At 46.4% G+C, this 134088-nt stretch overlaps 3 protein-coding genes, 2 long non-coding RNA genes and 1 other non-coding gene across 10 annotated transcripts; 2 read left to right on the top strand and 4 right to left on the bottom strand.

Moving 5' to 3' along the window:
- Positions 1–15316: 15316 nt before the first annotated feature.
- On the bottom strand, positions 15317–55117 carry HMCES (5-hydroxymethylcytosine binding, ES cell specific). Of its 5 annotated transcripts, XR_006593991.1 has the most exons (9): positions 54943–55068; positions 54299–54504; positions 47681–47824; positions 47046–47171; positions 40548–40729; positions 39075–39267; positions 24156–31170; positions 23375–23528; positions 15317–19611 (listed from the first exon to the last, which is right to left on the bottom strand). XR_006593991.1 is itself a non-coding variant. In XM_023250070.2 (7 exons), exons 2-7 carry the CDS (start codon positions 54479–54481, stop codon positions 36997–36999), a joined length of 1056 nt encoding a protein of 351 aa, XP_023105838.1. In that variant the 5' UTR covers positions 54482–54504; positions 54943–55066; the 3' UTR covers positions 36941–36996. The 5 variants fall into 5 exon arrangements, 1 of the variants encoding a protein (XP_023105838.1); XR_006593990.1 differs by having other exon boundaries at positions 15317–23528; positions 54989–55117; XR_006593989.1 differs by having other exon boundaries at positions 15317–23528.
- Positions 25610–26741, top strand: LOC111559457 (histone H1.10). The gene has a single exon (XM_023250072.2). It carries the CDS (start codon positions 25610–25612, stop codon positions 26249–26251), a length of 642 nt encoding a protein of 213 aa, XP_023105840.1. The 3' UTR covers positions 26252–26741.
- Positions 55118–56124: 1007 nt separating the features above from the next.
- Positions 56125–79788, bottom strand: COPG1 (COPI coat complex subunit gamma 1). Its single transcript, XM_003982543.5, has 24 exons — positions 79637–79788; positions 78668–78720; positions 78159–78239; positions 77826–77897; positions 77638–77717; positions 76051–76126; positions 75684–75776; positions 75191–75277; positions 73748–73905; positions 73523–73656; positions 72354–72421; positions 71926–72114; positions 70896–70991; positions 69557–69800; positions 68661–68736; positions 66171–66274; positions 65577–65702; positions 65196–65264; positions 62109–62251; positions 61628–61799; positions 60824–60921; positions 59721–59859; positions 59052–59150; positions 56125–56623 (listed from the first exon to the last, which is right to left on the bottom strand). The coding sequence occupies exons 1-24, from the start codon at positions 79671–79673 to the stop codon at positions 56493–56495; spliced, it is 2625 nt and encodes an 874-aa protein (XP_003982592.1). The 5' UTR covers positions 79674–79788; the 3' UTR covers positions 56125–56492.
- On the bottom strand, positions 76779–76885 carry LOC111559587. The gene has a single exon (XR_002740716.1). It is a non-coding gene; the product is annotated as a U6 spliceosomal RNA (small nuclear RNA).
- A 65-nt stretch (positions 79789–79853) lies between the features above and the next one.
- LOC123383781 lies at positions 79854–96240 on the top strand. The gene is made up of 3 exons (XR_006593993.1): positions 79854–80030; positions 80352–80537; positions 95388–96240. It is a non-coding gene; the product is annotated as an uncharacterized LOC123383781 (long non-coding RNA).
- A 28009-nt stretch (positions 96241–124249) lies between these two features.
- On the bottom strand, positions 124250–125780 carry LOC109497342. The gene is made up of 2 exons (XR_002153460.2): positions 125647–125780; positions 124250–125136 (listed from the first exon to the last, which is right to left on the bottom strand). It is a non-coding gene; the product is annotated as an uncharacterized LOC109497342 (long non-coding RNA).
- Positions 125781–134088: the final 8308 nt, after the last annotated feature.

The raw sequence follows: 134088 nt of genomic DNA, 5'->3' as shown, positions 1-134088 counted from the left end.
ATTTGTTGCGCTAACACAGATTTGTTTAAGTAGTATGCCTTAGTTGGACCCAAAGTCACTGTGTGTCACAGTGTGAGTGTGGATTGCTGGGTTTACTGGTGGCTTGCTCGAACAACCTATAAGGAGTCCCAGGCTGATTTTGTTGCATTGACAGGAATTCTTATCCCAACTCCTCTTCAGGTTGAACCTAATTCCTCCCACTTCTCATTAAAAATATGCCTTTGAGATGAATGTGTGTTGCATTGCTTATGTTCGTGTTAGTTGATACTAACTAGGTAATGAGGTTTTGCCTTTAGGAAGAATGCCTGAAACCGAGCTCATTTGAACTAATAATGATGCTTCTCAATAGCACTAATTAGATTCGTGCTAATTCACTCTACCTCCCAGTAAGAATGTGCCAAAGAGATGAATGCATGGAGCGCACTTCTTGTGTCCATCTTGGTTTAGACTAACTTGCAGTTAGGAGTTACATAAATCAAATGAATCAGACTGAGTGTGCTTACACTAATTAGACTCCTCTTAATTGGCTCAGACTCTCAGACCTGGCTCTTGACGTGAATTTATATTGCTGAGTTTTCCTTCATTTGTTTCACTAATCCTGACCCAGACCCTGATGCTCAGCCAGACATACTCTAAAGACCCATGATTTGGGGGCACCTGGGTGGCTCAGTTGGTTAAGTGTCCGACTTCAGCTCAGGTCATGATCTCAAGATTCATGGGTTTGAGCCCCACGTCAGGCTCTGTGCTGACAGCTCAGAGACTCGAGCCTGCTTCGGATTCTGTGTCTCTCCTCTCCCTGCCCCCCCCCCCCCCGCCTCTCCCTTGCTTGTACACATGCACTCTCTCTCTCTCTCTCTCTCAAAAATAAACTCAAAAAACATAAATAAACAGGGGCGCCTGGGTGGCTCAGTCAGTTTAGCATCCAACTTTGGCTCAGGTCATGATCTCGTGGTTTGTGAGTTCGAGTTTCATGTCGGGCTCTGTGCTGACAGCTCAGAGCCTGGATCCTGCTTTGGATTCTGTGTCTCTGTCTCTCTCTACCCCTCCCCCACTGTGTTCAGTCTCAATCAAAAATAAATAAAATGTAAAAAAATAAAAAATAAAGACCCATGATTTTGCCCCCAATCTGATCTTGAACATGAACTTGATGCTGAACCTCTTAACCTTCACTATGACCTTGATGATCTTCCTGGCTTTGAAATGACCTTGAAACTCATTCTGACCATGTTTCACCCTTTGAACCTGACCTGATACTGCCCTGATTCTGACCATGTCTCATCCTGATTATAAGTTGACTCCGTTCTTTACCTCAAACTGGACCTTTTCTGTGAACCTAACCTTGACCCGCCCTGGCTATAAAGTGATCTTGGACTTGGTTTTATGCTAGAACCTTCCCTCAATCCTAACCCTGATCCAGTCTCTCACCCTTTGGATATCATGTTTCTCTTGAATTACCTGCATTTTGAGCTTGACCCTAAACATCACATTTAATATTCATTACAACTTTGGAATGAACTTGAACTTCAAAATTGACCTTCAGCCTGATGCTAGCATGCTAATTAACCAAGATCAATGCTGAACTTACCCTTGAATTTAATCATGAAATGACCATGAAGTTAACCCTTGTCCCAGCCCTGATCATCCTCCATCTCACAGAGTCCCTGGTTTTAACCAAGAACCACTTGATCCGGACCTTGTCCTTCTTACACTAATGATCCTGACTGTGATCCCCTTGACATGACCTTGGGTTAACTTTAAAATTAACCTGGAATCTCACCCTGATCCACTAATGTTCTGACTATAGCTCACCCTTTGAACTTGACGTTGATCTTCAACCTGTACACTGATAATCATCCTGACTTTAACTCTCCCTGAAATTGGAATTACTACAAATTTGACCCTGAATTTGAAAGTGGTCCTGAACCAGGCCCTAATTCTAACCCTTGTTTTCATCCTAACCATCATCCTTACCATATTTTGCTCTCAGTTTTAACTTGTCCTTGAAACTGACCTAACTTAGAACACAGAACCAAATGCTGACACTGATGCCTTCAACCTAAATCTGAAACATCCTGATTATCGTCCTGGCCATCTCACGTCCTAAGTTTATATTTGACCTTGATTCTGTCACTGATGATATCCCTGATTTTGAGCTGCCATGAACTTAAAATGTCTTTGACCCTGGCCCTTATCCTTCACTTTATTCAGACCTTTCAGCAGACTCTTAACTCTGATGCAAACCACCACCCTGACCATATCTTACCCCAAATTTGTACTTGATCTTGAAATGACCCTAATTCTTAGTATTCTTTTTTTTTTTAAGTTTGTTTGTTTGTTTGTTTTTGGTAATCTCTACACCCATCATGGGGTTCAAGCTCATTAGTCCAAGATCAAGAGTCTGGACACTTTTCTGACTGAGCAAGTAAGGTGCCCATTTGAGACTCTTGTCCTGACACCAAAACGTTCTGTATTGTGAGACACCCTGGCCTTGAGGTGAATGTGAGTTTGAATTTTTCCTTGAATCTGACTCTGGTTCTGACCCTGATCATCATGACTATATCTTGCTTTCATTTTGAACCTGACCTTGACCCTGCTCTAGATTCTCACTTTGATATTGACAGTCATTCTAACCTTTCTCAACTTGACCTTGAAATAACATTACCTGCCACTGTATTAACTGACCCATGTAACCTTGAACCTTACATCGTAACCATCCTTTGGACACAGGCCATGATCCATACCCTGTCTTGAAATAATTGATAATTCTCCTTAACACTGACCCTGATCTTTGTCCTCTTAACCTTCATCATGACAAATCATGATCTGACCTACCACGCCATGAACTTTATCCTGAAGCCAACTCTGAACCTGACTATGATGTGCCCTCCTAGAGTCCTTTTCCCATTTCCCAAACTATTTTCACCTCCCAGATCCCATTGTGTTCTTTGGCTCTTCTCTTGGATATGTCCTGTATTAGTTTGCTAGGACTACTGTTACAAATATGCAGAGTCTGGGTGACTTAAACAAAAGAATGTTATTTTCTTGCAAGTTTGGAGGATAGAAGTTTGAGATTGAAGTGTCAGCAGAATTGGTTCTTTCTGGGGGCCCTCTCCTTGGCCTGGCCTGTAGGTGGGTGTCTTCTCCCTGTTTCCTCACATCGTCTTCCCTCTGTGTGTGTCTGTGTCCTAATGTCTCTTTACGAGGACACCAGTCATACTGATACTGGGTTAGGGCCCATGCATACAACCTCATTTCAACTTAATTACCTCTTGAAAGAATGTGTCCTCACATTCTGAGGTACTGGGGGTTAGGATTGCAACATGTGAATTTGGGAGGGGACACAATTCAGCCCTTAACATATGCTATCTACATGTGTTAGCTCCCTCGTCTCTCATTACCTTTTAACATTTAACTTTCATTTTTTTAAGCTTATTTTGAGAGAGAGAGAGAGAGAGAGAGAGAATCCCAAGCAGGCTCTGTGCTGTCAGCACCAGCCTGACATGGGTCTCAATCCCACAAACAATGAGATCATGACCTGAGCTGAAATTAAGAGACAGATGCTTAACTGATTGAGTCACCCAGGTGCCCCAACTTTTATTTATTTTTTTTTATGTTTATTTTTGAGGGCAAGAACGAGAGTGCGGGAGCTGGAGAGAGACGGGGAGGTGGTGGGGAGGACAGAGGATCCAAAGAGGGCTCTGTACTGACAGCAGAAAGCCCAATTCGGGGCTCAAGCTCAAACCATGAGATCATGACCTGAGCTGAGGTCACCTTTCATTGCTTAAAACTGGCTTCATGCCAGGTTTCCTCTTTCCTGACTTAAAATTGTTCCCTTTCTTTAAAACCTTGAAAAGTGAGGGGCTTCTGGGTGGCTCAGTCGGTTGAATGTCCAACTTTGGTTCAGGGCATGAACTTGCTGTTTGTGAGTTCAAGCCCCGCGTTGGGCTGTCACCACAGAGCCCACTTCATATCCTTGGTCTCCTCTCTGTCTGCCCCTCCTTTGTTCGTGCTCTCCCTCTCAAAAATAAACAAACGTTAAAAAAAAAAAAAAAAAGAAAAGAAACCTTGTAAGGTACAAACTACCCCATGTAAAGAGGAAAAAAAACAAGTTGAAGAGAAAACAGCTTGTGTAAAGTTGGCTAGCAGAAGGTTCCTTTCTCTCAAGCTTAAGAATCAGCTGGAGGCCTGGGCCCCATCCGATTCACTGAACTTGACAGTGCTGGGGTATCCCAAGTAGCTTTTTTAAGATTTTATTTTTAAGCTCTACACCCATCATGGGGCCTGAACCAAAACCCCAGTACCAAGAGTTGTGTGCTCTACTAACTGAGCCAGCCAGGCGTCCCTTTTAAAACTTTTCCAGGAGGAGAAACCAGTCTGGTTTCATTAGTTGAACTTCTGACTCATGGCTCAGGTCATGATCCCAGGGTTGTGGGATCAAGCCATTTGTTGGGTCCCTCGATGAACGTGGAGCCTGCATAAGATTCTCCCTCTCCCAGCCCCCTCCCCCTCCCCCTCCCCTCCCCCTCCCCCTCCCCCTCCCCCTCCCTCTCCCCCTCTGTGTGTGTGTATATGCATGCCCCTCTGCTCCTCTCCCCCACTTGTGCCTGCTTGCTCACTTGCTCGCTTACTCTCTCTCCAGTAAATTAAAAAAAAAAAAAGACAATCGAAAACAAAATACCTCCTCAGGTGATTCTAAGGTGCAGCCAGAGTTGAAGTGGTATAAAAATAATACCCTAAAGTGTTTTGAGCTACAACTAATGTGTAAGGCCCACAGAGAGAAGAGGATTTAGCCTTAAAAAAAAAAAAATTAAAGATATCAAATGCATGCTCTAGCCAGCCCCTCTCCCCACCACTAAGCTTGCAGTCCTGCCCATTGATTGCCTCCCACACGGAGGTCAGTCTCACAAGCCATGAGATCACGACCTGAGCCAAGATTAAAAGTTGGACACTTTAACCAACTGAGCCACTCAGGCGCCCCCTGCCTGTTAACTTTTGATTCCACTTTCCCTACATGCATCCAACCAATATATATATATTTTTAATGTTTATTTATTTTTGACAGAGAGAGAGAGAGAGACGGAGCATGAGCAGGGGAGGGGCAGAGAAGGAGACACAGAATCCAAGGCAGGCTCCAGGCTCTGAGCTGTCAGCACAGAAGCCGATGTGGGGCTCGAACCCACGAACTGTGAGATCATGACCTGAGCTGAAGTTGGACGCTTAACTGACTGAGCCACCCGGGTTCCCCATCCAACCAATATTTTTAAACTGGAAGACAGCACACAATATCCAGTTTTCTAGCTGCTCTTGAAGTAGAGGAAAGGGGTGCCTGCCTAGCTCAGTTGATAGAGCATCCAACCTTGATTTTGGGGGTGTGAGTTAAAGCCCCATGATGAGTTGTAGAAATTACTTTAAAAGAATTTGGGGCAGGGGCGCCTGGGTGGCTCAGTCGGTTAAGCGTCTGACTTCGGCTCAGGTCATGATCTCACGGTCCGTGAGTTCAAGCCCCGCATCGGGCTCTGTGCTCACAGCTCAGAGCCTGGAGCCTGCTTCAGATTCTGTGTCTCCCTCCCTCTGACCCTCCTCCGTTCATGCTCTGTCTGTCTCTGTCTCAAAATGAAATAAACATTAAAAAATTTAAAAAAAATAAAATAAAAAATAAAAGAATTTGGGGCAGGGGTGGGGGAGAGGGGAAAGTGGGTGATGGGCATTAAGCAGGGCACTTGTTGGGATGAGCACTGGGTGTTGTATGTAAGCCAATTTGACAATAAATTATATTTTAAAAAGAAGAATTTGGGGCACCTGGGTGGCTCAGTCAGTTAAGCATCCAACTTCGGCTCAGGTCATGATCTCACAATTCTCGAGTTCCAGCCCTGCATCAGGCTCTCTGCTATCAGCATGGATCCCACTTCAGATCCTCTTGTCCCCGTCTCTCTCTGCTCCTCACCCGATTACACACTCTCTAAAATAAACTTTTTTTTAAGTTTAAAAAAAATAAAAATTTAAAAATTTGTGAGGGCACCTATAAAGCCTACACACTAAATATATATATATATATATATATATATATATATATATATATATATATATATGTTTTGTTTTGTTTTTTTTTTTTTTTTTAAATTGGAAGAGGGGCACCTGGCTGGTGCAGTTGGTTAAGCGCCTGACTCCTGATTTCGGCTCAGGTCTTGATTCATGAGATCAAGCCTCAATTCTTGAGATCAGGCGTCGAGTTGGGCTCTGCACTGACAGTGCGAGGCCTGCTTGAGATTCATTCTGTCTCTTTCTCACCCTCCCTCCTTCCCCTGCTTGCATTCTCTCTCAAAATGTATAAATATTTTTTTTAATGGGCAGAAAATGCAATACTGTGATCTCATTCCTGAATACCTCAGAATGATCATTAATTGAGGACCCACCTCAGTTAAAACTTGCATGCACTGCTCATATGTTGTAAAAAAATGCCTTTTGCAAGTGCTGGCTGAGAAGTCTGGAATACACGTGCTTCAGGAGACCTGGTTATGGGTGTGAGGCACTGGCGGGACTTCTTTGCCAAGTGGGCTTAGCCCGTCCCGCTCTACCGGCTTTCCATGGCCTTCGTTTCCTGAACCAGCCAGAAAATCCTGGCCGTCTGGAAGATAACCTGAGCACCAGCATGGTGCACCCTGTTCCTCTCTCCTTCCAGGAGAGGAGCACTGTGCCTTCACAGTACCTTTCCTGGCCCCCCTTCCTCTGGCAGAAATCCCACCTCCGCACTGCAAGGCTGAAGATGCCCCCTTCTGCTGGGGCGCATGTAATTTTCCTGGAATTACACGAAGGGAGCCAGTGCTGGAACTTTGTCAGCCACTTAGGCCATAGTCTGGTTCATGGGTGGATTATTACTGCCTAGTCTAGACCAGGGAGGAGAAAGGGTAAAGGCCGTGATAAATTTCTAGCCTGAGGGGAGGAAAAAGCCACCTTGGAGGGCCTACTGAACTAAAGTGGTGGATTCAGTAGTTGGGTTTGCATCTGTGTATGTTGCTTCTGCTTTGAGAAACTTGCATGGCTGTCAGTTCAGAAAAATACTCTGGCTCTGGCTCTAGTCATTTTTCCACCCCTAGCAAGCACTGTTTGGGGGTTGTTTAGCAGTTGTGGAAGGACAGGGAAACGTCTTGCTGTCTTTTCATTCCTTGCCATGGGATCGGATCCTCCAACTCTGACATCACTTGAGGTTATCCTGAAGAGCACCAAATTGAAAGGATTATACACCAGGGCCAAGTGATGTTTATTCTTAGAATGCAAGGGTGATTCAGCATGAAGATCTATCAATATAATCCACATTTATAGAAGGAAGGGAAAAATCCAACATGATCCTCAATTGATGCAGAAGAAACACTGAAAAGTATTCAACAAGAATTGAATATGGGGAAAATAGTTACACATCATATTCTCATAAGGGGTATTAACCCCCTTGGATATATATCCAAGATACAGAAAGGGTTATAACTCAATAGCAAAAAAAAAAAAAAAAAAAAAATCCAATTAAAAAATGGGCAGAGGAGCTGAATAGACATTTTCCCAAAGATAGATAGCTAACAGGTATATGAAAGGGTGCTCAACATCACTTATCATTCAGGGAAATGTAAGTCAAAACCACAATGAGATCCCACCTGTGACAATGGCTAAAATGAAAAAAGTGTGGCGAGAATGTGGAGGAAAAGGAACCCTCGTGCGCTGCTGGTGGGAATGCAAACTGGTACAGCCGCTCTGGAAAACAGTATGGGGGTTCCTCAACAAACTAAATCCAAAGGAAATGAAAATACTAGCTCGAAAGATCCCTGCACCCAATGCTCACTGCAGCATTATTTATAGTAGCCAAGACATGGAAGCCACAGAAGCGTCCATCAATCAGTGAATGGATAAGGATGTGTGTGGGGGTGTGTATACGTGTGTGTGTGTGTGTGTGTGTGTATTCAGAGCCACAAAAAGGGAAATTTTGCCATTTGTAACAACATGGATAGACCTTGAAGGTATGCTGAGTGAAGTAAGTCTGAGAAAGACGGAATACCCTATGATCTCACATGTGGAATCTAAAAAAGCAAAAAACCAAACTCACAGAAAGCAGATTGGTGGTTGCCAGAGACGGAGTGGGAGGTGGGTGAAATCAGTGAAAATGGTCAGAAGTACATACCTCCGTTACAAAGTACGGAGTACAAAGTCCATCATGTAGTTAATGTACAGTATGGTGACTAGAATTAATACTGTGTTACATGTCTGAAAGTTGCTAAGAGTAACTCTTAAAAGTTTTCATCAGAAGAAAAAGAAAATTGTAATAGTGTTGATGGATGTTAACTACATTTGCTGTGATCATTTTACCATATACACAAATAACCAAACCGTTATGTTGTACGCCTAAAATTGATACCATGTTGTATCTCGAAAAAATTCAACATCTTTTCATTATTAAAACACTGAAAACAATAGAAGGAAGTTTTTTGACATACAAAGGCCATACTATGGCAAAAGCCATTTACCTAAAATCAGGAACAAGACAAAGATGCCCACTTTCTATTCAACATAGTGCTGGAAATTCTATGCAGAACAATTAGGCAAGAAAAAGAAAAGACTTCCTAATTGGGAAGGAAGAAATAAAATAGCCCTGGTCACAGGTGACACAGTCATGTACGTAGAAAACCCTTGGGGCGCCTGGATGGCGCAGTCGGTTAAGCGTCCGACTTCAGCTCAGGTCACGATCTCGCGGTCCGTGAGTTCGAGCCCCGCGTCGGGCTCTGGGCTGATGGCTCAGAGCCTGGAGCCTGTTTCCGATTCTGTGTCTCCCTCTCTCTCTGCCCCTCCCCCGTTCATGCTCTGTCTCTCTCTGTCTCAAAAATAAATGAACGTTAAAAAAAAAAAAAAGAAAAGAAAACCCTAAAGCATACACACACACACACATATACACAACATTAGAGGTAATAAACTAAGTAACATTGCAAAATGCAAAATCAATACACAAAAATCAGTTGCATTTCTATACACTGAAAACAATTCAAAGTAAATTAAGAAAAAATCATGGGGCCCCTGGGTGGCTCCGTCAGTTGAGCATCTGACTTCGGTTCAGGTCATGATCTCTGTCCACGAGTTCAAGCCCCGCTTCAGGCTCTGTGCTGACAGCTCAGAACCTGGAGCCTGCCTTGGATTCTGTGTCTCCTCTCTCTGCCCCTCCCCCACTCATGCTCTGTCTCACTCTGTCAAAAATAAACATTAAGAAAAATAAAATAATTTCATTTACAACAGTACCAGAAAGAATATTTTTAAGTTATAAAATACCACTTTTTAAAATTTTTATTTTTTTATTTTTTAATTTACATCCAAGTTAGCATATAGAGCAATAATGGTTTGGGGAGTAGATTCCAGTGATTCATCCCCTATGTATAACACCCAGTGCTCATCCCAACAAGTGTCCTCCTTAATGCCCCTTACCCATTTAAGCCCATCCCCCCACCCATAACCCCTCCAGTAACCCTCAGTTTGTTCTCTGTATTTAAGAGTCATGTTTTGTCCCCCTCCTTGTTTTTATATTACTTTTGCTTCCTTTCCCTTATGTTCAAATGTTTTGTATCTTATATTCCACATATGAGTGAAATCATAGGATATTTGTCTTTCTCTGACTAATTTCATTTAGCATAATATCCAGTTCCATCCACATAGTTGCAAATGGCAAGATTTCATTCTTTTGATTGCCGAGTAATACTCCATTGTATATATATACCACATCTTCTTTATCCATTCATCCATTGATGGACATTTGGGCTCTTTCCATACTTTGGCTATTGTCGATAGTGCTGCTATAAACATTGGGGTGCACGTGCCCCTTCGAAACAGCACACCTCTATCCCTTGGATAAATACCTAGTAGTGCAATTGCTGGGTCGTAGAGTAGTTCTATTTTTAGTTTTTTGAGGAACCTCCATACTGTTTTCCAGAGTGGCTGCACCAGTTTGCATTCCCACCAGCAGTGCAAAAGGGATCCTCTTTCTCCGCATCCTCGCCAACATCTGTTGTTGCCTGAGTTGTTCATGTTAGCCATTCTGACAGGTGTGAGGTGGTCTCTCATTGTGGTTTTGATTTGAATTTCCCTGATGATGAGAGATGTTGAGCATTTTTTCATGTGCCAGTTGGCCATCTGGATGTCTTCTTTGGAGACGTGTCTATTCCTGTCTTTTGCCTATTTCTTCACTGGATTGTTTTTTTGGGTGTTGAGTTTGATAAGTTCTTTCAGATTTTGGATACTAACCCTTTATCTGATGTGTTGTTTGAAAATATCTTCTTGCATTCCGTTGGTTGCCTTTTAGTTTTGCTGTTTCCTTCGCTGTGCAGAAGCTTTTTATCTTGATGAGGTCCCAATACTTCACTTTCGCTTTTGTTTCCCTTTCCTCCAGAGATGTGTTGAGTAAGAAGTTGCTGCGGCCGAGGTCAAAAAGATTTTTGCCTGCTTTCTTCTCGAGGATTTTGATGGCTTCCTGTCTTACATTGAGGTCTTTCATACATTTTGAGTTTATTTTTGTGTATGGTGTAAGAAAGTAGTCCAGGTTCATTCTTCTGCATGTCGCTGTCCAGTTTTCCCAGCACTACTTGCTGAAGAGACTGTCTTGATTCCATTGGATAGTCTTTCCTGCTTTGTCAAAGATTAGTTGGCCATACGCTTGTGGGTCCATTTCTGGGTTCTCTATTCTGTTCCATTGGTCTGAGTGTCTGTTCTTGTGCCAGTACCATACTGTCTTGATGATGACAGCTTTGTAATACAGCCTGAATTCCGGGATTGTGATGCCTCCAGCTTTGGTTTTCTTTTTCAGGGTTGCTTTGGCTATTTGGGGTCTTGCCTGGTTCCATACAAATTTTAGGATTGTTTGTTTTAGCTCTGTGAAGAATGCTGGTATTATTTTGATAGGAATTTGCACTGAATACGTAGACTGCTTTGGGTAGTATCTACATTTAACAATATTCTTCTAATCCATGAGCATGGAATATTTTTCCATTTCTTGGTGTCGTCCTCAATTTCTTTCATAAGCTTTATTTTTCTTTTCTTTTTATTTTATTTTTGAGATAGAGAGAGTGCAAGCAGGGAAGGGACAGAGAGAGGGGGGAGATGCAGAATCCGAAGCAGGCTCCAGGCTCTGAGCTGTCAGCACAGAGCCCGATACGGGGCTTGAACCCACTAACCGGGAGATCCAGGCGCCCCTGGATATTAAGGCAACAGTACTACCCAAGATTATACAAATTTAATGCAGTCTTTATCAAAGTCTCATGATGTTTTTGCAGCAATAGAAAAACCTGTCCTTAAATTCATATGGAAGGGGCGCCTGGGTGGCTCAGTCGGTTAAGCATCCGACTTCGGCTCAGGTCACGATCTCGCGGTCCGTGAGTTCGAGCCCCACATCGGGCTCTGTGCTGACAGCTCAGAGCCTGGAGCCTGCTTCGGAGTCTGTGTCTCCCTCTCTGTCTGCCCCTCCCCCGCTCATGCTCTGTCTCTGCTCTGTCTCTCAAAAATGAACATTAAAAAAAAAAAAATTCATATGGAAAATCATGGGACCTTGAAAATTAAAACAATCTTGAAAAAGAACAAAGTTGGGGCGCTTGGGTGGCGCAGTCGGTTAAGCGTCCGACTTCAGCCAGGTCACGATCTCGCGGTCCGTGAGTTCGAGCCCCGCGTTGGGCTCTGGGCTGATGGCTCAGAGCCTGGAACCTGTTTCCGATTCTGTGTCTCCCTCTCTCTCTGCCCCTCCCCCGTTCATGTTCTGTCTCTCTCTGTCCCAAAAATAAAATAAAATTAAAAAAAGTTGAAAAAAAAAAGAAAAAGAACAAAGTTGAAATTCTCACGCTTAACTTCCTGATTCAAAACTGAATACAAAACTACTGTTGGCAGGGGCGCCTGGGTGGCTCGGTTGGTTAAGCAACCGACTTCAGCTAAGATCATGATCTCACAGTTCGAACCCCTCATGGGCTCTGTGTTGTCAGCTCAGAGCCTGGAGTCTGCACTTGATTCTGTGTCTTCCTTTCTGCCCTTCCCTGCTCTCACTGTCTCTCTCTCTCTCTGTCTCTCAAAAATAAACATTAAAAATTTTTTTTAGTTTCAGAGTATATAAAGAACTCCTACAACTCAGTAACAAAAAAATCAAAGGACTTGAAAAGACATTCTTCCTAAGAAGATATACAGATGGCCAATAAGCACATGGAAAAGATGCTCAGTGTCATTAGTCACTTGGGAATGCAAATCCAAACCATTTCACATTCATTAGTGTGGCTATTATACAAAGTGGAAAACAAGTGTTGAGAATAACGTGCAGACATTGGGGCCCTTGTGCATTGCTAGAGGGAATGTAAAATGGTGCAGCCACTGTGGGAAATAGTTTAGTCATTCCTCAAAAAGTTAAATGTGGAATTACCATATGACCCAGCAATTCCACTCCTAGGTACACACCCCAAATAATGAAAGCTGGGACTCAGAGAGATACTCCTACATTGTGTTCACAGAAGCATTATTCACAATAGCCAAAGGGTTTGGGGCGCCTGGGTGGCTCAGTTGGTTAAGCGTCCAACTTCACTCAGGTCATGATCTCACAGTACGTGAGTTCGAGCCCCGCGTCGGGCTCTGTGCTGACAGCTCGGAGCCTGGAGCCCGCTTCAGATTATGTGTCTCTCTCTCTGCCCCATACCCACTCACGCTCTGTCTCTCAAACATAAATAAACATTAAAAAAAAAAAAATAGCCAAAGGGTGGTGGTAACCCAAGTGCCCATCAGCAGATTAATAGGTAAACAAAATGCAGTACATGTTCACACACACACGGAATACTATTCAGCCATAAATTCTGAGTCATGCTATCACATGGATGCACCTTGAAGGTGCTATGCAAAGTAAAATAAGTCTGACATAGAAGGTTAAGTAATGTATGATTCCACTTAGATGAAGTGCCTAGAATACGAAAAATCCAAGACCCTGAATGTAGGATAGAAGTGGGGGCGGGGCAAGGGAGAGTTAATATTCGGTTGATACACTTTCTGTTTGGGCTGATGGAAATAGTAACTATGGTTGCACAACATTGTGAATACACTCAATGCCACTGAACTCTATGCTAAAAAAGGTTAAAATGATCAGTTTTATGTTATGTACATTTTATTTTTAAAAGGAAACTATTGATGTAAAAAAGTCCAAGGCAATTAGTACCTAAAGTCTATGACCCTGAAAATAGGGCTTAGCCTCACAGAAACCCCAGCTCCCTTGTATAGATAGAGTGTGAGCTCCATGCAGTGTGGGGGAGGAGTTAAGGAGGGATGATTTCTTTGGCCATAATGCTTTGAGAGCCTGTGGACCACCTGCCACCTTTGCTGGTGGAAGGGGGTATAAGCAGGAGTGAAAAGAGAATGCCTTTGGGGCACCCTTCCCCCTGCTCTCCCTGACCGGTGAAATGGTCCGGGGAAGTGTGGTGTCCCCCGCCCCCCAGATTTCTCTGTTATCCCAGCTTCAGATTGCTCTCCACTGTTGGGAGTGCTGCCATTCCAGAAACTGGGGTGCCCAGAAGTTTGTCCCTTTGACCATTAGGAGCCCCTGGAGCTCATCTCCTTAGGCTGGGCCACAGAGTTTGAGCTGCCAAGGCAGTATTTCACATGTTCCAAGACGGTCATTCTCCCCCCTACACTTGTGTGGAGGGCTAGAACTTTAAGATATTTCATGGGGCTCCTGGGTGGCTCAGGTGTTTAAGCATCTCATTTTTTTTTTCTCTTTTTAATGTTTATTTTTGAGAGAGCGTGAGCTGGGGAGGAGCAGAGAGAGATGGAGACAGAATCTGAAGCAGGCTTCAGGCTCTGAGCTGTCAGCACAGAACCCAGTGCAGGGCTCGAACTCACGAACCGCAAGATCACTGCCTGAGCTGAAGTTGGATGCCAACCGACTGAGCCTCCCCGGTGCCCCCAAGCATCTGACTTGATACCAGCTCAGGTGATGATCTCACAGTTCGCTCTCCCTCTCTGCCCCTTCCCTACTGCGTGAGCTTTCTCTCTCCCTCTCTCTCTCTCTCTCTCTCTCTCTCTGTCTCTCTCAAAATAAGTAAACAAACATTTTCAAAATAAAATATATCCTCATGTCGGGGCCCTACCGTCAGTGCTTTCAATTCAATTGGTATGAAAGAAAGCACTGTATTTTTTAAAGCTTACCAGGTGATATGAGTGTGTAGCCAGGATGGGGGCTAAGTCAGCCGAAGCTTTTGGCTCAAGACCCCATGCAAAACTAGGAAGGGAGCTGGGAGTCACTGTATTCTAGCATATACCCAAGGGTGCATATACCCAAGGGTCTAACCTCTGTAGGCTTTGGGGTCAATTCCCTTCCCAAGCCTGCCGATCATCGATCATAAGAATCGCCTTGCTAAAGGAGATTCCCACGCCCCTCCCTGAACCTATTGACTGACTCTTCAGGGAAGGAGTCTGGGAGTCTGCATGTCAATAAGCGTCTGGGAGACACGGCTCGCGGTGCCCAGAGAAGGCGCGCAGCGCAGGCACGCGCCGCCGCAGGACTGCCTTTCAGAGGCGGGCGCGGTGCAGCGTGCGGGTCTCCGTGGAGACGAGGGGCGGGGCTGGCCCGCGACGGCTGGGACGTCGGGGGCGGGGCGCGCGCCCAACGCCTAACGGCTGAGCCGAACCCAGTGGCCCGGGGCCGTCTCGCCGCTGCCATTCCAGCCCGCTCCCGCTCCGGGGACGGGCCTGGCCCGGCGGCTCGGACCTCTGGGGGCGGTGGGACGGGTGGGGCGAGGGAGGGAAGGGCGCCTGCAGGCGGCGGCGAGACAGAAGCGCAGGGTCCCTCGCCGCCTCTTCGGCAAAGGCCGTCGAGGGCCTCGGGCCCCCGTGAAACGGAGGGGCGGAGGGGGGACTATTGCACCCCCGCTCTGGAGAGGCACCGACTGAGGCAATAGCTAGGCACCCACCACTGCTAACCCCCCTAGAGTAGAGAAGGGCACGTCCGCTCGGGGGCCAGCACCAACACCTTGCCGGTGTGTCGCCGGAACCCTTTATCTTTTGTCCCCCAAAGGTCTCCCCGTTGACCCTGACCTCGGCCGTCGCTTACCCGAACTACGCCACATCCTCCCGGTTCTTTTTCAACCCTGGCGTTGAAACCCTCCCGTTCCCTGGACACAAAGTTGCCCCAGGTGGGCCCGTTCTGCCTCCGGCTGGGGTGAACGGCCACCTCGTGGCAATCCTGACCTGAGATGGGGGGTTCCGGGAAAGATCACCCCCGCCCCCGCCCCCCCAGACACCTGGTGTAATACTTGGGACAGAAAAGACCAGGACAAATCTCTGTACCCCGGAGGGGCCCTTTTTTTTTCTTCATTTATTCAAACAAATATTTATTGAGCATCTATTGTGTGCCACGTACAGAGGATTCCGTGATACACAAGGCAGATAAGCTGACTTTAGGGTGGGGCAGAGAAATGAGGATTAGAAACGCACAAACTCCCCAATAGTGAGACGTGCTATGACGAAAAACGTGGCAAAGTGTGGAGGATGGGGGGGGGAGTGGGTAACCCTACTTCAGATGGGGTGTTTAAGGAGGGTTTCCCGGAGAAGGTGACATTAACTTGAGTCACAAAAAGGGGCAATTTCCGTGAAAGTCTTCAAATTGAAGAGGGGAAACAGCACAAGGCACTGCGGTGGCCTGCGGCTTGGGTGTCCAAGGCATGGACAGAAAAGCCAGCAATGAAGGGGAGCCAGGGTAGAAACAGGAGACCAGCAGGGGACAGGACCACATCTGGCCTTCCGGGCTGTGGGGAGACGTTTGGATTTTACTCCGAGTGTGATGGGAAGCTGTCCACGTGTTTCGGCAGGGGTGGGCAAGATCCCACGGGGGCTTTGGGAAAAACTTGGCCTCTGTGAAGATCTGGCAACAGGGAGACCCACTTTGAGGCTTTCTCAATGTCTTGGGGCAGGGGGTGCAAGGCAGGCAGGTCCAGAATACAGTTTAGCGTCAGAGAGAGCTCAGTCCCTCTTCGTATTCTTCTCGAGGTCAAACACCCCCTTCAGCTGTTTCCAGTGAGGCATGGTTCTGGGGCCTGGGGCCGAGATGAACAGCCTTTATGGTTGTCTTTCACACCCAGGCAAGGGTGGCGCACAGCCTGATGCCCGCCCTCATCCTGTGGCCCTGCTCTCCCGTCCCCACGCCCAGCCAACTGGACAGATGGGGCAAGGGCACTGGACTGGTAATTAGATTTGGAGTAGAATCCGCATGCCCAAAGTGAGTCCTGCCTCTTCTCTGGACCTCAGCTCCGTCATGTAAAATGGGGGGGGGGGGGGGGGGGGGGCGGGACAGGGCAGATGGGACAAGATGTGGGCTAAGAACCCTCCCATTCAATCCCTTGATGGTCTCAAAAGCATTATTCAAAGCCCACCTCTTTCAAGAAAGATTACCTGAGGAGGGGGGGAGAAAAGGAAGGGAGCATATTTTTTGAGAGCTACTGATGTCAGGCTCCAGATTACACGTTAGTTTGGTTGGGTATTTTTTTCCCCCATCTTTAAATATATTTCTGAACCTGACTTACGGCCAAGAGTTAGATTCGTTTCTAGATTCTCATCATTCGATGCTACACAAGACAGCCAAGGTCTTGGAGGCAGGCGGACAGATAGGAAGCAAGTAAAAGCTCACGCAGCTGGAGAAACCTCATGAGAAAAGGAATCAGGATGACAGGATGGAGGGAGCCAGTGCGGATGGGGGTGGCAGTCGGGGGCGGGGGGGGGGCAGGCTAGCAGGACGCCTGGCGCCACTGCCGGCATGTCTGCAGGGGTGTGCCCGCCAGGAGAAGGAGCCCGCAGGGAGGGAGGGAGCACCGGCGGATAAAGTCGAAGAGGTCAGCGGGGCCTGGCGGAGTCGGGGTGGGGGGGTGGGGCGCCGGAGGGTCCCAGCAGGACAGCCACAAGCTCTGGTTTGCCTTTTAAAAGTTCCTCTGGCTGCCTCGTAAGTGGAGGAAGGACTGGATTGAATTTGGCCGAGGAGGGGGGCCATGGCAGGGCCAGGTGTACGTATGGTGGCCGTCCAAGCGGGACGCCTGTGCCACCAGCTACCTGGTGCAGCCGTAATGTCCCCACCCTTCAGGCCCCCCTCAGATAATGGCAATTAGGGAGCGGTCTGGTGTGAGGCCGCGCCTCATCACAGGAAGAAAGGGGCAGTTAACACGTTCTTGACTAGTAGAAAAGTTCAAGGTCCCCAAATGGGACAAGCAACGATGAAATAAAATTCTGTGAGCCTTGGAATTCTGTGAGCCTTGCAAAGGTCGCAGTAGGCTTTCCACTAGGGTTTTCAAAGGTGTCACAACTCTGTGGGGTCCCTGCCTGCTCTGCCAGGCAGCCCAGTGGGCTCAGTGCAGATACTTCGAGTTGTGACCTATGTAAGGTCAGTGCTGGGACAGGAAGCCAGACCAGGTTTGAATCCCATCTCATTCATTCAACAAATATTTACTGAGGGCCTACTATGTGCCAGGCCCTATGCAGCAGTGAGTTAGACAGGGCTCCTGCTCTAGTGGGAACAGGCAGGAGACAGGATAATCTCAGAAAGTGATAAGTGCTATAAAACAAAGTGCATCAAGTGTCTGGGGGGAGGGGAGGGGAGGCTACTTGCAATGGGGTAAACAGCAAATACCTTGCCATCTTTTTCTGGCCGGATGTCATTGGGGCATTGCCCAACCTTTCTGAAGCCTCAGTTTCCTCATCTGGACAGTGGAGGGACATGCACCTGCCACCCCCTGGAAACAGTCGATATTCGGGGAAAGCGTGGTGCCCAGGCTCCCAGCTGCTGAGCACAGGGCTGCAGCCTCCTCTTCCCCCCCCTCCCCCCCACCCCACCTCTTTAGGGCTTTCAGTTCTTCCCCAGGAAGAAAGTGTCCACTAACTGAGGTTGTTTGTGACAAAGGGAGATAAAGCCAAGATTCCCTTGCCTGCACCTCAGCCAACAGGGATTGCGCTGTAGGGGTGGCCAAAGCAGGCCACTGGTGCTGGTGGCCCAGGGAGACATGGGCAGGTGGTTTCTGCCTGTCGGCTTTTGTCCTCGTCTTCTGGATCACCCTCCAGAATTGTTTCTCGATCCTGTCCTAGCTCCCTGGGCCTCAAACCGAAGTTCTGGGGAAGAGATGTCCCCCCAGCTCCCTCCCCCCCAACTCCACACTCCCATCTAAGGAAACCAAGCCCTGCAGGGGCAGAGGCGAGGCCGCGGGTCCCGGAGCCTGAGCCAGGCCAGAGCTCCCTCTCGGAGCCTGTAAACTGACCCTTGGGTGGGGGGAAGAAGCGGGGCGGGGGGAGACCGGGAATGTACCCAGAAGCCCCCTGCCCCCCCCAAGGAAAGGGAATCCCCAGAAGGCTTTGGGCTGGGAGCTACCCTCTCCTCACTGGGCCTTTCCTCCCTAACGTTAACAACCCAGTTCCTCTCAGCTGCTCTCCTTGGTCCCCACCCAAGGGTGAGCCTGGGAGGGGACAGTTACTCAAGGGCGGAGCCTGGAGAAGCCATTTTCTAGTTTCCACTGCTCACTCCCTCCTTCAAATCCTCACCCCTGGTCCAGGCTCTCTGAGCAGCCCACATGCAGGCCCTGTGACGCACACATGGGCGGGAGGGCTGGACAGAGACCGCAGTTCCAACCCTCAGGATCCCCGGGCTGGGGATGCTGCTTGGGGGCAGGGGGAGGTGCAGTCAAGTGTAGGGTGAGCCCAGAGCAGCCAGGTGGGCGGCTGAGGCCACTGACAGGAATGAAGAATGGGACATGAACTTAGAAAAGCAGGCAGGAGGCAGACCACAGCCAGTCTCCGCCACAGCCCAGAAGAGAGGGCAGTGGGGGTGGCGAGGTGGGGGGACAGAGGCCCTGAGGAGTGATGGCAGCACCTGAGGTCGGGGCCCAAGGGAGGGCACGTGCACACCAGCTGGGGGTTACAAAACCTGAAAAGGAAGAAAAACGAATCCCGAGGGCCCAGCGCTCTCCCTGTGGGGTGGCACTCGTGCGTGGAAAAAGGCCCCAGGTGGGGACACAGCACGGCAGTAGGAAATGGTGGGGGGACATGCTCTTGAGGGCAACCTGGTCTCAGGCCACCAAGAGTTAGCAAATCTCTTGGACAGAGGAACCCCATTTACAGGACGAATCCTCTAGATCTTTCCAGGATAGCAAGGAAGGCTAGTCCCGGCTTGCACCGCACGTCCACCCACAGGGCTGGTGGAAAACACCCGGGCCCTGTTCCGAAGGCCAAGTTACACCTGGATGTGTCAGTGGAAACGTCCTGTTCAACAGAGTGGGAAGCACAACTGCGTGTGCGACAGGGAGCGGCGACACGAGGGCCCCCGTTCAGCCGCGGGCGCCTGCCAAGAGAGGGGCGGGGACTCGGTTTTCCCTCCGCATCCTTCCTTCTACACCGTTGGGTTTTATACCACGAACAACTTTATTGAGAAAAAATTAACGAGCTTTTAAAGAACTGGGGGGAGGGGCAAGGCGGCCTGGGGAAGGGCAGCGAGATTGCTGGCAGCGAGGGGCAGGCTGGGCCCCCACCCCCCTTTCCTCCTGTGCCCGCTGCTGGGTCCCGCAGCCTTCCGGCTTTTGGAGGACGGACGGAGGGGGCGGCTGGCTCCTGGAGACAAGGTTCAAATCTCCCATCACCCTCAATTCTTTCACCCTCGCGGCCTTATCTCTAGTGGTTGGGGATTCTTACTCGACACCCATGGTCCGCAGGTGCCTGGGGTGAAGGCTCCCCTAAAGGCCAAATGCAGACGTGTGCACGCGGTCCTGCCATCCCTTCTCCCTTAATGCCATTCCGAATGAAAACGGCACAAAGCTGTGTGAAGTTCCACAAAGGTCTGGTTTCTTCCACGAGAACTACTTACCTCCATTCTTAAAACAATGCGTACTGTATTAGAACCCTTCGCGGGGCTCACGCTTTGCCGGTGCCCTAAGCATGGGCCACCCGCACTTCAGAGCCTGCCCCCTGGCCTATCCCATTCCACCCGGCTCTTCCTTTACGCCCCACTCGGGCCTGGGGGGCCAGCAGGCTCCCTGCAAGCGGGGCCTCCGGGAACTCCAAGCTCTCTCGGTCCCCACGTCTCGCACCCTTTCAGCCTCAGCAGCGACTTGTCCACTCCTTTGATCTCTGGCCACTCTGCCCGGGTTCGTCTGACCCACGGACCCCTCGGAGCCCACTGCCCGGCCACAAGGGGCTAGGGGCCAGGGCCCCAACAACGTCCCCATTCAGGGTTTCACAATACACATTTGCATCTTAAAGGCAACCTTCCCCACCGTCTCGCCTGGTGAATTTCCCTTTGTCTCCACTTAAATGCTGAAAAGTACTTAATGCCTCTCTATTTACATTTAAAATCCCAAACTGGGCCCAGCCACCCTCCCTCCCAGCCCAGGCCTAGGCTGGAGCCAACCTCTCAGTTAAAAACCCTTTTTGGGGAGACTGATTCTTTGGCCTTCAACTGTTAACTCTCTGCAGCCGGCTCAAGCCAATGAGGCCTTTCCGGGTGAAGGGCCCTCAGAGGGCAGGGTCTCTGAACCCCATCCCTGAGGCTGGTGACTCCCATGCAGGTCTTCTGAAACCCTCCCAGGGGAAGGTGCCTCCATCCGAGCTCTAGTGTGTGTACCCCTTTCACAGATGACACTGAGGCTGACAGAAGCACAGGAGGGAACCTGCCCAGAGCCCGGGGTTTTGCATCCTAGACCCAGACTTGCCATCAGGCCCAGCAGACTCCTCTGCTGACACCCAGATCTCTGTTTTATGTCCCATCCTCCAGGCAGGCTGTATTCTTCCGGGTCCTCCCTTCTCTTGAGGACATCTCGGTTCGGCTGTCCAGACTCAGACTGCCAAAGCTGGAGGGTCATTCAAACTGCACACATCCAACCCTTTTTCACAAACTGGGGAACCAAGGCAGAGCAGTGGGGGGTGGGGGGCGGTGGGGGGCACAAGAGGTCTGGGGGAGTGCCCAGGGTCCAGGTCAAACCAGGAGCTCAAGGCTCCGGTCCGTGTCCCCGTTGGCTGCAGTACAGACAGCAATGAACAGGGGTACCCAGCAGGCAGGGTGTGGCCAGGGCTGGGATATGGCAGGGAGCAAGGCAGGCCCCACTCTGTTCTTACAGTTTTACACAAGCAAATAAGAATAGGGTCAGATGATGATGGTAAGCACATGATCAGAGGATGATAAAGCAGGATGATGTGATACAGGTACTTCAGCCAGGCTGGCGCGGAGGCTGCCCTGAAGAGGTAGGTATTCATGGATTGCAATCGAAATAAAGGCAGTCAGCAGCACAGCAAGTGCAAAGGCCCTGAGGTGGGAGTCCCCTGGGTCTGTGTGAGGAACACAAAGGCCAGTGTAGGGGCGCCTGGGTGGCTCAGTGGGTTAAGCATCCGACTTCAGCTTGGGTCATGATCTCCCAGTTCGTGAGTTCAAGCCCCGCGTCAGGCTCTGGGCTGATGGCTCAGAGACTGGAGCCTGCTTCAGATTCTGTGTCTCCCTCTCTCTCTCTCTCTGCCCCTCCCTGGCTCACACTGTCTCTCTCAAAAAAATAAACATTAAAAAAAAAAAAAAAAAAAGGCCAGTGTGGCTGAGTGCAGACTCCTCTTAAGTCTGATGAAAAGCCACTGGAGGCCTTCTCAACAGAGGTGGGAAGCAGGGGATCAGACTTCACATCAGCTGCTCTGCCTGCTGCTGAATGGAGAGGACTGGAGAGCGTGGGGGTGGGCTTGGGGAGGAACCTGTTTGGGGGTAGTAGCTGTGACAGGAAACTATGGGGTGAATGAGAGGGTGGAGGGAAAAAAAAAAACAGGGCGAGTCTATGCTTTGGGGCTAGGACTGCCTGGGAACCTTGGGGAGAGGAGCAGGTTTGCAAGAGAAAAAAACCGAGTTCTGTTTTAGCCAGGACGCAGAAGAGATGTGTCCAGACATCCCAGTGGAGACAGCGGCAGGCGGCTGGATGCCAGAGTCCTTTGGTCAGGAGAGAGACAGAAATGAGGGCCGACAGAAAAGGGGGTCAGCAGGGTATGGATGGTGTTTGGAGCTCCAGGATTGGATGAGCTCAACTAGAGAGAGAGAGAGAGAGAGAGAGAGAGAGAGAGAGAGAGAGGCCCTGGCCACTTCCATATGTTTCTTTTTCCAAATTTTGTCATGTTTCATTGGTTTGCTTGAGGCCTTCCCCACCTACGTTTCCATAGAGGGGTGATGGGGGTGGGGAGCTGTTAGGGAGGTATGGGGTTTGAGAAGCATCCCTGAAGGCTGGCAGCACCCCAGGCCTAGAATCCTGGCTAACTGGACATCCAGTGAGCCCCAGGCCTCAGTTTCCTCATCTGTATACCGAGGCCAGTGGGATGAAACCACTTGCGTGTCTGGCAGTTCCCAAAGCCCTAAAATTATTAGTCTCCCAGAGCCCTGGTCTACAGGTCCACAGGCAGTGCTCCCCTCCCCCACACAAACACCTGCTCCACCAGCAGGCCAAGGAGCCCACTAGGGCCGGTATGGACTCTGAGCCGTGTCTTCTGCACCCTCCCCACCGCCTGGGCCACACTGCCCTGCCTGTACGTATTCACTCCCTCCACTGGTTCCTTCTCCCCTCCAACCCTGGCCAGACCTCCCCCAGGGCTGGAGAACCTTCCCTCTGCCCCACACTGGCCACACTCCCTAAACTGACCAGGTGTTGGGGGTCTAGCCCATCTAGCAGAAAAACTGTTAACTCAGGCCCTGTTCTTTCTGCCCCCACCCAGGGTGAGTCCTCAGATTTTTTGAAGGGAAAGCTGAAGTCTGGACACATTTTTACCCGAAATCACCTGATTTTTTTAACCCTGGTGTTTTAAAAACCACGGGGCAAACCAGGCAGATTCCAGCCAGGGGGTCTCAAGGGCCGGAAGCTCACCCGTCCATTCTGATAGACTGATCCACTTTCTGAAGGGGCTGCACGGTGACCGACCAGCCCTTGTTTCTTGAAACTCTCTCTTCCTTAGCTTCCGTGATACCTGCCACACCTGGTTTCCTCCTCCCTCTCTGACCGTTCTTCCTCTGTCTCCAGTGGAGCACCCCTCCCTTTTCTACCATTTCCACATCCTCCTTTTTCCCTGTGCGATGACCCTAGGGAAGACACCCCTGACCCAGCCTGCTCCAGATTCACATTTCCAGCGACCTTCTCTCCCGGAATGGCTGGGCAAATTTCAGTCTGAGGATGTCCCTGCGGCCCATGTCGGGGTTCCACCAGGGGCGTCACCCTCTGCTCTTGCAGAGCCCCAAGCTCGAGCCTCTCTAGGCCAGGCACCTGGCGACCCCCCTCCACCTGATTTCCTTGGGCCGGCTCTCTTTCCGGTGTCCCTGTTCTAACCCTAACCCTGGGCCACCGGGTAGGGCCGCCATGCCCACCTCCCCCGGGGTGCCCTCTGCTCATTCTTGGATGGCTCCTGTTCCTGGACAGACACTCCTCAGGGGGCCGCAGCAGCTCCTTCTTCCTGCTTCTCGGTCACTGCACTGCATCCTCCAAGCAGCCCAGCCGGCACACACTTTGCATTTCCGGAACCTGTGGTTTTTGTGCTCAAGTCACGTGCAGTTTCTGCAAGACCTTTGCAAGACCACCCCAGCAAGACCTTTCTGCTCCCCAGGGCCGCCCCCAGGGCTCAGCTCTGTGGCACTTTCAGAAGCCCCTCTCAGTCAGGAAATTCCGGGGGGTCTTTTCTCACTTTGGCTGAGGTCTCAGGCCCCAAGGTTTTCCTGGCCCTTGACAGACAGTCCACTCAGGGGGCTCCTCATTCCTGGAAGAGGGGCTTGGCCTTCTTTGCGGGGACCTGTGATTATCTCCCCTCCCCTATGGGCCGTACTCACTGCCCTGGGAGTGAAGCCCTTCCTGGCTCCCAGCGACTGACACCCCCCGCCCCCCCCCCCTCAAAACCACTCTCCGTCTCACCTTTTCCTAGCTTCAATTTCTTCCTCTCCTGGACCTTATTCACTAGCTTGTCAGAGGGCAAACGGGGTCTGTGCTTGGGGGTGTGCGCCAACAAGAGGGGACTCTTGGGGCAGAAGGCCCAGAACACCCCCACCCTGCTTTTCCGGACTTGAGGGCCTCCAGCTCTCTCCACCCTGAAACCCCAATTTTCTACGTCCCGTCCCACCCACCCACCCCTCCATGCTCAGGCCTAAAATCACTTACCCCAAAGGGATCAGCTCTCCTCTCTGGGTGTCTTCCCATGGTCTCAGCTTCCCCAAGCAGAGGCTTCTTTGGCTTCAAGAAAGACCGTCCGGCGCCTCCTCCGCACCCGCGACACTGGACCCCGCCCAGCTCAGGGCCGCCAGACTTGCAGGAGCCTCTGCGGAGGACTTCGCCTGTACCAGGAGGAAGGAGCCGGGCGAGCGGTCTCCAAGACCCGCTCTCAATCGCACTCTCGCGACGAGAATGGGAGGGGTGTGGCCGGAGCAACTCCCCTCCCCCATCCTGTCCGAGAACTCCTCCGGGGGTCGCACCCCGACATTTCGCTCAACCTGCTCCACCGTGGAGCCGACATTTGGCTTTGGGGGGGGGGGGGGGGAAACCGTGGCGGCTACTCGCGCACCACAAAATGGGGCACTTGGAGCATCAGCGCCAGTGGGGGTGGGGGGCTAAGAAATGTCCTCAGAGAGACACCTGCGGTCGTCCCCCACGTCCTCCCGGGCGGTGCCCGGGCCCCTTAGGCCTAACAAGACCCCGGGCGCACAGCTGGAGGGCGCCTCCAGCCGGCGTCCCCTCGGACTCGGGTGGAGACCCCCCTCGAAGATGTCCTAGCACACTTCACATTGCCCCAGCCGACCACGTGAGGGCGTGCCCTGTGTTAGTTCGGACAAATTAAAGCTCGTCCTGCGGGCAGGCCTGGGGCCCCCTGGACGCGCTCGGGGCTTAGGTGGCCGCGGCGCACTCTTGGCTGCCGGCCGCAAAGCTCCGCGCCGCGCGGCCTCCCCCGGGGCCCGCGCTATTCGCCTCCAAACCGGGTGCCCCCCTCCACTCGCGCTCCCGCAGCCTAGGGTGCACCCCTCCGTTCCCCTTTGTCGAGCCCTTCCCGGGCGCAGGCCGCTTCTCCGCTGCGCCGCAGGCTCGGGCCCTGTCCGGGGCGCTCGGCGGTGGGCTCGGTGGCGCCCGGGAGGCGCTGCCCGGGAAGCCAGAGGCCGAGGAAGGGGCTCCAAGAAGCACAAGTTGGCGCTGGCTCCAGACCAGGCTGTTGTTGTTCTCAACGTGGTCCGCCACGGAGCTATAAAGGCGGAGCGGAGCGCCCTCCTCATCAGAGCGCAGCGCGCACGCCCAGCGAGCTCCGGCGGCAACGGTGGTAGCGGCAGCAGCGGCGCTCCCTCGGCCGATTTCCTCGCTCCTGCAGGGTCCCGGCTCCGGCCCCCTCCGCCCCGGCCCCTCCGCTCCGGCTCCGGCTCCGGCCCCGGCCCCGGCCCAGGACCCCCGATCCGGCCGGCCCGGCCCCCACCCCAGCCCTGCCGCCCGGCCCCAGGCCCGGCCGCGGCCGCTCCCGCCTGGAGCCGCCGCGCGCCCCCAGTCCCCCGGCGCCCCCTCGGCCCCTCGCCTTCCTCTTCCCGGCGCGGCCCCCGGGCTTCCGCGCCCCGCCCGCCACCAACCCGCTCGCCACCATGTCTGTGGAGCTCGAGGAGGCCCTGCCGCTGACGACCGCCGAGGGGGCGGCCAAGAAGGCGGCCAAGGCTGGCGGCTCGGCAGCGCTGTCCCCGTCCAAGAAGAAGAAGAACAACAAGAAGAAGAACCAGCCGGGCAAGTACAGCCAGCTGGTGGTGGAGACCATCCGCAGGTTGGGCGAGCGCAACGGCTCGTCGCTGGCCAAGATCTACACGGAGGCCAAGAAGGTGGCGTGGTTCGACCAGCAGAACGGGCGCACCTACCTCAAGTACTCCATCAAGGCGCTGGTGCAGAACGACACGCTCCTGCAGGTGAAGGGCACCGGCGCCAACGGCTCCTTCAAGCTCAACCGCAAGAAGCTGGAGGGCGGCGGCGAGCGGCGCGGAGCCACAGCGGCCGCCACCGCCCCGGCGCCCGCCGCGCACAAGGCCAAGAAGGCGGCCCCGGGCGCGGCCGGCCCCCGGCGCGCGGACAAGAAGCCGGCCAAGGGCCAGAAGCCCGAGAAGCGCTCGCACAAGAAGGGCGCCGCCTCCAAGAAGGACAAAGGCAGCAAGGCTAAGAAGGCGGCGGCCGCCGGGGGCAAGAAGGTGAAGAAGGCGGCCAAGCCCAGCGTCCCCAAGGTGCCCAAGGGCCGCAAGTGAGCTCGCCGGCCTGCGGGGTCTTTCCGGTGTTCGGTTTTTCTACCCCAAGTGTATGTAGGTTTTTGTACGGTTGCCGGCCAGGCCACCGCCGCCCCTGCTCTGAGCCGCACGGAGGGCCCGGGGCTCCCTCCATCCCTTTTCCTGCCCCCCCTCCCCCGCCGCCGTAGCGGTTTTTTGTTGTTGTTTTTGCTTTAGATTTTTGAAACGGCCAGGCGACGCCCCTATTGGCTCTCGCCCTTGGCAACGGCTGTCTCCATGGTAACCGGCCCCTAGGCGCCAATGGCCGAGGCCGCGCCTGCCTGCCAGGGCGGGGGCCGCGGGTTGGCCGGGCCCTGGTGCGCTGAGACGCCGCCGCCGCGCCGCCCTTCCCCACTCCCCACCCTCCGCCTTTGGGTGCGCGACAAACAATCGCTCGGGGCGCGGGGCCGCGCGGCCTTCCTTTCCTCCCGTTGGCCTTTTTGGGGCACAATAAATTGTTTAAACCTTTGAACCGCTCTCGTTTTCTTCCGAGTGGAGTAGGGATGGGTGCGGTCGGCGAGCAACTTGGGTTGGATGGTGGGTCCCAAGGGTCTTGGGTACCCCGGATGTTAGCTAGGTAGGCCTGGAGTTCTCCGTGAGGGGTGGAAACTGCGGGGAGGGGGCGCCTGGCTGATGCCGGAAGGAGCCTCAAGGGACTGATCTCTAGTGTGCGGAGGTGGAAACATGCTGGAGATAGGCTGGTCCGGTCCCCGACAGGGGGTGGGGAGAGGGGGAGGGGACAGCCATGGCTTTTTGGGCTTACTGGTCAGGGCCCCCCAGCACGTACGAGGTCCCACCAGGCTGAGCCTTGGCAGAGGTTAGTTATTCCGAATTCACTGAGACTTTGTGTTGATGTGAGAGGGATATTGGAAATGTGGAGGCCTCGGGCTCTGGCACACTGAGCACAACCCGAGGTGTGGCCTGAGCAAGGCACGGATCCTCAGCTCGTTGGTTCATCTGGAGTGCACACGCGGGACCCCGAAGGATTCCTGGACAAGTTGGAAAGTGTGACCCTGAGCCCTGGGACACTCTGGTGTCCAGCATATGGAATAGTTCTTAAGGCCGTTTGAGCCTTTGACAGATGTTCCTATGAGGACAACCCTGCCAAAGGAGGGCTCTGGAAGCTAGGGAATGTTCTAGAACAGTGCGTGTGTACATGTACCAAACTGGGTAAGCCTGGGCTGGGGTTAGGTGAAAGATGGAGATGATCTCTGTGTTAGTGTTAGAGACTAGGAGAGGGGAGGGAGCATCACTGGAGAAGCGCCCCTGGCCTGCTGGTATCCCGGAGCAGGGCTTGGCAGCCACTACCCTCCCCCTGCACACAGAGTGGGGGGTCACAGAGCAAACACTTCAGCCATCTGTCACCCTGCAGATCCTTCCATACAGGGTGAGTGGCCACTCCACTTGCTCTTTCAGTGTCTTAAAGTCGGTGGGGGCTCCTCCCTGCTACCTCCTGCCTCAGGGACAAGTCCCAGACACGTCCCTTGGCACATCATTGCTCTCTAGGCAGAAGGTTTGAGGACAAGGTGCCCCTCCATCTACTAGCCTGGCTGTGACTGTTCTGATTCTGGGGAACTGGGGGTGTCCAGGAGGGAGGAAGGAGGCCTGGGTTGGGACCTATGTGGGACTATGGTGGGCCAGGGCTGACCATTCACTCACCCTGCCAGCCCATGCCCTGGCCACTTGCCTTTCAGTAATGGCTTCATCCATTTTGCAGCTTTGACTGGGGGGTGGCACGGCCAGTGCCTTGCTACAGGATCATTGAGCCAGCCCAGCTCCTGTCCCATACTGCCTGCAGGGCCACCTGAGAGGCTGCCAGCAGCTAGAGGCCAGGACAGGCCCCGGCCTACCCAGGATTCTGGGGGGGATGGTTCTCCTGACCAGCTGAATGTGATCTCTGATTCCACATCCATTCCCTAGACCAGAAACCCAAGCCCAGATGCCACCTGGCCTCACCCCAGTTGTCCAAGAATCAGTCTGAGGCCAGGGCCTGGGACTTAGCTTTTCGATCAGCTCCCAGGTAACAGGTTCTGAGACAGTTCAGAAGGGCTGCTACAGGGGCCATGAGCAGGGGGACACTGTACCTTCCTGTGCAACAATTCACACTGAGCTCCATCCCTTCTGAGTCCTTCCTAACCAAAGCCCCCCCACCCCCAACAGTCTATCCTTTGCAGACATCACCGGAGCTCCAGGGCCCCAAAATGCCCTTCAGGTCCTTTTTATTCAACACCTCCTTTCCGTGTTTCCCAGCCAAACCCACCCTCTGTTGCTCATACCATCTGGCTCCCCCAGTGGCCTCCTGCTTTGATGCTTCCGCCCCACCTCCGTCCTGTCTCCTGTCTCCATTCCATGAACACTTGGGCCTCTGGCTGTCCTCTCCATCCTAAGGCCTGCCTTATATAGCCCATGGACCAGCCCTCCACCGGGCAGGCCTCCCACTCTATTAAAGGATATTGTAATATTTTTCTGATGACCCAAACCCCCCTACTTTCAGGCCACATGGCTCTGGATTTCTCCATGAGGGTCATGTGACTGAGGACCTGGCCAATGAAGAGCGTTCCACTGTTCACTTTGCCACAGCCATTGGGTCAGAAATAGGTTCTTTAAGGCAGTGAGTTGAATGAGTGTCAATCCTGGCACTCTTCCCAGAGCTACTGAAAAAGAGGTGCTCCCTCCCCCAGGTAGGGACAGGAGGCCAGAGTTACCAGTAGCCATTTTTGTCAGTACACAGGGAGAGCCCATGTGACAAAAGAACCCCAACTGAGAAAGTTGGAACCACAAGATGGAGACAGATAATCTGAGGACATTAACGGAGCCTCTGGATCCAGCCATGCCTGAAGCTAGTTAGATCTGACTGCCACGTGAACTGATACATTGCTTTCTACGTAAGCTCATTTGAATTGTTTTTTTGTCGCTTGCAATCTGGTCTCTCACACCTTTGACCCACTTTACCCTCCCATGCTCACATCCTGGACACCTTGTCATCCCTTTAAATTGTTCTTCTGAAAGGACTTTCCCAGTGTCCCACCGTCTACCCACAGGCCCTTCCCCTCCTCTCTTCTCGGGGTGCTCACTCAGACCCTTCAAGCTGAGCTGCACCTTGGGGTGGGGCCCACATCTCTGACCTGCACCCCAAAGAATGGATGGCCGTAAGCAGCCCCATGTGAACACTCTGTATGTGGCCAGCACTAAGGCAAGCTGCACAGGTCTCCTCTCAGCCTTGTGACAGTCCCAGTGAGGGGAGTGTTTAAAAGCTTGTCATGTGGGTTTGGAGCTGAGACTGGGAAGGCTGTATTTCCTGCCCTGACACCACACTCAGCTCCTGCATGGGACTGAGGAGCCCGGGACCCAGCATTTACCTACTGTGTCTTTTAGACCTCACTTCAAAGACTCTCAATTCCAGGTGAACCTTGGAGGCTCATGACACTGGGAGGCTCTGGAGGAGGGCTTCCTGGGGCAAGTGACCCTGGTGCAGTGAGGAAGCAAGGGACCAGGTGTATTTGCTTATCTGCAAAATACAGGCTTAGCAATGGCCCCAGCCTGGTCTCCTCTCTGCACCCTTTGATAGGGATGGGGGTTGGGTGGGACCAGGTCCCTGGAGGCTGAGGCCAGCTTTCTGGATCTTGTCCACCATGTCTTTTGTTCTGGGCAAGACTGTTCTCCCCATTTCTCAGTTTCCTTGTCTCTAAATGGAACCAAGAAAGATTTCTTTTACTCACCCATCTGTTAACCAGGGGGTCCAAACACACTGCCTATGGCCGGGGTCTCCAGGATTTCCCTCCCTTCTTCCTCTCGTGGGGCTGGGACCTGCCTCCCTTTGATCTCCTCAGGCGGAGGGGGTGGTACTCAGGTCTGCCTTCTGGGTCCCTAGATGCAGCTTCTCTCTGGGCCCAGGACAGCCTTGAAGACACTGGAAAGGCCCCTTTGCAGGCAGTGCAGGCCTTAGTGACCACAGGATGGGGTCTCCACTGACTGAACAACCTAGCTGAATCCGTCCCTCTGCCAGGGCAAGGCTTAGTACTGAGCACAGAACCTGATGGGGGTGAGGGACTTGAGCACTCAGCACAAGGTCGGGGGTGGAGGGGTGCTGCCATCCCTCTGTCCCAGGCATCACACTTTGGGTGATACAGCCAGAGGGCCCATTAGCTGTACTAGCAGCTCCATTAGTCCTGAGGCAACAAAGAGGCCCTGGGGTCTTTCGTATGGCCTAGTCTATGGTCACTCATTGAGCACACACTGGCTGAGGAGGCAGGGATCTGCTTCCTGTTCTTGAGGAGGATGCACAGGACACACAAACCGGCAGCTCTGGGGGATCGACAGTCCAGGCGGGAGCAGCAATGACACAGGCCCCCAGTGTGACAAAAGCTCCTGAGTCTGGGGAACGGTGAAAGCAGCAGGTACACTGACAGGCACGAGGCAGGAGTTAGCAGGGCTTCAGGGTCCCCGCTCAGTCAGAGTTCGGTGGGGAAGCAGAACCGGAGGGCTAGTGGCACTGACACACCCATACACCGGATCAGTTACAGGGAACTGGCTTGCACACTTGCGGGGCCGATGAAACAGTTTCCAGGAGGCTGGATCACCGTGACAGAGGCTGGAGCCGGAGGTGCCCAGGCAGGAGGGGAAGCTCGTGAGCAGGCTGAATCCGCACAAGCTGGAACGCCAGGACAGACCAACTTGTGTTGGTTCCTGGTGCCTCTGACCTTGGCGATGACGGTACCCTGTGGAAGCTGAGACCCTTTGTCAGAGTTAACCATGCACACCCCTGAGTCAGCAAGACCGAAGGAGAATCCAGGGAAAGTCGTCATTGGTGCTGCCTCACACCAAGGAGGTAAATCAGCAGATCGGCAACCACAACGATGGCTTCCTTCCAAATCTGGCCAGAATCCACCTTGCGGCCCACCCTACAGGAAACACACAGAGAAGGGAATTGTGGGAAATGTAGTTCGGCCTAGCCCAGTTGGACACAATACAAAGCCATCGCAGTTCCCCATTACAAACTGGGCATGCATGGAAGGCGGGTGAGGAGGGACAAGACCAGGGGTCTCTAACACAGATGTGCATGGGCACCAGGCCAGGCAGGGCGGTCTGGCCAAGTGGAGGACACAGACCCCACCTGAAGACAGGAAGTGACGACCAGTTCTGCTGACTGCTTCCCGTTTTTTCAGACCGTGTTAGAAGCACCTCCTGACAATGTGTCTGAAGATGCGGCTTGGGCCATCCAGGGGGCTTGGGAGGGTGCCTCAACCTGCCAGTGGTCCCACATGGGGCTAAGTCATCAGAAGCACCTGCTGAGAATTTTTTACGTAGAAACTATGCACTTTTTGGGTGTGAAACCTCCCGCTTGTGAAATGTGGGTTTAACCAAAAAAAATACTCCACAAACGCCCAACCATCAAGACGACTACTTAAAAAAAAAAAAAAAAAAAAGCGTGGGCGAGAATGTGCAGAAATTGGAACCCTTGGACACGGTCAGTGGGATTGTGAGATGGGTGTAGCTGCTGAGGACAACAGTATGGAGGTCCCTCAAAAAAATTACATGTACCATCGTCATATCATCCAGCAATTTTACTTCTGGGTATAGGCCTGAAAGAATTGAAAGTATCAGCTCAAAGAGATGTGTACAGCCACGTTCACAGCATTTTGTCCACCACAGCCAAGAGGCGGAATTCACACAAGCGCCCACCGCCTGGCGAATGGATAAGTAGAATGTGGCGTATCCATCCAACGGAGTGTTACCCCACCTTCGCAAGGGAGGAGATTCTGACACAGGCTACGACGTGGATGAAGCTTGAGGACATTATTCGAAATATAGTAACCCAGTCACAAGAAAGACAGGTTCTGTATGAGTCCACTTACATGAAATATGGTCAAAACCAGAGACAGGAAATTGAGTGGTGGTTGCCAGGGACCGGACGGTGGACAGAAAAGGGAGTTGTTTACCGGTTACAAAAGTTTAGTTTTGCGAGATGCAAACGTTGCAGAGATCGGTTGCGCGACAACGTGAATACACGTAGTGCTACCGAAATGGTTAAGATGGCAAATTTTATGTTACGTGTATGTTACCACAATTGAGAACAAATAGATGCGAGATGGGCCAAACAAAATCACATGTGAGCTCAGGGGGCCCACGATTCCCCGCCTTTTGAGATCATCCAACTTGATCTTCTGTGAGGGCCCCTTCTGGCTGCTTCACAAGACAAGAAGTAATGAATGGTGGTGCCGTGATGGAAACTAAGCCAAAGGAAGCTATAAAGTGGTGAAAGCCAGAGACCCAGCCTGCCCCCACCGCAAGTCTGCACCAGGGGTTACGCCCTCTCCATACAGGATTGGCATTAGGATTCCAGAGCCTCGTGCAATGCACCGTGCAGACACATGCTTCCAGAGGCCCTTTTTCTTCCCCACCTCCTCTTACCTCTCCCAGCGCCTGTCTTCTGGCTGCCTCCATTAGGGGCCAGGAGTGTGGCTTTGGGGCCCTGCCCCAGCCTGACTGCCCTTGAAAACTTTTCGTGTTGTTCAGCTTAATCGTCCAACCCCTTTCACCGATGCCCCAAGCTCCTCCAAATAGTCCTTCCTCTAGCTTCTGCAGCCCACCAGGTGTTGCCTGGGAAGTCTGCAGCATGCCTCTCCTCCCTGGAGTCCTGGATGCAAAGGGAGATCCTCATCTTTCTCTACATGAGGGGCTCCAGCCCAGGGGTAGGTTCTGGTGTCCCAACAACCAGCATCTGTTGCTCTGGGCTCCTAGGAGTTCAACTGTGAGTACCCACTCTCCTGATTCACAGATGGGCAAATGAAGTCTCTGAGGAGCCAAAGGACTTTGTCAATTTTTTAAAAACATTTTTTAACGTTTATTTATTTTCAAGAGACAGAGAGACAGAGCGTGAGCAGGGAAGGGGCAGAGGGATGGAGACACAGAATCTGAAGCAGGCTCCAGGCTCCGGGCTGTCAGCACAGAGCCTGACGCGGGGCTTGAACTCACAAACTGCAAGATCATGACCTGAGCCGAAGTCGGACGCTCAACCGACGGAGCCACCCGGCGCCACTGTCAATTTTTTTTAAACATTTTTTTTTCATGTTTACTTATGTTGAGAGAGAGAGAGAGAAAGAGAGCGTGCACGCACAAGTAGGGGAGGGCCAGAGAGAGAGGAGAAAGAATCCCAGGCAGGCTCCATGCCGTCAGCACAGTGCCCAATGTGGGGCTTGAACCCACAAAACTGTGAGACCATGACCTGAGCTGAGACCAAGATTCAGACACTTAACTAAGCTACACAGACACCCCTGGACTTTGTCAATTTTTCACTGGGGACCCCCCTATACAGCCTAAGGCAAAGTTCCTTTCCCCAAGGAATGACCTCCCACCCTTCCCACCACTTGCTTCTCACTCTGGCTGCGAAGGGGGAGGGAGGGTATACAGGCCGAGTGAGGATCTAGGAGTCTGAGGCCACCCATTACTATCTCTGGTTCCCACCACCAATCCATCCTCCGGGTGTTTGCAGCAGCAAACAGGAGCTTGTCCAGACTCTCTAAGTTTGAACACCTCTCCCAGGTCAGGAGCCCCTTGGATATGTCCTCAACTTAACCTATGCCTAGCTATGTGTTCTTGACCAAGCCCTTCCCTTGCCCCAGTCTGTTCTACCTCTACATGAAGCACGTTGGGCTTTAGGAACACAGGCTTTGTACTAGGAGATGGATCTAGATGGATTGCAGATGGGGGCAGATACCTGTCTATTAGGACCTGGAGTACTAGGGACCCTCTGCCTCTTCTAAGGCTACAAGAGGAGGGAAGAATCCCCTAAGGCCCGGACCCAGGCCCGGTCACTGCACAGGTAAAGCAGGGGTAAGGGGAGCTGCCACTGGGGGGCCCAGCCAAGGGGCCAGACAGATTTTAGGGCTGTCCCACCTGCCCCAGGAAACAGCTGGGGCCCTGGCCTGACTTGGCCACATCAACTGGGAGGTGAAGGCTGTCCTCTTTGTCCCTCAGATTTATTCTTTAAAAGCAAAGGACAAGAAGAGGTGTTCCACTGCTCTAAGTAAGCAAGGTAAATATTGGCAAAAGGTGGGATTCATATGTCCCTGAAATAAGTGAAAATCTGTGGAGAGCAATTTGGCAATACCTATGAAGGCTGCTGACCCAGCCAAGAAAAAAAAAATTTGCAGAACGAAATGCCCAAGAAGATAACCATTTTTGAAAACCTGAAAATCACAAAATATGTTATCAGGTACATGAATGTGCTTTTAACATCACATTTATTTGCAAGTAAACCTGAGTGAAAAGGATACATGCGCCTGAGGACATTCTGTCATCTGACTTCAGCTCTGGTCATGATCTCTGGTGGGTTCAAACCCTGCATTGGGCTCTGTGCTGACAGCTCAGAACCTGGAGCCTGCTTTGGATTCTGTGATTCCATGTCTCTCTCTCTCTCTCTCTCTCTCTCGCCCTACCCCGCTCCTTCTCTCTCCCTCAAAACTAAAAATTAAAAAAGAAAAAAGAAAAAAAGAAAAGTCCCCACCACAGTGATTTCCAACACTGACAAATAGTGGAGATGGTAACAAAAAACAAAGGGAATTTCATTTTTGTTGCTTATTAAATTTGAAGCAAATATGACAAAATAGTCGTAACAGTCAATCTCTGGTTACATGTATTTTTAAATTTCTTGGTAATACTAACAACCAAAAGCCCACGCAAATCAGCCCAAACAAAACGAGGTCACAGTGAAAACGCCCCCGCCTGCAGGGTGCAGGAAGCCGGAGCGCTAACCACCCAGGGCCAACTCCGCCCCCTCAGCCGGAAGGGAGGCCGCTCCAAAGAGGAATTTGGAGAGCGGGGGAAGGCGGGCCTCCGCTGTGGTCTGGGTTCCGAGACGACCGACTAGCCCGTGCCCCGCCCCCGCGCAGCTCCCCGCCCCCCCTCCCAACTCGAAGGCGTGCCGCGCGCTCTCATTAGCAGGAACAGCGCCGGAGCTCCCCTCTGATTGGTGAGAATTGCGATCCTTGATTTGCATAGGGCTTGGAGCCAGCGCCCCCGCCTCTCGCGGGCTGCGTCTGCGCGGTGGTCCAATCGCACTGGGCGGCCTGCCACCCGCGGAGCGCGATGGGTCCGCCCCGCCCTTCCTCCGCCTCTCGTCGGCCCACTTCCGTGCAAAGCCGAGCGCGGCGTTTTGTGCTCCTGGTCTCCCTGATGCCCCATAGAGGAAGTAGCGGAGCGGCCCTAGCGCTCTTGGAGATTCTTCTGTGCCCCATCCTGTGGGAGGGCCTCTCCTGTCTCACCAGCGCCCCGCGCTTGTTCTCCATGGTCCGTGCACCCTCTTCTTCCCCAGAGGTTTGCTGGAGACCCCACTGACAGCGGCCCTCTGGCTTTTCCAGTCCCTTGGATATAGGCGCTAGGCGCGCGCGCACACCCACACCCACAATTGCCAGGTGTGGTTATCTGTCTAATGCAGGCCGCTTCTTGCCCAGGGTGGGGCATGTAGTAAGTGCTCACATTCACCTAACAAGTACTTAAACACCGACCATTAACACTGGGAGAAAATAACGGTGAAAAAGCGGCCCCTGCTTTCACAGAACTAATCATCTGGGTGGGGAGAGGTTAATAGATAACCATTCTAAATAATTATAAAGAAGGTTCAGTGCCAAGGAGGAGTCTGCAGAGTAAATCACAGGGGCTCTGACCAGGCTGGGGCGGATGGTCAGCCCTGCTCCGGTCCCCAAGTCCATGTCACCCTTGTACCCTGCTCTGCTCTGAGGCTGGGAATCTGGATAGGGCTTGGTGGGCTGTGACGGGGGGCTTCTCCTCAACCAGATCCTATGCTCCCTGTGGTCAGGACAGAGTTTTGGCCTCTACAGTATTCTCCCCCTAGTCCCCTGTGTTCGGCAAGCACCCAGGTTGGTTTTAAGCTAAAGGATTCACAGGGGTGCCTGGGTGGCTCAGTTGGTTTAAGCGTTCCAACTCTGGCCCAGGTCATGATCTCACAACTGGTGGGTTTGAGCTCCGCATCAGGCTCTGCTGACAGCTCAGAGCCTGGAGCCTGCTAAGGATTCTGTGTCGCCCTCTCTCTCTGCCCCTCCCCTGCTCATGCTCGGTCTCAAAAATAAATAAAAAAACATTAAAAATTTTTAAGCTAAAGGATTCACAAAACTTACAAGTATTAAGAATAAAGAGACTTAATAAAGAACATTCCCTAACCCCCACTGAATCTTCTTACTATTTCTAAGAAAGCAGTTTTATCCACAGAAAGCCCCAGTGCTCCACATTTGTGACAAAGTCCATTCCCTAGGACTGATCCTAGAAGAAAACAGTAAGATCCAGAACTTCCCCTAACAGCAGCATTTTCTGGAATGTAGACAGTTTATCAAATATAATTTATTCAGAAAAAAAGACAACGTCTTAAGAACTTAATTCCAAAAGCTGGTAGAAAACAGCCTTTTGTAAGCAGTACCAGGTCAGGGCTGAGAATTGCCAGCAGGGTCCACCAGTCAAACCAGCAGAGGGCCACAGCCATAAAGCCCCTTATGCACTGATGGTGGTGGCCCCTCCTCTTTGTAGGCTGCCCATTTGCCCCCCTGTGGGTTCATGGTGCAGGCAGGATAGCTACTCATTCATAAACCCACAACTGTCAACTACTACTGTGCTACTGCATCCCAAAGCAAATCCACAAACATACAACGCAAGCACCTGTCACCAGCAACAATATTTAATGCAGCAAATCGTGGCAGTAGTCTCTGAAAGTCCTGTTACTTGTTGTGTGGCCGCTTGGCCACGGGCTCCTCCTGCTTCAGCCATCGCTCCAGGAGTCCTGTGGCACCTCTCTTGGTGGGGAGTGGGCTCTTCTGCAGGAACTGGTTGGACCACTGGGGCACATCTGACTCTGTCTTTTGGGGTGTTTTGGGGTCTTCCTTTTTGGGTGACTTTGTGGCCAGCCATTGCATCATCTTCTGGCTACTACGACTTGCCTTGGGCTCCTAGGACAAAGAACGCTCAAACCACCCAGCTCTAGCTTTTAGGAAAACACCAACTCCAAGGGAAGAAACAGGGGTAGAGGCACTAGGTACTGACCCAGGCTTAGAAAATGTTATTAAGAGCCAGATGGGGATGACTGGTCAGGAGTGAGGGGAAGGAAGGAGCAACCGAGTATGCTCCAAGGGGTACAAACAGGCAGGGACCAGCTCTCAGAGCAAGCTTCACATATAAGGTGCGTGGGACTGGTCAGAAAAGAGAGTTGATGAGCATTTCAAACAGGTGCAGAGAAAGAAGCTTTCTTAGGGAAGAGGATGTAGTTCAGTGAGAGCAGACTGAGCGTGGGGAAATGACACTGGAGAGGTATGGCTTTGAAGAGTCACCATGATTAAGGATTCAGCTAAGGCTGAACAGGCTGACTTGTTTCCCCGCTGGGCAGCCTCTCCTTGACCAGCCTGCTCCCTCCTGCTCTCTCACACCTGCACCCCAACGCTGAACTGAAGGTTCTGAATTTGCATAATGACACCTCTCCAGAATGGGAGTTCTTCAGGAGTAAAGACCATGACAGAAATGGGGCAGAGTCTAGTACAAAATGAATGTGTATCATTACATTTTTAGAGACATCTAAGAAATAAAAGATCAGGGTTGCAGGAGTTTGCAAAGAACTGCGACAAAAGAAAAAGATGACACAGAGTATGGAAAACGTAGAAACCTGAATAAAAATGGGGGGGGGGAGCTGTTTTGTAATCATTGTCCTTAACACTTCTCAGGCATTCTAAGATGTCTATTCTTGGAACACTCAGCCATGTCCTACTTTTTTTTTTTAATTTATTTTTGAGACAGAGAGAGACAGAGCATGAACGGGGGAGGGGCAGAGAGAGAGGGAGACACAGAATCTGAAATGGGCTCCAGGCTCTGAGCTGTCAGCACAGAGCCCGATGCGGGGCTCGAACTCACGGACTGCGAGATCATGACCTGAGCCGAAGTCGGACGCCCAACTGACTGAGCCACCCAGGCGCCCAGCCATGTCCTACTTAAGTCCCTCTGTGCCACCTGGAAACAGTTGCTACTCCTAAATCTTCATCCCCAAATATTGGCAAAAGCCAGTTTTTTGCTCTGGAACTTCTGTTCCCACTGGAGGCCTTTGGTCTGCTCACCTTCCCTTGAAAATACAACTGGATCCTTGCCAATTCTAAAAAGTTAAAGTTCAGGGCAGGAATGTTCTCAAATCCTCCTAAAGGAGTACAAGGATTGGAACTCCTCCAACTCGTAGTTGGGAAAGCAGATACAGAAAAGAGAAAAAAAACTACACAGCTGGGAGGCAAAGATACAATTATGGACAAGGATTCCTTTGTCTTTCTTATAATCACCCTCTAGATTAGGAATCTTCAAACTTGGCTTATCAGACTTACTTCAGAAACTTCTTAAAGACACAGAAGCCCAAGCCCAGCCCTGAATACTGACTCAATAGGTCTAGATAGGATCCAGCATTTACATTTTGAAAGAGCTCTCCTGAGGAGTCTGAGTCACAGCCAGCTTGGAGAATCACTGCTCTGTTCAACCTTGCCATACCCAAGGAAATGTGAGCATTGGGTGTTTTAAATTAGAGCTAATTGTTGTGTGCCTGGGTGGCACAGTCAGTTAAGCATCTGACTTCGGCTTAGGTTTGTGAGTTCGAGCCCTGCTTCGGGTGAGCCCCACTTTTCTCTCTCTCTCTCAAAAAAATAAAAATAAATAAATAAATAAGTTAAAAAAAACATAAAGCTAATTGGGAAAGGCCGTATCCTAAAAGAAAAAGATATCTTGACAGAAGACAGAAAGCTCAGAAAGGACTGTCAGAATCACAGGCCCCTACCTTTTTGACCAGTAGGCTGATAGGAGTCACACATTCAGGAGTGTTGTTCCCGGAGTCGTTCACCACGGAAGAGACTGCATGGAAGGTGATATTCTCTGTGGGGTGGATTAACTTCAGAGCTTCCTGAGTTGAGACCTCACCAAAGTCAAGCCATTTAGAGACTTCCTCCTCTCCATCTAATATGGCAGGCATCCTAGCCAGTGAGGTAGAGACATTAGTTAGCAGGTAGAGTAGAGTGAGGGTAGGGACAGAAGGGAGACTTGAGTCAGTGCAAATCATCCTAAGGAGAAGCTCGTCCTTCCTCTGCACCTCACGTGCTGATTGTTGCCATGTGCTCCTTGACCACAACTTGACAGGGCACGAAATTCACCACGAGGAGAACGAGCTTACACAGGTTTATGGCAAAGACAGTGAACAGTGCTATGACTGGATTCAGAGCACTCCAGTGTACATGCTAACCAACTGGTAAACTTCCCACAATGCCTCAGCCAAGAATTAAAGGGAAATTAAAGGGAAAACTTACAATATTAATCTCTAGATTTACAGTATGAAAGAGTTATTCCCATAATTGTGAACTACGCCTATGCCTCAGAAGGCAAAATGGCTGCCTAAGATGCCTCCTGGGACCCAGAAGATGTTAGGAATAATTTTCTCAGCAGTGATACAGAAGTTAATTGCAGGAGGAGGCTATACGTTGGATCAAATTGTTCAATTCTGATTAAACACATACCTATTATAAATGCATGTCCTGAAGGAGCAATACTTCAAAGGCAAAAAGACATGCCCCAGGATTTAAGACCGCAAAAGATCATAAATTTTAAATAATCTTCATTTCATAATAGCTCATAAGCTACAACTTTTCCAACACTCATTTCCAGAAGCAAATTTTTCTAAGGTAAAGTGCCATATTTAATGTAATATCTACACAGACGACAATAGTACTGTTTTTAATATACAGATCCCTATTATTTCTTCATGTGTTCCTGACCAATTTTTAGGTGTTGCCCCTTAAAACCCCACTTTTCTCATAAGTTCTTGGGTTTACACTGTACAGTTTTGCATAGTGTGACTTTTAGGAACACATGTCATATTATAGCAAAACTGACTGTAACTGTATTTTGCAAAACAACTACTACTCTCTAAATTTGTGCATACAGGGGCGCCTGGGTGGCTCAGTCGGTTGGGCGTCCGACTTCGGCTCAGGTCACGATCTCACTGTCTGTGGGTTCGAGCCCCGTGTCGGGCTCTGTGCTGACAGCTCAGAGCCTGGAGCCTGTTTCAGATTCTGTGTCTCCCTCTCTCTGACCCTCCCCCGTTCATGCTCTTTCTCTGTCTCAAAAATAAATAAATGTTAAAAAAAAAAAAAAAATTTGTGCATACAGAAACACTGAATCCAAAAGCTACCTATCTAAAAGCAGGAAACAAATCTTCCTCTGAATCCTTTTGGACCCAGGGATAAGATCTGTGACTTGCCTAGGGTGAATGTCATTCAAGCTTTTGCAGGAATCTACTGTGATGATGGTGTAGGAATACAGGAGGTCTCCTCCTTCTGGGGGCTCCCAGCAGTCAAAGATCCCCGCCATTGTCAGCAGCCTCCAGTTGTCCCAGACTTTCTTCCAGTGCTCAGGACTCTCTACAACATCAGTGCTACCTGACTGGAAGCAAAATATGTGGACAGATTAGATATTCAGCAGCCCCCTCCTACACACAGTTGGGTACTACTATAGACTTAACATGACAATGTTTAGAGGTACTTCAGCCCATGTGTTATTAACTGTTCTTGATCCACTGTTGCCAAAAGAAAGAGGTTTGGTGGTAAGTACCCACTGAAGCTATGGATTTATGGCTCCTTAATGCTTTCAGAATACAAACCAACACCATCAGTAGGCATTCAGGTTTTCCAGGATCTAGCCTGTCATTCCCCTCCACCCTAACAATAAGAAAAAAAGCTAGGAGAGGCACCTGGGTGGCTCAGTCAGTGATCTCACGGTTTTGTGAGTTTGAGCCTCATGTTTGGGCTCTGTGCTGACAGATCAGAGCCTGGAGCCTGCTTTGGATTCTGTTTTCCTCTCTCTCTGCCCCTCCCCCACTCACACTCTGTCTCTCTTTCTTTCAAAAATAAATAAACATGAAAAAAAAAAAAAAAGCTAGGAGTACCCGGGTGGCCCAGTCAGTTAAGCATCCAACTTTGGCTGAGATCCTGATCTCAGGGCTTGTGAGTTCGAGCCCCACATCAGGCCCTATGCTGACAGCTCAGAGCCTGGAGCCTGCTTCGGATTCTGTGTCTCCCTCTCTCTCTGCCCCTCCCGTTTGTGCGCTTGCTTTCTCTCTCTCTCTCTCTCAAAAATTAACATTAGAAGAAAAAAATATATATAAAAAAAGAAAAAAGCTAGATAATCTACAAAAATCATAACTTCAAAAAAATTCATCAGAAAACTGAGGTCACTGGGCAACAAACTGGCCTGAACTTTACGGAAAGACAGGGGCCTCCACGGGAAGACAAGACATAAGTACTGGCTTACTGATGGCAATAGGAGGAAGACAAGGCCTTCATTCAGACAAAATTATCACCAAATTGTTTAAAAGCACTGTGTGGGCTAGCCTGTGAGTCTAGAACCTGTGGGAGCTGCAGACATCAGGGGACTTTGCATCAGCTTGCAGACTCTTCTCCATGAACCTTCCTAGCTGCTCACAAGAAAGATGGAGGCAGAGCAGGAGACTAGAGAAAGCCTTCCTTGCTGGTATGCGCCTAGAGGAGGGGAGCTCTTCTGCATCAGGAAAGGCGTGAAGTCTCACCCAATCATTTCTCCTCTAAGGAGCAAAAGCCTTAAGGGCCAGAGTATGGGTTATAAACCCTATTGACCATAAGATACAGGTATAGACCCACTGAGTCTGGGGAAGGGTGAAAGAAAAATCCCTCTACTCTCCTGGGGAAAGAGCAGGATCCCTGAGAAAGCCTGAGCCTGACAGTTCTGAGATTTGAGGCTGTATGAAGACAATAAAGAATGCTCTCCCACCCTTTAGATCAGCAAGCACCACATGGACAGCAACAGCAGCCTAATTCTGGGGAAGCAGCAAGAGCACAGACAGAGCCTCTCCACAGCACAGGCTCAAAGGGAAGTACTACAGCAGAAGGAAGCAGGGCTACTGAGAAAAACTCTCTGGAAAATCACCCTTACCATGAACACAAAACGGCACAGAGAAATTTAAAACCTGTAATGAACAAAGGTAATCGTATCAACAAAACCAGTTCAGCTCCTGATAAGATCAACTCAACTTCACACATTACCCTATTAGAAGGATAAGTGTATCCATTTCCAGGCAAAAATTTATCTCAGACTGTATGTCTGGCAATCAATCAAAAATTACAAGATCGGCGGTGCCTGGGTGGCTCAGTCAGTTGAGCATCTGACTTCGGCTCAGGTCATGATCTCACCTTTGTGAGTTAGAGCCCCACGTCGGGCTCTGTGCTGACAGTGCACAGCCTGGAGCCTGCTTCAGAATCTGTCTCCCTCTCTCTCTGCCCTTCCCCTGCTCACACTCTGTCTCTCTGCCTCTCAAAAATAAATAAACATTAAAAATTTTTTTTTTAAATTACAAGATGGGGTGCCTGGGTGGCTCAGTCAGTTGAGCATCCGACTCTTGATTTGGGATCAGATCATGATCCCTGGGGTTGTGAGATCGAGCCCTACACTGGGGTCCATGCTAAGTGTAGAACCTGCTTAAGATTTTCTCTCTCTCCCTCTGCCCCTCTCCCCTGCTTGAATTCTCTCTCAAATTTAAAAAAAAAAAAAAAAAAAAAAAAAAGCCAGAAAACAAAATGAACTGTCAAGGGATATAGAGATCAACAGAACCAGACTCAAGACACCACTTTCCCCAAATGCTCAACTATCAGACGGAATTTAAAATAAGTTTAATTAGGGGCCCCTGGGTGGGCTCAGTCAGTAGTCATCTGACTTCAGCTCAGGTCATGATTTCATGGTTTTTGAGTTCGAGCCCCATGTCAGGCTCTGTACTGACCACTCAGAGCCTGGAGCCTGCTTGCTTCAGATTTTGTGTCTCCCTCATCTCCCTCTTCCTTGTTCATGCTTTGTCTGTCTGTCTGTGTCTCTCTCTCAGAAATAAACATTAAAAAATGTTTAGTTAATACGTTAAAGGTTCTTGGGGCACCTGGGTGGCTTAGGCATCTGACTCTTAATCTCAGCTCAGGTCATGATCTTGGCGTCATGAGCTCACATCCCGTGTTGGGTGTGAAGTCTACTTAAAAAAAATGTTAAAGGCTCTTATAGAAAAGGTGAACAGCGTACATTAAACAGTTAAGAAATGTTGGCAAAATAAGAAAATATCAGTGAACTTAAAAACTTGACAGTAAAAACTACCCAAACTAAAACACAGAGATAAAATAAAATACACAGAACACTGAAGAACTATGGGACAATATCAAATGGTCTAACGTGCAATTAGAATCACAGAATGTGAAGAGAAATGAGTAAGAAGAAATATCTGAATATACAATGGCTGAAAATTTACCAAAAATTATGAGCGACATCAAACCACAGATATGAGGAAGCTCAGTGAACATGCCAAACATACAAACGCACAAAACTACACACATCATATTAAAACTGCTAAAAACCAATGGGAAATGTTGAAGGCATTAGGGAAAGAGGAGTGATAGAAACACATTACAAATGGAAGAAAAAAGACAAAAATTAGAGTAGACTTCTCAAAAAAACCCTAGAAGAGCCAGAGCCTATGGAGTACTTTTTTTAAGTGCTGGAAAAAAACCAAAAGACTGCCAACCCAGAATTCTATACACAGTGAAAACACCGTTCAAAAATGGAAATTAGTGGGGGTACCTGGGTGGCTCAGTCGGTTAAGCATTTGACTCTTGATTTTGGCTCAGGTCATGATCTTACGGTTGGTGGGTTCAAGTTCCAGGTCGGGCTCTGTGCTCATAGCTTAGAGCCTGGAGCCTGCTTCAGATTCTGTGTGTGTGTCTCTCTGCCCATCCCCCACTTGTGCTCTCTCTCTCTTTCTCTCAAAAAAAATGTAAAAAAAATGTGTATTACAGAATAGCTACCAAAAGCATTTTTATTCTATTTTTGTTTTTTTAACTAAACGAAGCTTCTTTTTATATTTTATCTTATTTATTTTTAAATTTTATTATTTTATTTTTGAGAGCGCATGTGTGTAAGCAAGCAGGGGAGGGTCAGGGAGAGAGGGGAAGAAAGAATCTTTTTTTTTTTTTTTTTCAACGTTTATTTATTTTTGGGACAGAGAGAGACAGAGCATGAACGGGGGAGGGGCAGAGAGAGAGGGAGACACAGAATCGGAAACAGGCTCCAGGCTCTGAGCTGTCAGCCCAGAGCCCGACGCGGGGCTCAAACTCACGGACCGCGAGATCGTGACCTGGCTGAAGTCGGACGCTTAACCGACTGCGCCACCCAGGCGCCCCAAGAATCTTTTTTTTAATGTTTATTTATTTTGAGAGTGGGAGAGAGCTTAAGTGGGGGAGGAGCAGAGGGAGGGGAGAGAGAGAGAATCCCAGGCAGACTCTGCATTGTCAGTGAGGAACCCAATGTGGGGCTCGAACCCATGAACCATGAGGTCACGACCTGAGCTGAAGTTGGATGTTTAACTGACTGGACACCCACCCAGGTGACCCACAAAAACTTTACTTATTTATTTAAAATTTTTTTGAGAGAGAGCAGGGGACGGGGTAGAGGGAGAAAGAGAGAGTATCAAGTAGGGTCTGCATTGTTAGCACAGAGCTTGTCACAGGGCTTGATTCCACGACCCTGGGATCATGACCTGAGCTGAATTTTAAGAGTTGTATGCTTGACCAACTGAGCCACCCGGATGCCCTCCAAAAACAATTTTTTAAAAATTTTTAAATGTTTATTTAAATTTGAGAGAGCGAGCGAGCATGTGCACAAGCAGGGGAAGGGCAGAGAGAGAGAGGGAGACAGAATCCAAAGCAGGCTTCAGGGCTCAAACCCACAAACTGTGAGGTCACGACCTGAGCCGAAGTCAAATACCTAATCGACTTAACATTTTTAAAAGAAGTAAAAGTAAGCAGCCAACAGTGGAGACAAAGTGGAATCATAAAAAGTACTGAATCCAAAAGCAGCCGGGAAAAACATGAGAAAAGGAAAAACAATGGGGAAAAACATGAGAAAAGGAAAAACAAGCTAATGAAAACAACTAGCAAACTAGCAGAATGCTGAATTTTTAACCCCACCAGATTGCTAACTACATCAGGTGTAAATCTTCTAAACGTTACAAAGTTCCCTCCTCTGGGAAGCCTTCTGAGACGCCCCAGTCTCAGTTACGTGCTGTCTTCTGTGCCTCCATAACCTCACACGCATGCCTTCAGTGAGCATTCACCGCTGACCTGCAACTGTTGACTTGTGTGTGTCTTGGTAATCGAGCATCAAGGACAGAAATCCTGTCTCACTGAACTTCCAGGAGACTAGCAGCAGGACCATATACAATCGTATGTGGTTAATGAAAGTCCAGTGAACAGACACATTTTTATAGGTAAGAAAAACTGTATAGGACTGAAGGAAGTCCCATCCTAATCCACACAAATGCCTCGTAGTCTCTCAAGAAGAGTGTCCGAGGAAATTGCAATTTTAAGATAGGAAATTCTTAAAAATGGAAAAGCTAAGCACTAGGAATCTTTTGGAGTGGATTCCTCTAGAGAGCCCCAGAATTCTGACTTACTAGTAATTCAATTTAATCAATTTATTTATTTATTTATTTTTAAAGGTTTTATTTTTAAGGAATCTCTATACCCAATGTGGGGCTTGAACTCGCAACCCTGAGAATGAGTCACATGCTCCACTGACTGAGCCAGCCAGGCGCCCCCCATAATTTGCAATTTTAACAAAGCAAACTGCAGTGAGAACACAAAGGCTTTAGCAGTATTAGAGCAGTAAATCTGATTAAAATGAAAACATGATGTTGGCACATCTGATTTGTTTTCAATCTCCTCATAATGTTATGTGAACAGGCTAAATTTACCATTTGTCTTAAAATGAAAGTTCTAGGGGCGCCTGGGTGGCTCAGTTGGTTAAACGTCCAACTTCGGTCAGGTCATGATCTCAGTTTGTGTGTTTGAGCCCCACGTTGGGCTCTGTGCTGTCGGTTCGGAGCCTGGAGCCTGCTTCGGATTCTGTGTCTCCTTCTCTCTCCACCCTTCCCCTGCTCATGCTCCGTCTCTCTCTGCCTCTCAAAAAATGAATAAACATTAAAAAAAAACACTTTTTTTTTTAAAAATGAAAGTTCTACGAGGAAAATGTGAAGTATAGAGTTACCATGTGACCTGGCCAATTCACCCCTAGGTATAAACTTGAGAAATTAAAACATACCCATGTAACAACTTGTACACGAATGTCCATAGCAGCCTTATTTATAACCATCAAAAGTAGAAACAACCCAAGTGTCCATCAACTGGTGAATGAATAAACAAAATGTGGCCTTTCCATACAATGGACTATTACTCAGCCATAAACAAGCAATTAAATAGTGACACATTCTATCACATGGATCAACCTTGAAAACCTTATACTGAGTAAAACAAGCCAGATACAAAAGACCACATATTATACGACTCCAAATATATTAAATGTCCAATTAGGCAAATCTATAGCGACTGAAAGATTCGTGGTTGCCAGGACTGGGAAGAATAGGGAATGGACAGTGACAGATAACAGATATGGGATTTCTTTTGGGGGCAATGAAAATGTAATATTAGACAGCAGTGATGGTTGCACAACTTTGACTATACTACAAAAACCGCTGACTTGGATCCTTTAAAAAGGTGAATTTTATGGTGAATTATAGCTCAATAAAGCAGTTATGTCAAAAAAAATAACCCACAACTCTATGAGGAAAGATACAAAATGTCCTTTTTTGCATCGGTTTCTCTGTCCCTTTCCAAACTGTGAATGCTGTTGACAATACCTCTTCTGTTTTGGCTTGGGGAAAATAGATGAAGTACGGCTGCTTGTGGCTTGTTCCCTGACGTCTCTGCCACTCGTAGAATCCATCTGCTAAGACGACACAGCGTCTTCCCTTTCCAAGAGGGACCTGAGGAAAAACGTGAGCAAGATACAGTCTTGGTGACAGAATGTTTCATGTACTTGAGCGAAAAATCTCACATCCACCAATGTGTGACCTTAATTATTTAATGTCTGTGTGCCTCACTTTCCTTATGCATAACTTCCTTATGCAGATGTTGAAAAGATTAAATAATGTACTCCAGCCCCAGCTGTCATTTGATTATAAGTGCATGAAAACCTCCAAGTGAAAACTGTCTAGTTGTCATTCTCTCTCTCTCTCTCTCTCTCTCTCTCTCTCTCTCTCTCTCTCAACCTAGTCAACCTACAAAATATGAGAAGTAATAGTTTTGTTTTAAACCACTATGTGTTGGCATGATTTATCATGCAGTAATATGCATAACCACCCTCAACATTATTCACGACTGGGAACACACTTTCCAGGAGATCCTTATTTTATTTCTCAGGTGTATAAGATACTAACAACTCTGTCGGAAAACAGAACAGAATATGTGCCTTTTCTCTAGACCAGCTACCTACCTTGAAGGACCGTTTCTCCATTATGGTATCACTACGACAGTTGGTAGTGTTGAACTGAAGTTTGGAAGGATCATCCTCTTTGAACCAAGATGGGACCAAGCCCCATCGCATGGGAGCAATGATACGCTCAGATGGGTCTGCACCCTGCCATGGGAAAAGGTTAAGATCCAGTGAGTAGAGCATAATGAAATTTACAAAACCAAATTTGGCACATGCATTATGTTACTATTAATATCAAAATACAAAAAGTACAGAGAAGAACACTAAAAGGGAAAGATCTATTTGAAAAACAATTTTAATGATTTATCTATCATGATGTGAGTAACTTGAACTCTTCAGCAATTGACGTTCTTTAGTATTTATTAGAATGTAAGACATACTGCTTGGGTAGGGTGGGGGATACAAAGAAGTTTAGTCCCTGTAAACTTTGAATTAGTGCCTGCTATGAGAGAGAGAGAGTGCTAGGCCTAGCAGTTCATGTGGTTCCAGCTCTTAAAAAGCACATACTACAGAGGAGCTGGGGTGGCTTGGTTGGTTGAGTGTCCAACTCTTGATTTTGGCTCAGATCATGATCCCAGGATTGTGGGATTGAGCCCCACGTTGGGTTCGGCACTGAGCATGGAGCCACTTAAAGCTCCTCTCTCTCTCTCTCTCTCTCTCCTTCTCTACACCACTCACACTCTCTCTCTAAAATAAAAATAAATAAATAAGTCAGCACATGTTACAGACAACGATAATACAATGAGGGACATGCTAGGATGAGGGATGCTCAGGGTGCTGTGGGGGCACATAGAAGAGTGCTTAACTTCAAAGGACTTGCACGATGACATATGAAGCCACAAAGACATAAAAACATTAATAATATAATATACAACAAAACATTAATAATGTAAGGTACAATAGGCTAAGGGCCATAGAAGTGGTACATACAAGGGGCGCCTGGGTGGCTCAGTCGATTGAGCGTCCGACTTCGGCTCAGGTCATGATCTCACAGCTCGTGGGTTCGAGCCCCGTGTCAGGCTCTGTGCTGACAGCTCAGAGCCTGGAGCCTGCTTCCGATTCTGTCTCCCTCTCTCTCTGCCCCTAACCCACTCTCATGCTGTCTCTGTGTCTCTCAAAAATAAACATTTTTTAAAAATTAAAAAAAAAAAAAGAAGTGGTACATACAAGGAGTCACAAAGGAGTTCAGCAGAGAGTGATCCGTGAGAGATGGAATGGAAAAGTATCAGCTCCTTAGAGGAGGCAGAAAGGACAGGGGTGGAGTAGTTCTTAAGTTGGATCCCACAAGAGGTACAAAATGCAGACAAAGAAGAGAATGGGAGGGAAGACCAGATACGAAATTAAACGAACATGGGTGCCTGGCTGGCTCAGTTGGAGGAGTGTGCAACTCTTGATCTTGGGGTCATGAATTCCAGCCCTACACTGGTTGTAGAGATTACTAAAAAAAGTAACTAAACTTAAAAAAAAATTAAATGAACAAAGAGGCAATGTCAAGAATGTGTAGGAAGTGGTTTTGTGCAGAAAAGTTATAGCAAGTCCAAGGATGCTATTTTCAGGAAGGCCTGCTTACAAGGTTGGCCCTTAGCATCTGGGACCTTGGATTTTGAGTGTTCCCCTTTTCCTAACAGATACAGGATGAGTTCACTGTACCTAGTCTGTACAAAAATGAGGTTTATGCTGAACATCTGCTTTCCTTTTGAGACTCTGGAATTTAGGTACTTGCTAGGCAGAGTACCTAATAAAAACCCTGGGCTTTTAGTTTCTAATGGATTGCCCCAGGCAGAAACACCACACATTACTGTATTTTTCATTGCTGGAGAAGGATATTTCCTGGTATATCTCCTCACAGGAAGAAGAGAACCTAAGGAAGCCTATGCATGGATTTTTTTCCAGACTCCTACTTATGTCTCTTTCCCTTGCTAATGCTATTGCATATCTTTTCACTGTAATGAACCTGAGCCTTATACGCTAAGTCCTTCTAACCGAATCTCCAAATGTGGGGGTACTCTTAGGGGCCTCTGACACATAGTCGTTACACTTTATTGGGGTAATTGGCCCCTTGAGACTTTGATGAAATCTACAGATTAAAATGCACGCGTGCGCGCACACACACACACACACACACACACACTATTCTATGTGGTGTGGTACAATACAGGTTGGAAGAGACCATGAGCAGAGAGTGAATTCTATTACTCAGCCATAAACAAGCAATGAAGTAGTGACACATTCTATCAAATGGATCAACCTTGAAAACATTACACTGAGTAAAATAAGCCAGATATCTCTGACAACTCAGAGCCTGGAGCCTGCTTCAGATCTTGTGTCTCCCTCTCTCTCTGCTCCTCCTGCTCATGCTCTCTTTCTCTCTCTTTCTCAAAAATAAATAAACATTTAAATAAGTAAGTAAGTAAATAAAATACTAGCCAGCACTCTAGCACTATGCTTGGGAGCAATTTTTTTTTAAATTTATTTATTTTGAGAGAGAGAGAAAAAGTCCAAGTGGGTGGAGAGAGAGGAAGAGAAAGAGAGAATCCCAAGCAGGCTCTGCACTGTCAGCTCAGAGCCCCATGGGGGACTCAAACTCAGAAACCATGAGATCATGAGATCATAACCTGAGCCAAAGTCAGACACTCTGAGCCACCCAGGTGCCCAGCTTGGGGGCAATTTCAAACAGTGAAATCACCAACAAAATGCAGAGAAATGCAAGAAATAGCACTAAATCAACTCCAAGAAGAGTACTTGTTTACAATGTAAGAGCTGAAACAAGAAGGTTTCAGTTTTGCCTTACTCAACCTCAGCTGGGAATGTGTACTTTGGGTAATTCAAAATTTCTTCCTGTCTATATGTCTGTGAAAGACTTCAAAAGCGACATGAGTATTATTTTGGGGAATATACACAATTTTAGCAAGCAGACACATTGGCAAACATGAAATCTACAAATAATGAGTTTCAACTGTGCGTGTGTGTATACACATGCACACGTGTGTATATTTTCCCGCTTAAAGACGGAGGCAGTCTGGGTATATTGTATGCCAAGAGGCAGGAAAAACAAAAGCAACCGATGAGCGTGCAATGTAACTAAGGAAAAGACTACCCTAGAAGAAATGGTAGTATAACTGAACTAACAGTTGACTTCGCTCCTTGGTGAGTTCCACATAGAAACTATACCAGGTGGAGTCACACAAAGGAAACCATTTGCAGCAAATAAGACGGGAGGAGGGAGTAAGATGGGGGAAGTGGAGATGGGGGTGGTGGTGACTGGGTTTATTTTAGGGTTAGGATGAACATTCAGAAAGGGGAGCTTTGTCACTGCATGTCAAAGTGGACATAAGGCTGCACAGGTGTACTTAGAGAACGTGCCTATACATGCAACCTATATTACATTAAAGAAGCCTGTGCTCCTTATAAGGAAGCAGAGGTAACTGGGTAACAAGGGGAAAGGGGTTAAGGGCAGGCTCAGGGACAGCAGTGTGTGAACTGCATGGGGCTTGGGCTCATTATTTCAGGTAAGGAATGCTGGACCTTGTTTACTTTTGAAACAGCACTGGAGTTTTACCACTGGTATGGTTAGGCTACTTCCTGGACTGGTAGAGAGTGTTAGTTTTCGCATTCCCTTTTTCCCCTTAAAATCCTTAACTACAGGAGGTTTTTTTATTTCTAATTCTGACACCTCCTTTTGAAATTCTGCAAGAAGTGTGCTTAGGCAAGTGGAGCCAGTAGGGCGTAGATCACAGAAAATAGGTAGGGGCCTAAAATGACTTCTCTTGTGTCACCAAAGCTATGTCTGATCTTTCTTTTTCTGGGGGCCCCTCATTCCTTCTGTTTACAGTAGGGTAGACAATGAAAATCCAAGTGTTAATCTCATCTGAGATAGGAAGAGAAAGAAAGTATGAAAACAGAGCTTTTGTAAGTCCTCTTTTCCAGAATCAAACGTGCCTTCCAAGCCCCCTACCCAAAGCATAAATGAGAGAACATTATACAATGGTCAACTAAATGGATTCTCATCAGGAATCTGCAAGACAACAATACTCTAAATTTGAGATTCGCAACATGTGGCAAGTGTGACAATCCTTCCCCACCACCAAGATCTAGGGGGTAGAAATCTGGCGGGTAGAGGCCAGCAAGGCTGCTAAACATTCTGCAGTGCACAGGACAGCTTCCCACCACAAAGAATCTGGTGGTTAGAGGCCAGTAATGCTACCGGCATCTGGTAGGTAGGGGCCAGCAATGCTGATAAACATGCTGCAATGCACAGGACAGCTTTTCACAGCAAAGACTTTTCCCACCCAAAATGTTGATACTGCTTAGGTTGAGAAATCCTACTTTTACAAATCCCACTGATCACCTTTAATGCTAGTGTGTTCACTGGACGATTGAAAACTAAACCTAAACATGAGGCTGCCCCCTACTGGGAACAAGAAATAAAAGGTGGCTGAGAAGCCAAAATATTGCTCAATATTAGTCATCTTTTTCCTCTACCCTTTTGGACTTGTGATCAGAACAGCTGGTAGAGCTGGGGTAGATAAATGAAAGAGGAAGTAATCTGCAAATCAGTGGTTTCAAATGCAAATATTGCAATCTGTACACGTGTTGGCCGTTGATGATAAGGTTTAATGAACAGCTGAAATGATTCTAATTTTGTTTTACAATTTACAGGTTTGAGACAAATGGAACCTCAAATTTTATCAAAATTAGGAAACCCCAGCAATCTTAACAAAATTTATTAGAGATGTGGAATCAAAACCCTACATCAGCAAATTCATACCACTGACGGAAAGAGAGGGCTACTTTTGCTAGAGGCTCCACCTTCCCCATTCCTAGTTCCGGGAAGCATCCACTGGAGTGGGGAAAGTGGTCTGGACCTCAGTCCCAGCTCTGTCCCTCATTTGCTGGGTAACCTAGGACAAGTCACAATATGTCTACACTTCTTTACATCTGCTAAAACAAATATTTTCTTCCAGCTGACATTCATTCTATAATTTTAAAGAGGTGATATAAAGAGAACCAAGGCTAAAAAAGAATAAGGACCACACATTTAATCTGTCTCTCTTTTCACTTGAAATTAGGTCTTCCTCTGAGACATGTTTAATTCTTTCCTTTCCAAGTTAAGATCCCCCATGATATTTATTTTGATTTCCCTCTCATAAAAAAATTTTTTTTTTTTTAGTTTCAACAGGGAGGTATGCACCCAGTAAAAATGGCTCAAGAATAAGCCATTTACTATTTCATTCAACAAAAAAGATCAATGTTATTTAGTATGCTTATTTCTTCTAAATATTATATTTTTGAGAGAGAGAGAGAGAGAAAGAGTGCAACAGAGTGCGAGCAGGCGTGGAGCAGAAAGAGAAGGAGACACAGAATCTGAAGCAGATTCCAGGCTCTAAGCTGTCAGCACAGAGCCCGATGCAGGGCTCGAACTCAAGAACCGCGAGATCATGACCTGAGCCAAAGTCGGATGCCTTAACCGACTGAGCCACCTGGGGGCCCATTTATTTCAAGTAATATAGAAATGAATCTTGACTACAATATTATCACAAGAGTTCTGAAGAGTAAGTTGCAAGGGTATAATTGACTTTATAAAGTGATTTAAGCATTATGGATCCAATAGAATAAATACCCATGATGGAAAACAATCATAATTTTTCATAACCTCTCAAGGGCATTTAAAATGCTTAAGACATGGAGAAACCAACCATTCATTTCTAGAATTAAGCATTTTATTTACTACATGCTAGCACTGGCACACAGTTGCACGCACACACGTGAACACACACATTCAGGAGATAAAGCAAAGAACCAAAACATGATTATGAATTATTGGTCACTCCAACACTACATGGGTAAATACTGTAGAAACAATGAGGTGGAATTAAACTTCAGATAACCAAACCAAATGCATCTGTTCCTAGGTTCAATAAAAGACAAAACATAAACCGACTGAAAACACAAGCAGAAAAAAATAGAAACTTCAACATTCAAGAAGCACCACAAGTGTTTCACATTAGCTAGCCTTAATCCTGCCCTAGGCCTAGAGATTCTGGTTCAACTGGGCTGGTAAAGGGGCATGGAAATCTTTTTTTTTTTTTTTTTTTTTTTTTTTTTCCCCAAAGGTACTCAAATGACCTTGATGATCAGTGAGGTTTGAAAGATGTGATCTTAAAAAACCTTCGAGGGGCGCCTGGGTGGCTCAGTCATTAAGCGCGGGGCTCTGGCTCAGGTCACGATCTCAAGGTTAGTGAGTTCCAGCCCCATATTGCACTCTGCGCTGACGTTCGGAGCCTGCCTGGGATTCTGTCTCTCTCTCTCAAAATAAATAAAAACATTAAAAAAAAAAAAAAAGTACTCAAATGGGGGGGGGGCGTGTTCAAATAAATTTGGCATGTATTATGACTAGCCTTCAACTGAGCCTGAAGAATAAATACGGAATCCTCTTCTAAGGTAAGAAGAAAGCGATAAAACTTCTTGCAGTGAGGTCCAGAGTGGTTCTCAACTGGGGATCTCAGACTATATGAGCAACGGCTGGTTTTCAAGTTCAATGTCAGGGGCTGAGCAGACGCCAAACCCTACAAAAGCCGATGGGCCGGAAGCTGGTGTGGCGCAGAGACCCGCGGTTACCTTCTCAAAGTGCAGACGTGACAAGAGCACGGGGCTGTTCGACTGAGGGCTCGTGTTGTAAGAGGGGCAGTACTTGTCGGGGTCCTTCCACTCGGGGAGCCGCTCCCGGCCCTGCCGGTCCCGATAGGCACACGCTCTCGCGAGCACATCTATGGGCAGGTGACAGGAGGTTCGGCCGCACATCCTCCGGCGGGGCCCCGCACACCCTGAAGACGAGAGCACACCGGGGGCGGGTCGCACTCGCGTATTCACGGCCCTCTCTCCACGCCGCGCGGGCACCCATGCGCGGGGAGGCGGCCCGCTCCGAGGTGCTATTCTTGCAGCTCAGCGGTGCTGCCAAGAAACACACGAGGCGGGGGGAGGGGGGGGGACGGGTACGGTCACAGCTGGAGCCACTTCCTCTGCGAGACCCTCCCCGGCCCCGCTCCTCCTCTCCCCTCAGGGCACCGACTGGGGCCTCCCGCCCGCTAAAGCTCCAGGACTGCAACCGGCGCCGCCAGGGGGCCGGCCCTCCCGGAGGAGAGGTCCGGGGCCCCCGCGTCCCCGCCCGCTCCACCTCGCGGCTCCGCGCCCCGGCCGCGGGCCGCCTCGGCCGGCCGCCCCGCCTCTCCTCCATTCGGCCCCGCAGTCCCGCCTCGCCTCACCTCGTCTCACTTCGCCTCACGTCCACCTCCGCCCGCCTAGCCTCACCTCACGTTCACCTTCTCTAGGCCGCCCGCGACGCTCTTCCCCCGCGGGCGCTCCGGCTCGGCTGGCCAGCGCTCCCGGTTCCAGGCCCCACCCCCAGCCAGGTCAGCCCCGCCCCCAGCGACGGCGCCTAGCCCCGCCCCCACGCGCCTGGAGGTTCCCGTGGCGTCCAGCTATCTGAAAGTAGCGGGGCGGGGGGGAGACTACCACTGGCTTTGGGGACTCCCCGGTTCTCGAAGCTCAGCTCTCCTCCGTAAAGGCCCACTCCCTCCCTGCCTTTGGGGACTCCCCGGTTCTTGAAGCTCAGCTCTCCTCCGTGAAGGCCCACTCCCTGCCGTAGGAATGGGGTGGGGCCCAGGGAGCGTGAGGTGTCCTGGTCTGTATAGTGGGAGCCGGAATTAGAGCACTGGGTCGTTGTAGGGATGATAACGGAACATTTGATTTACTTCGCAGTGAGGCTAACTGCCTCAGAGTTTGGGACAAACGTTGAGAAACCATCAGGAAAACTTACGTGAATCACACAAGTCACTCTTAAACTTCAGTGGGCACCAGAATGTGACTTTCCAGGCCTTTGGCTACCTCCCCAACCCCAAATCTGAATTCCTAAGAGTCAGGCCTAGATTTTAGAAAACAGGCTTTGCAGGCCTGTTTCAGCCATGACATTAGCAAAGCCGCCTGGCTTGAGTTTAAAAGGGCAGGCCTCCAAGCCTGCTGCCTTGGGTCGTGAACCAAGGATTTCTGCATCTTCAGCCAATAGAGTGCTCTCTAAGGCCTGTCTGTTCTCTGTGCATTCACTGAACTGGGAACAGGGAAACCCCAATGCACACTCCACCTCAAACCTCATGCTAGGTAATACCCAAGTGATCCACCCAAACCCTCTGCAGCCTCCATTCACCACCTAGAGCAGGAGGGTGGTGGTGAGGATGCCAAGGGCAGGTTCATGACCTCAGTGCCTGCTGTCATACCCTCAGCTCTTGTTCCTGGGGCTTGGATGGGGATGAGTGAGAGCAATCTGGCCTCAAGGTAAGTGCAGCAGCCAAAAGACTGTGGAAGTGAAGGGGACAGAAGTGTTCTCAGTGGGGAGGCTCAGAAGGGGGAAAGGGGAACCCTTAAGCATGAGTCTACAGAAGTAGTAGTCATTCAATAAATACATGCGGATTTATTTATAGGGATAAGATGGTTTCCTTGGGGATAATTTCAGGAGGAGGTGCGTTTTATTCATCTGCCATGTCCCTACCGTGACAGACAGGGCAGCAGGTTCTAGGACAAGCTAAAATCATCCCCTATTTTAAAAAAGAAAAAAAAGTTACCCCCTAGTCGTCCTGGGGCAGGGGTTAAATTAAAAAAAAAATTTTTTTTTTCAGTGATTCCTAATTGTTTTTGAATACAGAGACTTAGGATGGAGTTTCCACTGCGTTCAGGATGAAGGTGTGACTTCTGCGTAGTGTTGGCGGGGGGTGGGGGAGGGGAGAAGAGGGCAGGAGTAGGGCCCATGCAGGCTGGCCTCTTAGCCCACAGACGCCAAGATCATGTCTACTGGCAGCTCCTCCGAACTTCTGGCTGTCACCTGCATTGTTACTGTGTCCAAAAGCAGAAGTCGGGAGCGCACCAGGATGTCATGATTTCCCCGGAACACACCTAGAGGGAAGAGAGGAGTACAAGTGTGTAAGGCAGAAGTGAGCTGCAGAGGCTAGGCTGAGGGTGGCAGCTGCAGCAACTGATCAAGGCAGCTGTGGTACAGTGAAATGGAAGGGGTCTGGGAACTGGGGAGCTGGGCTGAAATCCCTCTGAGCCACAGTATTGCCAATTACAAAGTAGAGGAGATACTAACCATTGCTTAAGCTTCTGCCAGGTACAAATGAATTAACGGACATACAAGGCTTCTACCTGGCATGGGAGAGGCTCTCATGCATGTTGGCTAAATCTAAGAGCACTGACGGAGGGACAGCCCCTCTATGACAAAACCGCACAGCAGGTGTCTGCCAGACCCAGGGGACTGAGTTGCTTCAGTGTGGCCAGAAATGATTTGCTTGGGGTCCATCAGCTGTGAGCAGGGCACTGAAGCGGAGCTGCCTCCCAACCCTGATTATAAATACTCAGAAAGAAAACAAAAAAATCTCTGACTTCCTTTTGTTCACAGTTCTCGGTGTGATGACTGTATTGCCCCCACCCCCTTTAATTAATTAATTAATTAATTAATTAAAAATGTTTATCATTTTCGAGAGTGAGCAAGCAAGAGAGCGCATATACACGCACCCTCTAGGGCAGAGGAGGGAGACAGAGGATCCAAAGTGGCTCCGCACTGACAGCAGGGGAGCCCCATGTGGGGGTTCAAGTTCACAAACCTTGAGATCATGACCTGACCTGAAGTCGGACGTTTAACTAAGTCAAGCAGGCACTCCCTTCCCCACCCCTTTAAACAAAGACTTTAGAGACATCCAGATCTAGAGATATTTACATACAAAATGCTGTATCTGGAATTTTCTTTAAAATAACCCAGGGCGGGGAGTAGAATGAGTGGCGGTATAGATGCTGTTAGTTGTTGAAGCTGGAAGATGAGCACACGAGGGTTCATTATACCATTCAGTTTTTGTGTGTATCTGAAAATTTCCATGTTGACTTAAAATTCCATTCCTATTAGAGAAGACCAACCAACCCAGTAGAAAAGTAGAGAAAGGATATGGAAATAATTCACAGAAAAAGAAATACAAATGGCACACACGTTTCAGATGCTTAACTTCATCCAATATGTACGAAATGTGAAATAAAAACGACACTAAGATCCCATTTTTCACCCAGACTGTGAAAAATCATTTGCTAATGATTTGATAATATGCTGTGTATATTACTGATAATACATACTGTGTTGTCCACAGTGTGGGAGGAAAGGCAAACAGTTCCTATGGAAGGCAACTAGAAATTTTTACCAAAATGAGAAATGCACTTTAACCTGGTAATGCCTTGGGAAATTTTTCCTATAGACATCCGTAGGGCACACATACAAAATAAAGTATGTGTGAATGTATGTATGTATGTGGTTATTCACTACAGCATTGTTTATAATAGCAAAAGCCTGGAACACTCTAAATGTTCATCAATACAGGCTAATTCTATAAAATATGGCACAACCATAAAATGGAATATGAGGAAGCTACAAAAAAGTGTGAGTATTCACTTTGGGATGATAAAAAAGTCCTGGAGACAGATGGTGTTGATAACCACACAATAATACGGATATACTTAATGCCACTGAACTGCACACCTAAAGTTAAAATGGTAAATTTTACTTTATGTAGATTTTACCACAATTAAAAAAAGAAAAAGAGGAAACTCTATTTTTAATCTAATCTCCACCCCCAACGTGGGGCTCCAACTCATGACCCTGACATAAAGAGTCGCATGCTCTACCAACCAAGCCAGCTAGGCACCCAAGAAAACTCCATGTATTGACAAGATAGATCTGTCAAATGAAAAGCAAAGTGCAGAACAATGTATATACCATTTACACATAAATATCTGAGTTAAAATAGGGAAATGTATACATCCTAGCTTTCATATCCGTAAAATGACTGGAAGGATATAGTAGCATTGTTTGTAATAACAGTGCTTCGGTGCCTGTTGCAAGGAACTGGATGAGAGGCAGATGACAGGGTCAGAGGGCATTTCACTACTGGTCTTTTTTTATTATTTAAAAAAAATTTTTTTAAATATCTTTTAATTTTTTTTATGTTTATTTTTGAGAGGGAGAGGGAGAGACAGCATGAGCAGGGGAGGGGCAGAGAGACAGGGAGACAGAATCTGAAGCAGGCTTCAGGCTCTGAGCTGTCAGCACAGAGCCCAACACAGGGCTTGAACCCACAAAGTGTGAGATCGTGACCTGAGGTGAAGTCAGATGCTCAACCAACTTGAGCCTACCCAGGCGCCCCACTGCTGGTCTTTTTAACTCTAAATTTTCAATGCTACAAATTTGAATCCTCATGTTCCCAGTGGGAGCCCTCAGCCCAGGATGCAGTGGCATCCAGGCTGTGGGCTACCCAGGCACTTCCCATCTAGAAATGTTGCTTACCAGCCAGGAGCAATGTGTGGGTATTCTTGTTATCTGGCACTTTGTCTGACCTCTCACAAGGGTGCATTCCCAGGAATTTCACAATATTGCCCACAGCCTCTGTAGGGAGAAATCGCAGCATCATTAAGCCACACCTCATTTCCCTTTTGTGTCACCACTACTACCCCACCCCCAAAGCCTGCTCTTAAGGGCTTTTTTTTTTTTTTTTAGTTTAGTTTATTTTGAAAGAGAGAGAATGCGGAGGGGCAGAGAGAGAGGGGGACAGAGGATCTGAAGCAGGCTCTGAGCTGACAGCAGAGACCCTGATGTGGGACTTGAATTCACGAACCATGAGATTATGACTTGAGCTGAAGTCAGATGCTTAACCAACTGAACCACCCATGGGTGCTCCTCCCTGCCCCCCCCACCCCCCCCAACCCCCACCGCCTTTTTTGAGTTAGTTTATTTGTTTAGTTAGTAATCTACACCCAACATGGGGCTCAAAGTCACAACCCCAGGATTAAGAGATGCATACTCTTCTGACTAAGCCAGCCAGGTGCCCCTCTAAGAGGCTTTTAATAAAGTGGCATCTGAAGTATATGCTCTAGACATGGCCTTGGATCCCTGGGGAACAAAAGTTGGGAGGAGTGAAAGGGGAGGACACATTTCAACAGTAGCCAAGGATTTTACCTTCAAGTGTCTTGATGGTAGACAAGGTGAATGTCTCCTCCTTCTCAAACTCATCTCCTAACTGATCCCAGGCTGCTTCAAAGTTCAGCACCATGACCTTTTGGATGTGATCAGCGACAGTGACTTCCAGATCTTCCAGCTGGGGAGATGGAGGTGGAAGTTAGGCACATACCTCCAGGGGAGTGAGTTCCTGCTCTGTACACCTCGGGGCCCCTGCTCTGAACTCATTCCCCCCCCCCCTTTTTAATGTTTGTTTATTTTTGGGGTGCCTGGGTGGCTCAGTTGGTGAAGCATCTGACTTCGGCTCAGGTCATGATCTCACGGTTCATGAGTTCGAGCCCCGGGTCGGGCTCTGTGCTGACAGCACAGAGCCTGGAGCCTGCTTTGGATTTTGTGTCTCTCCCGCTCTCTGCTTCTCCCTAACTCATGCTCTGTCTCTCAAAAATAAATAAACATTAAAAAAAATTTTAAATAAGGGTGGTAGGGGAAAGCTATGTACTAATTCAGAAAGAGCTCTAAAATATAGTACGTGAAAAAATACAACAGCTTTAAAAAATAAAATAAATAATGTTTGTTTATTTTTGGGAGAGAGAGAACGTAAGCAGGGAAGCAGGAGAGGGGCAGAGAGAGAGAGGATCTGAAGTGGGCTCTGTGCCAACAGGGCTCGAACCCATTAACTGCAAGATCATGACCCGAGCTGAAGGCGGACTTTCAACCAATTGAGTTCAACCAATGAACTCATGACACCACGATCAAGAGTCACATGCTCCTCAGACTGAGCCAGCCAGGTGCCCCTACACTATGGTTTTAAGTGGAAACTGGAAGGTGTGTGATGTACACAGTGACCTTTATTATGTAACTCCTGCCTACTCCTCCAAATAACTCCCAAGGACCATGAGTAATGTTTTCCTGTTTGTTCATCCTTGGTTTTTACACTTCCCAAGTTTTCTTTTCTTAAAGCATGAATTCTTTTGAGTTTAAAAACGGTTTCTTTCAAAGAGCCAAAACAGCAAGAAAAACGTTAAGTCTAGTTGTTAGCTCCTGGACAGGGTTGCTCTGCAGCCTCCGGCACAAAATTGAGCCTCCCGACATTAGCTTCTTACCACATATTCATCTTCATAGCCTTCATCGTCGGTCTCCCCAGTGGTGGGGTCACAATCCTTGACAGTGAACTTCATCATGCAGCTGAATGTGCAGGCCACTGCAAGGAATAAAGGCTGGATGGTCAGGATGACCCCAACCACAGCGGGGGAGGAGTTCCTCCATAGGGCAGGTGGCTTCACCCTGCTCCCCAGGCCTCTATTACATTATCAGTAGCGGCAACCCCACAGATAGCCATCTGACTCCACAAATCTGGACAGAGGGTACCTTGGGAAAGGGCAAAAGAGTCAAGTCATGGGTCTGGGAGTCCCCTCACAGGAAAGGAAGAAAGAGGAAAGCAGGGGTGCTGCAGGATGGCTAAGCCCATGCCACAGTCACGTGTCCATTGTCCACGGCCTGGAAAAAGAAGCTGGTGGGTTCCTTGGAAGGAGTGGAGCTGGGATGTTTCCGTGCTTGTTCATGGTAAAATGAAAGAGTACAGGTTGAGGACCAGATAGGCCCAGGTTCTGCCTCTTACCAGCCCCGTGAACTTAGGGGAGTCATTAACCTGAGTCTCAGTTTCCTTAGAATTTCCTAGTCCTAGGAGTAAGAGCAGTACTCATCCCCATAGGTCTTCTATAAGGGTGAAATGGGATGACATAGGACAAGTTCCCAGGACTCAGCCTTTCTTCTTTAACCTTTCTCAAGGTTAAAATCAAGGAGTTGAGGCTCTCATAGGAGACAAATGGTTGGTGCAAAACTGGCCCACCCCATCTGGATCCCAAGGCCTCCCAGAAGACCAGGGTGGGGTCAGGAGAAGGGCTCACCAGCTGTGGGGTCTTCCTTAGGCAGTGCCACCAGTGTGTAGCAGGTCCCAGGCTGGTTGTAGGGTAGGCTTCGGGCAGGCACGTAACAGAGCACTTCATAAGCTTCAGTGGGCTCCATCTGGACTGTGACATTCTCCAGAGTCTGGTCATTGAGTGTGTTTGTGCAGTCAAACTGGACCAGGGAGGAGAGGGATTGCTTAGACACTGCTCTAGGTCAAAGCCCTGCTGCAAAGGAAGAGCCCAGAGGTCCTAACTCACCCCATGGGCCAAACTGACTCCTATCCCGGGTGCCCCTGCACAGGGTCCCTGACCCCACGTTGACACACAGGAGCCAGAGAGGTCCTGGGTCAAGGCTGCAAGACACATACCAGCCGGTGACAAAACCCAGCATCAAGTTGGGCTCCTGACCTATAAGACCCGTCACACTCGGGACCACTCCCTGGGCCCAAGCCTCAGCAGGGCCTCAGCCCTCCCCACTCACCTGGAACACCATGTGGTCAGTGAAGGTGTGTTTGGTACAGCGGATGACATACTCTGTCTCTGACTCAGTGAGGGCCACAGGCTCAGGCGAGGACTTGAAGAGGAGCCCCAGCCCATGGAACTCTGGCACTGCCGCCAACTGTTCTGAAAGCCACAGGCCACATGTTTACTCAGCATTTCAATTCTCAGACCAACCTGTGATGGTTTCTAATAAATGCTCATGGCCAATTCTCCAGGGCTTTTACCCTACTGAGATGGATAGATATGTATATACGATGACAGGTTACTCGCTATATCCCAAATATACCGATCATTTTCTCCTCTCGCTAACTTTCCTCAAGCTGTACCACGCCCCATGAATACTCTCTTCCCCTCTGTCTCACAAAAGACCTCAGCCGCAGAACACTGACTGGGAGATCCCCAATGGCCTAGGCCTAATCCATCTGGAGACTCCCACAACTTTAGAAGCTCAGCAAGGATTCTTAGAAAGTAGAGATTAGGAAGACTCTAAGGATGAGATGAATGCTGTTATCGCCCCAGAATCAGGCAAAAGAACGAACTGATCCTACACATTTGTCAGTTAAGACAAAAGGCCAGTACTAGGAGATGTTTCAGATTCAGACTTGCCAAAAACCCCACTTCAGGTGGTATGTGAGTACCTGGGAAGGCCCATCTGTACACCTCAAAGCCAGGTTCCAGCAGTGGGCTGGATCCAGTAGCCCACAGGCCGCCAATGTGGCCCCGTCCAGGTGAAGGAGACATCTGATAGCTGCCTGCACACAATGTCTACCTATGACGGCCTGCGGCTACTGCTCTCTTTCCTATTCTATGGCAGGGGCGGTGTTCCTCAATGGATCACTAGTGTCAGAATTACCTGGGGGTTGGGGCTTATTAAAAACTCAGATTCCGGGCCCATCCTAAATACAGTCTATCAGAATCTTTGGGTTTGGGACTCAGGAATCTGCATTTTTTTTTTTTTTTTTTAGAAATCTACATTCTTAAGAAATTTTGCCAGCTGATTCTGATGTAAGCTGGTATCTGAAAACCACTGCTCTAACATTTTTAACTTGTCTTCCCAAATCAATTGAACTCTATAAGGACAGAAAATGTGCCCTGAGGCCAGGGATCTGGTATTTTGCCCTGAACTTAGAAGGTACTTCATTCATGTTTCATGGATAGAGACAGAAAGTAGGCATTATTATTATTATTATTTGGCTTTCTCCCCCCACAAAGAGTCAGGCTTTGTGACTGCTTCAGCCCTCTGCCGCCTGAAGGATTATATTTGATGAATGTGCAGGCAGTGAAAAGCCCAGAAAGAGCCAGCTTAGAAATCAGGAGGCACTTTTGGGCCACTGTGATCATCAGCCACCAGAGTGCTTTTCTGTGGGCATTGATTTCACTGGGATATCAAGTTTCTAGACCTGACACTTAACTACCCCGGGGGATTCTGCTAGAAGCTATCAGTTAATGCCTCTGAGTTTCCAACTCTTCACCGATAAAATCGATACAATAATCTTGCTCACAGGATTGTTGTGAAGATAAATGAGGCAATAAATGTCAGGATCTAGCAAACCTTCTAGAACCGAACAGGTGATCAATAAACGTTAGGTTTCGGAAGACTGCTTAAAGATGAAATTGATACCCTCTAAGAGGCTTAAAAAGAGTCTTCCTTTGAAGCTGGGGCAGAATGGTAGCCTCAAGATACGCATAAGCTAATTCCCAGAACTTTTACCCACATGGTAAAAGGGACTTCGCAGATATGATTAAATTGGATCTTGAGACTGGGAGATTATCCTGGATTATCTGAATGGGCCCAGTGTCCTTATAAGAAGGAGGCAGAAGGCTCAGAGTCAGATTTGAAGAGGCCATGCTGCTAGCTGTGAATGCGGAGGAAGGGGTCACCAGGAGAGGAATGGAGTCCTCCAGAAACTTGAAAAAGCAGAGACCTAATTCTCCCCTGGAGCCTACAGAGGAAGCTCAGCACTGCCAATACAATGAAACCCATTTTGGACTTCTGCCCTCAGAATTGTAAGATAACTGTGCTGCGCTAAGGCAATAACTTTGTGGTGATTTGCAAGAACAGCAAAGGGGAAGTAATACAGAAGGGAAAGTTTTGGGTGAGGGTGATCCCAGTTACCTCAGGATTCAGATTTTGCTCAATCTGAAAGATGTGTTGATAGAAGACAGGATTCTCAAATGGAATGGGGGCGGGGGAGGATTTAATTAACTAATTTTTATAGTTTATTCTCTTGAACCGTGAGATCATGACCTGAGCCGAAATCAAGAATCTGATGCTTAACCAACTGAGTCATCCAGGTGCCCCAGCGGGGGTGGTGGTGGAGGATTTAATTTAATTCCACAATCATTGGGAGCTCACTGTGAGGAAGGAAGGCACTGTGCTAAGTACTACGATGGAGAATATAAAGGACAGAACCTACAAAGAACCACACAGAACTACTTGAGGGAAGGCGGAAGACTGGGAGTAGAAGTGATGAGAACAGGAGATTCTTCATGAAGGAAGAGGGACACATGTCAGTCCTTCATGGTGGGATTCAGTAGATAATATGGTCTGTCGCTTAGATACACAGCCTCTGCCCTTAAAAAGATGCTAGACCAGAGGGACAGATAAACACCCAAACAAAACCTTACCAAACAATGTGGACTGAAGGCCTCTGGAACCCAAGAAAAAGTATTAGTGTCTTTGGACCCCAACTGTGCTGAATCTGACATCAGGTACCGGCTTGGGCTCCAGGGACCTGAGCCCTCAGAACCAAGGCCAAGGGGCAGCTTTGAGCCAGTTTGATGTGGATCTTAATTCCAGCCCCTGCACTTTCTTGCGGTGCAGCCTTAGGCATATCACTTTCTCTCTCTGAACTTCCAATTCCTCCAATACCAAATGGACCCGATAACTGCCACCTGAGGGTCAAATGTGTTGACTAAAGTACTCTCAGGACCCAGAACTCAAGGGTAAGAACTGTCGTTGATTAGGTCTCTCCTAATTCCCCTGAGGAAAGCAATGACACCCCCACCCCCCAAGCTGAGGAGACCAAGCCCAGTCCTGAGCGCCCCACCAAGCACCGCTACTCACCCTGGAAGATGTCTTCTCGAGTGGCTGCCACTTTCTCCGCCTGCTTGGCGGCTGTGATGGGGGTGCTTTCTGCAGGAGCAAACACACATGGTGACCAACAACTCCAGTAACGGGGAAGTGTGGGGCTGACCACAGAGCTGTTCCTTAGGGATTATAACTTCCAACCCCCTGAGAGAGTGTGAGTACGTGAGAGAGCGAGTGTTTGTATGCATGTGTCTCCAATCCTGGAGTCAGCCGTAGAAAGGATTAGAAAGGACTGTTCCATCCTCTTGGTACAAGCCCCCCAATCCTGGCTAGGTGTAGTGGCTTCACGGGCCATGCAGACCCTCCAACAGAGGCCTGGACCTGAAAGCCTCTAAAAGGAGCACAGACATTACTTACCTGTTCTCTGCTCTGCCATGGGCGTGGTGGCCAGGGGCACAGACTTGAGGTCAAAAGGTTTTTCCGATGGTTCTAGAGTGTACTGCTGCAGAGCTCTCTCCAGACCAGGGATGGAAACGGTCAGACCTAGAAGCCAGTGGGAGCGAGGCACTGCCTGAAGGCATGACAGAATGAGCAGCCGGAATCCCCCATGGAAGCCTGTGGCCCTGGGGTCTAAGTTGTATGACTCTAGACCACTGAGAAAACCACTTAACACTTTCTGGGCTTCCACTTTCTCATCTGGATCCTCCTTCACAGGGCTGGTATGGTGATAAATGTATACAAGAGTGACTTATATAAAGGACTATGGGAAGAGAGGTTTTTTTCAATGACTAGTGTTTCAGTTCACTGAGCTACTGCCACCCACACTGGTGTGAACTGCAAGATTCGCAGTCTCCTGAGGTCACAGTGATGCCATGAAGTTGCCATGAAAGTCCAGCCCAAAGCGTCTTGCCTCGGACTTCCCTACCCAGAGAGGGTGTGCCTGCTCTGGAGTGGGGAGGAGGGCCACAGCTCTGGGAGGGGGCCTGGTCGAAGATAGCCAGGGAGACTCACCATTTAGGATATAGCCTGCATTGAGGGCCTTCTGCTTCTGCTCCAGGACATTGAGATAGAAAGTGGCTCGGTCCCTTACTTCATTGTCATCGTCCATCACGCACCTGCAGCCAGAAAACATAGTAATCTGTTTTTTGTTTTGTTTTTTTTTAAATGTTCTTTCATTTTTGGGGGAGAGAGAGAGAGGGAGAGAGCGAGTGCCCACAAGTGGGGGAGGAGCAGAGAGAGACGGGGGACAGAGGATTCCAAACAGGTTCTGTGCTTTCATCACAGAGCCTGACACAGAGCCTGATGTGGGGCTTGAACCCACGAACTGCAAGATCATGACCTGAGCCAAATCCGGATGCTTAACTGGCTGAGCCACCCAGGCGCCTTGGGAACCCACGGTAATCTTGACTGTGGCCCCACAGGGGTGGCAGGGGGACACTGCAGGGTTTCATCAGACGGTAGTAAGGGGAAGCAAGTCCCCATATGAACATGCCTGTGGGATCCAGGCATCAAACACACGGAGGGGCCTATAAAATTCTAGCTCATTACCTAAGAGGTGGCCATATTCATATTCCCCGGGCCCACTCCCTAAAGCCCACCCAGTGAAGGAGGCAATCTCCTACATCCAGTAGCATATGTCAAAGAAGAATTTAATATGACCCAATAATTCAACTCCCAGGCATCTCCTCTTGAGAACTGACAACATACATCACACAAAAATTTGTAAGTGAATGCTCATAACAGCATTATTCATGAGAGCCGAAAAGTGGAAACCAACCCAAGTCTGTCAATTGGTGAATAGATAAAATGTGGTGTGCTCATGCAATGAATTATTTGGCCATAAGAAGGAATGAAGTACTGATATATGTTGCAGCATTGATGAATCTTGAAAAAAACATCACAGAGAAGCCAAACACAGGAAAGGTCGCAGATTGTACGACAGCATTTCTAAGAAATGACCATAATGGGCAAATGCATAGGGACATAAAGTAGATTAGTGGTTGCCTAGGGCTGGGGGGCGGGGGGGAGTAGGTGTTGGGGAGAGGGCAGTGACTACTAATCAATATAGGGTTTTTCTTTAGTACTTAAAAAAAAAAAAAGTTTTTAACGTTATTTTTAAGACAGAGATAGAGACAAAGACAGAGCACCAACAGGGGAAGGGGGCAGAGAGAGAGGGAGACAGAATCCGAAGCAAGCTCCAGGCTCCGAGCTGTCAGCACAGAGCCCGATGTGGGGCTTGAACTCACCAGCCGCGAGATCATGACCCGAGAGGAAGTCGGACGCTTAACCGACTGAGCCACCCAGGTGCCCCCCTTTCTTTCTTTTTTTTTTTTTTTATCCCCCTTCCCCCCCCCCCCCCCCCCCCCCCCCCCGCCGTTAACCAGCAAAACAGGCAAGCAGGCACAGCTGAAAACAGCCTCACCAAACTCCATACACTGCAAAAAACCACAGGGACCAAGGATTCTTAATGCTGGAAACTAACACCCACATTGAAAATACTGTCCTAGCCTAATAGACATTTACTCTGCCCTGTAAACACCATGGATATCAGGTTTCTATTGGCAATGATAGAAATGTTTTAAACTTAGATTATGGTGATGGTCACAACTCTGTGAATATATTAAGAAACATCATGTTAGGGGCGCCTGGGTAGCTCGGTTGGGCGACCAACTTGGACTCAGGTCATGATCTCGCAGTTTGTGAGTTTGAGCCCCGCATCAGGCTCTGTGCTGACGGCTCAGAGCCTGGAGCCTGCTTCAGATTCTATGTCTCCCCCTCTCTCTGCCCCTCCCCTGCTCACGCTCTGTGTCTGTCTCTCAATAATAAATAAACGTTAAAAAAAAAAAAAAAGGAAACACCTTGTTATACGTTTTATTTATTTTTTGATGTTTACTGATTTATTTTGAGAGGGAGAGTACAAGTAGGGGGAGGGACAGAGAGAGCCGGAAAGAGAGAATCGCATCCCAAGCAAGGCTAGCACAGAGCCTGACGCAGGCTTAATTAATCTCATGATCTGTGAAATCATGATCTGAGCCAAAGTCAAGAGTCAGACACTTAACCCACAGAGCCACCTACTGCCCCAGAATTTTATTTTTTGTGGGCAAGAGGAGCAGAAGGAGAGGCAGAATTTCAAGCAGGCTCTACGCTCAGCACACAGCCTGACATGGAGCTCAGTCCCATGATCATGACCTGAGCCAAAATTAAGAGTCGGATGTTCAGCTGATTGAGCTACCCAGGTGCCCTTCATACGTTTTAAATGGGTAAACTGTATGGCTCGCAAACTGTGTATCAATAAAGCCATTTTTTTAAAAAAGAAAGGCATGAAAAAAAAAAAAGGAAGAAAAAACTCAACAACAGGCACACCTAGGTGGAGGGATTTTTGCATGATATTTTTCCATGCTTTACAACGCTTTCTATTTTTTTCCCCCTACAATCCATTGTTGTATAACCTCTCCCCCGGGGAACACCGTCACCCATCAGGGACCTCTGGCCTATACTCACCTCTTCAGCAACACCAAGATACTGGGTAACATCTCTTCATTCTGGGCTCCAAACTTGGCCAGAGCACTCACAGCGCCTGTGTTTATGAAGCAAATATAATTTCCTTAACCCACCTGACAGCTCACGACAGTTCCAGTACTTGGAACGAATCTTTGGGCAGAAGAGGTCCTGAGTGAAGCAGTTCTCAGCCTGGAGGCCCACAACTGCCTGCAGTGCAATGAGTGGCCCTGGGTGGACCTCCTTTGGGCCTCAACTCCCTCAGCTGTTTCAAGGAGAAGACACTCCCATTCCTGGGTTCCAGGAGCCATTTCAGCACTGACTACGACGTGGCCACAGAAGCTAGCCACACACAGGCTTCTCACCTTCTGTATCCAAATGGCTTCAATTCAGTTAGCCTTTGTATTATATAAATGAGAAAACGACCCATTACTTAATGAATATTAATTGCTGAAAGAGGAAAAATCTGTCCAGTGGGGGCATGAGAAGAACAGTAAATTTAAAGTTAAGAATATGATGGATGCACACTGAATTGCATACTCACACAAAAGAGTAAATTTTACAGTATGTGAATTATACCTCAATAAAGCTAACCATTGAAAAAATACCTGAACACTTAAAAAAAAAAAAAAAAAGCAAGCAAGAGAGAAAAAGTTAAACACCAACATATAGTGAAAGTTAAAAACCAAAAATCAAAAACCGACAACACAAGTCAGAGCTAAGGAACCACTGAACTGGGTGACACGCAAGCATCCAAGATCCTGCCCACAATGTTATAAACCACGGAGCTTGTGAGGCTAGAACACAGAGTGCCTGGGGACTGAGGCTCAGGTCCCTCTGACAGGTCATCTGCTCAAGAAGCAGCAAAGAGCCCCAGTTCAGCCCTGGCTCAGACCCACCTGCCCGGACCTCCTCATGCTCCAAGACCACGCGGTTATAGATGAAGCGGATATACTTGGAGGGGTTGTTGGTCTTGGGTCCCTCCTGGCCCAGGAGATGCAGGATGCGGGTGGCCAGGACGGTGAACTCGCAGTCCTCGATGAACTCGCACAGGTGTGACAGCCCGGTCTCCTTGCTCTCTGTGTTTTCCTCAATGATGCTAATGATGCAGTCCACGATGGCCCGCTTGTACTCAAAGCCGCCCTGCAGTGGGAGGGGTCAAGCTAAACGAGGAGGCTGCTCTCTCCAGAAATGAGCTGGGAGGCCCAACACCTAACCAGGACCAGGGAGGACAGCAGTCCAAACAGAACATGGAGGTAAGGGACCTGGCTACCTGGGCTCTACCTTATTTTTTTGTGTAAAATAAAAGGCCTGGACTGAATGCTCGCTGGGGCCCTTCCAGATCTAACAGTGGACTGTTAAATAGAAACATTTTGTGTCTCGTTAAGAATTTTATTTTATTTTAGAGAGAGAAAAGAGCGCGAGCCAGGGAGAGAGCCAGACATGGGGCTTGATCCCAAGACCTTGGGATCATGACCAGGGCAGAAATCAATAGTTGGAGGCTTAACTGAGCCACCCAGATGCCCCTCAGATCCCTGATTTTTACAGGGAGAAATTGATGTCTGTTGACAAGACCTGTTATGAGGATAAGACTGTGTATGCTGTGTAGTATCTCCAAAGTACTGGACCCATTAGCTGAAGGCTTCTTAAGTATTAGTGCCCTCCTCCAATCTCAGGAGACCCAATGACACCCAAGGCAAGGGCTTCTTGGTCCAAGGGCCACTCTGTGCTGGGGCGAAGGGGCAACCAGATATGTAGGGACTAAATCTACTCCAAAAACCCTTTGCTTCTGCTCCTCTGAATTACCTGGTTTCGTTGAGACATTCAAGGAAGGTAGTGTAAGTGAATCTTAGTGACAAAAATAGAACCCAATGTCAAATTATTAGCATCAATTGCAGAAGAAACCACGCTGGAGGTCCCAGAATGGCCCAGAAAATTTCTACACTAGGCACCAGTAGAGAACACAGGTTTTCCTGACTCCAGCACAAAGCATCGCCTCAGGGCATCTGCTGTGACTTTAAAGGCAGGGTGGTGAGTCATTACTTATTACTGTAATTACTAGGAATTGGTGCATGTTTATATTGTCAGGTCTGTAGGCACCAAGAAATTCACTTGGCCAACGGGTTGATATGCATACCTTCCAAGAAGAGACTCTTGGCTCCAAACTGAGAATGGAGCTTACAGCCAGGTCACTCCCTGCACCAGGAGACCTGGCATGCCCCAAATGCCTGCTCTTACCTCTTCCCGCAGCATGGTGAACAGGAAATTCATGAGCACGGCGTGTTTGCGAGGATACTTCTGACATAAGGCACTGATGGCCTGGACCACCACCACCTGAGTCAAACAGACGTGTATGAGCAGCGGCCCCTGCCTCCAGGCTTGAGTTACTTAGTTCACTAAGTGCCAACCAAGTCCTTCCTTAGGCCCAGCCAGGCCCTGGACCCAGAGGGCAATGAGGTGAGAGGAACTCCATCTCTACCCTCAGGGAGCACGTGATCCCTGAGCCCATCCAAGTAGGGTAGCAGGCACATCAGTCCCAACAGCCCCAGGTCCAGCCTCTGGGTCCCCTAAACTCTGATTTTCTACTCAGACCTCAGGGTAGGTCCACTGGTCCCTCTCCACCCTGCCTGTTCTGCTTCTCTTCCTACCTCCACCCCCACGATCCCACCTATAGGCTGTTCAGGCTCCTCCCTGGGTACTTTGGCCTGGGCCCTCTCCCTTTTGCACACGGTGTCTTTGGCAGTCCTACCTCCTCCCTTGGTTTTAACCCACTTCTTCCATGCCACTCACTCCCAAACTTTTGTCTGTAGTCCGAGCTCAAGCCCAGTGTTAGCGAATATCTACCAGACAACTCCACCTGGTACCCACGGCACCTCAAACTCAACACGTCCGCGATCACCATCATCACCTTCCTACCTCCCTCACCCAGGACCTGACTCTCCCTCCTTCCCCAAATTGACCAACAGCACCACCATCAGCCCATACCAGAAAACTATAAATCTCTGACAACATTTGCTCTCAGCCCTCACTCCATGCCCTGCCACTGGCCTTACGAAGGAACCGTACGGACAAAGACCCCAAGGCTGGATGTGCACCGTCTCCCAAGGCCAAGACCCGTGAAGAGCGATGTGCCACCTCTTCCACTGAGTCCTCAAGCCCTACCAGGCCCAGGTCAATCCTGGCCTGGGGGCTGGGGAATGTGAGGGAACAGGCACAGAGCATCTTCCTCATTCCAGGAACGGTAGGTGTTGCAGGCATGCCCGGGCACCTTGAACTCATCTGAGATCTCCGACATGAAGGACGAGATCTGCTTCATGAGGCGATCGATGCTGCTCTCGCTGCCAGTCTTGAGGAGCGTGGTGATGGCCAACGTGGCGATGCTGCGATTTGAATCTGTAACCAGGTTCTCTAGGTCCAGATTGCAGGCTGTCACTGCTGACGGATGCTTCATGGCCACCTGTTTTGGGAGGACAGAACAGACATACAAAGGGACTTCCATCATTCCACTGGATGACTCTGGCCTGGTCAGAGGTCTGTGGATGGGCTCATCTCGCCATCTTGTAGAAAGCAACTGTGATCAGTGTTACACCTTCTGCAGCTCTGGTCAGGGGCCACGACACGCCTCCAGCTGGATCAAGCACCTCCCGACCCTCTCAAAAGGCTAAGTGCTCATTCTGCCCACCCCTAAACTCTCACCTTATTGAGGGTACGGACAGCAGCATAGCGGAGAGCGGCCTTGGGCGAGCTGCAGAAAAGCTGGAGCACTGTGGGGAGATACATGCCACATGTCAGGCCTCCCTCGCCGCTCGGCAGCTAGAAAAGCTCAGGCCTCCGGGGAAGGGTCAGGCAGGGCATGGGGGGGTACATGAGGGCTAGGAAGCTGTTCTGACCCAAACCCTCTGCTCAGCTCATATCCCTGCTGGCACCCTCACCCCAACCAAGGAAAAGAGCTCACGAGCAGAGAGGCTTTAATACGTTTATGAGAGCCCAGTGGGTCTCGTGAATGATGGCCGCTACTTACTGAGCACCTGCTATGTGCCAGATGTTGTGCTAAGGAGCTGCTGTGCCTTGCCTGATTGGTTTCTCACAACCCCACAAAGCAGCTATTATTATTATCCCCATTTAACAGATACAGAGACTGAGGCACATGGGTAAAACAACTCAAGTAACTCTAGGTTAGCTACCAGTAAATGGCAGATCAAGGATTGAAATCCAGGACTACTCACACCTGACGCCTGAGTCTTTTACCCAAAGTAAAACTCCACTCCTCTCTTCTGGGGCATGCATGCAGACCAGCAGAATTACCTCAGTCCTGCCTTAAACAACTGCCCTGGTTCCTATCGTACATGGTTGCATGTCAGGCAGCAAAGCCCTCCGTGTGCTTTGGCTCTAGGGAAGCCAGGACTCCAACCCAGGCTATCGGGCTCCAGTATCCAGGCTTTGAATGACCCCTCTGAATTGCCTTCTCCTTTGCCTGAGATAGCCTGGCCCCTAGCGAGCATTATAAAACCTGGTTTTATAAATTTTGGCTTCTTCCACCAGGGCCTTTTGCCATCACTAGCCAGCCCAACAGGCTGTAGCATGGATCTGAACCCCATCTCTGCCTCTTAGTGGCGCCCCAGCCTCTTTAATGGTAAGATGGAACTCAAAGTACCCAAACATGATGAGTGTGAGAGACCCTGGCACAGCGTGCCTGCCACCAAATGGGTACTTACTAGGTCCCAATTCCTCTTCTTAACACCCCAACGTGGCCTATCTGAGGGCATTTTCTTTCTTTCTTTCTTTGTTTCCTCCAACCCCCCAGCCCAGGGCCCAGTTCCCAGCAGGCACGGAAGTGTGGGGCCGGGGCGAAGGAGGTGTGTAACCTGACACAGCGGGGGCCAGCTCTTTGGCGCTGCAGCCTGGCAGGTTGACGATGGCCGAGGCGGCTTCGTACACCACCATCTCGTGCTTGTTGCGCAAGCAGCTCTCAATAAAGTCGAACAGAGGGCTGTCACGGCTACAAAAGGACACGGGTGGCAAGAAGTTGGGGATGGCCCAGCGCGGAATAGGGCGCCATCTGGCCAAGGGGGACAAGAGCCATTCGTTACCTGCCATCCTCTTCCTCCAGCTGTTTGCTGGCCACCCGGATCATCATGCAGTAGGCAAAGGGAGACTTGAGGCCATGCCGGGTGAACTTGCTGATCATCTTATTGACAGCCAGGCGGTCGTTCTTCCGCACGTGGTACAGGAGCCCCAGAGCATGGTACTAGAGAGCGGGAGGTCGTGGCAGAGTACAGGTGCGTGAAGCCCAGGTCTACCAGCTGTGTGGCCCGAGAGAGGCCTCTGCATCTCTCTGGGCTTCAGCCTTCTCGTGTCTAAGATGGGCATCACAGTAGCTACCTCGCAGAGTGGCTGTGACAATTTCCCCAGATGCTCTGTACGGATGGCCCTGGGACGATGCTCACCACACCACGTGAGTGTTGTGTGTAGTCTACCTCCTGCCCTTAAGTTCAGCAAGGGCCCAACAGGCATCATGAGTACAGATGTGGAGGGGACAACAGAGACCACAGTGATGAAAGAATGGAAGACCAGGTGTCCTTCAACAAGAGAAAGTGGGTGCCAGGCCCTGAGCATGGACAGGTGTTATAAGGTGCCATGCAGCACACCTCATACAAGACCTTGTAGAATTAAACCTTACGCCACCCCTGAAGGTAGATACTCTTAGTCTCACTGAGTTGCCCAGGACACATGGCTGGTACTGGCAAAGCTAGGTCTGGAGGGCCCAAAGTCAAGGGATTACCCTTCTGGAGATATAAGGTACACAGAGTTATTTCCTGTTCCCTCTGCTCTTTTTTGTTTCTTTACCAGGGTGGCATTCAAGGGCTAAGTCATGCGACTGTGGGTGCCTTGTATGGGAGAGCCTTCTCTGACACTGGGAAAGATCTTGAGGGGCCACGGCTGGCCCTGGAGAGGAGAATCGGCACAAGGGGTGAGGAGAAAGAGAAGAGATAAACACACAGGGGGCGCCTACAGGTATGCACCCAACAAGTCAGATGTTCTAAATGCTCTTCCATATTATCCTCACGGCTTTGTAAGGCAGAAACTTTCATTCCCATTTTATAGACAAGGAAACTTGTCTTACAGAGATAAAAGGAATTTCTGGACTAGGTCACTGAAAAAGTGTTAAGTAGCTGAAAGCCCCACCAAGACATTTACATGCATCACTAAAAAAGCCAGCTCGGCAAAGGCTCTCTGGCTGCCTGGGCCAAGTTTGCTATATCCCATATCCCAAAATACAACTCAGCTGGTTATCAGACACTTGAATATTTTAGTTCCAGCCAGTAAGGAGCTCGTAACTTAAACCATCCCAAGTGGTACCCTGGATTGTTTCCCCAAACCCCCAAGTCTCCCCACAATCCAGTGACAAAAGATGAAAGCCTGCTCCTGCTAGAGGACACCAGGATCTCCGGGGTGAGCGTCCATTTCTGAATCACCAGTCCCAGGTCATTTGCCTAAGAATCATCAATATCATTGCTCTGCTCACACCTCACCTGGACCATGATGTTATCACTGGACGCCGCCTCCTGGGCCTCATTCACCCAGCGCTTGACCACGTCAAAGCTGCACTTCAGTAGGTGCTAAGGGCAACAGAGCACATTAAGAGGCGGGCAGACAGGGTGCCCTGCCATCATGCCTCCTGGCCCTGGCTCACAGTTCAGTCCAGCTCTGGGTCTTCCCTCAGACATGGCCCAGAGCCTCTCCGTTGTCCTGGTTCTCTTGACACAGCACACAAGGACGGCTCCCACCCTCACTCTCTGCCCTGGTGGCAGATCTCCCACGAGGCCCAAACTCCCCACAATCTGTCACCCCAAGGGATGGGTCAAGAGTTCCCCAGGCACTCTTCACTGAGAAGGTGGGTGGGACTCTCAGGTCTGGGAAGGGATATAGAAACTTTCTTTTTCCTACTGAAAAGCAACTCTGATATTTTCTTCAGTTTCCCAATCTGCTGCCCAGGCCCCAGCCACAGGATCCCCAGCTACATACCAAGGAAGACACCAGGGCAGAGCTGGAGACACTGGGCACCTTGTCCACGATGGCCTGTTTCATGTAGCGCTCAATAGCCTGCAGCATGGTGCTCTGTGGGGACAATGAGTGGGGCAGAAGGGGACCCAATCAATCCTTGGCAACCGTCAGGAGTGCAGGTGATGGGTGGGGAAGAGTGGGGACAAGAAGGAAGGAAGCAAACCTGTTTCTTGTGTTCCTGCACCCTACCCTCATTCCCACACCACCTGGCTCAGTGCTTTGCTCAGGAGACGTGGGACAACCTAATGCATGCACAGAGGATCATGACTGAGCCTTGCCCAAGAAACAGGGAAAAAGAGGAACAGCTCAGCAGGGGCAGCAGACTCACATCAGTGATCTGGCAGAGGGCACGCACAGCCGGGCCACGGTAGTTGTCTTCTTTCCCAGTCATGTCCTTTGTCAGGCTGTGGGAGGGGAAGGCATTGTCCGCGCAGGAGCATGGCCTGTCCTCCCCAAGCCCTTGTCCGCACCCTCTCCTCCCTAGCTCTAGTCACACCCCCTTGTCCGGACTACTACACGAGTCTAACTAGCGTTCTTGCTGTATTCTTACTCTTTCCCGGTCAAACTCCAAGCAGCAACAAGAGAGATTTTTTACAAAACTCCAGACTCTGGGGCGCCTGGGTGGTTTAGTCATTAAGCATCTGACTTCGGCTCAGGTCATGATCTCGAGTCCCACATGCATGAGTTCGAGTCCCACATCGGGTGAGCTTGAGCCACGCATCAGGTGAGCTCGACCCCCACTTTGGGTGAGTCCCTCTCTGTCCCTCGCTCACTTGCACCCCCCCCTCCTCAAAAATCAATCAATCAATCAATCTCCAAATGGACCAGGTCACTCCCCTGCTTGGATTAAAACATTCCCAAGGCTTCCTACTGCCCATTACCATCAAGCGTAAACTCCTTAACAGAGACTCTCCTCTCCGGGCCTTGACATCTGCTATTCCCTCAGCCTAGAGTACTCCTGGCCCTCTCCATCTCTGTCCTGCTATTAATAAGCATTTTCGGAAGAGATTAGTTTTCAGTGGCTTCTTTCATTCTTTTCTTTTTTTGGGGGGGGGGGAGGGATATGAACACTTCCCGAATTTGCCTGTCATCCTTGTGCAAGGGCCATGCTAATCTTCCCTGAGTTGTTCCAATTTTAGTATATGTGCTACTGAAGTGAGCACTGTCCTGCTATTTCTTGCTCATCCTTCAGCACTTTGCTCAGACAGGTCTAGGGGGCCTTTCCTGATCCAAATTCAAGTTGTATATCCTTCTGGTCTGTTCTCACAGCCTATCATACTTCCCCGGATAAACTCTGTTATATATTCTAATGCCTGTCTCCTTGGTTGTTTCTCTGGGACTGCAGAGGCCATGTCTACCTTACTTGCTGCTAGCTTCCCAAAGTTATGCACAGGGACTGGTAGATGTTCAAAAAATGCTTTCTAAACCAACCTACAATGGAATGTATAGCATCTCCCCGCCCCCCATAAACTGTGGCAAGAAGAGAACTGAGCTCCAGTTCTTAAGGACAAGGATTATATTTTAGACACACCTTTCCCCTGAATAACTCAGTCTAACACAGAAACCAGTACTTGGGAAGTGAACCTGTTTGTATACCCCCTGCATTCTCTATGTCTGTTTTTCTTGTGTTCTCTCTTGGCACTCACTAAAGTCTTTCGTAAGCTCCAGCCTGGCTCAGTTGACTGAGAGGAATCAAGGCAAGGAAGGGTTTGTGCCTCAGGTAAGGCTAGGGAAACTGCACACTCTAGAGTGCCATGGAGGGGCAGCAGTAACTGAAAGGTGAGGGAGACAGAAGAGGAAGGGGCACCTGACATTATGTCAAACAAAAGTCTCATCACCTGATACACATGAGTAAAAATGGCTTCTGTGTCAATGGCACCCGTCAAAGGAGCCATACACGGACCCGAAGACTCACCTGCTGGTAACAATAATGACATCCTCGGCAATGCAGGACATCTCCTTGATGGTCAAATAGCACATCCGACGGAGTGTGGGCTGGGAAAGAGAGAGGAAAAGCCTGTGACCACGGACTCAACATGAAAGCCAAGGTCAGGAAAAGTCCAATCCACACAAAGGTAGACCATACTGACTGTGGGCACTTACATCGTTGGACTGAAAGAGCTTGGTCATGGCAAAGAAGGCCTCGGTTGCTTCGGTGGTCCCTAGGTGCTCCCCCTGTTTTAATAAAAAACGAAGTCTCAGCTTGGGACAGAGAGGCCAGAAGGCTCTTCCTGCCAGATCAGCCCAGGTCACAAACACAGACCCTACAGAGGCTCCATCAAGGGCAAACACATCAGAGTTAGACCCTGAGGGAACCCAGAGCTGGGCTATATCCACACAGGAGCTATCAAATACCCTAAGGGCTATGTGACTTACGCTAACACCCCCAACAACTCCCAGCACCATGTTCCCTGCCCCCAAACTTCACTCTCTTACCTGGTTTATGAGGTAAAGGATCTTGGTGAGGATGTGGGCACATTTTCGAGGGTTGATGGGTGTCTCGTTAAATACACGGGCCTAAAAAGAAGCAACCAAGAACATTACGTTCTGACTTAGTTTATTTCCCTTCCATTGACTGCCTCTCAGGTACATTCAAGCTCTGAGAAGTCCCAGGGTAAATAAATACATTTGCCTGGATAAGCTTATTTTCATAAGGAAAGTTTTGTTTTGCTTTCTCCCTAACTCATCTATTAAGAACTCCTGAAATCTGCCCTAAATATCAGTTAGGGACATGCTGACTTACTAACAGATACTCAATAAACATGTGTTACCTGGAAAGAGAAACACAGAACAACAACAACTGCAAGCGTATTGAACTCTCTCCAGGAGCAAAGCGTTCCTGTCTTTCCAGGAACAGGTTTTCTCCCCTACTGTTCTTTAAACCATAGTATTTTGAGCACGTTGACTGTGAACACTTGGGATGGCAGATGACAAATGACACTTGCCTCCTGGAGTACTGCACTCTTCTCAAGATGCTGGAATGGGTTGGAGCCTCCACCTAAAGTCAGAGAACGGAGAAGAGTGAGTATAGGTTGTAAGCCTGAATTGCATATACAGAGTCATAGAGAAGGAAAAGATGTCATTACCGTCTGCTTAGTCAAGTTCAAACTACTCCAGAATGGCAATCAAAGCTCTACAACCTGCATATAGGTCCTACCACTCTACCTCAAACCACTTCCTTAAGTCACCTAGCAACCCTGATATAGTCCTCTGTGCCTCTCATAGCATCGTGTCTTGCATTCATTTATGCAACTTGTACTTAACTGAATCCCTTACAATATGCGGGAACCATCATCTAGTGACTAGGATTTCTTCACAGCAAATGTCACATTTGTAATTAATTATATGTGTCATTATCTGGTTGATGTCTATCTTCTCTGACTTCGCCTGTGACCATTTTAATGTTCCCAGCTCAGGCACTGAGTGTCTCATTTGTTCCACTGCAGTATCAGGACACAGTACAGTGCCTGGAATACTGTAAGCGATCAATACATATTTGCTGAGTAGTTACATTAAAGAGGGTTCTCAGCGCAGAACATTGGCTCCACAGATTATGCCCCATTTGGCCAGTAGCAACGCAGCCCGGCGAATCCCAAGAGGTCACCCGGCGAAAGTCACAGTGGTTCGCCAGGCCCTGCCCCTTCCCCTGACAACTGGGGAAACCGAGGCCCACAGGAGAGTGACCCTCCCAAGGTCACCAAGCGAATCGTGGTCCGAGCTTACGAGTGGGGGCAGCGGAGCATGCTCGGGCACTCCGAGGCCCGCCGCTGACCAGTTGCGGACCTTGGCATAAGCCCCTGCCCCTCACTGGGTCTCGGCTTCAGGTCTAGGCAGAGGCCCCGAAGGAGGCACCCAAGGAGGGTGCAGAGAGCCTGTAAGAGGGTCCAGCCTCCCCCAAGCCTACGCCCTCTCACCCGATTCCTCGTCTTTCTTATCAAATTTCTTCAGCATGGTGGTGCCGGCTGGGCCCAAAGCAGCAGCCCTGCGCTAGCCGGGTTCAGCGAGCAGGGGTTGTCCGGCGGCGGTTCCGCACAGACCACTTCCGGCCGGCCACGTCGCCCGGATCTCCGCGCAAGCGCAATCCGCGCTCTGCGCATGCGCACACTCTCCGTCGCTGCGCCCGGCGTTAACCTTTTCCCTGCCGGGGAGGGGCGGGCCCAGGGCTAGGGGCTCGGGGGGAAGGGCGGAGGCCTTAGACTCGGGGCTGACCACCCCAACTCTGCACCTTACGTCCTCCTTATCTGTGCAATGGGAGCGGTCGTTCCTGCCTCACTGCGTTGTGGCGTTATTTTAAAGGGGCTTTCGAAGGTGAGGCCCTCAGTAGACACCCAATTGTTACCTGTTACTATTTTCACCTTTTCTGGGTGGCTTCACTTTGTTTCCTTACCTCGCCTGATTTTTTTTCTCCCTGGCTCGAACCACCATATAACACACTGTATTTTTACACTATCGATTTTATTGTCTTTTATTCACTGTCGTGGTTAGTGTTGGCATACAGTAGGTGCTCAAGTCAATTCCTGTTAACTGAATGAATGCATGAACTTTCTCTTATAATTCCTATCTGCCCACCCCCATCCCCCATCACATCTAATCCTGGTGCAAATTGTTTTGTACTTTATTAACTTTCAGGGATCGAAAGTAAAAAGCCAGCATAGGAACTTCAATATGCTTTTAAAATACTTTGGATACTTACCGAGCGCCTACTAGATGCGCCGCCCTAGCGCAGAAGGCTGGAATGGGCTGAAAGGGGAAAACGAAACGTCACCCACAGTTTAGGTCTTCCTGGGCATCTGCGCGGGACACCCTAAAGCTAAGGTAAGGATGGTGCGTGCCAGCGTGCCAAACTGCATTTGGCTACGGCAAACCCGAGTCAGGGTGGCCGAGAGCTGACGCATGGCAGGCAATCGGCTTGCCTGAGGAGGGGGCTGCCCGAAACCGGGCGGGGGAGAAGGAGACCTGGTGAGCCAGGAGTGGACACAAGCGGCAGGGGTCTGGGGCTGAGGCCCACAAGTGAAAGAGGAGGTAACAGCTTAGCGAGAGGAGGGGACTAAGGGGGAGGGGCCAGCCTCTAGGGTCTGGCGTTGCCGAGACGGAGGCTGGGGACTTGGAGGGAGCAGGGGAGGGGGATCTTGAGCCAAGATGAAATTGTTAAGAGCCAGAAAGATGTTCAAAATCCTTAACCAGTAACCCACCCCTTATCTGGTGGAAATCATCCTCAAGAAAATAAAGTTGCTCACTGCGGCAGTGTGCAGCAAAGTACCTGGAAACATTCTAAATGACCAGCAAAAATGAGATGGTTGAGGGAATCATGGTGTATCTATCCGATGAAATATTCCACACCCTCTCTAAAGGGATATTTCTGATGATTTGGGAGGCGATATGCTAAAATATAATTCTATGTTTTAATATTCTATAAAACCGTATACCGAGGCCAAAATGTACAATTTTTACAAATACCTTTCCGAGAATGAGAATTGTAGGGGGTGGGCTTGTATAGATAATCGTATGGGCTCTAAGGAAGGGCTTATATATATAATTGTACGGTTTTTATTGTTTTTAAATATTAATATACATTCTTCATGATAATTGCTAAGTCCTTTATAAAGACACAGAATACTGAAAGTACAAGAGAAACAATGAATAACATTGGTAGATTGTACCAATATTCAATACACTGGTTGTGATATTATGTTTTATTAATTTTACTAGTTTAAAAAATTGAGCTGTAACACTACCTAAAATTCACCTTTTTAAATACACAACTCATGGTTCTCAGTGTCTTTGGAATTGTGTACCCATCGCTGCTAATTGCAGACCTCACTCCTAAAAGAACCTGGTATCTATTAGCAGTCAATCTGCATTCCTCACTCCCCTTCCTTCCCCAACCATTAATCTACTTTCTGTCTCAGTGGATTTTCCTCCTCTGGATATTTCATATAAATGGAATCATACAATATGTGGCCTTTTGTGTATCTGGCTTTTTTCACTTAGCATAATGTTTTTGAAGTTCAGCCATGTCATAGCATGAGTGAGTCCTTCTTTTTTATTGCTGAATAATATTCCATTTTATGGATATGCCACATTTCATTTATCATGTATTATTGGTTGACAGGCATTTGGGTTGTTTCTACTTTTTGGCTTTCATGAATGATGCTGCTATGAACATTTGTATACCAGTTTTTATGTGACATGTATTCTCATTTTTCTTGGGTGTATACCTAGGAGTAGAAATGCTAGGTTATATGATAACAGTTTAACATTATAAACAGTTAATTTTCCAAAGCATCAGCACCACTTTATAGTCCCACCAGCAATTTCAATTTCAATTTCAGTTTCTCCACATCCTCACCAACACTTATTATCTTTTTGATCTTTTGATTGTCTTTTGATTATAGCCATCCTAGTGAGTGTGAAATGGTATCTCATTGTGGTTTTGATGTGCATTTCCTCAATGGTTCATGATATTTTGGGTTCTTACATGCCATTTGTATGCATTCTACTTTGAAGAATTGTCTATTTTAATGCTTTGCTCATTTTAAAATTGTTTTTTTTTTTTTTAATTCTAGAGTTGTAAGATATTTTTATATATTCTGGATACTAGATCTTTATCATGTATATGATTTGCAAATATTTTCTTACATTCTGTGGCTTGTCTTTTTGTTACTTGTTTTACAATGTCATTTGAAGATGAAAAGTTGTTTTTTTTTTTAATGAGGTCCAGTTTATTTTTTCTTTTGTTGCTTGTTCTTTTGGTGTCATATGTAAGAAATCATTGCTTAAGCCAAGGTCATGAAGATTTATCCTTATGTTTTTTTACCTAAGAATTTTATAGTTTTACCTCTTAAATTTTAGATCTTTGGCTCATTTTAGTTTTTGTATATGGTGTGAGGTAGGGGTCCAACTTCATTTTTGTTTTTTTTTTTGTTTTTTGGATATCCAGTTGTTCCAGCACTATTTGTCAAAAAGACTGTTCTTTCACCCATTGAATTGTGTTTGGTCAATTTGGCCTTTGACAATTGTGGTGTTGACCTTTGTCAAAAATCAGTTGACACTTGGGGTGCCTGGGTGGCTCAGTCAATTAAGCGCCCGACTCTTGATTTCGATTCAGGTCATGATCTCACAGTTCGTGGGTTTGAGCCCTGCATCGGGCTCCGTGCTGACAGTGTGGAGCCTGTTTAGGATTCTGTCTCCCTCTCTCTCTGCCCCTCTCCTGCTCACTCTCTATCTCTCTTTCTCTCTCTCAAAATAAATAAATAAACATTTAAAAAAATTTTAAAAATCAATTGACAATAATGTATGGCTTTATTTCTGGACTCTAAATTCTGTTCCATTTATCTATACACTATGGTTTCACAAAATGTTATTATTGGGGGAAACTGGGTAAAGGACACTTGGCATTTCTCTATATTATTTCTTACAACTGCTCATGAATCTACAGGTATCTCAATAACAATTTAATTTTTAAAAAGCACAGGTTATTTTTAAGGTACATTCTTACCACCACCACCCCACCTGTACCCCTGAACTAAAAGACCTGTCTTATTCTAAGAATTTTTCTAGCCTTTGTCTGAGTTGCCTACTCTCACCCTCCAGGTGGCACCAACTCTCTCTTTTTACTTCTAGTTTTTCACAAGCAAGAGCTGGAAAAGGCCCTGCCAGGGTCTTTTGACAAGTGCAAGACCCCTTGCCAGACTCTGGCTGTTCACCAGAATGACTCAGGGGCTGCTTCAGGGCTCTGGCCTGCCCTGAAGTTCCCCTCAATTTAACAGGGAGATTCAGACCTGCTGCCTACCTTTGCCTTAGAGGCAGCTTCTAGCCTCATAAAATTAATTCTGGGGTGCCTGGGTGGCTCAGTCAGCTAAGCCTCTGACTCTTGATCTCAACTCATGACTTGAGTCCGTGAGATGGAGCCCTGTGTTGGGCTCTGTGCTGACAGCACAGAGCCTGCTTGTGATTCTTTCTCTCCCTCTCTCTCTCTCTCTGCCCCTTCCCCACTCACGCATGCTTTCTCTCTCTCGCAATATAAATAAATAAAACTTTTAAAAAAGTTTATAAAATGAATTCCCAAAAGAAGCAGTCCACTATTTTTTCTCTTGTTACACCCACCTTTGAAAGCATTCATTCATTTATTCCATCAGCACTTACTGAGCACCCACTATTATATTATTCTTATAAACATAGCAAGTATTCTATACATATAAGGTATTATTTTAATAAAGCTAGGCCTTTTTTCAGGATCAGATAATGACTATAATTCCCCACACACTTTTGCAACCTGTAAAGGCTACACTATAATAAGGTGCGATCATTATTGGGGCAGGAGGATCACAATATAAGTGCGGGCAGACCAGAAGACAGACACTTCATATACTTTATCCTTAACCCACCCAAGCAAAGCTCAAAGTAAACATCACTGTGCTCTTACAGTCACAAAGAATCCAAATCTCAGAGAAGTTATGTACATTGTCAAAGGACACACAGCTACTGAATGACAGAGCTGGCATTCACAGCTAGGTTCTCAGGTTGCCAAAGACTGATGCTTCTTCTCCTGAACTCTGAGCCATCAACTGAAAGGAAATCTCAGGGTCAAGCCACCATCAGGAAGGTTTGTACTCCACACATAGTTATTAAATGACCAGGGAAATTGGTCAGCCTCTTAGATATGCTTTTCTTACACCATTTCTTCCAAGTATCCTAACACAGTTCTATTTATAAATGATTCCTGAATTTAGCAAGAGACATTTCCCAGATAATGTAATATATTTCTTTTTTTTCTGATTAGGAAAAAAAAGCATATATATTTGGGGGGAAGAAATCATAATACAGAAAAGTAAAATGAAAAGGAGAAAACTATTCCCTTTTTATTACATCTTTATTTACATTTGGTGCATACAAAGGAGTTTATGTAATGCATGTGTAAGTTTGGGGGCATGATAATGCAATGACCCTCCTGAACTCACCTCCCAAATGCAGATCTAGAACATCACCAATAACCAGAATCCCTCTACATTATCATGCCATACCTACCCCCCAGAAGTCACTAACACCCTGAATTTTTAGTGTATTGTTTCCCTGCCTTTTGAAAAAAAAATCATCTATGTATGCATGCTTAAAGAATGAACTTTGTAAGTTTTGTTTATTTTTGAGCTTTATAAAAATAGTATCACACCATAAGTAGTATTCCAGGACTTAATGTACTCAGCATTATCGAAGATTTATCTTAAAGTCATGTAACTGTAGTTTATCCTTTTCACGGCTGTATAATATTCCATGGTGAATATACCACAACATACTTATCTGTTTTCCCAATGCTGGGCATTTAATTTGTTTCCAGGTTTTTTTTTTAATTAAAAAAATTTTTAATGTTTATTTATGTTTGAGAGAGAGACAGAGCGTGAGCAGGGGAGGGGCAGAGAGAGAAGGAAACACAGAATCTGAAGCAGGCTCCAGGCTCTGAGCTGTCATGTCAGCACAATGAGGGGCTCGAACTCAGGAACTGCGAGATCATGACCTGAGCTGAAGTCAGATGCTTAACCGACTGAGCCACCCAGGCGCCCCTCCAGGTTTTTTTTTAAAGTGTTTATTTATTTATTTTGATAGAGAGAGAAAGAGAGTGAGAGTGAGTAAGCAAGGAGCAGGGGAGGGCCAGAGAGAGAGAGAGAGAGAGAGAGAGAGAGGGAGGGAGAATTCCAAGCAGATGTCAGTGCAGAGCCTGATGTGGGGCTTGATCCCACAACACCTGAGATCATGACCTGAGCCAAAATCAAGGGTCAGACCAGACGCTTAACTGACTGAGCCATCCAGGCACCCCTCCGGGTTTTTTTTATTACCCAAAATTGCTGCTATGAACATTCTTGTGCCTGTTTTCTATGCATATATGTAGGAATGCCTCTTGCATATATATAAGGAGAGGAATTGCCTAGGATATTAAACCTTACAAGATAATTTCCAATTGTTTCCCAAAGTTGTTGTACCAATTTATATAGTCACACCATGAATCCACATCCTCTCCAAGTCAGTATTGTTAAAATTAGTTTTTGCCGGGGCGCCTGGGTGGCGCAGTCGGTTAAGCGTCCGACTTCAGCCAGGTCACGATCTCGCGGTCCATGGGTTCGAGCCCCGCGTCGGGCTCTGGGCTGATGGCTCAGAGCCTGGAGCCTGTTTCCGGTTCTGTGTCTCCCTCTCTCTCTGCCCCTAGCCCGTTCATGCTCTGTCTCTCTCTGTCCCAAAAATAAATAAACGTTGAAAAAAAAATTAGTTTTTGCCTATCTAGTGGCTATAAATGGAATATGACTGAAGTCTAATTTGCTTTTCCCTGAGATTGAAAATCTTTTATCTGTTTATTGGACAATTATGAAACATCTCTGAAATACCCATTCATGTCTTTTGTTGTTGTTTTTTGGTCACCAATATGTAGGAGTTCTCTTTATCTTGTGAGCACTAATCTTTGTCAATTACATTTATTACAGATAATCTTCTCTCGGTTCTTGACATGTCTTTTCTTTTTTTTTTAGTTTCTTTATTTTTTGAGAGAGAGAGAATGTGCGCAGTGGGGGGTGGGGGGTGGGGAGACAGAATGGGAGAGAGAATTCCAAAAATGTTCCGTGCTCTCAATGTAGAGCCTTCACGGGGCTCAATCTCACAAACTGTGAGATCATGACCTGAGCCAAAACCAAGAGTCAGATGCTTAACCGACTGAGCCACCCAGGTGCCCCATGACTTATCTTTTCATTTGCTTTATGGTATGTTTTGATAAATAGAAGTGTGAATATTTAATGAATTGAATTATCAATATTTCCCTTTGTGGATAGCATTTTTTGTCTTTTTAGAGAAATATTTCCCTTTCCCAAGGATGGAAAGATATTCTTCTATATCAAATATTGTTCCATAGGACTTTCTGCGGTGATGGATATGTCCTTTATCTGTGATATCCAGGACAGTAGCCACTAACCACATGTGACTACTGAACACTTGAAATGTGGCTAGTGTGACCCAGAGACTAAATTTTACATTTTACTTAATGTTAATTTAAAAATAATTTGAGGGATGCCTGGGTGGCTTAGTCAGTTAAGCATCTGGCTCTCAAAATAAATAAATGAACAAAAAAAATAAAAATAATTTAATGTTTTTAAAGGTGTTCTTTATTTTATTTTATTATTTTTGAGAGAGAGAGAGAGAGAATGCGAGCAGGGAGGAGCAGAGAGACAGAAAGAGAAATCCCAAGCAGGCTCCACGCTGTCAGCACAAAGCCAGATGCAGGGCTTGAACTCACGAACTATGAGATCATGACCTGAGCCGAAATCAAGAGTCCAACACTTAAACGACTGAGCCACCCAGGTGCCCTCCAAAATAAAAATAATTTAAAATAGCCATGTGTGGTTAGTGCCTGATGTATTAAACAGTATAGTTTTATGTTTTCTTCTTTAGAAGAAATTTTGCTTTTCACGTTTAATTTCTGACTTCATCTGAAAAATTTGGGTATGGTGTGAGACAAGAAGCCAATTTCATTTTTTTCCAGTATGGATAATCAGCTGCCCCGGCACAATTGATTGAATAATCCTTTCTTTCCATACTGATCTGGACTGCCACTTTTGTCCTGTATCAGTCTTTCACTTATATTCTATTTATCCGGTCATATATCAAAGCCCCATTTCCATGGGTGTGTGTCTAGGCTCCCTGTTCTCTATCCCTGTCAATCCGTCTATCCCTGTGTCTATTCCACAATGTCTTAGTTATCATAGTCTTAGAATAAGTCTTGATATCAATATCAGGTAGAGCAAGGTTTTCCCTATTATCCTTTTTGGAGAATGCCTTGCCTCTTCTTGGCTTCTCCTCCTCCATAGAAATCCTCCAAATAAAGCTTATGCCATAAACAAACCAAACAAACGTGTGGGATTTTAATTACAATTGCATTAATCTGTAGGTCAATTTAAGTAACCTGAGGCACAGCTATCGATTTTATATATGTATGTAGCTTTTGGCTTTTTAAAAGTTGACCTGGGGTCCTTGCATTTTCCCCAAGGGATCCCACATCCTACTGGAGCCTGATGGGTGCCAGGTGCCAGGTGCCAAGTGCACATGTGCACTTCCATGTAATCGTATCACAACCCTAGGTGGCAGGGGTGCTATTGTTGTCTCTGTTTTCCCAGTTAACTGAGGTTTACAGGATTTGATGACTTGCCAGAAGTCATCCAGGGAGCGCCCTTGAAGAGCCATGTCTCTGCAACTTCAAAACTCTAGCTTTAATGTACCAAAGTGTCTTTAACCCACCCCTTAGCTCAGACATTTACTTGTTTCCGGTTTTCCTCTATGTAAGTGATGTTGTGATGAACATCTTTGGTATTCATTTTGTCTCTGTTTCTCATTGTTTTCCTGGGCCACATGGGAGGTAGTCCCTTGTTAAAGTATATGGCGATACTGCCTTCCAGAAAGTTCACGTCAGTTCTACTTTCCCGGCTTGTTTTAGTGTCAACATTTACCAGTCACTGCCCCTAGTGAACAACCAGGAAAAGAAACTGACATTTCTACTGCCACTTCTTTGGGTGGGACAGAGTACTAACTCACTCTCTTATGTTATCTCATTTGATCCTCACAATGATGTCAGGAGACTAAAGCTCAGAGAGGAACATTCATTTGCCCAGGATCATATAGCAAGCTAGAAATGCAAGCAGCCAGAGTGTTACACTTCTTAGAATCTTCCAAAACATTACCCTCGTACTAGGAACAAAATCCAAACTCCCCCCTACGGCCTGTGAATCCCTAATGCCTTGCATACTTCCTCCCTCTCCCACCATGCTCCCTTCCAACCATACTGATATTCTTTCTGTCCCTCCAGCTCTCCAGGATCCTGCCCACCCCAGGGCCTTTGCCCAACCATCTCCTCACATCTTTTACATGGCTGTTGCTCTTTCAGTCTGGTTTAGCTGAAAGGCCACCTCCTCAGAGAGGTGGCCCTGACCTCCATAGCTAAAGTACCACCCTCCTCTTTTCCTCGATCTTGTTTTATTTTCCTCACAGCAGTTTGTCATTGTCAGATGGATCATTGATTTGCTTGCTGTATTTGTCAGGATTCTCCAGAGAAACAGAAACAACAGGGTGTGTGCATGTGGAGAAAGAGAAATTGATTTACTGTAAGGAATTTTCTCACACAGTTATGGAAGTGGGAAGGTCTGACAATCTGCAGGGGGAGCTGACAATCTGAAGACTCAAGAGAGCCGATGGTTTAGTTTCAGTTCGGGTCCAGAGGTCTGAGAACCAGGAGAGCTGATTGCGTTGTTCCCAACCAAAGACTGGTAGCCTCAAGACTCAGGAAGTGCTGATGCCTCGATTCGAATACAAAGGCAAAAGAGAAGCTGATCCCTCAGTTTGAAGGCAATCAGGCAAATGTAGTTCCCTCTTATTCAGCATTTTTGTTTTATTCAGGTCTTCAACTGATTGGATGAGGCCTACCCACATTGAGGAGGACAATCTGCTTTACTCGGTCTACTGATTTATTTAAAAAAAAATTTTTTTAATGTTTATTTAATTTTGAGACAGAGACAGAGTATGAGTAGGGGAGGGGCACAGAGTGAAGGAGACACAGAATCTGAAGCAGGCTCCAGGCTCTGAGCTATCAGCACAGAGCCCGACTCTTGGGCTCGAACTCACTGACTGCAAGATCATGACCTGAGCCGAAATTGCACAACTAACCGACTGAGCCACCCAGGTACACCTCGGTCTACTGATTTAAATATTAATCTCATTCCAAAACACCCTCACAGAAATACCCAGAAAAATATTTGACCAGACATCTGGGCACTCCATAACCCAGTCAAGTTGACACAGAATTAACCATCACACTTGTTTATTGTCATCTCCCCACCTTTAGCTGCTAAGGCAGCTCCTTGACTGCCCTGTCCCTGGCATCCGGCCCATAGTAAGAACTCGGCAACAGCAGTCGAATGAATGAATGGCAGAGCCTAGACTCCAGCCCTGATCTGAGCAATTCCACATTTATTCTTTTTCTGTAGTAAATTACTTCACGTTGATCACTGATGGTTTCCTGAAAAGAAAATCATGATGTAACATCTCAAGTCAAATCAATGTCTGTGTGCAAGCACATGATGTGTGTGTGTGTGTGTGTGTGTGTGTGTGATGACAGAGCCCCAGATTGGGAGTCTGAGGGCACTACTCAGCTTCTTGGGGACCCTTGGTTCCCAAGCAACAAATTAACACCCGTACTGCTCTTCTCTGAGTGTGGGACCCTGAGCCAACTGCAAGCCCAGTAGACCTGTAGCAGAGCTTCAAGGTTACTGAGAGATGATTTCCTGTCACTGCGAGGTAGGAGGAGAAGCATCCACAGGAGGGGTGGAGTAGCTGAATACTTATTCGTGATTCATCAGCGGCTGGTGACAGTGCATAGAAAGGGTTAGAACATCTTCACCCATCAGACAGAAGAATAATGACCTTCCAGTATATCCAAAGGGAGTATCTGTGATAAGCTCTGAGGCCCGGCCTTCCCCACCCCTCCCACCCCCCCCCCACCCCTTGACTGCTTTATGTCAACAATAACACCTGGGCCCAGTAAACATTGGATTGTGCCTGGGTCTGGGGATTCTGTAGTCAGAAGGCCCCCAGAACAAGTCTGTCTTTACTTAAACAGCTAAAATACACATGCATGATGTAGTGGAGTGCACACAAATTACACTTGTGTGAATAAAGCAGGAACACACTTCATGTGCAAGGACTTGGCTCTGGCACCCCCCTGGAGGATGTTTATGGTACAGTTTGTGAAGGACCTTTGACTCAGGAACCCCCAGGAAGTTCAGCCATTTTGTTGTCTCTTGCAAAAAATGTCATCGGGGACCTACTATGCATATGTATTGTGCTTTGCTTGGAAGAGACTTGACCAAGACTTGGTGCATTGGGGAAGGAAGGGTAGGGAGCTGGATTGCCCAAGAGACAGATTGAACATGTATTTGCAACCCAGCCAAACAGGGGCACCAAGAGGAAAGAGAGAGGGAGAATCCTTGAAATAATTAAATCTTTAATATTTACCACCCAAAAAACACTCAAAATAGCCAGTCAAGGGAAATAAAATTAGAACATTGCTGGTTTACATTGTCTTGTTTTTTATTTTGCTTCAGAATTAGGCAAGCAAGCAAAACCTTTTGGTAAATGTGCAAGCTCGATAGCCACTCAGGCTGGGTTCCAGTTCTAGTCCCACCAGAAGTGCCATAGGCATTTAAACATGACCAATTCTTTCCTATTTTAAAAAGGAAAAAAGGATAAAACCCTCCTGACTACTACCATCTTCCCTTTATCTCACCTGGTCTGGAAAGAACATAGACAAGCCATAAAAATTTTACAGACCACGACTTAAAAAGTTGTCCTTATTCTTCTTTGCCTTCAGGCTTGCTGCTGCCCAGCCTTGCCCACCCCACCCCCACCCTTCGAGTCTGCTCTGCCCAAGGTCCCCACCTTTGTTATGTGATGACTGCGGGAGCTTTTGTTTCAGTTCTCTTGCTCAACCTTTCAGCTGCTTTGGAAACCAGACTCCCTTCTTGGAACTCACAGAATGAAATGGTATATTACTTATTTCTTGCTACGTAAAAATCACCCCAAAACTCAGCTGCCAAAAACAACACACGTTTAGTTAGTAAGATACCACCTCATGTGCTTTGGGGTGGCCACTATAGAAAAAACAAACAAACAAAAAACCCAAAACAAACAATCCCCCAGAAAAACCAGTGTTGGCACAGATGTGGAGGAATTGAAACGCTTAGGTACTGCTAGCTGAAATATAAAATGGTGCCATTGCTGTAGAAAACAGTATGGTGATTCCTCAAAAAAATTAAACAGAATTACCATATGATCCAGTAATTCTACTTCTGGGGATATATTCGAAAGAACAGAATATAGGATCTAAAAGAGATATTTGTACACAATGTTTATCGCAGCACTAGTCATAATAGCCAAAAGGTGGAAGCAATCCAAGTATCCATTGATGGATGAATGGGTAGACAAAACGTGGTCTGTACGTACAATGGAATATGATTAAGCCTAAAAGAGGAAGGAAATGCTGACGCATGCTGCAGCAGGGATGAACCTTGAGGACATTATGCTAAGTGAAGTAAGCCAGTCACAAAAAGACAAATGCTGTATGATTCCTCTTCCATAAGTCATCTAAAGTAGTCAAAATTATCTTAAGGACAGAAGGTAGAATGGTGGTTACCAGGGTCTGAGATGAAGGAGAAATGACGTTGTTCCGTGGATACAGAGCTTCAGTTTACAAAACGAAGAAGTTCTAGAGATCTGTCATACAACAATGTGAATATAGCCAATGCTACTGAACTGTACGCTTAAAAATGGTTAAGATGAAAAAAAATAATAAAAATTAAAATAAAAATGGTTAAGATGATAAAGTCTGTTATGTGCTTTTATCACAATTATACATATATATCTTTATTATCTCATACTTTATATATATATACATATGTATATATGTATGTATATTTTATATTATCTCACACTTTAAACATGTATAATATATACATATACTATACATATACCTTTATACCTTAATAAAGGTGTACGTATGATCGATATATATATAAAGATATATATCATATATCATATATATATATATATATATATATATATATATACACACACACACACACACATTCATAGGGAGGAGATTAGACAAGGGCATGAGCGCCAGCAGGCAAGGATCCCTGGGGACTATCTTAGAAATCTTGGGGCGCCTGGGTGGCTCAGTCGGTTAAGCATCCAACTTCGGCTCAGGTCATGATCTCACAGTTTGTGAGTTTGAGCCCTGCGTAGGGCCCTGTGCTGACAGCTTAGAGCCTGGAGCCTGCTTCAGATTCTGTGTCTCCCTCTCTCTGTGCACCTCCTCTGCTCACACTCTGTCTCTCTCTCTCTCTCTCAAAAACAGACATTAAAAATTTTTTTTTAAGAATTAAAAACAAAAAAATAAATCTCATAGGCAGAGAAGGCATGTCCAATTAGAAATATGTTCCCTCCCATTTTTCAAGAAGTGCTTGACTGTCTTAGTCTATCTTTTGTTTTCCTACTTTCGGTAGAAACATACATTTAAGGAATCCTCTCCTTTCAGGGTGCCTGGCTGGCTCAGTCAGTAGGGCATGAGCTCTCGATCTTGCAGTTGTAGGTTTGAACCCAATGTTGGGTGTAGAGATTACTTAAAAATAAAATCTTAAAAGAAAAAAGAAAACCTCTCCTTTCTTTTAACCCTACTAGAAGAAAAGCAGTAATGCGATTGAGATGGTGTCATAGGCTGGATGTTTGTGTCTCCCCCAAATTCATATATGGGAACCTTAATCCCAAATGTGATGGTATTAAGAGGTTTAGATGAGGACATGAGGCTGGGAGCCTCATGATGGGATTAGTGCCCTATAGGAAGAGGAAGAAAGATCTCTCCGTGGATAAGAACCAAGGAAATGCCACGTGAGCACCCAGCAAAAGGTGTGGCTATTTGCAGGCCAGGAAGCAGGCTTCCACTAGGAACTGAATCCGTCAGCACCTTCATCTTAGACTTCTCAGCCTCCAGAACTGTGAGAAATAAATGTCTACAGTGTAAGCCACCCAGTCTATGATATTTTGTTATAGCAGCTCAGGCTGACTAGGCCAGATGGTGAATGACACCTGCCAGGCCTCACACCTCAGCTAATAGGGACAGCCATTTATGACTTATGGCACCTGGCTCTTGGCATACAGGAATTCAGGCCCAGAATGGCCCATATTCCATTTTTTTCCAGGGAAACTAGAATAGAGATTTCAAAAGAAATACTCTTATTTTGGGGCCATCTGGGTGGCTCAGTCGGGTTAGGTGTCTGACTCTTGATTTTAGCTCAGGTCATGATCTCATGTGAGATTGAGCCCAGCTCTGGGCTGACGGTGGAGCCTGCTTGGGATTCTCTCTCTCTCTCTCTCTCTCTCTCTCTCTCTCTCTCTCTCTCTCTCTCCCCCTCTCTCCGCCCCTCCCACCCCTCAAAAGTAAATAAGTAAACTTAAAAAAAAGTTTAAGGGGTGCCTGGGTGGTTCAGTTGGTTAAGCATCCAACTCTTCATTTCAGCTCAGGTCATGATCTCCTGTTTTGTTAGTTCCAGCCCCGCGTGTGGCTCTATGCAGACAGCGTGGAGCCTGCTTGGGATTCTCCTTCTCTCCCTCTCTCTGTGCCCCTCCCCTGCTCACACTCTCTCTCTGTCTCTAAAAATAAATAAAAATAAACCTTTTTTAAAAAGTATTGAAAAAAAAGAAATACATAGTTGAAATTTTAGCAACTAATTCAAAATGTTTTAAAATATTGTGCAGGCCAAGAAGACAGACCAAAAAAACCACATATGCTCCAGCCCAATGATGCCTGTAGATACCACATTGCACCCCCTTCTCTTTTTCCTTGGCTTCTGTGGGGGAGGGGTCACACTGCCCTGGTTTCCCACTTAATTTTTCAGCTGCTGTTTTGCTAGATGCTTTCTTCTCACAACATCAGACATTGACGTTGCTTAAGGCTCTGCCCTACGTCTTCTCAAGCGAGAACGCAACATACTTCCGTGGGTTATCTCAGTTACCCCCAGACTCCATTTACTACTTATGTGGCGACCACTCCTAAATCCGCATCTTCCACCCAAAACTGAGCTCCAGAACCAGGGCAACATAATAAGTGTCTTCTCAGTGCCACATTCCCTAATCCAGTCCATCCCCCTGTCTCCAGCCTAACCCATTGGCTGCCCCTTCTTGGTTCCTCACCTGGCCAATGGCACCACCCCAGTTGCCTAACCCAGAAACCTGGAACCATCCTGACATCTTCTTTCCCCTCATTTGTCACATCCAATCCATCTACATTCTTCCCTGTCTCTTTGGCAAATACATGCAAAGTTCCTTCTTATGGACCAGGCTGTGCACTTGGCTTTGGGGATCAGCAACAAACAGGACAGGAAAGATCTCTGCTCTCTCAAAGCCCACACTCTAGCTGAGGCAATAGTTTAAAACTTATTTCTTCAGCTTGAAAATTAATGTAAAATAGGACTTAACTGGCACATAATAAGTATGCTCAACAAATGCTTGTTGTTAGAGAAAGTTCTGGGCTGGGCTGAGGTAGAAGAGGTAGAGAGAGAGAATGGGACCTACATAGGAATGTTTCAGAAGCAGAATCGACATGGTCTGCTGTGGGTGGGTGAGGCAAGGGAAAGGGAGCAATCAGAGAGGATGTCCATGTCTGGCTTTCATTTTCCAATATCATTTTTGGAAAGGGGATTGTCTAGCACACCACCAGTGTAGGGGAGGGGTGGAAAACAAGGCTCCCAGCGGAGAGCTCCAGTAGACTGTTTCCTGCATGGTCACTTGAATCCACCCTGTCCCTCCCTCTCCCCTATCACCCCGTAGTCCTGGCCGCCTGCCTGTCTCCCTGACTTCTGCAGTAGCTTCCATCCTGTTTCACTGGTGTCCAGCCCTCCTTCACTGTGCAGCTCAGGAGGCCTCGTCCACACAAACTTTCTCTAGTCACTCCCTGGCAAGCAAATAATTGCTTCATGTAAGAGTTCAATAGGTGTCTGTTAACTTATAGGTTTATAAGCTATTGGAGCCAAAAGGGGCCTTAACGCCATCTACTTCAAATATTCAGTCAAGTAGTCTTTCTGCTTCCAGATTTCTCCTCCACTGCTCTGTCCTTATGAGGGGCAGTGTGGCATCGTGACAGAGGTAGGCCTTTGGAATCAAGTAGAACCTGCATTCAGTTCAGGTAAGTTACTTAAATTCTGGGGACTCTAGACATTTTCTTTGTGAAAAAAAGAATTTCCTTTGTAATTGGTATGTTAGGCCCCCAGGACCGCCCTCAGGTTCATGATTTGCTAAAAAGACTCACGCACCTCAGAAAAGCTGTTACACTTGTGGTTACAGTTTATTACAGCAAAAGAATAATGCTTAAAATCGGCAAAGGAAAAAAGTACATCAGGCAGAGTCCAGCAGAGACCAGATGTGTGGTTCTAGTTGTCCTCACCCAGGGGAGTCCTACAGACAGAGCTTGACTCTCCCAGGGATGACGTATGACAGTGCACGCAAATGTTGCTAACCATCTGAGCCTTAGTGTCCAGGGTTTTTACTGAGGGTCAGTTGTATAGGCATGGAGCACCCGCATGACTGGCCACAGGTATGTAGTCTTCCATTACCACTCCCCACCCCAATCAGTCAGACTAAAATAGCGTGGCCAAGGCCCCAGGCAAATGAAAACAGGCATTCATCCCAAGTCACATTGTTAGCATAAGCTATCTGGTGTGACCCAAGGCCCTGAGTATAGAAAGACGGTCTTATCAGGCAGGATATTCCAAGGGTTTATAGGTTATCTCCCAGAGCCAACCAAAGGCCAGTCCTTTCTTTGGACTGTGCAGAGTTTGAGGACTCCAGTCCTGCTGATTTAATCCTTTACTGCATAGTTAGTTTAAAAAATTACCGTGCAAGGGGCACCTGGGTAGCTCAGTCGGTTTAGCATCCAATTTTGGCTCAGGTCATGATCTCGCAGTTTGTGGGCTTGAGCCCTGCCTCAGGCTCTGTGCTGACAGCTGAGAGCCTGGAGCCTGCTTCGGATTCTGTGTCTTCCACTCTTTCTGCCCCTCTCCTGCTTGTGCTCTCTCTTTCTTGCTCAAAAATCAACAAACATTAAAAAAATAATAATAAAAAATACTGTGTGTATCAGCCAGACTCCAGGCAGGAAAATCGAAACCACTGTAGTTATTTAAAACAGAATCGAAATGCCTGGATGGCGCAGTTAAGCGTCCAGCTTTGGCTCAGGTCACGATCTCGCAGTTCATTAGTTCAAGCCCCATGTCGGGCTCTGTGCTGACAGCTCAGAGCCTGGAGCCTGCTGTAGATTCTGTGTGTCCCTCTCTCTCTGCCCCTCTCCTGCTCGCGCTCTGTCTCTCTCTGTCTCTGTCTCTCTCTCTCTCAAAAATAAACATTAAAAAAATAAAAAAATAAAACAGAATTTAGTAGAAGGTGTTGGTTACATAGGTGATGGAGGAGGTGAGAAGCTAGGCAGGAGACAATGAGGGAACCCGGAAATCGGCAACAACAACAGGAAGCCTCTCCTGCCCCTAGGACTAGAGGTGATACCAGAGCCCAAAGGCTGGGGTCATCTGTGGGAACTGATGGGTGGGGACATCTGGGGGACGCTGGGACCACAGAGGGAGGGGCTATCCTGTAGGGAGCCAGAACTATAGAGGAAGAATCAGCTCCTATCCCACCCCCAAGCAGTGGGAGGTAGGGAGATATACCCTGGCTTCTCCCTTCCTCCCATCTGTTAATTTCCCACTTGCATCTCCTATTGGCTGAACCCAGCCATGAGCTTACTGATAAGGGAGCTTGGGAAATGTAGTTTTCACAAGGGTGGGGGCTTTCCAGGAGATGATTCAGACACCGCTTACTTAGGGCCTGTTGTATTATGACACTGCCAGACATGTCCACCTACGTAGCCTGCCTGAGAACTGCCCTGCAAGGAGATATCACTGCTCCATTATACGGATGAGGACATTTAGGGACTCAGGTGAAGAAAAATAGTCTGTGGGGGGGTAGAGAGGGAGCAATTGGAGTGGGAGAAAGGAGGCAGGACTGCAGGCTTTATCCCATCATCAATGCACACAAAGTTTTTCCAAAAACCTTCCAAGTCAGGAAGTATCCCCTGTAGCCAGAGCTGACAGAGGTGGGAAGAGTGAGGTATTAGTTCAACACCTTCTTTTTAATTTTTTTTTCTTAACGTTTATTTATTTTTGAGACAGAGAGAGACAGAGCATGAATAGGGAAGGGTCAGAGAGAGAGGGAGACACAGAATCTGAAACAGGCTCCAGGCTCTGAGCTGTCAGCACAGAGCACGATGCCGGGCTGGAACTCACAGACCACGAGATCGTGACCTGAGCTGAAGTCAGACGCTCAACTGACTGGGCCACTCAGGCGCCCCAGCACCTTCTTTATTAATTTAACCCAGTAAGGAATTTCCTTCCTCAGTCAAATTGCCTGACCCGGGTCTCCCCAGTGAAGACCTGGGTTCACGCACAGCAGAAATTGTTTGCACTGAATCTCTTCTGTCTTTCTTGTTCTCTCTCACGGCTGCAAAGATGACTCGTGGCTACAGGTTTTGTTTCTCCTCTCAAAGACTTACTCGCTTCTGTTGGTTCCTGTCACTCTCACGCTGCCGATAGGTGAGCTCGGCCTGGGGCTTGCTAACACAGGCAGCTGATTACACAGGCTCAGAATCCAGAGGCCAAGGAGCTCCCGCAAATGGTTTGAAACAAACCCTTGAATGATGCCAACTTCACACGTTTGTCCAGGTCTCAGGATCAGAAAGCCCTCTCGTGCACATCCCCCACATTTGGCTCAGCACGCTGGCCGACTTTCCTGTGCTCTCGGATAGGATAAGACGTGGAGATAAAAACCTTATCTCCTTCCTCCAAGCCCTTTGTTCGAAGCTTCTGGCTAATTATAGTTAATTTTCTCAGGTGCGACAATGGTTTGGTGCTTATGTAGAAGAATCGGACTTACCTCCAAATCTTTGAGGAAAACACATGTACACGTGTGCACACACACAGTGAATATGCAACTTATTTTTTTTAATGTTTGTTTTATTTTTGAGAGAGACAGAATATGAGCGGGGGGAGGGGCAGAGAGAGAGGGAGACACAGAATCTGGAGTAGGCTCCCGGCTCCCGAGCTGTCAGCACAGAGCCCCCACGTGGGGCTCGAACTCACAAACCATGAGATCACAACCTGAGCTGAAGTCAGATGCTCAAAAGACTGAGCCACCCAGGCGCCCCTGAATATGGCAACGTATTAATTGTTGGATCTTTTAACTCTTCTGTATATTTGACCTTTTTGTAATACAAATTTTAGCAGCAAAATAATCCCTACTTCCTCTCCTTCAAATTTTTTTTTACATATTTATTTATAACTGTAAAGTTAATTATTTTTTTACTCTCAGATAACCAATCATCATTTCTTTTTAAAATTTTTTTTTTCAACGTTTTTATTTATTTTTGGGACAGAGAGAGACAGAGCATGAACGGGGGAGGGGCAGAGAGAGAGGGAGACACAGAGTCGGAAACAGGCTCCAGGCTCCGAGCCATCAGCCCAGAGCCTGACGCGGGGCTCGAACTCACGGACGAGATCGTGACCTGACTGAAGCCGGACGCTTAACCGACTGCGCCACCCAGGCGCCCCTTTTTTTTTTTTAATTTTTTTTTTCAACCCAATCATCATTTCTTAACCGACTGAGCCACCCAGGTGCCCCAACCAATCATTTCTAATCTCCTTGAGTTGAATTGTGTCATCACTTTGAATTTATTTAATTGCATCCAAGAGGGCAAAAAAAAAGAGGAAAAAGAAATATTTAGACTTAGGTTTGGAGGCAGTATAGAGTAGGATTTGGTTTGGTGGTTTTTGTTTTGTTTTTTTAATTTTTTTCTTAAGTTTATTTATTTATTTTGAGAGAGAGAGAAAGAGAGAGAATGACCAGGGGAAGGGCAAAGAGAGAGGGGAACAGAGGATCCGAAGTGGGCTCTGTGCTGACAACACAGAACCTGATGCGGGGCTTGAACTCACAAACTATGAAATCACAACCTGAGCTAAAGTTGGATGCTTAACTGACTGAGCCACCCAGGTGCCCCCTGGTTTGGCTTGGCTTGGCTTGGCTTGGCTTGGCTTGATTTGGTTTGGGTTTTAAAGACATGAATGGCTTCAGGGTTAGGTAGACCCGCCCCATTCTCTCTCTCCCTCTCCCTCTCTCTCTCAAAGAATAACCAGTGCTGTGGAAACGGGGAAGATAGGATGGGTGTGTGTCTACCGGGGGCCTAGGGAGGGGAAGATGTGGCCCCCAAACCTCAGGAGTCAGAGAGAGAGGAGAGAGTGGCTTGATGTCAGTGCTTCATGAGCTGTAAAATGACCCTATTACCCTTGATGGCCTTGAAGATCATATGAGCAAGGGACTACAATCACCTTGCCAACTTCCCTGCTTTAAGACAGCAGCCTGAACACTGATGCTCAGCTTGAAAGCTGCTCCCTAGGTGGGTAGAGTCTTCCCCCAAGTCTCCGGTGGCAGAGTTAGCCATGCCCTCTCTGGGCCCCCACAGACCTTTCTTTGGCCTCTATGGACACTGGTGTTCAGCCTCCTTCACTTGGGCTGCTGTGCTGGGAGTTGACCTCAGGGAACAGCCGTGTGAAGTGTTTGGGAAATGAATCTTCACTACCTCTTTGTGCACCTTCTGCATCATTGGCACACACACATACACACATACACAACTGTCTGCACGCAGGTGGCACAGAGACTAGCGTGTAGAGGGGCTCAACAAATCTCTGAATGAAGACTCTTGGATTGACTTAACTTGTGCAAGATGCCCGGCAAAGTGGGAAAAACAAAGATAATTATATTGCATCCCTTTGCCTCGGGCTCACAGTCTAGTAGAGGAAGGGTGTAGACGCATACACAACCACTTGTAATGAGAGAGACACTGGTGTTTCAGCTACCTGTTGCTGTGTCACAAGCCATGCCAAACTTATAAAAAATAATGATTTGTTATTTCTCAGGGTTCTGCTATCTGGGCTGGATTCAGCTAGGTGGCCCTACCTGGTATGTGCTGGGGAGGAATGTCCCAGGGGACTTCTTCACTCACATTTCCAGCACTTCAACAGGAACGGCTGGAATCGTGGGGGCTGGCTGGTCTCATCTGTCTCCATGTGGTCTCTTCATTAAGGTAACTCTTTACAAGGTAACTCAGGACCTGGAGACAGTGTCACAAGAGGACAAACAAGCATCGAAGGACTTATCAAGCCTCTGCTTACATCACACTTGCTAAAATCCTATTGGAGAAAGCAAGTCACATGACCATGCCTGGAGTTGATATGTGAGGGACTACAAAAGAGCATGGATATTGGATGCTGTGTTTCGTTGGAGTCCACCAATGTACCAATCTAGCACGACTGAAATTAGCACTGCATACAGGAGTAAATATACTGCCATGGCTCGCCCAGGAGGAAGCTATCATTCTGCTATGAAGATATCGTAGAGCCTTTCACTCATTCATTCGTGTAACAAGCATTTCTTGCGTGTGGGAGTGCCGGGGATTCAGTATGGACAAGACAGATGTGCTCTTGCCTCTGGGAGGTATCAAATAACAAGTACATACGCACATGAGACCATCTCAGGTGATGGTAAGTGCTAAGAAGAAAGTAAAACAGTATAATAGGGTAAAAAGTGAGTAGAGGTTGAGGGACGGCTGCTTTAGCTAAGGAGGTCAGGAGAGCCCTTCCTTGGAGGGGTAGCTGCTCGGAGACCTCAATGATGAGAGGAAGCTGGCCATGTGGAGATCTGAGGAAGAATGTTCTGGGAAGAGGAAACAAGGGCGAAGGAAGGAGGCAGGAATACACCTTGACTAAAACTCAACGTATTTTAGGGACACAAAGAGGTGCCAGAGTGGCTAGCGTGTAAGAAGAGATTGGAGACAATGGGAGCTAAGGTCCAAGGAAGCACGCAGGTGCCCTGCTAGACCTTTGGAGGCAGCCTTGAAGTATTTATTGAATGTCAGGAGCTGTGACCCATGATTCCTTGCCTACAAGCATGGCCTTGAGCATTTCCAGAACCTTTCTGAGAAGCTTGCTAGATGGGGCAACTGCCCAAAGGGGAGGGGCTCAGAAGGAAGTTAAAATAGATCACATTTGAGGCCTAACGTCCCTGTCCTGGAAGTTGGGGAGGCAACACAAAGACCCCCACCACTATCATCTACGATGCAAACAGATATGCTGTCTTGACATAGATTCAAGACACAGGGCCCCTGTTACCCATTTCTAATTATAACCAACATTTGTTTTCACATACATCATCCAATGTAATCCTCACATCCAGCAGGGAGAGGCAGTCTAAGGAAGCAAACATTTAAGCAACCTTGGTGCTAAAGCCCTGTGCTAGGCACCAACCTATGTATTATCTCAGTTATTCTTCCCCACAAGCCTGTGAAGGTTTTATTACTGTCTCCATCTTGCTGTGGAGGACTTAGGTTCAGAGTCAACACAAGGAATGGCAGAACTGCAATTCCAACGTGAGTCCTTTGATTTCCTGCCATAGGTTTGTCTACTCCCTGCAACTCTTGCTGTCTCATAGCAGGGCCTGGCATGGGCAGGTGGCCAGGTTGCGCATTCTCCAAGAGCCTCATCTCTATATAAGGATGTGCATGAGTCAGAGACACCCTGGCAGGATTTAAAGAAGACACTTACCATATTACCTTGAATTTGTCTTCCTTTATCAAATCAGAACACCGGGAGTACACTATGAGTAGATAGATAGATAGATAGATAGATAGATAGATAGATAGATAGATAATTCATATATGTGTAAAAATTTCCCTGTTTATTTACTGTATTTTTTCAAATGAAGAATTGGATCTGTTGCTTTAATTTTAGATGTTTTGTGCCTGAAAAAGTGGCTAGAGATTAAAGAAAAATACTGTGGGGCGCCTGGGTGGATCAGTTGTAAGTGTCCAACTTCGGCTCAGGTCATGATCTCACTGTCCGTGAGTTCGAGCCCTGAGTCGGGCTCTGTGCTGACCTCTCCAAGCTTGGAGTCTGCTTCAGATTCTGTGTCCCCACCCTCCCTCTCTTTGCCTCACCCCGCTCACACCGTGTCTCGCTCTGTCTCTCAAAAATAAATACATGTGAAAAAAAATTAAAAAGAAGAAACAAATATTGAACATATAATTTGAAAAGATAACTAATATACTATTTAAAAACAAACTTATCCCATGTCTTGACTTTCAAAAATACCTGTACGTTCCAAAAAAGAAATATGTGTATCTCCAGACATTCATACAAAACTCTGTAGTTATCTTTAGCACTATTATAAATGCAATGCTTCTGTGTTGAAAGTGTTAAAGTGACATTTAAATATACCACAATTTTTAAACCTGATTTGATATTTCTTCATATTGGAAAAGCAAATGAGAAGTGGCCCAAGCCTCTCTCAACCCCTTAAGGGGCACTCTGCTCCAGCTAATTTGAACCATATCAAATGTAGGATTACTTTGTGTTTTAAGTTGCAGGAAAAAGTGACCTGCTTGGACTAGTTCAGTTTGCATCCCATGTTCAGATATGGCAAAAACACTTGCTGGCCAATCACATCCCCTCACTTGGCAGAGACTGACAAGGGAATCCTCTGCCTCTCTCTCTCTCTCTCTTTCTCTCACCAGCCGTTTCAGATCCTCACCACTGTGTCCCTTACACAGGCTGTCACATGTCCTAGTGACAACCTCTGGCCTGGGGTTGTGGCTGTAACTGAGCATGAGCCTGCGTCCTAAATACCTCTCACTGTGGCCAAGCCTGATTACAATTCTTTCTGGATATAGTCTCTGATTTGCTTTCCAAAGGTCAGCAGCTTGAGTTAATGTGTCCCAAGGATGACCCAATCAGCTTGTATTTAAGAAAGACCTTTTCTAACTTGAAAAAGAAGATTGTGCGGTGCCTGGGTGGCTACGTCCGTTGAGCCTCTGACTTCAGCTCAGCCATGATCTCATGGTTCATGAGTTCGAGCCCCACGTTGGGCTCACTGCTGTCAGTGCAGAGCCCACTTCAGATCCTCTGTCGCCCTCTCTCTCTGCCCTTCCCCCACTTGCTCTTGTGCACACTCTGTCTCAGAAATAAACATTAAAAACAAAAAATAAGATTGAGCTTCTGGGTCTTGGGGAAGCACACATTAAGTCTTTTTCCTCTATTCTTGATTTGTATTTTTTTGCAATGTAATAATATAGGCAATAAAAATTGGAAAGCCCTCAACAATCTCCACATTTTTCCTGTCCAGCCCTTATCCAAATAGGGGCATATTGTGACAAAGCCGTAGTTGTATCACTGTACAAATTTGTGTTCTAACGTCATTAATTCCAAAAATGAAGAACTTAGCTATCTAGAGGGGAGGGGTTACTTTTTATTCTACGATGGTGTAATATTACGTAAAGTTTGGGGAAATTGAAAAAATTTATTCACAAGCCTGCCATCTTTACTAAACAATTTTAATTTTTGCATTTCTATCTATACTTGGTTCACTGCGTCCATATTTTGCATATTTTACATAATGAAACTATTCTGGTTATTGCCCACAAGCATTCACAGGTTTAAAAAAAAGAATGCATATGTCTACACTCTAAAAAACTCTAAAAACCTGTTTGAGTTCTCCTTACCAGCCCTTATCCACATGCATATTTCATTTTTACAGTTGTAATCAAAGCATGAATTTAATTTAATGTTTTAATTATGTTATTATATATTCCAAGATATTTACAGTTTTCTTATAGTCTTTGTCATTCTTTTTTTAAATTTTTTTTAATGTTTATTTTTGAGAGAGAGAGAGAGAGAGAGAGAGAGAGACAAAGCGTGAGCGGGGGAGGGGCAGAGAGAGAGGGAGACAGAATCCGAAGCAGGCTCCAGCCTCTGAGCAGTCAGCACAGAGCCTGATGCGGGACTCAAACACACAAACGGGGAGATCGAGACCTGAGCCAAAGTCAGACGCCCAATGGACTGAGCCACCCCGGTGCCCCTTTGTCATTCTTAAGTTTTCTTTAAGAATTAAAAGAATTAGGGGCACCTGGGTGGCCCAGTTGGTCTGACTTCACCTCAGGTCATGCTTTCATGGTTCATGGGTTTGAGCTGCACATCAGGCCCCGTGCTGACAGCTCAGAACCTGGGTCTGCTTCCGATTCTGTTTCTCCCCCTCTCTCTGCCCCTCCCCACCGCCGCTCACACTCTGTCTCTCTCTCTCTCAAAAATAAAAATAAACAAATAATTAAAAAAAAAAAGACTTGAAAGAATTACAAAGGCAATTCATACTCATTTATTACAAGGGAAATAATACAGAATTTTGTGAAAAATTATGTCTGCTCCACACCCTACTCTAATTTCATCCCCCGAAGTAATAAATACTAACAGCCTGAAGTGCTCAATGCATATTTTTCTATCTTTCAGATATAAACAATATATACAATATATACTTCTTTTTTTTAACAGAATATGATATTATGCACATTTCTTGACAAATCAGTTTTTTTTTTTAAATCATGGCATGCCTGTTTCTCCAGATCAATAGATACCAATTTAACTTACTCTTTTATTTACTTTTATTATTTTTTCTCCTTTTTTAAGTTTATTTATTTATTTTGAGAGAGAGCATGTGCACAAGTGGGGGGAGGACAGAGAGAGACAGAGAGAGAGAATCCCAAATAGGGTCTGCACTGTCAGCCCAGAGCCCGACGGGAGGCTCAAACTCACAAACCGTGAAATCATGACCTGAGCTGAAGTCAGATGCTTAACTGACTGAGCCACTCAGGTGTTCCTGTTTATTTTTAAAGATTTAATTTTGGGGCGCCTGGGTGGCGCAGTCGGTTAAGCGTCCGACTTCAGCCAGGTCACGATCTCGCGGCCCGTGAGTTCGAGCCCCGCGTCGGGCTCTGGGCTGATGGCTCAGAGCCTGGAGCCTGTTTCCAATTCTGTGTCTCCCTCTCTCTCTGCCCCTCTCCCATTCATGCTCTGTCTCTCTCTGTCCCAAAAATAAATAAATGTTGAAAAAAAATTAAAAAAAAAAAAAAGATTTAATTTTTAAGTAATTTCTACACCCAATGTGGGGCTCGAGTCCACAACCCCGAGGTCAAGAGTTGCATGCTTCACCAACTGAGCCAGCCAGGTGCCCTTCCAATTTAACTTATTCTTTTATAAATGGGTTCATAATATTCTACAGGAAGGACCTACCTTAATGTATTCAGCTATTTCTAATGGTAAATATTCCTATCATTTCCAGTTTTTTGCCTCTAAAAACAGTGCTGTAATAAAACACCATTTACATATATTCTTCCATATATATTCTTCCGTACTTTTATTTCTGCTGGCCTGATTTTCTGAAATGGGATTTATAAGATCAACAAGCACATATATTTGTATTCTTAACTTTGAAACAGGCATTGGGGTGCCTGGCTAGCTCTGACAGATGTATTCAACAAGGTAACTACCGACACAATCCAGGTACGAAACTTTCCATCACCCCACAGGGCCCCTTCTGCTCCTTCACTGAAGAGCCCTGCTCCCACTGCCCATATAGGTTTCAGTTTCCTGGGATTCCATATAAATGACATCATCAATGCATGGACACTTATGTCTAGCTTTTTTTACTTGGCACTCACAGTGCTTTTGAGATTCGTCCATCGTGTTCATATCAGTAGTTCCTCCTTTTTTGCTGCTGAGTAGAATTTAAAAATTTTTTTTAATGTTTTATTTATTTTTGAGAGACAGAGAGAGTACGAGCGGGGAAAGGGCAGAGAGAGAGGGAGGCACAGAATCGAAGCAGGCTCCAAGCTGACAGCACAGAGCCCAATGTGGGGCTCGAACCCACAAACCATGAGATCATGACCTGAGCAGAAGTCGATGCTTAACGGATGGAGCCACCCAGGCGCCCCATTGCTGAGTAGAATTTTGAGAATACCTCATTATTTTCCAAAAAAAAAAAAGGTTATCGTAGGTCACGCTTCTACCAGCAATAAGCAAGAATGTCTTTTTCCCTAATTTTTACAAGGACTGGATGTTCTCATGCTTTCTGGGTTTTGCCAGTCTCACAAAGGAATGTTAGTACCTCATTGTTGCCTGAATTTGCATTGCCCTAACTGTAGAGCTCGTGTTTTGGGATTTCTTCTTATAAATTGTCCGTATGTATCATTTACCCATTTTTCTTTTGGATTTTAATTTTACTAAGTAAACTTACTGTTTACTAAGGATGTCAACCTTTGTTGTACATATTACAGTTTTTTCCCACTGTGTTCATTGTCCTCTGACTTTTCAATAGTGTTTTTTGTCGTAAAACTTAAAATATTTTAAGTAGCCAAATATGAATATCTTTGTTTTTATAGCTTCGGGATTCCCTGATGAGCATAATGCATATATGCTTTTGTGTTCTCTTTCTTCACTTAAGATGTAAGTATTTCTCATTTGTTACAGCCCTCACAATTATAATTGTTGGTGGCTGCATAATATCCCAGCCAGAGATGATCCATAAATTAATTAAACTTATTCTTCTCTTGGATACATAAGTTGTTTTGATTTTTCATTTTGTAATTTATTTTTTTAAGTAATCTCTACACCTAACGTGGGGCTCAAACTCATAACCCCAAGATCAAGAGTTGCATGCTCTTCTGACTGAGTCAGTGAGGCACCCCAGTTTTTCAGTTTTTATTGAAACATCTTTGTGCTCATGCCCTTTTCTACTTATTCAATTAATTAGTTTCAATAATTTCTCAGGAATAACCCTAGGTTTTGAATATGCCATGTAAATTTATTTATTTTTTAATGCTTATTTATTTTGAGAGAGAGAGAGAAAGAGAGCATGAGCTGGAGAGGGGCAGAGAGAGAGAGGGAGAGAGAGAGAATCCCCAAGCAGGATCCTTGCTGTCAGCACAGAGCCCGACGTGGGGCTCAATCTCATGAACTGAACCATGAGATCATGACCTGAGCTGAAATCAAGATTTGGAGGCTCAATCGACTGAGTCACCCAGGCACCCAGGTAGAGGCAGAGGGAGAGGGAGAGAATTTTAAGCAGCCTCCACACCCAGCACAGAGCCCTACTGGGGCTTGATTTTAAAACTGTAATATTGTGAGCTGAGCAGAAATCAAGAGTCTGACACTTAACTGACTGAGCCACCCAGGTGCCCCTTATCATGTAATTTTAAAAATATATCAGTAATCTCAAGAAAAGCCAGCACAACATCATTAATGCTTTCATTAAGTTTTTTGTAATGTTTATTTTTGAGGGAGAGAGAGACAGAGTGTGAGTGGGGGAGGGGCAGTGGGGGAGGACATGGGGCTCGAACCCAAGAGCCCGGAGATTATGACCTGAGCTGAAGTCGGACCCTTAACCGACTGAGCCACCCAGGTGCCCCAATCATTAATGATTTCATAGTTGAGTGTAAAACAGGGCTAATAAGAGACTTACAGGTTCAAGGGACGACACATCAACCCCAAAAGTGCCTGGAGCTCGCTGCTGTCTGGTTTGTGGTGGAAAAGAAAGAGACACTTAATGCTACTTGCTCTAGGCTTTCCCAGATCTCATTTGACTGTACTATCTCTCCCACCCCCATCTCCTTTTTACCGCCGAGTAAACAAGCTCAGAGCCAAGTGGGCACAGCCAGGATTGGATCGCAACCCTGAATCTGACTCCAGAGCCTGGTCTTCACGCTCTATCTGTGAATAAAGTAACATTTGTACAGCACAGAGCCCATCACGGTTTACAAAAGCCCTTTTACATCTTTTTACACTAGGACTCCCTTTCTGCTTTTCTCAGCCCAGTGAATGCCTTCTCTTTCTCGGGATGGTCTTGCCATTCACTACACTGTATTTTAGTCTGTCATTTATGTCAGTCTCCCTGAGCGAACCTGGCTCCTCTGCCCACTTGGGGTCTATCAGAAGGGCAGCAAGTACCTTCGCAGGCTGAGCATGGTCAGGGGTCCACGTGGTGGGATCCGTGTGAGGGGAGGGTGGAGCTGCTAAGGTTGGCTGGGGCTGGGTCACCAAGAACCTTGCTTGCCACGCAGGAGACTGGACTTCATCCTATGGTTAGCATGGAGCCGATAGAGGGGCTTAAATCGTGTGCAGGCTGATGATAGAGTCAGGGTCTAGCAGAGACAGCTGGGACAAAAGTCAAGGAAAAATTTGGATTCCAGAGAGAAATTGTACTTTGAAACAATAAGTCTTGGCCGCTGTAGTGTCTGCTGCTATTCAAGAACACCCTGGGTTGATTTCCCCCTTCAGAACTTGACAAGCCAGACAGGTGGGGCGTGGGCATCAGGGTGGATATGACAAAATAAGTGACTAAGGGTGTATGCACGCTCTGGGGCTGGTGTGCCTGAGTTCAAATCCTGATGAGTGAGTGTCCTCACTATGCCCTCTCTAGGCAGCCATTGTTTTCAGCTTTAAGGTGAGAGTACCTATCTCATTGTGTTGTCGGGGAGAGTAAGAGTTAAGGGACGTAAAATGCTTTGCACACAATAAGCATTCAATAAATGTGAACTGTTAATGGCTGTAAGAACATAACAGGTTAGCCCAGAGAAACAGGTTAGCACTCACACAGGCCTGGAACAGCCATAAGACTTTGTGAAAGTGGCTTAGGGGGTGAGTCTGCCAGGAAGCACACCCCAAAGGCACAAGACACAAGAGAATCTAGAGTCTTCCTTGTTGGTGGTGGTGGAGGAGTGGAGTGGAGGAAAATGGGTTTCCAAGTGCGTTCTGTAAACTCATGGCTTAAAATCTTGTCTCATTCTTCCCCCTTATGTCTGGCACAGGATCAGCTCCCAATACTTAAATGAATGAAATGCTTCCAAAATATTTTTTTTTTAATTTTCAAAATTTCGTGTAAATTACTTTTATTAAAAAACACTCATAGCAAAAAATTTCACCCGTTCATCAAAGAAACTTCAGAAGACAGACGTTGTCAAAGCTGCTTAATGAATCGAGTTTGCCTGGCTTTGATAGAATGAAGAGGAAGCTTAGGCAGTCTTTTAAAATTACTTACATTTATTATAAAATTTTTAAACATAACAGAAGATTGTCCAATATAAAAGTATGTAATCTACCCCAGCTCCCTGTTAGGCAACAGCACACCCAGGCGAGTTTCTTAACTTATAGGTGGATGTCACGTTAGGGACACCCCCTCCTCACAGCTGCTAGACACTTGCTCACTGTGGGTGGGATCCAGGACAAAGGCTTCCCCATCAGAGGGGGGGCCAGAGCTTTCAGCCAGAGACTCACTCCACCTTCAAGAGTTGGAAGGTGGGAGAACAGCATGCCACCCTGCTGCAGTGCAACACATGACAAGTCCTGCCAGCTCAGGTTTTTGAACTTTGGAGTGGGGAGTGGATTTCTGAGATTGATTTCCCAGGGGAATCATTGCCCATTGCCTCCTATAGTGTGATCTGCTGGGCTACGTGCAAATGAGCAAACCCTAGCATGTTGTTTCCAGGTACGACTGGTGCACATTTGCCTCTCCTGTAGGTCTTATGAATATGCAAATAGGCAACCCCGATATGTCAATACCAGTATGATGTGTTTACCCTCCCTAGGATAGGGCAGGCCGCATGTGTTGGTAATTGATAAGATACTATGCCCAGAACTAGGACTTTGAGTCATAGGCACACCCACTCAACATATATAAACAAAAATGAAGAAAATTGTAATTTCTCGTAATCCCACCAGTGATAACATTTTGTTGAGGTTATGTGTGTGTTGTATATGTTGCTATGTTTTATATATCTGTATAGACACATTTTGAAAAAAATGAAAACAAAAACTACAGCAATAAAAATGAAATAATACTATACATACAGTTGCATACCTTATTTTTCACTTAAATTAATGGATGTGTGTCTGGGCTTGCCACTTACTAACTAGGTGGTCTTGAACAAGTTACTTAACCCCCATGCTTCAGTGCTCTCGGCTATAAAATTAAAAAATACTAGTATTTTATCATAGGGAGTTATATTGTGAGGATTGAATAAGATAATACATGTGGAATACTTAATTAGGGCCCAGCGTATGTTAGTTACTATTATTAAGTGATTAAATACTCTTCTCCAATATTTAAAAAAAATTTTATTTTTATTAATTTTTTTAATGTTTATTTATTTTTCAGAGAGAGATGGAGACAGAATGCGAGTGGGGAAGGGGCAGAGAGAGAGGGAGACACAGAATCCGAAGCAGGCTCCAGGTTCCGAGCTGTCAGCACAGAGCCCGACATGGGGCTCGAACTCATAAGCTGTGAGATCATGACTTGAGCCGAAGTGGGACGCTCAACTGACTGAGCCACCTAGGTGCCCCTAAAAAAAAAATTTTAATGTTTATTTATTTTTGAGGGACAGAGAGAGACATGGCACGAGTGGGGGAGGGGTAGAGAGAGAGAGGGAGACACAGAATCCGAAGCAGGCTCCAGGTTCTAAGCTGTCAGCACAGAGCCCGATTTCGGGCTCGAACTTATGAGCTGTGACATCATGACCTGAGCCGAAGTCAGACACTCAGCCGACTGAACCACTCAGGCACCCCTCCAATATTTTAAATGACTATATAGCATTGATACACTGACATACGTTAAATAAATATATATTTGTAGAATATAAATATATTTACATGTTATTTATATTACCTATTATATACACATATGATATATATCTGGCACATATATTGATACACTGGTGTATATATACTGGCACATGTTTATTTACACATATGCTATCATATAATATATATGTATATATAACCAATTCCTGGGGCACCTGGGTGGCTCAGTCAGTTAAGCATCTGACTCTTGGTTTTGGCTCAGGTCATTATCTCACTGTTTGGGGGTTCGAGCCTCACACTGTCAGTGCAGAGCCTGCTTGGGATTCTCTCTCTGCCCCACCCCCACCTTCATGCACATGCTCTTTCTCTCTCTCTCTCTCAAAAAAATAAACTTAAAAAAATAATTCCTTATCTTTAGACATGTAAGTTATTCCTTCTTTTTCAGTATGATAAGCAATTATCTTAGTCCATTTGTCAGCTGTAACAAATCATCATAGACTGGGGGGCTTAAACAACAAGCATTTGCTTCTTACAGTTCTGGAGGCTGGAAAGCCCAAGATCAAGGTGCTGGCAGACCTGGTGTCTGATGAGAGCCTGCTTCCTAGTTTGCATATAGCTGTCTGCTCATTTTGTCCTCACATGGTAGAAAAGGAGCAAGCTAGCTCTCTAGCCCCTTATAAGGGCACTGATCCTGTTTGTGAGAGCTCCACCCTCCTGAGCTATTTACCTCCTAAAGGCCTCACCTCCAAACACAATCACCCTGGGGATTAGGGTTTCAGCATATGAATTTGGGAGAGACACAAACATTCAGTCCATAACAACAGTTCCTTCAGTGAACATTCTTGCAACTAAATATTTGTGCATATCGGGGCGCCTGGGTGGCCCAGTTGTTAAGCATCCAACTTAGGCTCAGGTCATGATCTCACGGTTGATGAGTTTGAGCCCCGTGTCAGGCTCTGTGCTGACAGCCAAGAGCCTGCAGCCTGCAGCCTGCAGCCTGCTTCAGATTCTGTGTCTCCCTCTGTCTGTCCCTTACCCCCCCCCAAAAAATTAAATAAACATTAAAACAGTTTTTAAATAAATAAATATTTGTGCACATCATTGAACATTTATTTCATTAAGATAAATTTCCAAAAGTGAAAATGATGAGTTAAAATATCTTAAATATTTTTCCCAACTGGTACATATTTTATTTTAAATACCAGAGTGTTAACTGGAGCTGGAATGCAGTGGAATCACGAGAATCACCATCAGTTAGTTTCACTTACTTCCAAACATTTCATGAGGGGGAGTCCTACAGCATATGAATCTGGGACTCATCCGTGTGGGGGCAGGGAGTCATGCTTAGTTCCTTGTCCAGTGCTGCACAGTATTCCACTGCCACACCCGCTTCACTGCCTCCTTTTACTTCTACATTACTATTCATTGCTTTAAATCTTTGTTTTTTATTTTTTATTTGAGAGAGAGAGAGAGAGAGAGAGCAAGTGGGGGAGCAGGGCAGAGAGATGCACAGAGAGAATCCCAACGCAGGGCTTGATTCCACAATTTTGGGATCACGACCTGAGCCCAAATAAAGAGTTGGATGCTCAACTGACTAAGCCACTCATTGCTTATATCCCTAAACTCTCATTGCTTATATCCAGGTTCTGCTCAACATCTTAGGCTTATGTTTGTGGGCTAAGCATAGAGAGAATAACTTTATCTCCTTTGGATAATTTGTGAAAATCCTAATACCATTATGAACATTAAAACTATTGGTAAGTCAGCCCCATAACTCTCTAGTTTGTGTGTGTGTGTGTGTGTGTGTGTGTGTGTGTGTTTTCATTTGTCTCTCAAGAAACCTTTAGAGACTGCCCCAGATGCTCCGATGAGGATAGAATCATCAATTGAAAATTTTAGGAAAGAAGGTTTTTTTCTATCTTGTTGTACTGTGTACCCAATTTGGTCCCCAAACATTGGAATTAGAAGCATTCTTGGAGATCCCAGTCCAGCCCTCTCATTTTACAGAAGAGAAAGCAGATCCAGAGAGGGGACTGTCTTTCAGGTGGTGGCAGAGATGTACCTGGAACATCTGTCTTCCGACGGCATGTTCCAGTGGCCTTTCTGCTTGAGCACACTGCTTCCTGAGGCGCGACCTTGGCCAGCCCCTGACTGCTTGAACCACTTTTTCTGTTGGTCCATACAACTGCTGAGCAGACAGTCCTATGTGAGCCCAGATGACTCAGAGCTGAGGCCTAGGAGGGGTCAGGGTGGGGTGGTGGGTGGTGTAGGAGAGCCCGGTTACTCACAGGAGGGAACCAGACTCTCAGACCCGGGAACTGGAGAAGGCCTCGTGGAGCTGGGCCAGTAGGATTTGGGCGCAGGCCATGAGCAGCCTAGAAGAGGTAGAAGAAAAACGGCTGGAAAAGAAGTCTGGAAAGGCAGCATGGAGGGTCCTCCCTGCCCGCTGTAGTGGATTTTGAGTTCTGCAAGACTGTGGAGCCACTGAAGGGTTTTTTGGTTTGTTTTTTTGTTCCTTTGTTTTGTTGGGGAAATATATATAAAAGTGGCCATTTCCACTATTTTTAAGTATACACTTCAGTGGCACTAATTACAGTGTTGTGCAACCATCGCCACTACCTATTTCCACAACTTTCCATCACCCGAAAGAGAAACTCTAAACTCTGTACTTAAGCAACAACTCCCCGCTTTCCCCTCTGCTCCCAGCCCTTGGTAACCTCTAATCTACTTTCTGCTTCTATGAATTTGCCTCTTCTAGCTATTTCATTTAAGTGGAATCATACAGTACTTGTCTTTTTGCATCCAGCTAGTTTCACTTAGAAACGTCTTAAAGATCCATCCATGCTGTAGAATATATCAGAAGTTCACTCCCCTTTTGTGGTGGAGGGGGTCCTAAATATGTCATGTTTTCATTTGCTTTTACCTTATTTTGATAAAATATATGTAACATATATTTTACATATTTAACATATATTTTACATATTTAACATATATTTTACCAGTTTAGGGGCACCCGGGTGGTTCAGTCAGTTAAGTGTCCGACTTGGTCTGGCTCAGGTCACAACCCCACAGCTTCGTGGGTTCAAGCCCTGCATCAGGCTGTGTGCTGGCAGTGTGGAGCCTGCGTGGGATTCGCTCTCTCTCCCTCTCCCTCTGCTCCTCCCCCACTCGTGCTGTCTCTGTCTCTCTCAAAATAAATAAACTTTTAAAAATCCAGGCTAGGGGCGCCCGGGTGGCTCAGTCGGTTAAGCGTCCGACTTCGGCTCAGGTCACGATCTCGCAGTATGTGAGTTCGAGCCCCGCGTCGGGCTCTGTGCTGACAGCTTGGAGCCTGGAGCCTGCTTCGGAGTCTGTGTCTCCCTCTCTCTCTGCCCCTCCCCTGTTCAGTCTCTGTCTCTCTCTGTCTCAAAGATAAATAAACATTAAACAAAAATTTTTTTTTAAATCCAGGCTAATCTTATTTTTTTTTTAATTACCCGTTTAACCATTTTTAAATGGATAGCTGAGTGACATTAATACATTCACACTGTTGTGCAGCCATCACCACCATCCATCTCCAGAATGTTTTCATCTTCCCAAACTGAAACTCTGTTCCCATTAAACACTAACTACCATTCCCTCTCCTCCAGCCCCTGGAAGCCACCATCCTATTTTCCATCCCCAGGAAATTAACTATTCTAGAGATGTCAAATAAATGGATTTGTACAATATTTGGCCTTGTGTGACTGGCTTATTTAGCTTAGCATGATATTTTCATGGCTCACCCATGTTTAGCATATGTCAGAATTTCATTATTTTTAAAAGACTTTCTAAAATATATATATTTTTAAATAATCTCTCCACCCAACATGGGGGTTGGGCTTGCAACTCCGAGATCAAGAGTTGCATGCTCTAGGGACTGAGCCAACCAGGCACTCCAGAATTTCATATTTTTTTGAGCCTGAATATTTGTTTATGCATTTATGCATTGTTGGACATTTGGGTTGTTTCTACCTTTTAGCTATTGGGACTAATGCTGCTGTGAACACTGGTGTACAAGTCTCTGTTCAACTCTTTGCTTTCAGGTCTTTGGGGTATTTAGCTAGGAGAGGAACTGTTGGATCATATAGTAATTTTATTTTTAATTTTTTAAGGAACTCAAACTGTTTTTCCATAGCAACGGCACCATTTTTCATTCCCACCAGAAAAGAATGAGGATCCCACTTCCTCCACATCCTCGCCACCACTTGTTATTTTCTGTTTTCACTCATTTTTATGGCAGAATAAGATTCTGTTGAATGTATATATCACATTTTTTTTTATCCATTCATCTATTGATGGACACTTGGCTTTGTTTTCACCTCGCGGCTATTGTGGTGAATAATGCTTCGATATACACTGGCATACCAGTATCTGTTTGAGTCCCTGTTTTCAAATCTTTTGGTTCTACCCCTAGGAGTGGAATTGCTGAGTCATATGGTAATTCTGTGTCTGACCTTTTTTAAAATTTTTATTTATTTATTTATTTTTTGACCTTTAAAAAAATTTTTTTAATGTTTATTTATTTTTGAGAGAGAGGGAGACACAGAATCAGAAGCAGGCCCCAGGCTCTGAGCTGTCAGCACAGAGCCGGACGCGGGGCTTGAATCCACAAGGCGTGAGATCATGACCTGCGCTGAAGTTGGGCGCTTAACCAGCTGAGCCACCCAGGCACCCCTAAGTCTGACTTTTTGAGGAGCCATCAAACTATTTTCCACTGTGGCCACACCGTTTTACATTCCCACCAGCAATGTACAAGGGCCACTAGAGGGGTTTGAGCAAGCCTTCAGAATGAGCAAGCACTTTCCCTCCTGGCCTGCCGCAGTCAGTATTCCTCGGGGATTAGAAAATCACTTCTGTGTAAACTGCCTGCTTCTGGGCTATTCCAGTGCCTCCCCTGAGGCTTTCTTTTCTTTTTGGTGTCAGTATTTTAATTCTGTAGTGATTACCTTTCTCCTTAATCCTACTAGATCCCACTCTATGGAGATGACGAGCAAAACTATTAGATCTCCCTATTCCAGCATATTTCTGCTTTGTTATATGTTTTCTCACCTCCTTAAACACTTTCTTATTAGAGCCTATTGGATTTGGGGAAAGGGTTGTTGTCTTGGCTCTGTGACCGTCAGCAGGTCACTGAAAATTTTCTGGGCATATTGCCTCCTGGAGGATGTTGGAAGATGTGATTTCTGAGTTATTTTTTCAGAAAATTGTCCTGCTACTTGGAAAAAAAGAACCCAGTTATATAGCATATCTTCATGATACTTCAAATATACCCATGCTTGATGTTAAGACTTTAATTTTTTTTAATGTTTATTTATTTTTGAGAAAGAGGGAGAAAAAGAGAGAGAGGAAGAGGGGCAGAGAGAGAGAGGGAGAAACAGATTCTGAAGCAGCTCCAGACTCTGAGCTGTCAGCACAGAGCCCGATGCGGGGCTTGAACTCAAGAACTTCAAGATCATGACCTGAGCTGAAGTCAGACACTTAACTGACTGAGCCACCCAGGTGCCCCGATGTTTTGTTTTTTTATTTAAGAGAGTGAGAAAGACAGAGACAGAGTGTGAGTGGGGGAGGGGCAAAGAGAGAGGAAGACAGAATCTGAAGCAGGCTCCAGGCTCTCAGCTGTCAGCACAGACCCACCCCAATGCAGGGCTCAAACTCACGAACCGTGAGTTCATATCCTGAGCCCATGTCGGAGGCTTAACCGACTGAGGCATCCAGGTGCCCCTTGATGTTGAGATTTTAAAACTGAGATCCTAGTTATTTTTAAACTTTTATTTCCAAATCACAGGGGTGGTTTACGCCTTAAAAATCATTTTAACTGAAGTCCCTACAGAATACTTAAAGTTCACATTCCACATGCATTTGAAATATTATTATTAAGTTTTATTCAGTTTTTAACATTTTTTTCCATGTTTATTTATTTATTTTGAGAGAGAGAGAGAGAGAGAGAGAGAGAGAGAGAGAGAGAGAATCTCAAGCAGGTTCCCAGCCCTCAGCACAGAGCCTGACACAGGGTTCCATCCCATGAACCATGAGATCAAGACCTGAGCTGAAATCAAGAGTCGGACACTTAACTGACTGACCCACCCAGGTGCTGCATGCATATGTTTTATTCATTTTTATTTTTTTTAATTAAAAATTTTTTTTTATTTAATGTTTATTTTTGAGACAGAGAGAGACAGAGCATGAATGGGGGAGGGTCAGAGAGAGAGGGAGACACAGAATCTGAAGTGGACTCCAGGCACGAAGCTGTCAGCACAGAGCCTGACACAGGGCTCGAACTCACGGACCGTGAGATCATGACCTGAGGCGAAGTCTGACGCTCAACTGACTGAGCCACGCAGGCACCCCATATGTTTTATTCATTTTTCAATAAAAATATTTATATCATCTTGGATTTTCTTCCTATGGTGGATACTGATAAAATCATCAAGGCAGCCTTTATTTGTCACAATTTATACGTTAGGGGAAGTATTTTAAATGTGTTCAAAATCAGTAAGTACCATTAATTTTGCATATATAAAAATACATATCTACATTCTTTATAGTGATATAAATATATAAACATGCTACATTTATGCATATAATTATAAATATGGAATATAACTACTTTCTTAATGGTAAGACAGTGTAAGAAAGCAGTATTTCCTGGTTGGACTGTTTTCTAGATGCACTAGCAGTTACCACTTTGACTTCAGTTTGATAAATTTATGATAGGAAGAGGTGATAAAAATTCCTATACCTAGAAAATATTATATGAAAAAAGTAGTCAAATACTAAAGTATGAGAATAAGGCATTATTAAATATTTTATAGATTGCCGTTTTCCTATAGACTAAAGATTTCCTTGCACCAATTAATGCACACTTTTTGTAAAGATTTATATAAGGCAATACAATCCATGATATATATGAATTGGTTTGTCCTAGATTGGAAAGTTCCTAAGATATTTTGTTTATGGAAACTCATTTGTATCTATTTCTCAGAAACACAGCTCCAGAACACAGGCTGATTATCTCAGAGCCTGCGGATAAAGTGAAATATCTAAAAGCAAACAATGTTTCCAGTTGCTCTGATTCAGCACAATTTAGATTCTCCTTGGCAAAGAAAACTAAATAATGCTCTGCTACTTCTCGGCCTCAGTCAATAGAGAGAACTTGGAGCTCCTTGTCCAAATGATCATCACTGCAAAGGCAGCCTCAGGAGAGGGCCCGGGGAGCAGGCGTGGACCCATCACACCGGACGCTCCCTCTTGGCCAGCCCATGTCTTTAGGTTGCCTCTGCTCAGTACATTTGTTTGCAAAATCAGGACTGATTTTTGTTGTTGTAGTTTTAAGGTGAAGCAAAATGAAGAAATAAAAATTCAGCTAGAGAACTTATGGACACAGGCTCCAACATGGATGAACCCTGAGGACACGGTGCAAAGTGAAGTAAGCTAGTCATGAAAGGGTAAATATGGTAGGGTTCCACTTATATGCATAATAAATACTCTGCTCTTCTAGTAGAGTCTTCAAACTGATAGAGACAGAAAGTAGAATGGTGGTTTCCAAGGGCTGGGGAGGGGAAGTAGGGGGTTGTTTCATGGGGACAGAGTTTCATTTTAGGAAGACACAGAAGTTCTGGGGCTGGATGGTGGTCATGGTTGTACAACAATATGAATACACTTAATGCTGCTGAGCTGTACAATAAAAAATAGTTGAGGTGGTAAATTTTGTTAGGTATATTTTACCACAATAAAAAAGAAAATTTAGTTGGAGAATCTACCTCAAATCCACATGGTTTTGTACGTTTAGGCTTTGGCCTGTTAAACAGAAATCTGCTTAGTCTTCCTTTACTGAATACTAAACCTTTTTTTCTTTAATTTTTTTTTTAAAGTTTGTTTATTTGTGGGGGGGGGGGCAGAGAGAGGGAGAGAGAGAATCCCAAGCAGGCTCCACACTGCACATAGCCCGATGCGGGGCTTGAACTCACAAACCTCAAGATCATGACCTGAGCCGAAGTCAAGAGATGCTCGTTCAACCAACTGAGCCACCCAGGAGCCCCTAAGCCTTTTTTTTTTTTTTTTAAACTTTCATAAATCAGATGAAAACATAGAGAGGTGGAGATTTGGGAGATTTTCTTAAAGGAAGTTAATCCTTCCAGATTAAAATTACAGTCAGTCTTGGCTCAGATACAGCATATTCAGTGGTGCCAATACTCGGGGCCTAACCCTGCCATGTGCCAAGAGGTAACTGGGTGGTCCCAGGCTGCTCACAGACTACATGCAATTGAACTAGAAATCAACCAGCAGGAAAGAAAGCTGGAAAGCCTTCAAATACATGGAGATTGAACAACACACTTCAAAATAATACAAGTATCAAAGAAGTCTCAAGAGAAATTTTCAAATATTTTGGATATGCAAAGAACACTTAAAATTAAAAACTAAGAAAAGGGACAACCCGAGGATCAGTTGGTTAACCGTCTGAGTCTTGATTTCGGCTCAGGTCATGATCTCGTGGTTTGTGGGATGGAGCCCCTATCGGGCTCCGGGCTGACAGTATGGAGCCTGCTTGGGAGTCTCTCTCTCTCCCTCTCTCCCTCTCTCTGTGCCTCTCCTGCTCACCCACATGCACGTACTCTCTTTCTCTCTCAAAATAAATAAATAAATAAATAAAAAGAAAAAGGAACAACTCAGTCAAAAAATGAGCAGAACACCTGAACAGACATCTCACCAAAGAAGACATGGAGGTGGCAAATAAGGATATGAAAAGATGTTCAATATTGTATGTCATTAGGGAAATGCACATTAAGACAAAAACAAGGGGTGCCTGGCTGGCTCAGTCCATAGAGGATGTGACTCTTGATCTCAGGGCACGGAGCATACTTTAAAAAAAAAAAAAACTAACAAAAAACAACAAACAAAAAAACCAAAATACCACTACACACCCCTATCAGAATGGCCAGAGTTCAATACACTGACAACATCAAATGCTGATGAAGACGTGGAGAAACAGGAACTCTCATTCATTGTTGGTACAGCCACTTTGAAGGACAATTTGGCAATTTCTTATAAAACTAAACGTACTCTTGCCATAGGATTCGGCAATCGTACTTCCTGATATGTACCCAAAACCAAAGGAGTTGAAAAGTTTTGTGCACAAAAAACCTTCACACAGATGTTTACAGCAACTTTCTTCTAACTGCCAACACTTAGAAGCAACCAAGATGTCTTTCAGTAGGTGAATGGATACATAAACAGTGGTACCTCTGGGCAATGGGATGTTACTCAGCTCTAAAAAGAAGTGAGCTATCAAGCCACAAAGAGACATGGGAGAAATGTAAGTGTATATTACCAAGTGAAAGAAGCCAATTTGAAAAGGCTATATACTGCATGATTCCAACTAACTATACAAAATTTTGGAAAAGGCAAAACTGGAGACAGTAAAATGAGCAGTCTTGCCAGGGTTTCCGGGGGAGGGATGTGGGAACTTTCTGTACGCTCCTTTCAATTTTGCTGTGAATCTAAAACTGCTCTTAAAAAATGAAAAAAAAGTCTGGAATTAGATAGTGGTGATGATTGCATGGCTCTGTGAATGTACTAAAACTCACTGAACTGTACACTATAAAAAGGTGACTTTGGGGCACCTGGGTGGCTCAGTCGGTTGAGCATCCGACTTTGGCTCAGGTCATGATCTCGCGGCTTGTGAGTTCGAGCGCCATATCGGGCTCTGTGCTGAGAGCTCAGAGCCTGGAGCCTGCTTCAGATTCTGCGTCTCCCTCTCTCTCTCTGCCCCTACCCCACTTGCACTCTGTCTCTCAAAAATAAATAAACATTAAAAGAAAAAGTGACTTATGGCATATCCATTATATCCCAATAAAGCTGTTATTTAAAAAAATACCTACTTCATAAGGTTGTACAGGTTAAAGAAAGTCAGGGGGGGGGGGTCCCCTCCACTTGCTGGATGGGATGCTCCTAATTCATGAATTACTTAATAAAGCCAATTAGACCTTCAAGTTAAAAAAAAAAAAAGAAGAAGAAGGCCCTGAGGCATTTTACACATGGCTATTATCACACTTAGCAAATACTGTTTTGGAAATGCTTGTCCCTTTCCACATTTCCCTCCACTGCATCTTTCGTATTTATATCCTCCGGCACTTAGGGAATGCTAAGTAAAGATTTAAAGAAGGAATTGGAGGTGAGAGATAAAGGAGAGATAAGGCCACTGATGACTCCAGGGCTTCTAATCTCGACAAACAGATGGACAGGGACTTCAAGATGGGAGGCAAGTTTCCATCTATTTATTTGTATGTTGAGTAAAGTTTATTCTAGTTTAAACAAATTGTATTGAGTAGTCTGTGGAATGACCCAGTTAAAGCATCCAAATTTTCAATGAAAAATACAGGTCTCAAACTCAAGAAAGAAGTGTAGGATAAAGCCAGTCACAGGTTGCTAACCACAGTCTGTAGGCCAAATCCGTACTACTAATTGGCCAGAGTACTGGCCAGAGTACTCATTTGGCCAGAGTAATTTTTTTTGATAGACACTATTTTTTAGAGTAGTTTTAGGTTCCTGGGAAAATTGAGTGGAAGATATGGAGAGTTCGCCTATACCCTCTGCCTGGACACACACGTACTGTCCCCCACTCTCAACATCCCCCACCAGAATGGTGTATTTGTTATGGTCAGTGAACCTACACTGACACATCATAATCACCCAAGGCCCATAGTTTACATTAGGATTCACTCTTGGCACTGAACATTCTTTGGGTTTGGAGAAATTTATAATGATATGCATTATAGTATCATGGAGAGTCGTTTCAGTCCCATAAAAATCCTCTGCAATTTTTTTTAGCATAACACTTTTTTTTTAAGTTTATTTATTTATGTTGAGAGAGAAAATGCGTGTATACAGACGCACGTGTGAGCAGGGGAAGGGGCAGAGAGAGACGAAAGAGAATCCCAAGCAGGCTTCACGTTGTCAGCCTGGAGTTGGACACAGGGCTTGAACTCATGAACTGTGAGATCATGACCTGAGCCAAAGTCAAGAGTCAGACGTTTAACCAACTGAGCCATGCAGGCATCCCCTCTGCAATTTTGTTAATTTTATTTTACTTTATTTTTATTTTTTTAATATTTATTTATTTTTGAGAGAGAGAGAGCAAGCAAGGGAGAGGCAGAGACAGAAGGGATAGAGGATCTGAAGTGGGTTCTGTGCTGACAGCAGAGAGCCCAATGTGGGGCTCGAACTCACCAACTGTAAGATCATGACTTGAGCCGAAGTCGGACGCTCAACTGATTGAGCCACCCAGGCACCCCCTCTGCCGTTTAAAAAATAAGTCTAAAGCAGTTGAAACTGGGAAATTTGTCATAAGAACCAAGAATTTCAACTTCTGTCAAAAAATGAGACATCTCAGGTGCCTGTGTGGCTCAGTTGATTATGCACCTGGCTCTTGTTTTCCACTTAGCTCATGATCTCACAGTTGTGAGATCGAGTCCCACCTCGGGCTCCCAGCTGAGGGTGGAGACTGCTTAAGATTCTCTCTCCCTCTGCCCCTCCTTCACTTGCTTGGGTGTGAACACTCTCTTTCTCTCTCTTAAGAAAAAAAAAAAAAAAAGACATCTGGCAACCCTAATCCCATATTCTCCAAAGACAAGTAGCTAGATTTGAATAAGGGCTATCTCCTTTGAGCAGGTGGACTCACATGTGCTCGTTTGTTTTGGTCATTTTCATTCTACCCCTTCCCCAAATTTCACTTAGGTAACTTTCCCCTTGCCTCCTTTCCTCTTTGGTAAATGGCAGTTGAAACAGGGAAATTAGGGAGTGAGGAGAGAAAGCAGCCAAGGACAGAACCTTCGGGAACACCAAGGGTTAAAGATTAAGAGGGGAAAGTAGGCATAATGGGAGGTCTTATGTTCAATGGTCTTTCCACTTCTGAGCCTTTTTCTGGGTTTCTCTAATCTTTTTTTTTTTTTTAATGTTTATTTTTGAAGGAGAGAGAGAGACAGAGCACGAGTGGGGGAGGGGCAGAAAGAGGGAAATACAGAATCCAAAGTGGGCTCCAGGCTCTGAGCTGTCAGCACAGAGCCTGATGAGGGGCTCAAACCCACAAGTTGTGAGATCATGCATGACCTGAGCCAAAGTGACCGACCGACCAAGCCACCCAGGCAGCCTTAGGTTTCTCTAATCTTTTTTTTTTTTAACGTTTATTTATTTATTTATTTATTTATTTATTTATTTATTTATTTATTTTTGAGACAGGGAGAGGCAGCATGAACGGGGGAGGGTCAGAGAGAGAGGGAGACACAGAATCTGAAACAGGCTCCAGGCTCTGAGCTGTCAGCACAGAGCCTGACGTGGGACTCGAACTCGCAGACCCCGAGATCATGACCTGAGCCGAAGTCGGATGCTTAACCAACTGAGCCACCCAGGCTCCCCAACATTTATTTATTTTTGAGACAATGCGAGAGACAGAGCACAAGCAGCAGAGGGGCAGACAGAAGGAGACACAGAGGGAGCCTGAAGCAGGCTCCAGGCTCTGAGCTGTCAGCCCAGAGCCCCACACCGGGCTCGAACTCACAAACCATGAGATCATGATTTGAGTCGGAGTTGGACACTTAACGACTGAGCCACTCAGGCGCCCCAGGTTTCTCTAATCTTTAGCTTGGCTTCTTGTTGCTTTGTCAAGAATCTAATCCTGGTTGATCTTGGAGGAATTGATGAAGAATCTAACCATAGTTACCTTGTAGTTGGAACCCCTTTCCACAATTCTTTTATCCTATTTTGTCTTTGCTAGAAGAAGGTTATTGGAAACTGGAAATTAAAAGTAGCCTTCTTCTTCCTATTCATTGTGATAAAACACTTGCACTGGATAAGAGTGAATGAGATAGCAAGTCTTGAGGTATTTTGCCAGAATACCATTTCACTGACCAAAAATATTGGAAAACCACTGCTTTGTCATATAGAGTAAAAATGACCTGGAATACTCTTTATAAGGTGCTATTGGTAGTTTTTAAATAATAATAGTAGCTAAAATATGGATAGCACTTTACAGTACTTGTTACAAACATTATTCTACAGTCCTAACCCTTGTTAGGTAAGCATCAACCTTTCCTTTGAATGGTAGTTCCATTTTAAAACTATTTGTGTTAACATCAGTTCTGGTGATTCCAGATTTTGTTACTGTATTATTGCAAAGGCTAGCAAAAAAACACAAGCCAACTGATGTTGTCACCAGAAAATCGAGGTTGGCCAGTACTGAAAAAAAACAGGAAAAGCCTGTGTAAAATGCCTTGTCTTAGCGACTTTCGAGTGAGATGTAATAAATGCTGGCTCTGAGAACAATGAGGAATCTGGGCAATGTTAGGCGTGCTGCCGAGACAGACAATGAAATCTTCATTCACTCAATAATAATTCATTGAGGATCTATATTCAAGATACTCTCTTAGGTACTGGTATTATAAAAATTAGTCAGACTTTGCCTACCTTTGACCTTGGAGGGCCTACAGTTTAGAACCGTATAATGAAATTAAGAGATTTGTGACTTCCTGTGATTTTACTTTTCCGAGTTACTTTTTTCTCCTATTGTGGATCTTAAAAACTACAGTTTCACCTTTAATATCCCCATATGATAACCTGTCCTTTTATATGGGAACTTACAATGGTCTTAAAAGTAGATAGGATGAACAAATGTGTAAGGGTCTGTGGCTATCATATGGGGAACCTTAAAAGAGCCTATACTTTATTAGCCTCTCTACAAAATCTACCACGAAAGATTTAATGGACTCTTCAAGAAGGACCCATGGAAGAAACCCTGGAAAAGCTGAGACCCTTGGCTAACCTCTCAATAGGAAACTCTTTGTTGGCTCTTACTCAGCTGAGATCACTACCTAAGAGTGAAGGAAAGACAATGGTAAGGAGGGGGAAAGTGACTTGTGAAAAGGAAGAGGGACAGAAATCAAAGACAATTGTCACCTTCCAGATGGGTTTTAGGTCCCCCGGAGGGCAAGTCAGTATCCTTGGAGTTATTGGTCTCCAGAGGAGGTTTTACCCTCTTGTGTTATTCTTCCAATCTCCCAATAATCGAGGGCATGTAAGGTTCTGTGGGCAGGTGAGCATGTGTGTGAGCGCAGGTGCTGAAGCTCTCAAACATCTCTTCTAATAGCCCTTCACCCCAGCCAAACAGCCCCATTGATGGTTTCCTGGGAATAGCAAGCCAACAGGAAAAGCTGGTCGAACAGCAGTCAGATACTCAAATGTTCCAGTGCCAGCCCTGGGCTCCAGGTTCTTCTCCAAAAACTCTGCACACAGAAGGAGTAGAAAACAAGAGATTGGTTCTGCCCTCTTTTTTTTTTTTCTCCCTCCATTTAAAAAACACTGTTAATGCTCAAGTATAGCTGGCCAGAGTGTTGTAATTACTCAACAGCATCCTTGCCATATCACAGGGCGAAAATGATCTTGTGTTTTATTTTTAACAGCGACAGTATATTTCTTGAGGATCTTTTCTTCCACCATAATCACCACACATTACTCCAATAGCTGACCCTCAAGGCCTGATCCAAAGGCAGATACTTAAACTGGATTAGGCGAGAGGCTCTGGAAATGCCACCCCCACGTACTTCCCTTCTCCTCTTCCACTGTTCAGGATTCCTTTGAATGTCATCTGATTTCCCACACTCGCTCCCCTTGCAGACCCTCCGTTCCCTCTTTGCCCAATCTACCTCTCCTTCATGTTGTCTTTGTGATCGATTACATTTTGTTGTACTTCCTCTGCTCTTATTTACTTCATATTTATTCTTAAATTAACTCACGTTTTACTCTTAAGAGGAAACTTGACAAAATTCTTTTATTTAAATGTAGTGGAGGGGTGCCTGGGTGGCTCAGTCGGTTAAGTGTCCAACTTCGGCTCAGATCACGATCTCACGGTTTGTGAGTTCCAGCCCTGCATCGGGCTCTGGGCTGACAGCTCAAAGCCTGGAACCTGCTTCGGATTCTGTGTCTCCCTCTCTCTGCCCCTCCTCTGCACGAGCGCGGTCTCTCTGCCTCTCTCTCTGAAAAATAAATAAAAATTAAAAAAAAAATGTTTTAATATGAATGTAGTTGACACACAATGTTCTACTAGTTTCAGGTGTACAACATAGTGATTTGAGAAATTTCTACCTTACGCTGTGCTTACCACAGGTGTAGCTACCATTTGTTACCAACACTGTTACAATACCATTGACTATATTCCCTGTGTTGTACCTTTCATCCCATGGCTTATTCATTTCATAATTGGAAGCCTGTATCTCTCACTCCCCTCCCCTTCCCCACCCGACCTCCCCTGGCAACCACCGGTTTGTTCTCTGGATTTATGGGTCTGTTTCTGCATTTTATTTATTGTTATATTTGAGGTTTTTTTGATTTTTGTTTTAGATTCAACATATGACTGAAATCATGTGGTACTTGTGTTTCTCAGTCTGTATAGACTCAGTCTGCTTTAGTATAAAACTCATTAGGTCCATCCCTGTTGTCACAAATGGCACAATCTCATCCTTTTTTATGACTACATAATATTTTATGTACAGAACCTGACACAGGGCTCAAACCCATGAAACTGTGAGATCATGACTTGAACCAAAACCAAGAATCAGATGTTTAACTGACTGAGCCACTCAAGTGTCCCTGTATTTCTTTTTTTTTTTTTTTTCAATGTTTATTTTTGAGAGACAGAGAGACAGAGCATGAGGGGGATTGGGTAGAGAGAGAGGGAGACACAAAATCTGAAGCAGGCTCCAGGGTCTGAGCTGTCAGCACAGAGCCTGATGCGGGGCTCAAACTCATGAAACGCGTGATCATGACCTGAGCCGAAGTTGGACGCTTAACCAACCGAGCCACCCAGGCGCCCCTGCCCCTGTATTTCTATTTTTAATTTTTTGAGGAAACTCTGTACTGTTTTATACAGTGGCTGTACCAATTTACATTCCTACCAACAGTGTAAGAGGGTTCCCTTTTCTCCACATCCTCACCAAGACTTGTTATTTCTTGTCTTTTTTGTTTTCAGCCATTCTGACTGGTGCAAAGTGCTATGTCATTGTGGTTTTGATTTGCATTTCCCTGATGATTAGTGTTATTGAGGATCTTTTCATGTGTCTGCTGGTCATCTGTATGTCTTCTTTGGAAAAATGTCCATTCAGGTCCTCTGCCTGTTTTTTAATTGGATCATTTGGGGTTTTTTTTTGGTGAGGTGTATAAGTTCTTTATAGATTCTGGATATTAACCCCTTATCAGATATATCATTTGTAAATATCCTCTCCCATTCAGTAAGTTGTGTTTTCGTTTTGTTGATTGTTTCCTTTACTGTGCAAAACCTTTTTATTTTGACATAGTACTAATAGTTGAGTTTGCTTTTGTTTCGCTTGCCTCAGAAGACACATCTAGAAAAATGTTGCTATGGCCGATGTCAGAGAAATTACCGCCTATGCTCTCTCCTAGGATTTTTATGGCTTCAGGACTCACATTTAGGTCTTTAATCTATTTTGAGGTTACTTTTGTGTATGTGTTAGAAAATGGTCCAGGGACGCCTGCGTGGCTCAGTTGGTTAAGAAGCCGACCCTTGGGGCGCCTGGGTGGCGCAGTCGGTTAAGCGTCCGACTTCAGCCAGGTCACGATCTCGCGGTCCGTGAGTTCGAGCCCCGCGTCAGGCTCTGGGCTGATGGCTCGGAGCCTGGAGCCTGTTTCCGATTCTGTGTCTCCCTCTCTCTCTGCCCCTCCCCCGTTCATGCTCTGTCTCTCTCTGTCCCAAAAATAAATGAAAAAAAAAAAAAATTTTAAGAAGCCGACCCTTGAGTTCAGTTCAGGTCATGATCTCATAGTTCATGAGTTCAAGCCTCATTTCAGGCTCTGAGCTGAGGGCACACAGCCTGCTTGGGATTCTCTCTCCCTCTTTCTCTCTCTACCCCCCTCTCTCTCACTGATGCATGTGCTCTTTCTCTCTCTCTCAAAATAAATAAACATTAAAAAAAAAAAAAAGAAAAGAAAGAAAGAAAAAAGAAAGTGACCCAGTTCAGGGCGCCTGGGTGGCTCAGTCGGTTGAGTGTTTGCCTCCTGATTTCCACTCAGGTCATGATCCCAGGGTTGTGGGATCAAGCCCTGTGTCCATCTCTGCGCTGAGTGTGGAGCCTGCATACTTCTCTCTCTTCCTCTGCCCCTGTCCCCTGCTTGTGCTCTCTCTGTCGCTCAAAAATGAAAAAAAATAAAAAGGAAATAGTCCAGCTTCATTCTTTTACTTGTAGCTGTCCAATTCTTCCAGCACTGTTTATTGAAGACATTGTTTTCTCCTCATTGTATATTCTTGCCTTCTTTGTCACAGATTAAATGACCATATAATCGTAGGTTTATTTCTGGGCTCTCTATTCTGTTCTATTGTTCTATGCATCTATTTTTTTGTGCCAGTATCATACTATTTTGATTACAGTTTTGCAGTATGTCTTGAAATCTGGAATTGTGATTCCTCCAGCTTTGTTCTTCTTTCTCAAGATTGCTTTGGCTATTCAGGGTCTTTGTGGTTCTGTACAACTTTTGGTATTATTTGTTCTGGTTCTGTGAAAAATCCTGTTGGTATTTTGGTAGGGATTACATTGAATCTGTAAATTGCTTTGGGTAGTATGGACATTGTAACAATATTAATTCTTCTTTTCTTAAAAAATGTTATTTATTTTTGAGAGAGAGAGCAAGCAAGCAGGGAAGGGGAGAGAGAGAAGGAGACAGAATCCTAAGCAGGCTCCATGCTGTCAGCACAGAGTTTGATGTGCGGCTGGAACTCATGAACCATAAAATCATGAGCCAGGATCAAGAGTCGGACATTTAGCCAACCAAGCCAACCAAGCGCCCCAACAATATTAATTCTTCTAATCCATGAGCATGGGATATCTTTTTATATGTTTGTGTCATCTTCAATTTTTTCATTGATGTTTTATAGTTTTTAGCATACCAGTCATTCATCACTTTGGTTAAGTTTATTCCTAGATTCCTAGATAAATCTAGATTCCTAGATTTATTCTTTTTTTAAAAATATTTATTCTTTTTGGTGCAATTGTAAATGGTATTGTTTTCTTTTTTTTTAATGTTTATTTCTTTTTGAGAGAGAGAGAGGGGGCAAGATGGAGCGGAGTCAGGGAGGGGCAGAGAGAGAGGGAGACACAGAATCGGAAGCAGGCTCCAGGCTCTGAGCTGTCAGCACAGAGCCCGAAGCAGGGCTTAAACTCAAAAGCTGTGAGATCATGACCTGAGCTGAATTTGGACCGCTTAGCTGTCTGAGCCACCCAGGTGCCCTGGTATTGTTTTCTTAATTTCTTTTTTTTTTTTTTTAAGATTTTATTTTATTATTATTATTAAAAAAAAAAACACTTGCATCTTATTTATTTTAAAATGTTTTTATTTATTTTTGAGAGAGAGAGAGTGCAAGCAAGGGAGGGGCAGAGGGTAGGGGAGACAAGAGGATCTGAAGCTGGCTTTGTGCTGACAGCAGAGAGCCTAATGCAGGTCTCAAACTCACAAACCATGAGATCATGACCTGAGCCGAAGTCGGACACTTAACCGACTGAGCCACCTAGGCACCCTTTAAAGATTTTATTTTTAAGCAATCTCTACACCCAATGTGGGGCTCGAACCCACAACTGTTGGATCAAGGGTCGCACACTTCACTGACTGAGCCAGCCAGGTGCTCCGTTTTCTGAATTTCCAAGAGGAAACTTTTGGAAACAACACAGATGTCCATTGAGGGATGAATGGATCAAGAAAATGTATATATATATATATATATATATATTATATATATATATGTATATAATATATATATATATATATATATATATATATATATATATATATATAATGGAATATTATCCAGCCATTAAAAAAGAAGGAAATCCTGCATTTTTTTTTTGTTTTTTTTTCAACGTTTATTTATTTTTGGGACAGAGAGAGACAGAGCATGAACGGGGGAGGGGCAGAGAGAGAGGGAGACACAGAATCGGAAACAGGCTCCAGGCTCCGAGCCATCAGCCCAGAGCCCGACGCGGGGCTCGAACTCACAGACCGCGAGATCGTGACCTGGCTGAAGTCGGACGCTTAACCGACTGCGCCACCCAGGCGCCCCTTTTTAATTTTTTTTTTTTTTTTTTTTTTTGGAAATCCTGCATTTTGTGACAACACGGATAGACTTTGAGGGCATTATGCTAAGTGAGATAAGTCAGACAAAGAATACAAACACTATATGATTTCACTTATATGTAGACTCTAAACAAACATACATACATACATACACACACAAACAAAAAGAATAAAAGCTCATAGATACAGAGAACAGGTTGGTGGTTGCTAGAGGCAGGGGGAGGGTGGTGGGTGAATTAGGCGAAGGGGTCAAAAGGTATAAGCTTCCGGTAATAAATAAGTCCTGGGGATATAATGTACAGTGTGGTGACTGCAGTGTATTTTATATTTGAAAGTTGCTAAGAGAGTAAATCTTAAAAGTTTTCAAAATGAGAAAAAAAAATTGTAACTATGTACAGTGATGAGTGTTAACTAGATTTATTGTGGGATCATTTCACAATATAAACAAGTGTCAAATCATTATATTGTTACACCTGAAACTAATATAATATTTTTTGTCAATTATATCTTGATTAAAAATGCCCAAGTCTGCAACTTACTCTCAGCTGCTTCAGCAATAAAATACGTGTATGTGTGTATGTATGTGAACAAAAGAGGAAACTTGATTACACAAGTGAGAAAACAGCGTAACTTGTCTATTGCGCTATCATAATAAAATGATAATGTTCTAGATGGTTACTTGGACCTACACTCTCCTTATTAAGAAAGGTTAAATACAGTCCTAGAGGAGTTAAAGCCTGGTAAGCACCAAAGTGAGACTTTCCCCTTGAGACAGAGGGATTACAAGAACTTGAAATGAGACTTTATTACCATATCATGTAACTTTAGCTGATGCCCTGCCATATACCACCTGGAAGCATTGCATGAGTCAGGAGGCTAATGCCTCCTACTTACATATATAGATCTTACCTAGAGAAGTTATGCTTGAATCTAGGAGGTTTCTGTAAGAACTAAATAAGATAACAAAGGTGAAAATACCATGGGTAGTATGGCACATAATAACATCTCAATGATACCAGCTGAATGTTTATGTGCAAACCATAAAGTGCTATGTAAATCAACTTATTATTAACCTAGCATGTTGGTTGATAAGATGATAGTCCCGATAGAGCAGGGCAGGTCAATCTTGAAGAGAAAAGGAAGTGGCCCTGATTGACTCAGGAAATCCCTAGGAAACTAGAGGTGTATTTGAAGTGTCAAAAAGGAGGAAAATAGGAAGCCCAGGAGGGATCACATGAAGCACCCCCATTAGTTTAGTCCTGAACTGTCTTTAATTTTTTTTTAATGTTTATTTATTTTTGAGAGAGAAGGAGAGACAGAGCGTGAGCAGAAGAGGGGCTGAGAGAGAGGGAGACACAGAATCCGAAGCAGGCTCCAGGCTCTGAGCAAGAGGTCAGCACAGAGCCTAATGAGGGGCTCGAACCCACAAACCGCAAGAACATGACCTGAGCTGAAGTCGGACGCTCAGCCGACTGAGCCACCCAGGCGCCCCATGAGCTGTCTTTAAATTCTGTACCACCCAAGGCAAATTTCATTTTGGATAAATCTTCAGCATCCGTAAGTTTTAGAGTCAGTTTTAGTCCCCTGAGAACTTTTATTGCATCAAATGGGGAAGCCAACATCTAAATAAAGGGAAAAAATTACTTCCAATCATTCTTCAAATACAATTGAAATATTATCATTGCCTATTCACATGTCCAAGATACTGTTTATGTGTTTTAAATCGGTGTACAAAAGAATTTCATGCCTTAGATGTATCAGAAACTAATCCTAATAATATTTTACCTTGGTAAAACACTTTGGAATTAGTGAAGCATTTTCATATATTATACATTATTTAATCCTCACCACTGCCCTTTGAAAATATCCAAAGCCTCTTAACATTTCTTTGTATAGCTTAAGTATAAATTTCATGCTCCTAGAAATCCTGGTACTTGCCTTTATGTTTTGTTTTGTTTTGTTTTGTTTTGTTTCCCCTGTGGTTTGAGGGGAAATTATAAGAAACTTTGTGTATCAGTTTCTTCACAGGCAATCCATGAACAATTGCAATGTTCTTATAAGTAAACTAGTCAAGATAATTTTGACCGGTGAATGTTTTATAAGGTAATTTATTGAAATGAGAGCTAAATTTGGAATTGTTAACTCAGCTATGCAGACTGTTTCACTGTAAGCGCCACGCCCCAGCCTGGACTCTGCAGATGGGAAAGACAACTCACTGAGCTCAGAAGGACAGGACTGGCCGTGCCAGCTAGTACAATCCACAGCTTTATGGCCAGGATTGTAGAAGCGTGGCTTCCCCTTCAGTCAAAGGAGAAAGGACAGTAACTGAGCAGAAGAGAAAGTTAGAGAAGTCTCACTGTTACCTGAATTGCATTGGTTTTGGTTTGTCCAAAAGCTATTTCCCCTTTCAAAGTCACTTTGTGAGCGTTGACCATACCAGAATGATCAGCATTCTGTGTGGCTGGCTGAAGGGTGAGTCAGGATTCTAAATTCCAGCTGCAGTGCTGGGGAAAATGGAAACACCAGTGGAGTACATCATGATGTCAGCAATTTCCGAGGGCTATTAAAATGCTGAAAAACAAGATTTTGTGATGCAATAAATTGCTTCTGAATGCCCTGCCCCAAAATGAGGCAAAGGGTTTGCTAAAAGCAAATCTAAGGACTCTTACGTGGCATTTGCTCTCAGGCAGGCAGAAGTTTTGATATGCTCTGCCTAGCATCCAACATGCCACCATTAAAGCATATTGATGGCATTTAACATATGCAAAGGAGGTGCTGCAGAGCATGGGGGCTGCAGCAGTATTCCCACACTCCTTTTTTTTCTTCGGAACTCTCGATGGGTAGCCCTGAGTGACAGTTCCTCAATGAAATCACTCTCTGTCTTCATCAATGATCTAAGTCCAAGTTCCAGGAATTCTTCATCAGTTCCTAAACTTTACATCACGTTGAGAAACAACGATCAGCAAAATGTCAACACATACAATTTCATATAACTGACAAAGGATCGGTATCCAGAACATATAAAGAATGCTTTCAGGGGCACCTGGGTGGCTCAGTTGGTGAAGCGTCCGACTTTTGGTTTTGTCTCAGGTCATGATCTCAGGGTTTGTGAGTTTGAGCCCCACATCGGGCTCTGTGCTGACAGCATGGAGTCTGCTTAGGATTCTCTGTCTCCCTTTCTCTCTCTCTCTGCCCCTCCTCTGTTCACTACCTATTTCTCTCTTTCTCAAAATAAGTAAATAAACATTAAAAAAAAGAAAGAAAAAAGAACGCTTTCAAATCAGTAAGAAAAAGGCAAATGACAAAATAGACAAAATGAGTGAAATCAACCCTTCTTAAAGGAGGAAACTTGAAGAGTCTACAAATATGTGAAGAGATGTTCAGCTTCATTGGTAATGTGGGAAATGTTAATTGAAAAAAATGAAATACCGAATGAAAACGTGTTCACACAAAAACCTACACAGGAATGTTCATAGCAGCTTTATTTGTAATAGCCCAAATTTAGAAATAGCACAGGAGTCCTTCCATGGGTGTTGGTTAAACTATGGTTCATTCATATTGTGGAATGTTACTCAGTAATAAAGGAACAAGATATTTGATGCACACAGCTACTCCCATGAATCTCCAGGGAATTATGCTGAATGAAACAAAAGCCAATTCTGAAAAGTTACATACTGCACAATTCCATTTATGTAACTTAAAAAAAATTGTATGTATAACATTTTCTAAAAGTTTATTTATTTATTTATTTATTCATTTATTTATAATCTCTACACCCAGCGTGGGGCTTGAACCCATGACCCTGAGATCAAGAGTCATGTGCTACTCCAAGTGAGCCAGCCAGGTGCCCCTATACATAACATTTTTGAAAGGACATTTTAGAAATGGAGGACAGGGATTAGGGAGGAGTGGAAGGGTGGGAGGGAAGTGGGTGTGGCTATAAAGGGGTCTTCTGTATCTTGAGTGCAGAGGTAGTTAGATGAACCTACATTAAGATTTGATTGCATAGAATTACACACATGCACATACACACACATAGACACACAGAGTATAACTAAAATGGGGGAAATTTGAACAAAACCAGTGGGCTGTATCAATTT

This window comes from Felis catus, chromosome A2 (assembly GCF_018350175.1).
Source record: "Felis catus isolate Fca126 chromosome A2, F.catus_Fca126_mat1.0, whole genome shotgun sequence".
NCBI classification, from domain to species: Eukaryota; Metazoa; Chordata; class Mammalia; order Carnivora; family Felidae; genus Felis; species Felis catus.
Note: the sequence above shows the minus strand (reverse complement) of the source record. Positions and strands in the feature narration are given on the sequence as shown.

Excerpts from the sequence above, each read along its gene's own strand:
- LOC111559457 (XM_023250072.2), top strand. The coding sequence starts at position 25,610 with ATGTCTGTGGAGCTCGAGGAGGCCCTGCCGCTGACGACCGCCGAGGGG.
- HMCES (XM_023250070.2), bottom strand. The coding sequence starts at position 54,481 with ATGTGCGGCCGAACCTCCTGTCACCTGCCCATAGATGTGCTCGCGAGA. Across the intron at positions 47,825-54,298 it reads CACGTCTGCACTTTGAGAAG|GGTGCAGACCCATCTGAGCG; the intron begins GTAACCGCGGGT and ends TTCCCATGGCAG. Across the intron at positions 37,225-39,074 it reads TCAGCCTACTGGTCAAAAAG|GAGCCCAAGGCAAGTCGTAG; the intron begins GTAGGGGCCTGT and ends TCTTTGTCCTAG.
- COPG1 (XM_003982543.5), bottom strand. The coding sequence starts at position 79,673 with ATGCTGAAGAAATTTGATAAGAAAGACGAGGAATCGG. Across the intron at positions 75,777-76,050 it reads CCCTCTGCCAGATCACTGAT|AGCACCATGCTGCAGGCTAT; the intron begins GTGAGTCTGCTG and ends TTGTCCCCACAG. Across the intron at positions 75,278-75,683 it reads CTGCCCTGGTGTCTTCCTTG|CACCTACTGAAGTGCAGCTT; the intron begins GTATGTAGCTGG and ends TGTTGCCCTTAG.